The 144,179-nt window shown below is 38.5% G+C and overlaps 2 protein-coding genes across 2 annotated transcripts; both read right to left on the reverse strand.

Annotated features, from left to right (window-relative positions):
- Nucleotides 1-29,572: 29,572 nt before the first annotated feature.
- On the reverse strand, nucleotides 29,573-103,002 carry LOC139723113 (BTB/POZ domain-containing protein KCTD9-like). Its single transcript, XM_071634380.1, has 11 exons — nucleotides 102,916-103,002; nucleotides 100,830-100,951; nucleotides 100,113-100,156; nucleotides 98,389-98,512; nucleotides 97,015-97,073; nucleotides 94,614-94,745; nucleotides 92,919-93,082; nucleotides 91,831-91,980; nucleotides 89,903-90,008; nucleotides 31,027-31,160; nucleotides 29,573-30,062 (listed from the first exon to the last, which is right to left on the reverse strand). Exons 1-11 carry the CDS (start codon nucleotides 102,976-102,978, stop codon nucleotides 29,928-29,930), a joined length of 1,233 nt encoding a protein of 410 aa, XP_071490481.1. The 5' UTR covers nucleotides 102,979-103,002; the 3' UTR covers nucleotides 29,573-29,927.
- Nucleotides 103,003-110,387: 7,385 nt separating this feature from the next.
- On the reverse strand, nucleotides 110,388-138,997 carry LOC139723125 (ATP-dependent RNA helicase DHX58-like). The gene is made up of 14 exons (XM_071634392.1): nucleotides 138,898-138,997; nucleotides 136,477-136,809; nucleotides 135,264-135,488; nucleotides 134,475-134,710; nucleotides 130,517-130,741; nucleotides 129,091-129,168; nucleotides 121,905-122,067; nucleotides 121,096-121,194; nucleotides 119,735-119,901; nucleotides 116,620-116,767; nucleotides 115,681-115,920; nucleotides 114,102-114,269; nucleotides 112,164-112,330; nucleotides 110,388-111,707 (listed from the first exon to the last, which is right to left on the reverse strand). The coding sequence occupies exons 1-14, from the start codon at nucleotides 138,980-138,982 to the stop codon at nucleotides 111,192-111,194; spliced, it is 2,850 nt and encodes a 949-aa protein (XP_071490493.1). The 5' UTR covers nucleotides 138,983-138,997; the 3' UTR covers nucleotides 110,388-111,191.
- Nucleotides 138,998-144,179: the final 5,182 nt, after the last annotated feature.

A 144,179-nucleotide genomic window follows, 5' to 3' on the forward strand; every position in this document is an offset into this window, starting at 1 on the left:
TATTCGATGTGTGCATAGCTCGGCATAATCAAGCACTCAATCTGGTATAGAGAAAGTGTATGTATATCATTGATTACGTTTCATTTGGCACGAGATTCCGTCCCTCTCCCCCCCTCCCAAAAAAAAAAAAAAAAATTATTACCATATCACGAGACAGTGGAGCATCACGGAAGGCATGAATGTCAAGTGGTTATTTCTTTATATTTCTATATACTCGAAGGTCGGATGTCGTCTGTTTGAGTGTACGAATTATAGTAGGCTAGTACATCCAATCCAAGTTAATGGCGTTGCTTTCCATACCGCATTTTAATTGCAAGCTTTTGGCCTGCTTGGCCTTGTTCGCGACTATTCATAGTATGTTTTTTGCGAAATGGTTATCAGATGGAAATTGAACATAAATCAGTGATACTAAGATAATTTTAATCATGCATAAAACAATGTGCATAAGTGTATCGCAATATATACAGAAATATGGAAATTTCTGAAAGTATGTAATATATATATACATATATATGCCTACGTATTTCCTAAATACAGTGACAGAGATTCCATTTAACGAATAACAGTAACACCAAAGGAGAAACAATAATATTTTACCCTCGCGCAGAAAAAACAACCCTCCGAAGATACATGTATACATGTACATGCATAAAGATACAAAGAATTGTTTTTCTCTGGGGGACCGAGCGGGGGCGGGGGGGGGGGGGGGGGGGGGGACAAATGGGGAACCGAATGGGAGAATATAGGGTGTGGATCGAAGTGGGTATATCCCCCTGCAACACTAGGCAGCTTTTGCATTTTGAGAAGTGAAGTTCAACGAAATTACATACACATTTTTGTTCTGACATACTTGGGGAAAAAAGTAAGAAAAATATAGCTAGAAAGCTATGGACAATGTGAATGGCTTAATAGTCATGATAGTGGCGTCTGAAACCTCTTTTTGTGCGTCTTTCAATATGTACTACGTACTGTGGAATGAAGGAAAAGATGTGTGCGAAGTGGTGTCCCTTTCGCACGAGGGACCTTTTGCATTTCTAAAATTTGTGCGAATGGGCAGGGGATTAGATCCATCAATATAATTTGGCCTGACGTTGACTCATATGCGCTGGGCGATATCGCACATGACCTTTGCTGGACTTGTTTGGACAATACTTTCAATGAAGAGGAAAAACAAACACAAATCCATCACATTACTTTTGACCAGGTTCGCAAATTCGAAATTACATCCAAAAATGCTAATAAAATGGAAAAATAAGGATATTAAAGCTTTAAGAATCGAGTGGGGTTGAATGACGGTCGGCCCCCTCCCGATGAAATCGGGAGGGGGGGGGGGAGGTACACATTCCCCCGTCCTCTCCCCCCCCATAAAAAAAGGAAATCGCCCCCATGTATATAATTGCATATATATATATATATATATATATATGTATATATGTATATATATATATATATATATATATATATATATATATATATATGTATATATGTATATATATATATATATATGTATATATATATATATATATGTATATTATATATATATATATATATATATGACATCTATGCATTTCGCGATTTGATGCGTGGGTGTTATATGCAAGTCAGCAGACGACGTTAACATTAGTATAGTGGATTTCAATTTCCAACCATTGAAATAAAGTAATTTCGGATCAGAAAGTGATTATGTCACTCCTCGTCATAAAGTTTATGTATTTAAGACTTGATGATAATTCTATTTTGTGATAATTCTGACATTACACTTAAAATGGGGGGGGGGACGGTTCGACTGCCTGCAGATATGGTGGTAATGCTCATCATTCATCAACAATCTCTGGTGTGAGTTTACCAACGCTAGGGTGTCAGCGTTTATGTACGAGTATGTCTGATCCTCTTCATTTTGATTGATGAATTGACATTTTCTATAGATGTGCTGGGATGTGTGTGTTTTTTGTCTTCCTTCCTTGCAAGGTAGCATCCATCTTCCGGTGTTTGCTGAAACCTGTTGGGATACTTCGAAAGGGGTAAAAACTTTGATCTAGATGTTAGGGGTTAATGTATACCGTTTAGACGCCAGACAGATATTTCTCAAGGAGATATCATCAAGCATGTATGGAATAGATTTTCGGTTGGGGAGGGGGGGGGGGGGGGGACAATCTAATCGAGAAAATGGTGTTGTGTGTTTTTGGTTTCTAAACTAAGTAAACTGAGAGCAATGTGTTTAAGGACTGCCGAGTCATAATATGCTGTTTAAACTCAGGTCGCGTCTCCTCATTGAATTAATCTCGGACCTAGTCATTTATCTGGGATTAAACCCCAATATATGCACCTTGATTCTTTACATTGCATTGATCTTGCCCATCTAAGATGCAATTGCCGAACAATAGAATATTTCAATATACACTACATGGAATGTTTTATTGTAATCCTGTAAGTCGGTACATCTATTGCATTTATTGGATTACTTGTTAAATCTAATTCATGGAGATAATACATCAGCAGAACAAAATGTCACAATTATGTTTATATATTCGTTATAGGAATGTCTGTAGTCCATATATCTAGACACTTTGATTGGCCAGCAAACATGAAAATAATTTTAACAACAAGCTCGTAGAATATCATGCAGACATTTAGCATGTCTCTCTCAGCACAAAGCATATCTCAACTTGCAATGTTAGGTAAAATCAAACATTGTCAATGGAAAATTAAAGGTTTATGCCATAGGAAGTGCTAAGTTATTTTGGGGTTTGCATGGTTTAAGAAAAATAAAGAAAAAAGTCCCACTCTCTATTAATGATGCTCCAAAATTGTTATATAGGATTGTGCAGTCATAGTTGGACCAATACTTGGCAGGACTTTACTTCTATTTATCTTTAAACCCACCATGGTCACCTGACGGAGCACAAGGCGTTATTTATAGTATTTGTCAATTTGTTTGTACATAGTATTGTGATTTGTTTTACGTGGCCGCTGTTAAAGGAAGCATACGATGAGGAGAGACTGCTTATAGTCTCCTCCGATGGACTAGGCTATAAGAGGATTAAGTGTCTTGCCTAGGGACACTACCGCCGCAGCGCGCACGCAGGGGCACTCGAACCACTGACCTCACTGAAACACAGCAGCGATGTAAAATCCCGACGAAGAAATTAAGAAGGTTCGAAATGATTTCCTGTCTCGTTTTTCTTAGCGAAATGTATTAATGTATTGAAATTGCATACATATTCAGGTAAAACAGTGTATTTTGTTTTCCAAATCACGTGCCATACCGCCACGAAGTTACATGCTACACCTCACTGGTGCTAGCGACTATTAAATGCAAGCGGTGTTTCTTTCAACAGAGTCCCACACAATGAGATCCCTCTGGAATTGAAAGAAAAACAGCCTATGAGGATCTCTTCTGCTTTGTTCACCTGAAGAGACCGTTCAAAAAGTACAAACTTACTTGCTGACAAACAAACAAAACTAAGTACATGAGCTGAGCGTTGTAACCGTGATGAAACTCATAATGCACTATAATTGCGTTGTCTGCACAAGCTTTGGAATGCATGGAATAAACTGCATCCCACCTGTCATCCAAACATTACAAGGACTACAAAACTATAAGTTTTTTTTTAATTGTGTTAAAAGCGTAGTCTTATATGGGCCGGAGACTAACGGACCATGAAAAAGGCTCTGCAAGACTAGCTTGATAGCACACATACACTACTTCTTATGAGAGTTTAGAATAACAGTTAGGAGGAGCATAAAACGAAAGAGGAGATCTATGGAAAGACTCCATCCATTTATTTTATTGTAGCTTGTGGTATTGAACATGATCATTTTGCTGGTTACTGTATATTACAAAATAATGATATCTGATGTTATTTCTTTGAAACTACACTGGTCATTGTAACAGAGGCAGAAGACCTCTGAACTATATTGAATGCATTGCAAGAGATATTGGCCACGAAACAGCCCACATAACGATGATGATGATGATGATGATGATGATGATGATGATGATGATGATGATGATGATCCACAGCATTTGTATAGCGCCATTGTATCTGCTGTAGAAACATTCAAAGGCGCAGACTCCTTCAAGAGAATTAGCATTTGAAAGCCTGGTGAAAAATTTGAGTCTTGAGTGAGGTTTTGAAGTGATCCAGTTTGTCAATTTCAAGGAGGAAAGATGGGAGGGAGTTCCATAGGCGAAGAGGGATAGAGGAAACTGCCCGGTCTCCATATCCCTTCAGATATGTAATGGGCATCTGGAGAGTAAGACCAGGGCCCCATTTCATAGAAAATGTCAGGATGGCAACTCTTGCTGGAATGGCAACTTCCAATAGCAACAGCCAATCAGGAAGCTGGATTCTTGTTGTTACTATGACAATTGCCATCCCAGCAAGAGTTGCTATCATATCAACTTTTTATGAAATGGGGCCAAGATGAACGATGGCCAAGGCGAGACTGGCCCCTGACAAACACTGATAATGAACGGAAATATTTAACAGGGCATTCTGTACTCGATTTCGGATGAGTCCGACAAGTAGCAGTAGTATCAGTAGTAGTAGCAGCAGTAGCAGCAGTAGTAGTAGTAGTAGTAGAAGAAGAAGAAGAAGAAGAAGTGATAGTAGCATATAGCTGTGATGACTACACGGGTTTTATTCCATCACTCTCGCAGGACCCATTTAGATCATCACCACTGCTCAGTACTTACTCTCAGAACCAGCAGCTGTGTCGTTCCTCAACTTGCAGAGAAGTGTTCAACTGAGCACATAATTTCTTTTATTTTAACCCACTTCAAGATGTATGATTACGTGTGATAATCTTGCTGCAATGTAATGTATGTTCTATTTCCTGTCTTGTCATTCCGTGCTGTGACCGCGTACGAAAATCTCATTTAAATCTTCGTATTATGAGGAATATTGTTAAAAGGGTTCAAATTAATGTTCCTTTAAAGGATACGCTCACAAAACGTCCGCAAGAACAATCATAAACGACTGTAACTATTTCCTGATATCCATGATCAGAGAAATGTAACTTCTTGATATTAGTAGGTTACCATCTGTAGTAGATAAACAACTATAAATTATATATAGGGTAAATGTATATCTTCTATCTATATCATGCATAGATGTATATATATATATATATATATATATATATATATATATATACATACATACATACATACATATATAGTTATATCATATATATATAAATAATATACATATATATATATATATATATATATATCCCTTGGGATATGTGCTTAGTTATGTTTTTTTCTCAATATCAGAAAGTTACCATCTTATATAGATAAAACTAAACGTATCTAATTGCCTGAAATAACTGTGAAGATCATTCTTTCTTTCTCTTCCTCCCTCTCTCTATCTGTCTGTCTGTCTGTCTGCCTCTCTTTCTCTCTCAGAATATATATATATAAACATATACATATATATATACACACACATATATATATATTCTCCCCAGACAACCTCAGAAGATGTCGATGCAAACTTGATTCCAATTTTTCCAGATGCATACAAGAGGAATTCAAGTGAATTGAAAAGCTCTTAACTAGGTACTCATGGGAGAGCATCTATACATTTCATCACTTTAGTAGATTGATGCAACAGTATACAATGTATACCCGGCTCGGAGATATCATATCATCTGGATCGTTTTAACGCCGTGAACTGGCTTACATAGCGCGATAACGTGATCGACCCTATATACAATGCTGTAGATGTGAGTTAAACAAAACTCAGGGTAGGTTTCAGAACGTTCCTACAAAAACGATATTTCCATCCGCTTTCTTCTTGCGCTTCTCCTCACTAGGTCTGAAGCTACTTTTTCTTCTGATTGTTATTATTTGTCCTTGCTTTTCATCTACATTCTTTTTCTTATTCTCTACCGACTTTTCCTTTATATATGGCATGTATGGCTAAAGTCATCTACTTTCTTCGAACTTTTTTTTTGAGAGAGAGAAAGAAGAAGAGAAGCATGATGTCCTCCGCAAGAGAAACAGATGAAGGATATATCATCATTAGACAAGCACGAAGAACGACTACTTTCGTATCATTGTTCTGTCGTAATAATGATATCACATTTCTGTCGTAATAATGATATCATATTTCTGTCGGTGGTGGACACCGCAGGACAAAACATGATATGCTTTGTAATTCCACGATGAATCTTGGTTTAGTCCATAACGCATCGTTTTACTGTGGATCTCAATATTTTAAAGGTACAGTTTACCTTTGAGAGCAGTGATTTAAACTAGAATTTGAGTTATCACTTGATGCATATGTGTAGGTCAGTTGTATCACAAAACATCTTATTATATAAAAATTTTGCAATATAACCTAGAATATAGGGAGATATCACTGTGTTTCTCATTAAACCATAACTGTAGACGGTTTAGTCTAGAAACAAATTTATTGTAACTATTGTTCACGTTTTGTATATTCAACAATACTTAACATTAATACTGACACTGATTCAAATTTTTACATTGGTTGTTTCTATCCCTAACGCCCATTTAAGAACTATTTTGAAGTACTAGAGCCGGGTTTTTGTTTCATATGCAAATGGTAAATTATGCCTTTAATGTATGTGAAGACGTTCTCAACGCTGGGGGATTAAAAAACCCCCACACAAACATGGAAAGGTAGAAACAAGTGTAATCTCACATTGTCATTGTTACTCTGAGAGTCATGGATGCCCTCATTTCGTTAGCCTCATGGGGGGCATTTTATGATACATTTTGTCTGACAAAGTTGTCGGAAAAATTTGCTCTCAGCCAATCAGATGCAAGGATTTCAGTACTTAGTAACAGTTTGTCAGAAAAATATCCGACCAAAACGCTTCATGAAATACCCCCCCCCCGTTCTAGCACTATTATTGTTCTATATCGTTCCTTATCATATACATCAAATTTGAATTGGTTAATTCAGATATTAAAGGAAAAGGAAAGAAAAAGGAATCAACCTATCAATCTTCATTGGTGATTAGGGAAGAGTTTGTCTTCTTTGACTAAAACGAAAGAAAGGAATCAAACTGAATTACATACAAAACGATCTTAACGTGGAAGAACGTTGTTGTTGTTGTTGCTGTTATGTTTTGTTTTCCTTTGGAAGATTGAAGGCGTGTAGAATGATATTGTTTCGCACGATTTGGCTCTTTCATATTTTAAACAAGTGAAAGACTGTCTGTGTAATATTGCTGAGCATGTTTAATATGCCTTTGCTTGATAGAGTAAAATTAGAATAACAGAAATATTAAAGTTTTATCATAATTGGACATCGATTGATATTACGTTGTTAACTAAATTTTGAAGACATAAGAAATAGTGTTATTGATGAGGCATCTATACAATGTGAATTAGCTTAGAAGGTGATGTCACCAAGTAACAATTCTCGACTATATATATACACACACAGACATATGTATACCAAAAATGTTTGATTATTTGTCATTTCATTGTCAATAATGTTGATGTGAATATTTTTTGTTGATGGGGAAAGGAGTCTCTTGATTCTTTTTTCCTTTGATATCCGAGTTGCCCAGTTTAACATTGATTTAGAAAATTAGAAACGATACGGAAATATATAACGGTGCTAGAATAGGATGCTATATCAAAAAGATGGCATCCATGAAATAACGACAACAAAGTGAGGTGACCTACTTTCTGTTTCTACCTTTCCATGTATTTTTTTTTCTGCAACGTTTAGAATGTGCTCACAAACATTGGGTCATGGATCATTAATCATGAATCATGTATCATGAATCGTGTTTTTTTTTCTCGGCCTATCTGCTGCTTGATGTCAGTTGATGTGCTCATGACAGTTGATAAATGTCTAGCAACTGCTCCGAGTGTGCTGCGGACCCCTGCTTCCTCTCTAGTCTTTCCTTCCTTCCTTCCTTCCTTCCTTCCTTCCTTCCTTCCTTCCTTCTCTCTCCATGTCTCTTCAAAATGTCTCTTGTTGTTTGTCCTGTCATTGTCTTTGTTTTCCCCAAGCGTCCGTGTGTGCGTGTGTGTGTGTGCGTGTGTGCGTCTTAGTGCTTTCGTTACTGTATATTTTCCTTTGTCACGTCAAGGCAATGAGTGGCTCATACTCACAAGCTTGTCTCGAACGTGGGCCTTTTTTTATCCAGGTACGATGATTTCTTGTATGTTTATGTATTTATGTATTACATTTTCTCTCGTATATATTTTGTAATGGAAAAATGAGACATTCGAAATCAAATTTGAATTGAATTGAAATTTAACGGCGCTTTTGAGATTGGTTAACGTAAAACAAGGTATGGACTTGACCATAAATCATCGATCGTAAAGGTAGGCCTAGAGTATGTTACACATTTTCCTGATTGAGTGTGATTCTACAGCATGTTTAATCTACCTTTGCTTAATATTGATAGGGTAGAATTAGATTTACTGAATGATTGAAGTTCCATCAGAATTGGACATCGAATGAAGCTGTTGTGAAATGTGAAAGTCTTATACAATTACGCCAAATATGTATATCTGTTATTTGAGAGAGGATTCTTCCACAGTTTTTCTAATCTTCGATATAGATTGATAGATTCTTTTTCTATTTTTTTAGAAATATTTCATTATGATATCTAAGTTGTCCTGAGGACGAGCGGTTTGTGGTATCACACCGTGTGTATGTAGTCCTTGAAACTCCTGTGGATTTGAGAAATTAGACCCGAGATAGAAGAGAGGGGGAAAGGGAAGGAAGGCAAATAGTGACAGTATAGAAGGGCAGCGGTGAGCTGGAGGTTGAGGTCGCATTGCGGGAGACGGGATTAAAAGAGGCAAGAACGGTTGTAAGGAAGATCATGGTGAGAATCAAGTAAATCGTTCGGAAGTGGGTGTGGAAGAACGTTGAAGCAATGACGAGGGATTAAAAGAGGCAAGAACGGTTGTACGGAACAGTAGAGTAAGAATCAAGTATATGGTTCGGAAGTAGGTGGGGAAGAAGGTTGAAGCAAAGACGAAAGATTAAAAGAGGCAAGAACGGTTGAAAGGAAGAATAGAGTAAGAATCAAGTAAAAGGTTCGGAAGTAGGTGTAGAAGAAGGTTGAAGCAGAGACGAGATGGCGGGGAGGGGGAGGGGGATCAGGGAAGGGGAGGAGGATCAGGGAAGGGGAGGAGAAGGTTGGAAAATCATGGAGCAAAAAAAGTGAAGTATTGAATCCAGAAAAGAATTTTCGAACATAGCGAAACAAGAGAGCGAGGCTTATAAACGACAGCGAACGGGAATTCGAAAATTACGACAAAATAAAAAAAAAAGTGAGTTTAGTCCTAAGAAGGCTTCCTGTCATATCTGTGGAAAAGAGCTATGAGAGAGAGAAAAAAAAACAATAACCCAATAATGATTATAAATATATTCGTCCTGAAAAAGACTCCTGATGAAGAAGGAATGTGTGGACAAAAGAAAGAAACGATTTAAATGGTACAGTCCTGAAATGGGAGAGCATGAATGAGAAATTAGTCCCGGCAAAATAACAGCTCCTGTAAAGTTGTCATGTTAAACCTTGATGTAGAATACTAGAAACTAGATCGAAAAAAAAGATAGTGCTAGAATAGGAGCCTATATCGAAAAGAGGGCAACCATTATTCCCATGAGTAACGAATCACAATGGGAGGTGATCTATATATTTTTTCTACCTTCCAAGCGTTCCCCCCAGCGTTCAAAATTCACATACAATGTTATTGTTTGCTTGATTGTAGATAGTTTTCTTTATTTTTATTTCATAACAAATCTAAACAACAGTATAAAATGATAAAAACGATGAAGTATAATCAGATACTAAACAAATACTGCAGTACAAATAGGTACATGTACATTCAATACAAAAACCTTGTTTTTGTTTGATAGAATAAATTCAAGTTTGGTTAATACAGAGAACGAGACTATCGTATACAAGTCAATGCTTGAAGCGATAATGACCCAGTTCGATATTATTGAGCGTAAAACGATACGCACATTGGACTATATACGCCATGATTCATTGTATAGAAAAACAGAGTTAATGTTTTCCCGGCTGATTGCGACCTGGTTTAGTTTGCCTTTGCTTTGGTGCAAAATAATTGGGTGAACAGAATAAATACAGTTTATCAGAATTTGACATCGAATGAAACTGTTATGAGAGTTTAAAGTGATACTACCTGTTTTCATGCCTTGTTTTATATATTGGTATTGATATACAAACTTAGACAATTTAAGTTAACTAAGGTGGTGCTGTCACCAACTTTCAATTCTCCAAGTGCGAAACCATCATTAAAAAAAAAATCATATTGGTAGATAATGGGGAAACTACAACCCTTTTTCAGCTAAGGTCATTGTTATAGGGTTATCACAGGGCTACTATACTTTGACGCCAAAGCGAGTCATTCCTTTTGATTTCGTGTTAATAAAAAGAGGACATTTAATGAAATATTAAGCACAAGTCAGTGGAAGACTGTTGTTTCAGCAAAACAGGTGAACAAGAACTTCATAAACTCTTTTAAAACTTTAAAGATCCTGTTGTTTCAGCAAAACAGGTGAACAAGAACTTCATAAACTCTTTTAAAACTTTAAAGATCCTGTTTACCTTTGGGAGCAGTGATTTAAAAAAAATGTTCAATATATCACATGTTATGCATAATAAGTCAGTTGTATCACAAAACATCTTACCACATAAAAATGTTGCAACAAAGCCTGAAATATAAGGAGATATCGCTGTTTTCTCAATAAACGATAACTGTGGACGGTTTAATCTGGAAACATTTTATCATAACTATTGCTCATATTTTGTATATTCAACAATATGATTCAAATTTTTACATTGGTTGTTTCTATCCCTAACTCACATTTTAGAACTATTTTGAAGCACTAATGCTGGGTATTTGTATCATCTGCAAATGGTAATTATGCCTTTAACATTCGATTTTGATGATCCTCTACCTTTCTGTTCGGCGGACTCAATGTTGTATTCCAATATAATAGTCAAATTGAACACGGTGTGAAATTACACCACAGGCCTAATCAATGATGTCGACGGGTATTTTCGGAAAATTGGCTGCATCTAGATTTTCCGAACTGTAGCCACGCGCATAGTATAACAGGCCTAATATATTACATGGTTATATAAGTTCTTGGTGCCGTTCAAAGACAAAGACACGTGAACGTGAACTTTGAGGACGTGGTGAAAAGCCACAACACAGCTTGGCTCGGATACAATCCCACCACAGGCTACACGTCAATTGTCTGCAGAGTATTTTATACGAGCCAATGAGGCATTCATGACGGCTTTGGTGGCCCGTTCGGAGACATTGCGTGTTACCGTCTGGTGTCCTATATCACCTCATCAAACGGAAGGAGGGGAAAAATAAATCAGAGAAAAAATTGGGAGTTATGAAAGGGGGAAACCAAACTTGAAATTGGAGCTTTTAATCCTTACCGAAATTCATGCAAATTTCTTTTCCCCTCTGATTTGGTTTTCCTATCATATTTCGATTTTGAGCAGTAACACGTGGGTACTTGACGTTGCGTGTTTGGACTTCTTTCACACAACCGCACTTTCGAGTACACTGACTTGTGCTGGATCGTTCTTGGATATCAAAAAAGAGCTCTTCAGTAATCCAACGAAGAATATGAGGACAGGCGAGCACATGGTTGTTAGCCTTCTCCATTCGCAGTACATGATTATCTTCAAAACAAAAGATGGAATTTTCCTTTACCCTGGTCCAATCATCATGTTTGACCACTCCAACGCACGCTCGTTGGTTTATGGTCAGAATTACGTAAGTTTCCAAGAACACAAGGAAATGTTTTTCATATGATTAAAGTCTGCACAAAGTGCAGACTGCACAAAGTGCAGTGTACTTCATACCCTTCACTCAAAAACATTCTAGTGCCCTTAAATTGCAGCAATTAATATCTGATTAATCACTATCATGTGATGAATGTGTCACATACAATGTAAACACACGTAAGAGTGTTTTTTCTTTGTTTTTTCTTCTTCACGTGATTAAGAGGGATTTCACACTTTTTAATACAAAGAAGACGTTTTATCATTTACATTTGGAAAGTGTTTCTAAACATGTTTGTGTTAACACATAGAACACACAGTCTTCTCGCCTCGAGGATGCTGACTGCCAACGGCATTCAATAATATAGCGATGTTGTCAAACGCTATGCCCTGTCAAGCAATCACGCAACTTTCCACACTACTTTCGATTGTAAAACGGGCAATTAAACGCAAGCTTCATAGTGCTGAATGCACAGTCAAACCAGGCGCCACTCCGCGATGATGTAAAAGACGCAATAACTATGCAGACGGCTAAGTGATGAACCAGAATTGAGCAGGACTGGCATTAGAGAGACCCTTTGGCTTCGGACCGATTACTAGTATCTAAACATGATTTAAAGGGATGGTATAGTATTGGTGGAGATGAGGATTGGGCTTTTAACTTTGTGCGAGATATCAAGAAACCATTTATGAAAAAGTACAGAGCATAACATTAACCCAAGAGCAATTCAAACTCTATTTGAGGAAAACCGGTTTTGGAATCACTAAGACATCCAAAAATAAAGTTTAAAAAACGCCATCGTAATCAAAGGTGGATCCCACCTTTTACTAGGATCCCTCTGTTTTGGATATCTGGGACATTTCAAAACCAATTTTCATAAGAAGTTTCTTATTATCTAACCGAAAAAAAAATGTTAAAAACCTGTAGTTTGGTATCAACGAAATCTATATACGATCCCTTTAAGGGCACGTGGTTTGAGTTTGCATTCAGAATTAGAGAAATTGTTCGATTGGCACGAAACGTATGCCGATCCGGTTTACAAACGAGTTGTCTGTTAGTGCGAAAAGCCCTCTTTCTCTCACGGCACTTTGCTGAGCAAACACAGTATTGGAACCCTCACTATTTTCGCAGGAGATATTTTCATCAGTAATCGCGCCACCATTAACGTCGATCTTGTTTGCTGTTGCCGTTGTTCCGTTAATTTACCGCATTAATCAAAGAACATTTCCAAGGAAAGTAATGTGTAACTGATATCATCAGGAATTTCCTTGCTGGTATACCACGTACGCAGTGTGCAATTACCATCCTTCAACCAGGAAAAAAAAAAATAGAAGCACAAACGAACACGGTTGTACTTGTTGTCCAACAGAATGCTGATTTGATAGCTGTCTCAGTTGGTATGATCACCCAATATTCTTGCACGTCTTGAAACAATGACATCACAAAGTGATTTAAGCAAAGGAGTGATAACGGCTTGCAGGATAGGATTTTCATAATGACAAAGGACGATCAGAAAAACGATACCTTCAAGTCATGTCGCATCAGTCAACCCACGCATCATAACCAAGGTCCTACACTTTGCTACTCATGGCAAACGTATAGACAAAGTGCAGGCATCCCATTGTCATAAGCATCTACGATCATTCAAATCAAATTATTAGATGTTGATACATGTATAGTATATTAACCTTGCAATTACGCAGCAGAAATACGAATGTTATAAACATAATTATATAGTCACGTACACGTAGGTGAAATCACTTCTGGCTTTCAATACTGAATTCGAATCTAGTACGTCCGACCTGCAATCTCCCTCTCAACTTAAACTGGCATATATATAGATTTATATTAGCAATAGGTCATCTCGAACCCGAGATTCGAACCGGTGCTCTACCGACTAGTGAAAGCCCGTCGGTGTTCGTCCCAAACCCTTATTCTCTTTGCTCTGCTATAGTGTGCGTATGTGTCCCTAACCTGACATAGACCCAAAGGACGTAAATCAACTTTATCAACAATATATATATATATATATATATATATATATATATATATATATATATATATATATATATATCATAATATGATGAAAAAGATCATTAACTTACAAGGCGTAGGATCAGCTGTAATATATATGATTACTTTTCTTTGGTGAAACTGGTAAACTGTTCTAAATCTCTGCAGAAAAAGCACCAAACAATCTGAACTCAAGGAATTAATGTAATTCTAAACGATGTTTAAGGTACTATTCAAAAAGAGTAAATAATCAAAATAGAAACAAATAAATCAATTAAAGATAAAATGTTTCAGTAAAATCGGACTTACAGTAACAAACGCATTAGCCGGTAGTTTATCGGTAGTGTCATGCAATCATGAAATTAGTAGCAACCCTCATATTGAGGAAGTAGGGCCTAATAACGTCTTCACGTCACAGGCCTCCCATAGACATGTACATAGATCTTCACTGAATTCCTTTAAAAAAATATTTCAATTAATTTTCATATTTCTCATGAAAATGGCGCATAAAAATACAATACGGAAAGAAAAAAATAAAAATAAAATGAAACTTCACCTGAATGTACAGCAGTTTCTTTCAATGTAAACACAAAGGTCTGTTTACAGTAGTGTTAGGCTATTTTCAAGGTACGAGAAATATGATTGGGCCTACGCACTAAAAGCAAGTTTCTTTAGTCGTTTGTCCCAGGATAAAATCAGATATAGGGAAATATGGAGCCTTTGAATCTATTTAGACCATATGATTGAGGTGAAATTGTAAGAAATTGTAAAGAAAAATAAAAAGCCAAACAAACACTTCAAACAACTTGACAGTTATTCGGCTGTCACGTCTTTATAAGGATAATCACGAACAAATGTGTGTGTGCGCGCGCACACACACACACACACATACACACACACTGCTCACATACAAACAAATACAACGCAAATTATTCCCAATAAACATTACAAAGAATTCAACAGCATCAAAATGCTTGGGAACAAATGCTTTGATATTATCATAAGCATAATAATATGGCTGCATTACTATGCTCAAGAAAAGAGAGACAGAGACAGAGATGGAGAGAGAGAGAGAGAGAGAGGCAGAGGAGACTTGTGAATATACATCGCCAATTTCATTACTATCTTTTTAATGCAAAGAGAATATATCATAGTATTATGATCTCTCCTGGACATAAAATCACGCCTGCATAGTAATCGATGATGAACGATTCATTCTCTGTGGAAGACATTAAAATTACGAAAAGGATGTCATTGCCAATTTTAAGATACTGCTCTAAAACATCAGTGAGCTTGTCATTAATTGTTTTCTGTGTTTGATGACGACACTTTAATCACAATCATTTTACTGTCACATACCATTTGTTGCAACCCAGTTGAACCACTTATGTTGGAAGCATTACATTAAATGCATCGAAGAAAATAATCAATCGATTTAGCATACATGGAGAGAGTTAAAGACGTTGTGGGTGATCAATCCAAAATGAATGTCTCGCTCGAACTTTATGGATTAAGAAACACTGAATTCTGCAAATGTTTGTATATATACATATATGTATATATATTTATATATATGTACATATATATATATATTCTGATCATATGATTTTATTTATACATCATTTGTATGTATACTTTTATACATATAATATGTATCACGTATATATTATAATATATATACGTATATATATATATATATATATATATATATATATATAGTCTAGGTCGAAGCATGTTGCGAATTCACGTATTGGCTCCAATATAATGAAGAATCAAGAAATAAACTAGTAATGCATAATCTTGCCAATAAAGCATGGACTCAAATTTTGGCCTCCACCTTCTTCCCCTTCGAGACTCCTGAAGAAGGTGGAGGCCACCGAAAATTTGAGTACAGTAAACTCATTCTTTACTGGCAAAATAATGCATTACTAGTTTATTTCTTGATTCTTCATATATATATATATATATATATATATATATATATATATATATATGTGTGTGTGTGTGTGTGTGTGTGTGAAGATGAAACGTTCAACGCTTTGCACATATATATATATATATATATATATATATATATATATATACAGTACATATATACCACAAGCAAGCTGACAAGCAATTCATGATTTTTGTTAAGATGATTATGTATGAAAAAAATGTATTGAATTAGTAAACGAGTCACTCACACATTTTGAATCGTTTTAAGCTATCAACGATGCTTTTCAGGTGCAATTTTTTTTTATTTTAATTTTATTACAATTAGGGCCTACCTCCATGTTTACACAGGAGCAGAGATACTGGTCCTGCTGCATCGCACCATGTAGCTCTTGCAGATTCATTCAAAGTGTTTGGGAGTACCTTTAATTGGCACAAGGTTGAGCACAACGCGAAAGAGACTTCACGCAAAAAACAAACAAACAAACAAACAACCAACCAACCAAACAAACAAACAAACAGTCGTGACACTCCTGATATGAGATTGCATTCGATTTTCTTCTGAAAGATCCAACCTGGATCAGGTGCGGAATTTCGTTCCCTTCGCTCTCGAGGTCAAACCGTACCACCAGTAAATGTCACACTGCCAACAGAAGGGATCGAGTCTATGAAACGGCAAGCAATCCACTTCTTTCAGCTTTGATCGCTATCGTCCCCTTTCACAGGCATTGACATTTTCTATTTCCATTGCTCGAGACCCTTTTATCCAGACGTTTTTAAATTGACGTTAGAAAAAAAAAACAGTCAAGGCGGGAAAGACCTCAAATCAGCAAAACACTGGTCACTGGTGTAAAGTATAGGCTCGTCTGTGAAAACACTGTCCCTCTGTAAGGCCCTTCCATCACCCCTCTCCACCCCCCCCCCTCCCCGTCTCCCATTCCCCATTCATAAACCGGAGTTAAAAAAGGCCACCATGGGTAGCGCACCTTGTCTGTTAAGGATGGTATTACGCATGTGCCCCCGTTTGAGTTCAAATATCTCGTCACTTTCTGCTCACGCACGCACCGTGTTTAAAGCGTGCCAATACAATGGCAAAGCCAGCTGACGTAGTTGGGTAGAGCGTCGTGGCAGGTATTCGGAAATAAAACTCACAGACATACAAAACATCAGTTGAATTTTGTTAACATTAACCTTTACAAGCCTTCAAATAAACATGATACAGTGAAATGCTGAATCATGACAATCATTTTCATTGTTGCGTATCATATTATCTTTGAAGATGGTTTTGTTACATGATTGTGTGAATAACGCTCATGTGTGTGTATGTGTGTCTGTGTGCATGTGTGTGTGCATGTGCTCGTCATCCCTCGAAAATTTAGAGGCAGTAAACTGATAACCACGCTTGTATTGTAGGCCTACTTAATCTGATTTTTTAGTTACCGAACGTGAACGTTTGCTTATAACATTAATTGCAAACAGTTTTGATTAATTGCACTTCTTGCTGTAGGGAATTGCCAGCATTCAGTTTGAACTCTATTATGATAGTTATATCTGCGATGTAATATCAGGGCTGGCCACATAGAACAAAACGTGAGAGTGAAATGTTCGCGAGGTAATGGGGAGACGGGGTGGGGTGTGTCCATTCGTTGGTATGTTTATACGGAGCTTCTGCATTTTTCGTCATAACTTGGTTCAATCGTCCAGGTTCACGAGGCTTTAAACATCTTCGAACTTTTTGCATCCTTTTAAACGAATCTCTTCTGTCTTAGATGTAATTTAAAGAGGAAATCCACCCCATTTTTTTAAATGAATTTCCCTACAGAAGTATACAAAAATAACAAATATAGGATAAGAAAGGAGGAAGATTTGGCATTCCGAAATTTAACAATTTTTCGGAAGATTCTTCTTGACCAGTCGTTAATAATATTCAAAGCAGTAAGTTGATGATGTCATGCTCTCACAGTTTTGTATTCATTTCGTATACAGAAATTACAAAAATCTCATATTTTAGCTGTATGAATATTAAACTTGCCATAAAATTACCCAAAAATAAAAAAGAATAAGTGTTAATTCTGATATATTTTTGTATGGGAACATGCTTTAACTTGTATTACGTATTTTACATAAGGACTGGTCAAGAAATGTTTTCCGAAAAAGTATGAAATTTCAAAATGTCACATCTTCCTTGTTTCTTATCCGATTTTTTTTTGTCATTTTTGTATCGTTCTGTAGGGACTATTTTTCTCTTTCTTTTGTTGTTTATTGTTTTATTTTTGGGATGGATTTCTTCTCTAAAGAGCTAAGGAGTCACCCACATACCATGATTAAGAAGACTCCTTCTGTAATTGCGAATACCATTTTTTTAGGCTCTGATCGGTATTCGTAGTTATCAGAACAAGTATATACCGTACCACTGTACGTGTACGTTGTTGAGAGACGGAATGTGAGGACGGTGATATGGCTCAGTTGGTACTACGTCTGCCTCCCAATCCAAATTACCCGGGTTCGATACCCGAGTCTAGCTGAGCAATGTTCACTGTAATCATACCATCCCCTCTGATAAGGGCAGGGTCCTAGGGAGGTGAGAAGATACATTACTCACCTCCCTGAATAAGAGGCGAAACATTCTGTCCCTCGGATAGGCCATCAAATCATGGAGCTAGCTCCATGATCTAATGGAGGTCCCATGTGTGAAAGAGTCACAACCCACGCACGTAAAAGAACCCACCTCGCTTATATTTCTCGTAGAGAGCAGGGCGCTAATCTAGTGAAGTGGCCCGTCTACGACTACCCACGCAAGATCATCTTCGTGAAAGGCTAATTATATAAATCCCCCTGAAGATTAAAACAAAAAGAAGAGTCTCATGCCCAATTGATAAGGCGTTAATGCTTTGGAATGTATTGATAAATACACATACATACACACACACACACATCCCACACACACACATCACACACACACACGCACACACACTGCACACACACACACTAACATATCGAGTTTCTTCTGTGCTAGATATCTTTTTTTTTTCTTATGACACAGCATGATCCATAAACAAGGCCAATCATTTATGGACCTTGATTTGAAATCAAATCCCGCCAAAAAATTCGACAAATAACCAAAACGGTGTGTAGCTTTGACATCGTTATTCCTCTCACTGCTCCTCCCTTTCGGAAAAGTGCAAGAGTTGTAAAGTTGGTCTCCGCCGGGAATCGAACCCTGGTCTTTGGAATGGAACTCGAACCAACGCCTTGATTAATATTATATATATATATATATATATATATATATATATATATATATATATATATATATATATATATATATACATGTATATATATATACAATGTATGTATATATATATATATATAGTGAAAACTTTGAGCAAAGAAAGTGGGTTTTCATCGGGATTCGAATCCGAGACCTCCGGATTACTAGACCGGTGCTCTACCGACTGAGCTAGTGAAGGCCCTAGGTCAGTGTTCGTCCCAAACCTTTAACTCTCTTTGCTCGTGTGGTCAGAAGCTATAGTGTGTGTATGTGTGCCACACACACACACACACACACACATTAACCTGACATAAACCCAAAGGATGTAAATCAACTTTGGAATAAATGCGAGGGATCGCCGAAGCGATGCAGCTTTTTGTAATATATATTGAAACAAGAAAGGGAACAGTTTTCCCTTCCTTGTTTCAATATGTATGTATGTATATATATATATACATATACCATGTTCCAAATCCATTTGCTCGGGCTAAAGTACCTTATCAATACAAAATACAGATTGCAATGTGATAACAACGGCAACAGCAAAATCTGGGTAACTCTGGGTTTTTGTTATTCTGTGGTTGAACACTTAGTAGTGTTCACTTTGATTTCTGGAAGAAAGCATACGTTTCGTATTACATAAAAATGTACGTGAATCCAATTGTGTCCGCTAAACCTCCCTCTCCCCCAAAAGAGACATTATAAAAAAAATAATCTTTGAAAACCCAATGAACTGTTTTCTGGAGTCAATTGTTCGCTCTTTCTTCAAAGCACTTTACTAACACAGAGAATTACTTTTATCGCTGCCATCGTCGTGAATTATCAACAACGAAGGCTTCAAACACACACACACAAAATGCCCCCCCCCCCCACACACATTCATTGCACACAATCAAAACAAGCAAACAAAACAAACGAACCAAACCCAGACGAGAGAACAATTACGTGAACATGAAAAGCGGCAAAGAGGTTATGGATTCTAGGCCGCACCTATGGGGTTATCTCAGGCGCCACGCGTTTCCAATAGAATCTATACCGGGAGCGCATCCGATCGCTGTTGGAATAATACTTCCCCCAAAGTGGAGTAGAGGATGCAGGCAGCATGCAATGTCAATGCAGGTGTCGGGGAAGGGGGGGGGGGGGGGGAGGGGCACAGAGGGAGGAGGGAGCTCTCCACCGATCAAAGCGTGAGAATCACCGAGTCTTGAAAGGCAGGCGTCTTCTCATTGGAGGATTGCATGCTTCTAGCTCCTCCTCCCATACCACCATCTCCTTTCAACCAGTATCCTTATATCTATCAGGTATTATATTCTGTATCCTAGGGTAGCTTGTGTATGCCTAGGAGCTCCTGCAAATCTCAATGGCGCGAGACCAATCTTCCAAATTGAAAAAAAAAACCCAAAATAAAACAAAGAAACAAAGCAATGTTGTACTAGTAATTACAACCGCAATTCTCTTGTCTGGTTTACTGTAAGATTACCACAAGGTACTGTCTGCTTCTCGTATTGAAAAAAAAAAAGAAGAGAAAGGGACGGCTTTTAAAGTTTCACACATTTTACTTGACATGTTTGTGCTCATTCAAATAATTGAATTCTTGCATCGACTTATTGTGTAATTTTTTTTTATTTGCAACTGCAATGATTGAAGTGCCATTTATTGACATAAATACGTTACAATGTTAGTTGCAATGTTTGTGTTTATATACATTTCTATACATATTCTCGCATACAAACACATTACCTAAAATCGCGACTACAGCCGAAAGTTTGGTTTTCAGCTCTCATGACACAAAGACACACATGCAACACACACGCTCACACAAAAACATTGTGACATGACTACACATACATTTCACATAGTTTTTACCAAATAGGCAATTTCAGCCCCTTTAATGGACACAAAGACATAATACATGTCAAATACAATGTATTTGCAATATTGTAGATTACATAGCGCACATTGGAGCTCACTGTTTCGTCAATCAATGAAGGAGAATTTGCACCAAACAAAATGTCCTCTTTTTTTAAAGAACATTTGATCTGGGGCGAAACTGGACAGATATCAACTTATGACCATGGATGTCTGTTTGGCAGAATACAAGGCAACCTTTCAAAATGTCTCTTCAGTTTGATTTGATTTGATTTGAGTTCTGCATTTTTGTTGTGACTACAGTATCATTGGCATGACACTTTTTTTTCCCATTGTGTAAACAAAACGACCTCACAAAGACTTGCTCCTGCGTGGAGACAAAAATTACACGTTTTGCTTCTTAAAAACAATATGACAGCAGGAATTCACTTCCTCTTGCTTGATTGCAGCAACGCACGATCAGAATAGATGAGCACATTTCAATTTAAAATACTAATCATCGCAACTGACTTGTAAGTCATCACAATTTACTCTTAAGTCATCGCAACTGACTCTTAATCCATAGCAACTGACCCTTAAGTCATAGAAACTGACTTTTAAGACATTGCAATTGACTCTTAAGTTGTCGCAATTGACACCTAAGTCATCGCAATTTACTCTTAAGTCATTGCAACTGACTCTTAATTCATAGCAACTGACCCTTAAGTCATAGAAACTGGCTTTTAAGACATTGCAATTGACTCTTAAGTCGTCGCAATTGACACCTAAGTCATAGTAACTGACTCCTACGTCATAGCAACTGACTTGTAGGTCACTGCAATTGACCCTTAAGGCATAGCAACTGACTTGTAAGTCATTGCAATTGACTCTTGAGTCAATATTGTGATATGCAATATAAATGTTGCCTGTAAACATGTGGACTTTAACTGCGAATTTCATAATCTTCAAATCATGAGTCAAATTCTTATGAAATCTCTATCATTTTGTTTGGTTTTACTCTGTAAATCGTATCAAAGCAGACTTGGACAAGGTTTGGAATAATGCTTTAAAATAAGGGTTTCTGATGTGCCTCCGAAATGTCATATGGAACACTCTCTTGACAAGCAAATGGTAATAACTTCTTTGATAGTTCAAAAACTGACATCGCACTGATCAGTTAGTTTCGTGTCGTTGCTTCCAACAGAAAGAAATATTCCTATCAGTAAATTCTCTCCAAATTCATCATGGCAGAGACCAAAGCTCTTGAGCATCAACACATCTTCCTTCATGAAAACACTACATTTTATCATTTTTTATTTCTTGGTCATCTTTTCTTCTCCTTAGTTACGCGACACCAAGACGATATAAGTAAATACTCCTCCAACTCAGCTGAAGAGTTAATAATTGCACTGTCCATACATATTTTAAGCCTTCTCTTTCTATCACATTTTATAATACTGAAGTCTTTTCCCAAATTAATTATCTATCCACAAATTCCTCTCATCTAAAGCAAATATGCGCTGTTTCATTATACGATGCAAGCAATATCAGCATTGTTGCTTTATACCATCTATCCATAATCAATACAATACTTTATGTGTCTGTCACAAATTTTTCATACTGTTTTCACATTTGTTTGACACACTATCTCTAATCACGCTGTTTGAATCGCTGTTCAATATGGTATAAATTGCGCAATTTGGCTGTTGGGGATAAGTTTATTCATTTGCTTTATCTAAGATACGAGAGAAGACATAAAAAGGGCTAAATATTTTTCCCCCTTTTCTTCCAAATAGGCACACAGGCTGCTACGCTGGATACGCCATACTGCTTCACATTCTGGTACATGTATTTCCAAACTGACTGACATCAGAGAGACCAACACATGAGCAATGGATGTCATGATGTCAAATATACACTCGACAGGGACTTGTAGCATCACTCATAATTACAAAATTATCCTTGGCATATCATGATAGATTAATCACAAATACATAATCATTCCATCTATACACCATGCAAAGATTTTGCATCACAAAAATATTAATAGAAATTCGGAAAGACATGATTTGTATAACATTCATGGATCATTTAAAAAACTGTTGAACTCTTCTTCATATAATTTCTTTCTCTATATACACACTTTTTACCCCTCAATAAAAAGAAATAAATGATCAAGGAGCAACCGAATCAAATCATGTGCTCTTTCAACACGGAATTAATGCCCAAGAATCAAAATCTTTGCATTTCTAGCATCATTTGGTACAGTACTTTACTTCGTACATCAACAATCACATCGATCGAGTGTCATCTATTGACAGTAGTCATTCCAACCACAGAGATGAAAAATTATTGACGAAAAGTGCATAGTCACTGCAAAGTATATTCAAGGATTCATGATTTCATTGATTAAAAAAAAAATCTCAAAGACAAGACAATCAACTTAAAAATGGAGAAAATTGATTTCGAAAGTAAAGGTGTTAGCTACTAGCCATCAGATCATTTACTAAAGTTTCTTTAAAAATCGATAACAAATCAAAAAAATAAAAAAAAAAACCCTGGAGAAATGGTAAGAATGTATTGATTGAAAGTGAATAAAACATGGAATATTCTTAGGGCATCTGACAATAACTTTGTCTTTGATATGATTCTAACAATGCATGGGCTGTACTGCCCAACAGCCAAGGGAATACTTGGGAATATCACACTGAGCTCCCCTTGGATTTCCTTTGGTCATGAATGAATCTTCCTTTTTCTAAAATAAATATCATCTCTATGGATGATTGAAACAAAGCACAATCTCACTTTAGATTGCATGTGTGATGCTTCAAATTCAATTACACATAAAACATAAAAACCTGTGTTCATAATGTTGGATTTGATTAATCCATTTCAAACAGCATACAAAAGTACCTATTTTTTTATTCAGTGTTAATTTCACATGACTTGGTTTGAATCCTGTTTTGCTTGGAACAATTTACATACATATGCAAAATATTTGAAACATTTTGTATTTAGATTTTAATGATGTTGTGCTTACATGGTTATATATAATTTCTGTTGGAAATGGAAAAAAAAAAAAAAGGAAATGGCAAAATGATTCTTTGAAAACTACATCCAAAGGCAGTAATAGCATATGGTGAGGCTATTATCGTGACCCCCCCCCCCCCCCCCCCCCCGCTACAAATCAATTCAATCTATAGGATGCTGTTTCAAGAGAATTACTATACCTTGGTCAACAATAATTGTTCTATGAATATTGCCAAACTTTAACCAAACCACAACACTGTTTACTTTGCATCTATTCCTCACCCAGCACTCATTCCCATTGACGAACAAGACTTCATTTATTAAGGGACAATATGCATACATCACATTGACACTGCTTTGTCAAGCGCTACTTTCGACAAGTTAATTCCATCAATTACATAGGAGGCCTGGATGCAGTGAGGTACAATAAATAAACTAAGCCATATACTGGGCACAGTACTTTGCGTGAAATGAATGGACAAAAGAAATAATTTGAATGTAAATGATTGACAGTGACATCACTTGCATTAAAAAAAAAATATATGTGCCTTTAGCTAGGATGTAATCTTCATGATTTAACACAATGCGTTACCATGTCCAATGTGAGACACTAAAACAGATTCATAATTCTCCTTTATTGTCTCGGAGAGTAGAAATACAATTGTACAAAGTTTAAACAACTCTTTTAGAAGAGACAGGATGCTTGGCTGCTACTTTGAAATACTGGTGGCATATCAAAAACATTCCCACAAATTTCACTGAACATACATACATTGTAAATTCCTTGTCACAATAATTAGGTGAAAGCGATGATTTGTTGTCATTAGAAAGGGTTCATCTCTTACAAGGGATGGTATAGTTTTGGTTGAAATGGGGCTTTAGGTCTCCAACTTTTTGGTGAGATAATGAGAAACCTCTTATGAAATGTTACAGAGTATACAATTCTCAAAGGATTTCAAAGTTTATTTGATGAAAATTGGTTTTTGAAATGCCTGAGATATCCAAAAGTAAAATAAAGTGGTCCTAGTAAAAAGGTGGGTCCCACCATTTATCAAGACCTCTACTTTGTTTTTGGATATCTCAACCATATCTCAACCAGAACTACACAATCCCCTTAAATAGAGTCCATATTTTCTGATACAATTTGCAAACATGATAACTTACTTTCCAGATGCAGATTTATCTATTTTTTTTCTTCCTTAAAGAGGAAAGCATGGAGTGGGTTTACTGGTATTTATGACAGTGTTGTCATTGTTACTTGAATGATGTATCGGCCAAAGTCAGGAGTGTCCTGTAAAAGAGTGCACACACGGAAAGAATGGGTCGGTCATATCATATTCACATCACGTGACCCCATGTTGTCCTTCTTCCACACTTTTCTTTCATTATGATTATAATAACAGCAAATGGTGACAACGACAACAACAGCAAAGTAAACAAAGTCACGGTCAAAGCGGACAGAAACTTGATCACACTCTGGGCCAGCACTTTTCGCCCAGTCATGGCCAAGGTTGATGCATGGAGACCACACCACACTGAATCCTGGTTGGAATCAAACCTACCCTCATGTATCCAATGTTTGCTGTTCAATCAGACGTATCTCAAATCAAAAACAATCCCCATCATCCCAAATCCATTTATGAAATTAAAAAGAAAAGAAAGAAAAACCTTTAAAAAAAAAATTAAACATAGGAGCAAAAGTACTTTGTGTACAAGACAGTGTCCACAGGGCAAATTGGGTGACCAGTATTGTCTACCCAAGGCTGCTCAATCTGTGAAGTAAAACAAGCCAGAAATGTAAACAGGACCCCCCCCCCCAAAAAAAAAAAAAAACCCAACAACAAAATATAATCTATTCTGATTTTGAGAAGCATTTTCGCCAATATGCAGCAGCAATGTGTATGAAATATGACATTTTAAACAATACAATGGACTCCCATTATAAGAAAGTTCTTGGGACCGGCAATTTTCTTTCGTTATATCGAAATTTTGTTATATCCGTACAAATAAACAATAAAGAACAAAGAGTGGATATTGTTGCAGCCGGAATTTTGACTTTGTTGTAACCAGAATATCATTATAACGATGTCTGTTATAACGGGAGTGCACTGTATGTGTGTGTGCTACAGTGCTCTTTTTATTAACAAGAAATATTGTCCATGGCATACATGTACATCCCTCCCTCCCTCCTTGAACCTGTGGAAAAGTTGGAAAATACATTTTAGATCAACTAACAAACAAAAGCATCAATAAAGATAAGAAAAAAGAAAAATAGCAAAATACATTTCCTGAAACTATTTTACCTTCCACTGACAGACAAGACATAAGCTTTTGGATGAAGGACAGCTTTATGGAAAAACTCAATTTAATTCACTTGTCATGAACCAATCTGGGACACGTATGAGTGCCTGAATCCTTTCCCCTAATCTGGGACAGAACTCTCATAAAAATGAAGATTTTATTCTGAAACCAGCTGTTTCTGATGGAGATCATAGAGCATATTTTAACTTACTCATCTCCAGTCAAATTTTCTGAAGGAACAGGCAAAATCTTCTTCACTACTTTGTAAGGTTTTAGAAACTCATTACTATAAAAATGTGTTAAAATTCCACATACACCATAATTTAGATTGTTAATCATATATATATTGATTTCTTTTGTGGCCACTGCTCGGAGTAACATTACATGTTTCATTCGTATTAGAATACACATTACAATAAAAGGAGAAAAAAAAAACCCAAACAAACAGAAGGAGTCAGGAACGGATATGAACCAGTCACCTACTTTTTACTGGGCAGCAACATTGCCTCCTAAGCTGAAGTAGGTTTATCATACATATGTATATATATCTTTTTTTTCTTTTAATTTTTTTTTTCTTGGCTGTAACTCAGAGTAACATTACATGTTTCATCTGTATCATAATACACATAAAAAAGAAAAAGAAAAAGAAAGAAAGACAGAAAAAACAAACAAACACGAAGGAGCCAGGCACGGATATGAACCAGTCACCTACTTCTTACTGGGCAGCGGCACTGTGGACTCGGCTGAAGCCAGTTGATCATATATATCTCACAATTTTTTTTTTTTTTTGTGCTATTGCTAGGAGTACTAGTAACATTGCATGTTTCCTCCATATCATAATTCACACACCCCCCCCCCCCCCAACAAATGAAGAACCAGGCACAGATATGAACCCGTCACCTACTTCTTTCTAGACGGCGGTACTGTGGACTCAACTGAAGCCAGTTTATGAAAAAATTGCAGTCAGAAGACTAGGTTAGTCCCAGTCTCAGGTACTCCCATCTGTCCTGCATCTGCTTTGTTCCAGCGTTTAATTCAAAGCAGCAGCATGAAAACACCTATTCATAATTGCACACTCTCCAGGATGACCCCCCCTCCACAAAATCAAAAAACAAACAAAATAACCCAAAACAAAGCAATTCTCTGTATTTCAAATCCTGCTGCGGCTGTCTTCCGAAAAAGACTGCTGCAAAAGCAGGTCAGGTGACTTCCTGTCATGAGAACAGCAGATAACGTCTTTAAAAGATTGGATGAGAAATGTAATCTACCACAGGTTCAGCGACTCCCACCCAAAGCAAAAGAATTATTAAAGGACCCCCGCCTGCCATTAGAGATTTTTATCTGCCTCGCACTCCCGCGTTACGCGATATCCCATTGTCAATACGCAGGACCCCGCGAATGGAGAGTACCACTTGATGCAATTAATGCGATGTCCACCTTACAAGCCATTACTGTCCGTCACCCAAGTCTTGATAAGGCATGCAGAGTGTCAAGTTACTTTTTCTTTCTTGCTTTAGGCATCTTTGCAGAATTAATACGAAGGCACAGGGGGAAAAACATTCCATATCAAAAAAACAAAACAAAACAAAACAACACGAAACTCAAGCTCCCAGGACTCTCTGGAAACAAGCTTACATACACTGGTGATCGTAACTCTAATGTCCGCTGACATCAAACGAGCTCAAACTTTCAAGTGGCGCACAAATACTGAAGTTTCACACACGTTTTAGTCATGATACAGGAGGCACAATTGTCCCTGGTGCCCATTTGTAGATTACATGTGTTGAGCGTGACATAATGATTGATGTCATGCATTCAGTGCGGGCATATATTCAACTACAATACTTTGCTGGAAAGTGACCACTGAGACTACGTTTACATTAAAGCTTAGGCCACGGCCACACATTAGAATGTTGCTAAAAAAAATTGTAAATCTGTATGGAAGAAGGGTTTGAACTAGCAAATAACTGCGGAGAAATAAGCCCTTTTGGAGTGAAATTCTTAACACGAGCAGATAAAGGTCAGTCAGATCAAGCTTGGGAAATTGAGTATGATACAAAACTTCCAGCAGACAGATTTTCATAAGAGTGATGTTACAGATACTCATTCATGCCTCAGGTCTGCATTCAGATGAACATATGATGGTATTCTTTTTGTTCATGAGTAAGGTTAGCATGCCGACGGGATTAAGAAAGCCAAACTGTGCCCACGGCCCGACTTCTCAGTGTAAAACGCACAAAGTTGCGAGGGCCGATCCCCGCAATTGAACCTGTGCCGAGCTGCAGCTCGATTGGTTCAGACCTTTGGCGCCAATGTATTCTAAGATAGTGAACAGTTACAGGTTCATCAGTCATAAATTGCAGTATCATGCTATATACTTGAGCACTATTGAGTGTTTTGTTGTATATATGTGACCCATCACCATGGTTACCTGAATAAGTGGCAGACATCAGAACACCAAAGAGTGAATTGTGGGGTGAAATTTGAATATTGTCAAAAAATCAGCAACTTGATAGCTAATAGCCACATCCTGTATGAATGTCAAACTCCAAGACTAGGGTGAAAATTCAAGGCTTTCCAACTCTTATAAAGCATGCAAATATAGATAAAAGGTTTGAAGTATGCCATATGTGTTAGAGTCATAATCTCCTGCATGCATGACCACACTACATCACTGGACACAATATATGTAATTGTGGGAAACATGCTTGCATCATTATTACATTTATGGGAAGCCCAAGGAAACTGTTGATAGTGATGCTAAAACAACAAACAACTAACCTCTTTTGCTTTCAGAGGAACAAGTAGATATAATGCATTCAGTTGTGCAAGTGACATTATCATTTATACATTACATTACTCATGTCTCCACTTATGTCTTAAAAGTTGCATTATTCACTACCCCATACCATTTCATTTTGGCTTTGTTCTTGTTTTGTTTTTTTTCCACAACAGTATGATACTTCATAAAAATTCAAAATCAGACGGCATAACTTTGGGATGGCTGGCTGTTTGATGGCTGCTTCCAGGCAGGCATGGTATCCCTTTGCAATTATCCCTTTCTATGCCAATGAGCCAAATGTGGACAAATTTCACACACAAATCTATGGACAGGTGATCAATGTGGGGGGTCAAGGGTTAATCCAGATGCTTGCACACTCATCTGACATCACTTGCTATGTAACGTCATTCTGTCGGCGTGCCCTGCAGGGAGCTCAATGGCGTCGGCATTCAATTTTTTTGCCTGCTTTTTGCAGTGAAATAGAAGCAAGCCTGACCTTTTGGTACGAAATCACTGCACGCGGCCGAGCACATTACAAATGCAGCAATGCGCTATAGGTTTGCTTTCAAAGTTTGATTCTTTTCATCTGACTATGTCTTCCCTGGCCAGATGAAACATTAAATCACATCTTTACTTAGGTCTACCATGTCATTTGTTATAGAGTTAGTCTTTAAACCAGGCTTAGAGATGCCGTGATGTTAGCGCTCCAGTGAGGAAGGCTTTACAATGCTCCGGGGGGTACTACCAGGCAGCACAGGGGTGCAACTCCTACCCTCTCTCTCTATCGGTGTCGGGATGAGAAGGTGGTGGCGGTGGTATCATTTGTAATGGTGGTGGTGGTGGTGGTAGTTGAGTGCCAACCAGTTTGTTCCCAGTGGTAGAAGCAGTAACGATGCACAGTCCTGGAAGTACTGGGGAGGGCAGCTGGGCACTCCCCGCACCCCTTCCACTGCACTTGTCTATCTGGGAGGATAGTTACCTGCCACGCTCTGCGACATGTGCAGTGGTGTCAGCATCTCTTCAAAAGTGGCGTTCTTGACGTTGGCTCCTCGTAGGTTGGCATCCTGCAGATCGCATCCGGTGAGATTGCAGTTCTGAAAAAAAAAAAAAAAAACCCAGGGCAGACAATAAAGGACCTCTGCCTGCCTCTCGACTGACAATTTAGCTTGTTACATCATAAAACATATATCATCATGCATCAGCAAACTGTTCTCTGGAACATTCTCTCCTGGAACCCCAGTGAAAACAAAGCCTGCCCAGACCATTTCAGCACTTAGCAAAGAGCATCGTTGTTGTTTGTTTGCTCATTTCCATCAGAGAAGATGGCTGGATAGCCCATATTCAGCTACTTTAAGCTGGTCTTCCATGGAGTCCAGTTGGATGTGACGTGGGACCACTTCACCGGGTTAAACACCCTGCTCTTTGCGATGATTGAATGAAGCGGGATCTTTTACGTGCATGAGTTGTTACTCTCTCATACACGGGACCTCCATTTTATGTCCTATCCGAGGGACAGAGTGTTTTGCCTCTTGATAGAGGGGACGGTATGATTACACACAACATTGCTCAGTCCAGACTCGGGTTACGTACAATACATGCGCAAATTATTTGGCGCTGAATGATTGAAGATTCAGTGAAGAAAGGCACATTTTCAAATTTGAAGAATATGACATTTATAAATTTGAGTAATTTTTGTCTAGAATATTAAAAAAAAAATTATATGAATCTCGCAGGAGAATGGGCGAGTGCTTCTGCATTATTTACCCGTTGAGGACAGTTTGATTTTGCTACAACACGCATTTCCCATAGACGCTTGCCTGAGTATACTCTGGACTCAACAGGTTAACATGAAAAAGCAGACACATCAGAATGCTGTAAGATGCCTTCATGGTATACAAACAAATATGAGTCATAGAATGGGCAAGACACAGTCATACAGTAACTGTATCTAAAAGTCAACACTGGTGTGTTTGTGTTGGGGGGTGGGGAGAGGGGTGTGGTTTGAACTGTCAATCTGGGAGGTCCATGAAAAGGACGGTGCAGGACACGGTCGCTCACCTCTAGATCAGTGCCCGCCATCACAGCCCACCTCAAGTTAGAATTCTGCAGGTTGGCGTTCTTCAGGGTCGCGACCCTGAGGTTGACCCCAGCCATCTGACTGTTTTCCAGGTTGACTCCCTTCATGTTAACACCTAGGCAAGGATGAAGATACAAAAAAAGTACAAAATCTGCCATGAATATTTGTCGTAATTCACATTGTGTGTGTGTGTGTGTGTGTGTGTGTGTGTGTGTGTGTGTGTGAAATGAAATTATTACAATTTAGCTACAGCATGTGTTTGACTTTGTTACTCATGTGAGCACTACATGTCTTTACTGGCACAAGTTTTCACCTTACATTTATATTTGGGTAAAGTACCTTGAACTTTAGCTTTGACCTTTGGGACTGAACTTAAATTTACCCCCTCTGCACATCTTCTTCCCACCTTTGAATTCCTTTTACACCAGAGTTCAGTGACCTTTGGCCTTTAAAGGATTTTGCCCAAAATCTGACCAATCTGAAGAGAATACATGGAATGTAGCGGGTTCCTTTTATTCTTCTTCTTCAATTGGTTAATGAGATCTGGAGCACAGGTACCACAAACTTGTAACAATTGGAGGAAGAACCAAAAAGCAAAATGCCTCTGGCTCCCTTTGTAGGCAGAATTTTTGATAAGAAACATACACCCTGGATCAAAAAGACCCTGGATGAAAAAAAAAATGTGTCATGTGAATCAAGCAACAGACAGACTTATGGGGTGTTGCAAGAAAGTTGCAATTAATTGCAACTTGCAACTGATTGTCACTGGCCAATCAAAATCATTGTTGTATGCATGTCTTCTTAATAGGGCAGACCCTGAGCCAATCAGAATGGTTGTTTCAAAATTAGCAATTATTTGCAATTGATTGCAACTTTCTTGCAACACCCCATTAGAGAATGTTCGCTGTCTGAAAAGTCCTCATGTTATCATGCAAAGTGGGGGCACTGCCTGTTAAAAAATGACAGGTCAAACATTACAAGCAGATTTACAGACTGTCCTGCAGGAATAACAGCTCTATGCTTGCAAGCATAATGCTGAAAGTATTCCTTGTACCTCAGCACTAGGGTGCACACAAAATCAGACTAATGCAGATGTATGTTGTTTGGTAGTCAAGACATTTTGACACATACTGGCAGAGTGTTTACCACTGTTCAACAAAGATATATGTATTATATTTGTAATTAATGGGTGAAAAGTTCAAGTAAACATTGATGTTTCTTTTCAGTAAAAGAAATGTCAATTGCCTAGTGGTTGGGGTACACCCTACAAGCTAAGTTCAGGTAATGTGATTAAATTGGCATAAAAAAGAAGCAAATGGAATCTGTTCTTTTTTATGGACAGACACTAAGTGACACAAGTTGAATTAAGTGGTTAAACCAAGGAGGTTCGAGAAATGGAGTCACAACAGTCTTATTCGCTTTGATCCCATGCTCGAAGCCGCCACTCAAAAGTATTTGAAGTATGTGTCAAACTGGATCTGCCGCTCAGATGCGAAGACAATTGACTCGTGTCTCATTGCATAATCACTAGCCACTTTCCAAGGAAGATATGTCTTTGTGATGGTAACTACTTTTCGCTATCTCTACTTACAACCGATGGGCGGTAGACAATGGTAAAGGCACGGGGGTGCGCGAACAGAAATTGCTCAAATATTGCTCAAATAGATATCAAAATTACTCGACTGTACGTGTCTGTGTGCTAATCTGACATATTAATTTATGAAGAACTATACTTGAAGATGAAACCATATTAGTTTCATTTGGCGGAAATTAGGAGAAAAGTGATAAAACCGGCTTTCCATGAGGGTAAAATTCCAAACACTTTCACAAAATACAGCTCAGATTTACACTTTTGCACATATTTTCGAATGGAATTGACTTTTGTTTTATATGCTTTATCATTAGGTGAAATTTCATTGCATTGGATATATAAACGAGCAGCATACACCCGATATTATGTTAGCGTTAAAAATGAATCTTCAGATTGCTCAGAAAGATGGCAACTTCAAGCATCGAACATCAAAGGCACAAATGCACCTGTGGAGTTCTTTTGTCCATCCATAGAAAACTGACAGCTGATGGAATAATTACAGTCAGTTGTAACTCCATCTCTTGAACCTTCTTGGTTAAACTGAATCACCATTACATTTTTTTTTTTTTTTTTTAGTTTCACTCTCTCTTATTTGTTTGTCTTTTGAAGGGACTTGAGGATCTTTATTTCTATTAAGGGCAATGTTAGTTATGCTGAAAGTTCGATATTCTGAAACACAAATTCTGTATACCCAAAGGCTATTAATTTGAATATGAAAAAGGATTAACTTTGTTAATCTAAACATTTGCGGCATTATTCTGAAATCCTGCTATTCTGAATATTTGTTGATCCAAAAGTGTAAGATTGGTTGATCCAAAAATGCAGAGATGGTGCCACTAACGGACCTTTGGAATTATGAGCCTTATCTTGTTTACAGATTAACAAATCTTTTGGAACAATGAATGTCTTTTTATTTTCAGATTAACGAAACTTTGGAATAACGCAGGCCTACCTCATTCATTTTCAGATTAATAAACTTTAAGAATAATGAACCTTATTCATCTTAAGATTAAAAAAACTTCAGAATGAAACTTATTTCATTTTCAAAATAACAAACCTTTGAAATAAGGAACCATCAGAATTACAAACTGTAACCTTTTATTTAAGGGGAGGGGGAGCTGGTAGAGTAATGGAATGGTAATGAAGTTCCTACTAGCTTGTCAAGTTACAATTATGAGCATGGGTATGCATAAAGTTACTGAAAATGCTTAACCCAAATCAGTGCTGCCATGACATTCTGGATCTCTAATCTTTGATATCTTAAAGCTGCTTTTGACAACTCTGAGAGTCAGTCTGTAAATATTTAAATGGAACATCTCTGTACCAACAGAATATTCAGTGACATCTAGGAATGACAGTGTGCCCATGACAATATCTTGCTATGAGGATTTAGAGTTCCTCTGCTATAAGTGCAGTCAAACCTGTCTTACAGACCTCCTGTCTATAGTGGCCACCTGCCGTATATGACCGATAAGAACAATTTCCTCCAAGAGAAAAAAGCATAATAAAGAACTTGTCAATAGCGGCCATCTGTCTATAATGGCTACTTTTTTGTCTCCCTTGGGTGGCCGCTATAGACAGGTTTGACTGTATTTCATTAGTTCTGGTGACTTGTAAATATGACCCTGCATCCCCCCAAAACACCAAAATCTCACTGGACATGCATTTTAAGTTATGAACAGATTCCTAAAAACAGACTCTAAGTTTTAAAAATGACATATAACTCAATACAAATGGACTCTCACAACCCAGGTAAATAATGAACGAAAGTAATAAATGTGTTTTAAATATTGCGAAAAGAGGCTTTGAAATTTATTGGGTCTATTCTAGTCTTAATCTCATGAGGTGGTGCTCTCCTATGCAATAAATGGAACAAAAACTGGATATAAACCTCCGTAGCAAACACAAATAAAGGGATTATCAGATTAAGTTGAAATTTTGCACTCTAGTAGCACATTCCATTTGTGACTGATACTAACTTTCAAAGCGGTTAGCATCATCTTTGCAAAAGTTATCTCAGTTGAAAGTGGAGTGCATAAAGTGTTTTTCAAAAACTGAAAAGGAACCACTACAAAGTCGAATCTAATCACATACACCAAGAAATAAAACTGTTCTAGAAACACTGCAAAAAAGAAATTTCCATTCATTTTGTGATGCCATGTACAAGAAGATTTTTTTTTTATTCTGAAAATATAAAAAACAAAAAATCACTAGGTTGACCCGCACTACATACTTCAAGCCCTCATGTAAAATCGGGCTGTGTGACATTTTGTTGGTTTTGTGATGCACAGTCACATACATACATGCTTATACATTATTATACAAAAAATGCACAGGTGAGAGTGCATTTAAGTGGAGATGCAGCGCACTCGAGGGCCCTTAACATGATGCAACACGCACAAGGCACAGCCCAGTGCATGTTGTACTACAATGTGAATACCCGAGAGTGTCCCACATCTGCATATTAAATGGGTCAAGGGTCTATCAACTACAATATCAGCTAGTAAAACTTTTCATTTCAATGCAGTCGGGCCACTCTCTGATTGGCCGTGCAGACGACAGTGTGAATCAAAAGGATTGTTTGGCTTCATGTGCTGCATGCACGGCTAGCTAGCTGCTTGTTGGCATACATCTACACAGAGCATTTGCTGTCATACGATAGTTAACACGCTGTGCAGTTACGCTTTTTTAGCTGTACACTTTTTGCACGGGCATGTTAGTATGAAAATAAAGAGGACACACGTGACCCACTTAAATACTTCTGATTGGCTACATTCTTGAACACAGATGAAATGTCAAAGGAATTCTAAAGGCAATGGGCCTGAGAGATTTGATGTCACATTGGTGCCATTCTCATTGGAAAAAACTTCGAAATTCGGGTTGCGATCAGAGTCCCATCTTTTTGATTCATCATTCTCACTGTGCAAAGTTTTTAAATGTGGGTCGCGATTATTTGCAAAGAGCTGATCTGTGCAGGTACATTCAAACTGTGGTGCGCCACAGCTGGTAAAAATAGCAAGGAGCGACATGGTGTATTTTGGGATATTAAATTTTGTGCAGTCAACATTCTCACTGTGCAACTTAGTATCTATTTGCACAAAAAAAAAGGAAAACCACAAAAGAGTGTGACTTGGATCGCAACACCAATCATGCAGAATAACACATTGCTTCTGTTCATTTTGACAATTTGGTCGCAATTCTGTTCACGCCCCCAAAATGATGCATTATTTCAAATGCAATGAGAATGGCTCTTGTATAAATCTCCTCTCTGCAATGTCACACTGACATCTATACCACCTGCGGGCAAACACTGAAGGAATTTACATTTAATGTGAAGATTTACCATTTATGATTAAAAAAACAAACTGTGAAATGAAATTGTTGCCACTTTCCTGCTCTTCATTTTAATGAAATTGTCAAATTTGAGGTACGATGATGAAGCATGCTGACACGGAGACTTATTTGCTCTTCTACTGAAGTCATTATCCCGATTTCTGCCTTAAATGTTATATATCACATTTGCTATTTAAATGCAATATTCTGGCTGATACCTGTAATCAATTCTTTTTAATAACTTTTCACTACAAGTTGAACTGAAGGCTGCAAGCGGCCTACTTCTCAAAAATTAAACACTTTGAAATAAAGTGAGAGTTAGTACAACTTTTGCCTACCAGCTACTACTACTACTACTACTACTACTACTACTACTACAACAACAACAACAACAACAACAACAACAACAACAACAACAACAACAACAACAACAACAACAACAGCAACAACAACAACAACAACAACAACAACAACAACAACAACAACAACAACAGTTTTAAGGTGATATCAGTACTCCAATGCAATTCCAGGTATACTGTACCATATGTCCCCCAAACAAAATTACAACGGGACTCTCTGCAATGATAACTTTAAAAATAGTGAATCAATCTAAATGCAATTTTAGGGTATGAAACTATAACTTATTACCCATGTCTTGCAGAAAACCCCATCCGATTTGCTTCTGTGGTCAAAGAGAAATAAGGATTTTTGTAGAGCATGTCAGGAATCCCTTCCCTTCAAATTCTGTCCATTGTGTTCACACATACACATAGATATGCAGTTCCAAGAGCATCCAAGTGCTAAACTTGGAAGAATCACATCCACGACATGCTTCACAACCATTAACATTTCTCCGTGACCACTTAACCAAACTAAATGGGGTTTTCTGCAAAATATAGGTATTAAGATGTTATATTTTTAGACCCTGAAATAGCATGCAGACAGTTTAATCATATTAGAAGTTATCAATGCAAAAATCCAATTGTATTTTTTTTTGGACATACTGTATTGAGAAACAGCATTTTGGATTTCAAGCAGTACTACTGTGCTCCTGTACTTCTACACATTCCTAATCACAATCATCCAGCGCAGATCAATTGTAGCATTGATCGTTTTTCACTAAATCATTGTGGCAATGATCAACAGTATGAAGCTTTTTCTTTTTATTGATATATCACAAGTCAAACTCAACAAATTAGACCTTTTCATTTCTCTTAACTGGAATGTCTTTTATTCCTTCCTTTTTTTCCTTGCCAAATCTAATATCAGATGCCACACTCTGAATTTCTCTTTGTTTTGACTTTCATATCATCTTATTTTTTTCTTCTCTGTTCCTCTCTTTCTAATTCTGCATTGAAAATTCAGATGACACGCAAGTCAGTCACCTTCTATAAATAGTGAATGTTTCACAAGTTCCAAGAAGTGACTTTGGTGGAAAGAGTAAATTCATTTATCTGTTTTTTTTCCCCTTACACATACACTCTCTCTCTCTCTTTTTACAGACAGTGAAAAGTTCAGTGCTCTACAAAGGTGATTTTGATAAATTGAAGTGGGGGCGGAAAGAGAACCTTTATACAGAGAGTTATCATTCAAAGTATGTCATCCAATGCACTGATCATGTGCTGCATTGTGACAGGAAGGACATATTGTATTCAAAACTCCAGAGAAATCAAGATGAAAGTTTAGATGGTTTTAGAATGAAATGTTGTTCTCACTTTCAACACACGAAGCCTTTGACATCTTTTTTTTTTTTTTTTTTTTTTTTTGGGGGGGGGGGGGGTGATAATCACTCTATCTAAAGTATAAATAGCACCTGAGACCCTAACATATTGCCTAGAGCAACAAATATGAGCAATGTCACATTAAACCAAAGAGGATTTAATTTCAGACATACAAAAAACCTAAGTCGATGATGGATGGATATATGACCTTTTAGGAAATATCACACCTATCCCTTTAGACGAGCAAAAATTTTTTGATATAGGTAGTGCTGTACAGTACATGTCAATCTCCCCCCCCCCCCCCCCCCACTCATTGGTCATTCACGCTTAAAGATTAAAAACATGTTGTCTATCATATACAAGGGTGTTGGCAGTTTTCAAAAGATATAACCTAGTTTGTGTCAGGTGACAAATCATTTCTTTTTTTCCAATTCAAAGTTGGGACCACCTAAGATCAAGATGGTTTCCCCAAAATATCACTGAGGGACACACCAACTAACTTTGCAGTAAGGTTTTTAGGGGAGTAACCATGATTTCTTCGGACTAACATGGTTCCAAAGTTTTGCAATGCATCCAGTTGTTTCAAATCTTAGGTAGACCACAAATACAGTCCGACCTCTCTTATTCGGCCTCCCATTATCTGGCTCTCTCTATCAACCGGACGCAATCTCACCATGATTTTTTTCCCCCATGTAATAATTACGGGAAAAGGGGGATTTCAAACTCAAACAAAATTCCTACACAATCTCGCATGAATTACATATCATTCCCAACATAATCAACATACATTCATATCACATTTTCACCTAAATAACATGCATTGGGACATCCACTATCCCTAAATCACTGCAAGAACATGGACAGAACTTCTCAGTAGAAAAAAAAAAGAAAAGCTTTTTCTATACATGTAGCTATTACCACTGGGTAGGCAGCTGCATGTTAATTAAACATAGAGTCTCCCATATCCGGCTGAATTCCTTATCCCGATGAGCACCGGTCCTGACATGTCCGGACAAGAGAGGTAAGACTGTTGGAACTTGAAAGCAAAATGACTGATATGAGAAAATTGTTTTTTTTGTTTTTTTTTTCTGGAGCTGAAAAACCAGACACTGGTGACCAATTACATACCCTCAGTGTCTTTTTATTGTTATTTAAACCAATCTAAAATTTGTTTTTTCAATATGTAATTTGATTGATGGATGATTTTGTTATGACCAATGCTGGTCATACACTATCATATGATCCATACTGTATCAGTGCATGCATAGTGAATATGCATGCACTAGCACCACAAGCACTTTATAAAAAATCAAAATTTAAAGCAGCATTTATGGTTCTACAGCCCTCTTGTACATTACTGTACATAAAAAATGGCATGCCATTCCTTCAAGCTACACTTAATACTGCGGTCATCTGCACTTTCTATAGCTGTTATTACTAATATCTATGTTCCCTCGTAATGAAAGATCAACTAAGTCTAAATATATATATTTGCTTTCAGTTCTTGTTTGTAATTTCTGTACCTTATTACATTTGTCTCCTACTGTTGTTAATGAACTTTATGTTGTAAAATTATCATTTATCAAAAGTGCACTGAAAGAATGTCCTTCCTGAAGTCAGGAAGCAAACCAACCAACCACAGTGCAATATCACCGTCAACTACAAAGTGTATATAATAATCTCGTGATCACCAGATGAAAGTTAAAGCGTATGGCACTAACTGAGCAGACATTGACAAACACAAATTCAATAGCTTTATAGCTTAACCCGTTGAGGACGAGTCCCGAGTATACTCAGGCAGGTGTCTATGGGAAATGCGTGTTACAGCAAAATCAAACCGTCCTCAACGGGTTAAGAGATTCAGTAGCTCTGATTACTCTGGTAACCATTGTGATGTCCTAAAAGATTTGGGAAGGGCTACACGCAAGCTACGGATCTCTGTATCATATCACACATGAGTTACATGTTTAGATGTACTATATACGAAACTTGACAGTGTTATTACATTGTTTGTCAAACAATCCTTGTACCCTTAATAATCAACCCTAAATCACATGACAATCCTTAATGGTAGTGATTAACATTTTGCCTCTAGCATATTGTCATAATTCTCTATAGGGATACAACAGGACAATCCCTATTTTCTTAACCTGTTGAGGACGGACAGATTTTGCTACAACTTGCATTTCCCATAGAAACCTTGCCTGAGTATGCTCGGGACTCGTCCTCAACAGGTTAACTAATATGTTGATAATAATGGGTGATGTTTGTTATTCCAAAGGTTCTTTATTCTACAGGTTTGTTATTCTGAAACACACATGTTCTCTGCATCTACATGTTGGTTTTAATCAGAAAGGTAAAAGGATTTGTTAATCTGAACGTTTTGTTAATCTGAACACTTGTCACATTATTTCATAGGTTTGTTATTCAAATGGTTCATTGATCCCAAAATGATATAAGATTTGTTATTCCAAAAGTTTGTTAATCCAAAAAATGAAATGAGGTTTGTTATTCTAAAATGAACAGAACATGCATACTAATACACTTTCAGAATTACAAACCTTATTTTGTTTTGGGATCAACAACCCTTATTTTGTTTTGGGATCAACAAACCTATAGAATACAAATTTTATTCAATTTTCAGATTAACGAACCTTCAGAATTACTATGGCTAAATATGATTAAATGCTGTCACTACCAAACATCCCCATGCTAGACACACAATTCCCAAAAAATTACTATTCAGACACCACTATCCACGGTAAAATTGAGCAGGGTAAAAATCAGGTCACTCGCATACTTTTTGCCACCAGCATTGAAAATCAATTTTTGACACAGTATAACAAACAAGCAGCATATATATAAAACCACACAGGTCAGGTTTCTCTACTTGGAAATGTTGTTGAAAAAGCCTGAAAGACAGATTCTGATTGTGCTTAAACTCTGAAAGGACATGTCAAGTGCACTGGAGGGGTATCTGATTCCATGGTTACAGTTCATTATTTGGAATGAGCGCCATTCTGAAGGTTTCTTAATCCAAATGTGAAATAAGGTTTGCTCTTCAATTCAATTCAATTCTTCAATTTTTCTTATACTTATATTTACAAAATAATTCTTAAGCCAAATGTGAAATAAGGTCTGGTACTGAATTCCATTCAGTTCTTTCATTTTTCTTAATCTTTATGAAATAATTCTTAATCCAAATGTGAAATAAGGTCTGCTATTCAATTTAATTCAATTCAATTCTTTTATTTTTCTAATCTTTACAAAATAATTCTTAAAGGGTGTGTACAGTTCTGGTTGAGGTGAGGATTTAGCTTTTAAGGTTTTGCGAGATATTCCGAAACCACTCTATGAGATGTCAAAGAGCATGCAATTCTAAGGGGTATCAAAAGTTTATTTGAAGAAAATCGGTTTTGAAATGGCTGAGATATCCAAAAACAAGGTGAAACAAAGAGATCCTAATAAAAGGAGTGGCCTGTCGCCTTTTATTACTATCACCTTTTTGGATATCTCGGCCATTCGAAAACCGATTTTCATCAAATAAATGTTGAATCCATCTTAAAATTACATTCTCTTTCATATTTTATAAGAGGTTTCTCATTATCTCACTTAGGAATGTTAAAAACATGAATCCCCACCTCAACCAGTACTGTACAGTCCCTTTAATTCGAATGTGAAGTACGGTCTGCTTTTCAATTCAATTCTTTTATTTTTATTCCTTTTTTTCAATGAAATATAACACAGAATGAATCATAGTTCTCAATGGCCATATACACCAAGCCCTTTGACATCAGTCGTTTTTGAATGACAATCACTTAATCTCGACATAAGATTGTGTGTGTGTGTGTGTGTGCGTGTGTGTGCATCTGATTAATTCATAAAAGCAACAATGAACAGATGATTTCATTACATAAGAAAAACAAGAGACCTGCAGGTCTAGCGCTCACCTGAGTATCGCAGGTCCACCTTTCACGCAGTCACTAATCTAAATTACACACACCTCAACCAAAATTTGACCAGGCATTCTCAAGTAGAAGACACATCCATCATGAGGTTTTCAAGGAGAAGATGAAAATGTACAATTTAGGCCCCAATTTGGACCTCCCCACCCCTCCCCCTGCCTGCAAGGGGGGCACCCCTGGATCTGCTATGAACAAACTTGAAACTACAGTCATTAATGTACTAACTCATAGCATCAACTTAGCTCTACCATTTCAGGTTCCAGAGAAGAAGATTTTTAAAGATACCATAATTTTGGGGGGTTTGGGCCCCCTGGGGGCCCCCTGGGTGGGGCATGGTGCCCATTTTAACAAATTGAGATCCTAACCTCCTAGGGATGCTACCTGCCAAGATTGGTGAAAATCCATCACGATGGTTTTCAAGAAGAAGATGAAAATGTACAATTTAGGCCCCATTTGGACCTCCCCACTCCCCCCACCCCCAAGGAGGGGCACCCCTGGATCTGCCATGAACAAATTTGGAACTACAGTAATTAATGTACTAACTCATAGTATTACCTTAGCTCTATCACTTCTGGTTCTAGAGAAGAAGATTTTTAAAGATTCCTTAATTTTGGGGGGTTTGGGCCCCCCTGGGGCCCCCTGAGTGGGGCATGGTACCCATTTTTACAACTTGAGATCCTAACTCCCTAGGGATGCTACCTGCCAGGTTTGGTGAAAATTGGTCTTGGGGTTTTCAAGAAGAAGATGAAAATGTAAAAAGTTCACGACGCACGATGGACACCGGATGAAGAATGATCGCAATAGCTCACTTGAGCCTTTGGCTCAGGTGAGCAAAAAACAAACAAACAGATATTGGGACATTCTACAAAGATAAATTGTTGGTTCATAGACAAATGGCATAGCAGAAGACAGACTGTTGGCCTCCTTTTACTATGTAAAGAGAGTAAAATAAATAAACTTCATTACAAAACTAGAAAAAAGAAGAGCTAAAAGAGTCAAGAAATACAACCCATTTTCCTGAAGAAAGCCTGTCAGTTTCTATCTTTCATTTAAGGGCAAAGCAAAAAAAAAATGCATATATGACATGAGATTTTTGACAGTCTAATCATACAAATCTTGATGCAAATTCATATTTGCAAATTCACTGCATATTTTTCAAGTTGTAATGGATTTGTCAGGTTTGTGATTGGACATATCTACACCATATCTACACCCATATCTTCCAGCAAACCAATTTTATCATTCCAAATCCCAGCCTATCTGCCCCTGTGCACTCTCAAGCACTCGCACGCACATTCACCACCATCACACATCAGAGTTTATTTCCCCCTGCTATCTTTGCAGCAGAATTTGTATTGTTTACCAATTTACCTACCTACCTTTTCCTCGGGCCGGCCATCTTTTCAAGCAATGCTTACAATGGCGGCCCTCTGCATTATCATTTCTTAAATATAATATTGTTATTGTAATCCCAGCTGCATAGACATGCATACTGTAATATCATTAATTTCCTTTTATATCGTTGTTTATGCAAGTCAAATGACTCTGTTTCAAATATACTTTGTATGTTTCCCATGTTCACGATTATTCAATTTATGTATATATTGATTTGCAGAAAATAAAGTATCTATCAAACAAACATATCTACACCACCTGCACACACACCCTGGTCCTTGTTAATCTGAGCTCTGATGGAATTCCGATAGCTGCTTAAAATTTCCATAGAATCTCACACGTTAATGCAGGTAGCAGGTTTAAATCTGATGTTCTCTTTTAAATATATGTATAATAATTTCTCATTTTCAGAAAAAGGAAAAGTCTTAAAACTCAAGTATTTAAAACATTACATTTCACAATTCCAATGTTGTTGTTTTTTTTTGTCTCACCATTTACCACATTCTCAAGCAGCATAGAGTAAAAAGAAAAATCTTTAAAGAGAGTACATCTTTAAAAAGAGTCAGTCTCTTAATATCAAAGGGATATGTACATAAGCATGACGATACATCATTAGAAAGTCTTCATCAATCTCACGACTATTTGAGTTCATGAATAGACTGGTTTACACTAACTTTCAGGGTCTAGAGCAAGGGTACTTCAGGACAGATATCCTGCCTCAGGCCTTGCCCAACACAACAATTAATGAATGTAAACTGAATATAACCCATTTTCCTGAAGAAAGCTATCAGTTTCTATCTTTCATTTCAGGGTAAAGCAAAAAAAAAAATGCATATATGAGATGAGATTTTTGACAGTCTAATCATACAAATCTTGGTGCAAATTCATATTTGTAAATTCACTGCATATTTTTCAAGTTGTAATGAATTTGTCAGGTCTGTGATTAGACATATCTACACCAACTGCACACACACCCTGGTCCTTGTTGATCTGAGCTCTGATGGAATTCCGATAGCTGCTTAAAATTTCCACAGAATCTCATATGTTCATACAAGTAACAGGTTTAAATCTGACGTTCCCTTTTAAATATATAATTTCTCATTTTCAGAAAAGGGAAAAGTCTTCGACCCCAGCATTTGAGGACGTTCCTCAGTTATGTTTGTGCGCATCCTAGCTGCGCAGGTTGGTCAGTGATGTAACAAAGAGCGTAGAAGCGCACGCACCAGTGACGAGCTGAGCTAGCTGAGCATGCTATGCTGAGCAGCTGCTAGTAGATCGAGCTAGAGTGTAGTACGTAGTACCCGACAGCTCCCCACTGCGGCCGTGCTGGGCGGCCCTGCTTGGCTCATGTGCTGACTGTACGCGTTACAATCTGTGCGTACAATGCAAAGTTCAGCGGTCCGAGCCGCATAGGCCTATACATGGTCATGGTAGCACAACACTGATCGATGGAATCGGGAAGCTTGGAAGTGGAACTGAGCTGTTCCCATTTTCAATCCATAGATCTGTTTTGTGACATGCAGTTCATTATTTGTTCATCAACATGATCAAGTCGAGTGCTAAGGTACCTAGGGCCTATAGACATTGTAGGCCCCTAGTCGGGGATGACAAGTCTACATGACTAGGTGTTAAAAACAACAACAACAACAATAACAACAACAACAACACCAAACATATGACACACATTTCATCGTTAGGTTTAACAACTACAAGGCAAGTGCCAAATTGTGTCTCGCCCATTCGCGTACAAGAAATTAATATTTTTCTAACTACCAGAAGTTCATTGACCCACCTATGACCTTTGACCTTGTGGTGACCTTCAACTCCCCAAGGGACATTTGCCATCCAAGTTTGGTCCCAAACGGACAAAGGGATCAAAAGCTATGAGCCATAATCGAAAAGCGCCATAAAAACGTAAAGGGCCCTAAAAGTTTTTTGACCCCTTTCTGTGACCTTTGACCTTGTGATGACCTTTAATTCCCCAAGGGACACCTACCGTCCAAGTTTGGTCACAAACGGACTTAGGGATCAAAAGTTATGAGCCACAATCGAAACGCGCCATAAAAACTTAACATTGGGCCCTAATAGTTTGTTGACCCCTGTCTGTGACCTTTGACCTTGTGATGACCTTCACCTCCCCAAGGGACATCTACCACCCAAGTTTGGTCACAAACGGACAAAGGGATCCCTGCATTGGTTCCTGACCAGAGTTGGGGGTCTTACGATGATTTCTGTTGCATGGGGGCGCTGCTAGCACAAAAGTGAGCACACGAACCCCCCATTTTTACAATTGTTCTACATTAAGTAACCCTTCTTCTACAATTTGATCAAGTTTCATGAAAATGACATGGGTTTTGAATGTACAGCATGACATTCATGAACCCCACCTAATCAGGGCACCCATGATAAACCAGATTTGGGTTCCTCTCTATCTCTATCATATGGGAGCGCTGATAGCACAAAAACGAGCATATGAACCCCTACTTTTTATTAGTTTTTTTTTGAATTAGTAAGCCTTCTTCTACAATTTGGTCAAGTTTCGTGAAAATAACATGAGTTTTGAATGTACAGCATGAGATTCATGAATCCACCCTGTCAGGGCATCCCTGCATAGGTTCCTGACCAGATTTTGGGGTCTTACGATGATATATGTCATATGGGGTCACTGCTAGCACAAAAACAAGCACATGAACCCCCACTTTTTTTGTTTTTCTGGAATTAGTAAGCCTTCTCCAATTTGGTCAAGTTTCGTGAAAATGACATGGGTTTTGAATGTACAGCATAAGTTTTATGAACCTTGTCCTTTAGCTCACCCCTAACAGAAAACGTGCCTGACAAGGATTTGAGAGATTTGGGTTTTTTCTGCAGCGTAAGGGTGCTGCTTGCTCAAGAGTGAGAGTGTAAATCCTTACTTTAAATCTTTTTCCTTGTTTTGGGTACCTTTCTCTGCAATTCTTGCAAATTTGGAGAAAATAACGTGGATTTTGAAAGCATTATGGGGATTTAAATTTGTCATTGCAGATTTCGTTGCCAATCATGGTCTTGATCCTGTAACGCTATCATTTTGGTACTCGACGGCAGATTGTCAAAAAAAACTTACCAAACTCTGCGAACTAGTAAGTTAGAATTCAACATTTTTGAAGTGGTTAAGTCCATCGCGCTAGATTTCTGACGAGTGGTCCCCTTGCGATAATGGATTGGCTCTCTACAGTATTCATAAGTAGACGTGGACGTGCGTAAACAAGCTTAGCCAGTATGGTCTGTTCGGTAAGCCGTGACATGGTATTCTAGTACTGAAATGTTCGTATCATCAAGGCAAGGGATTCATTTTGGAAGGTAATATTTTCGCATGTTGTTAATTTCGCGAATAGCTCCCGACTCGCGAAATTCGCGAAAATAAAACCCCCGCGAAATATATAGCGTATACAGTATTCTTCAAAGTCCCTTAGAAGAAAAACAAGCACATGAACCTGTGGTTTTATAAACATATTTGGGCTTTGGATGGGTCAAAGTTATAGTATGGAAAGTTTGAAGAAAATGACATGGACTTCACTTTAACTGAGGAACGTCCTTAAAACACTACATTTTGTTGGCTGAGAATGAGAAAGGCGTTAAATCGAACACTGTGGGTTTAGTGGCAATTTAATGCCCTTATCATTCTCACCCAATGATCAACCACGAATTCAAATAGTTTAGTTTTTCTCACCATTTACCATATTTCAAGCAGCATAGAGTAAAAAGATTTTTTTTTTGATAAAAAGAGTCAATCTTTGAATATCAAAGGGAAATGTACATATAATCAGTAAGCATGACGAGACATCATTTGATATTCTTCATCAATTTTGGTATAGGTATCATAATAAAGTTGCAACAACAATCAACAACAAAAAAATCCATGTAGAATTGATAGATAGATAATCCTGAGAATTTTAAAAACTACAAACTTGTAAAGCACAAATTGCTGAAAAGTTCCTTCTTTGCCATAACATCTCAGTCTTACTGCCTTTAAAGGCATTTTAGCAGGATTGTACAAGCAGTTTTGAGATGATTACTATGAAATTTGCTTGTCAAAGTGGATGACAATTTTCAAATTGCAGATATCAATCACTCTAAAATCTAAAATGATATTGTGCTTGCGGCAGTTTATAAAGTCAGTGTTATTCCATCCCACCAGAGATAAATGTCTTCTTCAAAAGTAATTACTTTGGAGCATTCTCATATCAGAAAAGTTATGATTCAACTGAATTTCCTGTAATGTAGAAATTCATCAATTTATGCATGAAATACAAACATAGCCATTTCTTTTTTCCCCACATAGGAATTGTAATTATTGTTTGATGTAAAGCAAAGGAAAATGACAATGTAGCACACATGACAACAAAAACAAAAACTCCCTGCGGCACAAAGCAAAACAAAGCAAAGCAAAACAAAACAAAACAAAACAAAACAAAACAAAACATAACAATAACGAAACAAACAAAAACCAAAAACTTTGTATGCATACCTTTTCAACTGCTCTAGACTAGGAATTATGTTTTAATAAGCTGCAATATGATATGGCACGCAATAACCTGGGGATCCATCACACGCCAGATTGCTGCGTAGCGAGCGTTATCTCGTGTTCTTGATTTGTACAGTCACACACTGCTATCATGGCGGTCAAATTCTAGGGATTGGCAATTATAGTGATCCCAATGCAAATTCATTCTCACCATGCTTAATGTTATCACAATATTAATACTTTTATTTAAATATTTTTCAAAAATATCATTCTTTGGCTGTATTATCATTTTGGATAGTAGTTTAAAAAGAGATCATATCAATCTATAAAATCTGCCCCTGTGACTGATAATTCAAGAAAAAATCATTCTAATCCACAAACTTAGCCCCTATGACTTATAATGCATAGTGCAGTGGTATTGGTACAACTTCTGCTGGGCACTGCTGATGAGCTGCACATACATGCCTAATGGCCAATAAGCATTATACTGTTTGGTACCATTATCAGAGAGAGAGAAAAAAAATCATTACATTACTGGATTTCATGGAATTTGATGAATCAGCTTTTATTTATTGCTGTGCTAAAATCACTAACAAAAGAGAAAAGAATCTTTTTGCAGAAAGCACTAAGCATTTCCTTAGCCCATTTTTTTTTTTGCTAACCCAGGGCACATAGATATATATATATATATATATATATATACATACACACACACACACACACACACACATATATATATATATATATATATATATATATATATATATATATATATATATATATATATATATTCATAAATGGAGTGGATATTTAGTTGGTACCCTAGGGTACCAAATTTTGCATCATATGTAAATAATTCATGAAGACATGTCACAAAACTTAATGCAGAGGCAATTTCAAAGATACCACTCTTCTGAGTATACAAGTAAAAGCTAGATTTGAACTCCCTCCCTGATAATGAATGAATCGGTATAGGACGTTACATGTTTTGTCTCATAATAATCAAACTAGAAAAAAAAAAGAACAAAATGTCTCTTGAATTGCTCTTTAAACTTTGAGAGTAGGTGGATGAGCCTAAGCTACCACAAATAGAACATGTGGTCTGAGGTTAGAGAAGACACTTCATATAAAGAATTCCATGAGTTGTGTATGTATTTTTTTTTTGGGGGGGGGGGGGGGTGGGGGAGGGGGAGGGTTACCCCATTTCGAAGGAGAACTAGTTCAAGATTGTGAATGTTCCAAATGTCAGCCCTGCATCTCTCCAATCCAAACGTCTGTGCAAACATGCTGCCAGAGATGCCAACATGGAGCTATATGTATGGTCTTGCTTGTTAGCACAACCTGCGTGGAGCACGAACATGACCGGAATGTTTAAACCATCTATTTATATCCCGGCAAACTTCTCGTCATCATCATCATCTGTCTACACATGTGGAATGTAAAAATTAAGTAAAGAAGAAGAAGAAAAAAAAGAAGACCTCACCATGCGCTTTTCCCTCTTCTACTACCTATGACACAGCAATCAATATTTGCATTCTAGCATTGCCAATTGAATGACATTGCATGGTTTAAAGGAGAAATAACCTCATACAGAGTACTAATCTAGGAGAGAAAATTTGTGATTAAAATAACAAATCACAAATATTTCATCTAGATTTTTATAAAGCAATAAGAATGTCATAATTCATAAGTAGGTGATACCTCACTGAAAGTGTCATCCCATGCTGTGATTGACTTAATTTTTGATTTTTATAAAAGAGTTTCATCAAAACTGGATGTAAAGAATGTTCTGGAATATTGAATTAACCCCGTTGAAGACTAGTCCCAAGAATACTGCAGCAGGTGCCTATGGGAAATGTGTGTTATAGCAAAATCAGCTCGTCCTTAAGGGGCTAACATGCTTTCACCAAATATTGGTCACGTCCACACACCTGCTGACAGAGACAATGATGTCATCAACTCATACACACTTGTACCTCTCCCATTGATCTTTACACAAAATAGTGTCAAAATCATGTTTGGAGAGTACTGCTGTAATTCAACCAACTGCAATTTCTATCCCTTAACAGTAATTTTTTGATAAATTATTGCAAGAAAGCTTATTTTCACTAATCTTTATATTCAACAGAAAATTTTGAGAAGACTTGTGTTCAGTTCAGTGGGAGACCTTTAAGGTGATGACATTGTTACATCTACTAATTTGAGTGGGTAGCTGTAACCAGTATCATCAATTCATGAACAAGTGAAAAATTACTTTAAGTCTCACTCCTTTTTTTAAATGAAATCTCTATAACTCTGTTCATTAGGTGATCCGAGTATCCTCTCGGATCACCTATTGTATCTGTACGGATTCTTTCTTCTTCTTCTTCTTCTTCTTCTTTATTTCTTTCTCCTCAAATCTTGTGCAGCGGTTAACTCAAAAAGTCCCCCACCTATCACTTTCAAACTTATACCATGTATGTATCATGTCCTAAGGACGACAGATCTAGTGTATCAATGTGATCAGTTGACCGTGACGTCATTATGACGTCATTATCTGAAATCACGTTTACATCAATATCTCATTAATGGAACGGAATTTTTGAATGAAATTAAGATATCATATAGTTCAAGTCAAGGTCTATTGATATATTTCATAAAATTTGGTCACGTTCATACTAAACGAGCGCGTACGCGCGCGTTGAAATTTAAACATGCTCTAATCAACCTCAAAATTGTTTTGCACACGTTTCAGGTCATTTACAGCATTTCAAAAAAAATCGACGGACGCGTACGCGCGCGCGCATATACGCACGCACAGCTCATATGCAATAGAAATTTCCCGTTTTATCGCACGGATCGAATGTTTGAAATGTCAAGGAATATTTCTACCAAGTTTCAAGTCGATCCGACTCAATATGACGTCATACGGGCCAATCAAAGTTTAAATTCCGCGCGCGCGTCAATGGCGATATACAGTGCAACTATGCCAAAAAACCGTCAATTTTAAATCCGATTTTACTCGTCAGGATGGACGGTGACCCCCCATTTTCTTTACATATTTTGAAAGCTGATGAGTTGTACATGTCATTTCATGGGGTGGTAATGCTGACAAAATGATCAAAAGATATCAAATTTCTTAATGAAGTAAAAAAAGTGAATTTTCAAAATGACGTCATCAAATTTCAAGTTATTCGAGAAATCTCACTAGTCCTTTGTCAATTTTCACCCAGATTTCAGTATATTGTAGCTTATTTAATGTTCTTACAAACACAAAATTACAAAGTTTTGATTGGATAACGGTATCACCTCGTAAAAATGGATTGAAAGTAATCTTGTCAAATTTGACCAGTTTACGTGTTATCTCTACGGGAGTGCAGTTTTTCTGGAAATGAAAATTGACATGACTATCTTTATCGAGCACTAGCTCACTTACCCTTCGGTAAATTTCTCCCAGATTTTAATATGTTGTAGCTTAGACTTTACGCTACCGTAAGTGTGCCCTTCATTTTTTCATACGCTGTCGGGATCACGTCAAAGATTTTGGTTGAAATTCAAGCTTATCTTCGATGAATTGAGATATTTCTTTCTTTCTGCAACTTTCTTTGCAATAACTCAAGAAAAACGGCCTCTATCACTTCCATATTTTGCACATGTTAAGTTCATGTCACGTAAATTATTTCATAAAATAACAACTACTTGATCAGACACCATCTTGGGTATGTAAATTAGGGTCAAAGGTCATAAGTGTTTCATCCTGTATCTTAGTGAATACCTGTACTATCTTTCCCATATTTTGCACACGCAAAGACCATGTTACAAGGATCATTTCACAAAATAACTACTTTTTACTCAGATGCCATCTTGTCTGTGCAAATTGAGGTCAAAGGTCATATGTACTTCTTTTGTATCTTCGTTATGACGTGTTATCTCTTTGGGAGAGAATTTTTTTAAATGTGAAAATTGACATGATTGTCTTTATCGAGCACTAGCTCACTTACCCTTCGGTGAATTTCTCCCAGATTTTAATATGTTGTAGCTGAGACTTTACGCTACCATAACTGTGCCCTTCGTTTTTTCATACGTTGTCGGCATCACGATAAAAAAAAACTTGGTCGAAATTAAAGCTTATCTTCTATGTATTGAGATATTTCTTTCTTTCTGCAACTTCCTTTGCAATAACTCAAGAAAAACACGCCCTATCACCCCACATGTTTAGTTCATGTCACGTACATTATTTAATGAGATAACAACTACTAGATCGGACATCTTGGATATGTAAATTAGGGTCAAAGGTCATAAATGTTTCATCTTGTATCTTGGTGAATACCTGTCCTTATATCTTTCCCATATTTTTCACACGTATAGACGATGTCGCGAGAATCATTTCACAAAATAACCACTATTTCATCAGATGCAATCTTGGGAGTGCAAAGGTGGGTCAAAAGTCATATGTACTTGTTGCTGTTTCTTTGTTATAGTGTATGCAGAATTTGGTACCAAACATGGCAGATATGACTCCCTTTGCTAAATGAGAATGCAAACACCACACGGCCAATGTCTCTAAACACAGATGGAACTTGTATGGTCATGCCTATTGCAATCAGGACTCGAATCATTGATTAAACAAAAATCGGATCACCTTAATTTGTCAGTGATGACAAATTACAATCTCTAGTTGAATTTGAATCTATTTGCTAACATCAACTTGAAGAGTGCATCTTTAAAGATCTTGCTTTTAAGTGGCCATCATATTTGTGAAAACATCATGTCACATGTGGAGAGTTGCCTTTATACATTATAGGAAACCACAGCTTTGTCTCTTCCTGTTCACGTGTGTGTGTGTGTGTGTGTTTGTAAATTTGCTTGATGAAGGAATCATCTCCTTCTCTCAAGTAGGAGATTAGAGGAATGAAAAAAGGAACTATGAAAACTGATCTAATAATACTGACTGAGCACAAGAATGAATCTTTCACTTTCACACTGAGATGTCGTGTATGTCCAATCTCTGCAGCAGGAGCAGTGCAAACTATCTTTGTTAAATGTGTGTTTTATGGTTTTCATTCATTTTGGGTTTTTTTTAAAGATTTTGTATGAAATCTTGCATATCATTTTGTTGTTGTTTTTGTTGTTGTTGTTGTTGTTGTTGTTGTTGTTCAGGACTATATAGTACAAGATCAGGAAAAACAAAGAAGGAACAAAATTTCTGATGCTGATCTTCTCATACTCCCATGGTTCTGCAGTGCATTCTCCACCCTCACAGGCAATCATTACATTTTTGTTCTTTTTCGTATATTGCTCCACATACAACATTTACTAGTAACTGACCACACTGGAAAAAAGACACAAAATTCCGGTTGACTCTGAACACTATGTTTAGTTTTGGATATAAAAAAAAGCATCCTCTAGTGATTGGCTAAAAGAGCTCCACAGAATGTTGGCATGTTTGACATTCCATGGAATATTATTTGGAGAGTGACATTATATATTTTACGCTTACTTTTTTCCAAATAATGAACTATTTGTGAAATAATGTCACAGCCACACTTGTGATGATTACTCAACTCCAACCAAAATATGAATATTCAGAGGCCGTATGAGAGCTTGAATGTCTGCCATTGGCATTTCTCATGGTGTCACGGCTACAATGTTTTTCAATTTTTGATCACTGGCTCTGTGGCTGGTGGCCTAATACCGATAGGGGACCAGTTTTTTACAGAATGTCTTTATTCCCGTTCTTTTGTTTAGTTTTTTTATTCGAAATATAAAACAAAGAAACTCTTCAAGAACTATGAGTCTCAGTGTGGCACTTCTAATAGCATTATTCAGTTCTGGGCATCACCCACTCAGTGAACAGTACTCTATAGGAGTCAACTCTGCCCATAGCTTATTACAAATCAAAAACTCTCAAGGCAAAGTACAATTGCATGTGATCAATGCTATATGGGAAAATGTTGTTTGTGACAGGTTTTTTTTTTAAATTTATGATCAAACTGCTTTATGAGCCACATTTCCTGAAGAATATTGCTTGCATATTAGGCAACCACATCACTGATTCCTGACCAAACCCTAAAGACATATCATCATTAAAAAAACAGAAACAAACAGTGGAGATCTGCCATATTGCTTTTAGGTGATTCCCCCAAAGGTATTCTGTGTCACCTTTAACCCATTGAGGATGGGCTGATTTTGCTACAATACACATTTCCCACAGACACCTGCCTGAGTATACTCGAGATTCATCCTCAACGGGTTAAGGAAGCATGCTTTATGGATTCACTACATCAGGCCATTCACACAAAAGGCCATCGCTTTACAAGTCTTTTGCACGACAGTGGACTGAGTGTTTATACTGACAGAAAGCCGTGTGCCAATTTGGAGACTCCCAGGACAGAGGTACACGTATGCACACATGAGTACTTTCAGAATTCAGGTTTCCCCCACTCGGAGCTTGCAGGGGTGCAGGTGTTTCAACAAACAAGAGGAAACATCATTATTTGAGTAACACAGCCATGCTAGACCCTTCTCATCCTGCACTGTGCTATATAACAAGGAAAAGTAGAAATTACGCGGTGCGTAATATATGTCCCCGCCGGAAGTAGCATTTTGTAGCAAAATGTACAATATAGGTCAAAGGTCAAAGAAGTCAAAGGTCAAAATTCTGTGTAGAAGTTTTGAAGCCCTCACCTACTGCCATCACATAAAGCAAACGGAATCGAAATTGGATTAGAAATGGCGAAGGGGTATCATTTTGTAGCAAAATGTACAATATAGGTAAAAAAATCAAGGTCAAAGGTCAAAGAAGTCAAGGTCAAAATTCTGTGTAGAAGTTTTGAAGCCCTCACCTAGTGCCATCACATAAAGCAAACGGATTCGAAATCGGGTTAGAAATGGCGAAGGAGTAGCATTTTGTAGCAAAATGTACAATATAGGTCAAAGGTCAAGGTCAAAGGTCACAACTGAAATTCTGTGTAGAATTTTCAAAGCTCCCATGTAGTGCTATCATATAAAGCAAACAGAATAAAAATTGGCTCATAAATGACAGAGAAGTAGCAAATTTTGATCACTTTCGGATGCACACACATACACACGGACACACACACATACACATGGACACACACAAGGACACACACACGTACAGAGCCTGTTTCATAGTCCCCTGCTCGAACTCGTTCGGCGGGGGCAAAAACCTGCACAGATTGGGATTCAGCAGCAAAGGGGAACAACATACAGTACTCAAAATGTTTATGGCTATTTGGGTTCATGAATAGACTGGTTTACACTTTCAGGGTCTAGAGCAATTAAGGGGTACTTCTGGACAGAAATCCTGCCTTAGGCCTTGCTCCTCAATACAGCAATAAAGCACTGAATGAATGTAAATAAAGTACTGAATGAATGTATTACTGAATTCCATGTACTGAAATACATCCAAGTACTATGTATGTACAGGGTGTGCATAGAAGTTTGTTACTTGCTCCTCACCGGAAAGTAGTGAATAAAGTACTGAATGAATGTATTACAGAATTCCATGTACTGAAATACATCCAAGTACTACGTATGTATGTACAGGGTGTGCATAAAAGTTTGTTACTAGCTCCTCACCAGAAAACATAAATTAATCCATAAATTACCAACATTTTCCCCAAGTGGCCCATCCCTTACCATACACGGTAGTATTAGTAGTTTGGAGGTGGAGATCGTGCTCCATGGTTTTTTCAGGTACAGACGTATCATCAAAATACAGTTCATACTGTGTATCCGCACAGCATCATCAACACACTGTTACTGAAATCACATGTACATAGTGCCACCGTTTGAGGTGTTTCTTAAATAGTTTTCTTATGCTTACTTTGGCAATTGGTACAGATGTCAGGAGACTGTGAAAAGTTAGTAAAAAGATTACCTTACCCCCCCCCCCCCCCCAATCCCTACTGCGTCATGGTCCTTCAGTTGGACTGAGGCACATTGCTAACCCTGAATGGGCTTGCTAATCTTCATTCAACTAGGTCAAGTTGGGATCGTTTGGGTACTGAATGCTGATGAGAAGGCTTAACAAGTTATTAAAGCCAAGTGTCTGCCTGACACATACAAAGATTAAACATCATTTTGTGCCCCCCCCCCCCCACACAAGCACTCACGTCGAAGAAAATGTTTTCTTTCTAGAGCAAATATTGCATGCCTACTGAGTAAATTGCAATCCGCTGCCACATTACCTAGTAGATAAAATCACAGAGGAGCGCGAGCACCGTCTGAATGTTCAATCCTGTGTAAGTCTCAGCTGACTAAGCTGCTGATAATCATCTGCCCATGAAACTGGAACGTAAAATTTAAAAAAACCTGTGAATGAAAAACCCTCGGCTGTAAGCTCCCCCCCCCCCCCCCCCGGCTTTATATGACACAGCAATCAGTATTTGCATTTAGCACTACTTGATGGAATGACTTCCTATTGGTTAAAGGAAAAGTAAACCTCACAGAGAGAGTTGTTTTTAGAAAGAATGTGGCAAGATTACGGCAAACAAATTGTCAGCATGGGAGAACATACTGGATGGAGTTTTCAGAAAACAGTGAGAGTGCCAATAATTCATACGAGATGGAATCTTGCGAGGGGGGGGGGGGGGGGGGATGGGTCCCCTAGAAGGCATTGTAAGGTTGTGATGGGCACATTCACACACAAGAAATCCAGATTTTTGTGTTGCTTTGAAAATATCAATTTTACTCCCTTTTTCAATCTCCCAACTGTGCATGCCCAATCAATGATCCCAGCTTGACCCTGGGCACCCTAGTGTTCAGACATATACAGCGAGTGGCATTATGAGATTAAAAAGCTTGAGGGTTTTTTTCGCTTGCCATTCACACATCCTGAGAAATGCAAATTATCTTGAGGGTTTAAAAACAATCAAGATGGACCGATTTTCGTATTGTACTGTGGATCATCGGGTTGCTGAATTTTCTTTTTCTAGCATACTGGAAACAACAATTGACTTACTTCCTTCAGAATGTGGAGGGAATAACATTTACCCTTAGCATATGTCAGTAACAAGTCAATGGGACATATTCTTTGAATAAAAAATGACATTTTGTGGAATTCTCCTTTAACTTCTTATATTGTCATCCAAAATGACGCTTAAGGTTATCTCACTGTTGGGGACTTTGCCATGACTGGCACAACTAATTAGTCACCACAACTCGTGTGACTCTAAAGAAAAACAAAAGGAAAAAGAAAAATGGCTTGCCCTCTCACCAAGAAGGCAACTCCATGGTGACTTTCAGAGGCATCTCCAAATAAGGTGACAAATATTTGTCCGGAAGTCAGAGAGATGTCGCCGCGACATTTCCGAGATGTCTTCCTGGTTGCGGTCGCCAATGGGTCTCCACGAAGTTGCAGAGACATTTCGGAGACCTTGCGAATAAAATCTAAAGTCTATGCAATTTGGCAGTCACTAAGGAGATGTCTCCATGACCAATCTCATCTCTGTGACCAGCTAGAAACTGGAAAAAGTCTTTAAAAAATCAAACATGTTTGATTTTCTCCCGAGTCCCCAGAGACTGGGCTACATTCCAGGAGACATCTCTGCGACCAGGGAGACTAGATTACCACTAGGTCGCCAAACAGTCTCTAGCCCAACAAGATACTCCTTTAATGAGCTGAAATCAAAGGATTAACTCTTCTAGTTAGATTTTTAGTGGTTTGAGGACACATCTGGGTCACTTCCAGATTTCTTGATGTCCGCTTGTCCTCAGATTTTATAACAATAATGATAATAATAAAAATAATAAAAAATTTCTAATGCACGCTTTATGACAATGTCACTCAAGGCGCTACAATAATAAAAAAAAATATGTGTGTACATTATAATTATGCAACAACATAATTCAAAGGAATAAGTAACATAAATTGAGACATCTAACAAAAACACATGTACATGTATGCAAATGACAACTAAAGATGTTCTATACTCCTTGATAAACAGATGATGCTTCAAGGGGACTGAAAAGTTTTGAGGTCATGAATGTTCCTAATGCTACTAGGTAGACTGTTGAACATGGTTGGTGCAACATAGCTACACGCAGTCTCCATAATGGGTGGTACGGCTGTGAGGTATCACCAGCACAGTAGATGACGACAATCGTAATCGATTGCTGTTCTGTCTCATTACAAGAAGGTCCTTGATATACGCGTATGTAGGTGCTGCATCATGGAGAGCTTTATGGACCAGCATCAGAATCTTGTACTCAATTCTTCTCGACATTTTGGCATGACATTGAGAATGCCAGGCATCTTTTCGTACCAGTATGTTGCATAAAAATGCTAGCATGTTGCTATAACATGATGCAACCCCTCTTGGATCACCCTCGGTAACTGCTTGATAAGGATGGGTTGTGGAAGGAATTTTTTCCTTGTCACAGTAGGCACGATCAGACCCGCAAAAGTTTGAGAAGTTTAAGATTGCAAAGTCTTTGCGATCTTTTGTCGTCTAGTCACTCTGGCAGCCAAACTTCTCGATCTATGGATCGAGAAGTTTGGGTCATTAGTGCGAGTGTGCAAGAAAGAAGAAAGAGCGCTGAATGCTCATGATTGTGACGTAAAATGTAAGAATGTAGACCTGTATAACACAAAAGCCGTGTGCTTCTGACGCACCACCCGAAAACAGATGGTGGACTGGTCACATGACAAAGATCACGCAGTTTCCGTTTCTAGCAGTCACACTGGCAAAAGATCGAGAAGTTTGGTGGAGTGTGGGGAAAATATCCCCGGTTGGAGTGGGAAGTTCCTCAAGAAGTTTTGTGGAAAGTTTCACATGAAGGTTGTGGTCACACTGGCAAAACTTTGAGATCTTAAAGATCGCGATCTCAAACTTCTCGATCTCTTGCCAGTGTGACTGTGGCTAGTGAAGCTGGTGTGCATCTTAGTGGAGGCAGCACCCTTGCCACATGGCCCACCAATATGGAATCGATGTGAGTATACACAGTCAAATTGGCATGCTATGGGCTAAAAAAAAGGTGATATGCTGCTACTGTCAACAAATCAAGGGTGTCAGGATGATGACATGAGTACATACATTAATTACATTATGAAAAGAAACCTGGGCAAAATATGAAAGCCCTATACCAAATATTAATCTCTGTGCAAGCATACACACAGATGGGCTTTTTGAGGGTTGCCAGGTATACTTACCTCCCCTCAAGTGTCAAACATTTATAGCATCTTCTGAAGAGGACAGCACTGATGCCAGGTTTGAACTTGAGTACACTACATATATGCAAATTGATTTCCGGGAAAAAAAAAAGAGGAAAGTCTCTGAGGAGAACAAACACAAATGGCACTGCACAGGCTGAGATTTATATGTAAATGATTGACCAGCTGTGCAATGTTAGCTAGAGATTTACCCTCTCCCCTTTCTTCCTTCCCCTCCTCCTTTCATTCCCCTCCCCTCCCCTCTCCTCCTACCTCTGAGGAGCTATGTTTAAGAGAGGTTTACTGAAGATGGAGGGGTTTATGACACTGGACATTTCGTCAAGAACCCTTCCCACGTGCAATGCCATCAGCACTTGACCTTTGGTGCGGGAGGAGTAACTGCTACTCGAACTCCTCGGTCATCTCACAGCAAAGGCGGCTAACTACCAGAGAGCAGTCAGAAATGTAAATCATTGAGGACAGGCAAAACTCAGCCGGACGGTCAGACGTTAAGCTAAACTTCAGTAATGGATGATGACTGAGGTCATTCAAATTTCCATCATGAGGGCTTGTCCAGGGAATTGAGCAGATCAACCAATACTCTGAAAACCCCAAAACTTGAAACACTGAACAAGGATGATGACACAGGAGGCTCACACATTCCATTTAAATAACAATATAGTTTCATTACAATACCACTTTCTTTACAAGTGCATCTGTGTAGAATTTATGCATGCTTTCTTTTTCTTTTTCTTTTTTTTTTCTGCTTCCTTGCGCACCCAACCCAATATTTAAAGCGGCCATGTCATCTTCCTTGCTCATAGTGATTTGTTACAAACTTTGAAAACATTCTTTTATTCCTCATCCCAATTGCTATAAATTCTGAAACTCTGAACATTCCTTGTGCACGTATGACCGATTTAAGCAAAAGTCTAAAAATCATCTTAAAAAGTCTCTTTAATATGGCTTTCATCCCTGGATAGCATTTTAATTCAAGTATGGCATTGCATAAATTCTTTCAAACAACTTGATACTCTAGCAAAACAGGACAGCATGTTCTGGTATTTCCTTGGTATCTTTTTTTCCCTCTCTTTCAATGAGGGGCTGTTGCAGCTCAGTGGATACAACCATTGCCTCTAAACTGCGAGATCTCATGTTCCAGTCCACTTGCAAGATCACAATTAAAGATTTTTATTCTAATGTCATTGAGTGCAGTAGACACGTTTGCCAGACAGCTCGCTATAATAGGGGTACATAGTTTTTCAATGATGCACAGTGCACGTTTGCAAAATCAGCTCTCAAAAGGATTGAACATTATATCCCCTTGTTCCCCATAAACTTCTCACTTTAAGGCAACATCTTACACATACAACTCTGCAAGAGGTCCTGAATTTATTTCCCGGACAAGCCCCCATTTTGTTGATTCCCATCTTAATCTCCCAAAATCTTCTCACCTGTACACCTACATATTGTACAATAGAAGCGTACAAGACTTTTAACAACACATAATAACATTTTGGGAAAACTCACTTTAAAACAGTTGACTATGCAGTGGCAGTCAAGCATAGAGTAGGCAAATTCAAAAGTCTATAGTAATGTGCTTCATGCAAGACAGTAAGCTTTGATGTTGAAAGCATTTACCACACCTAGAAATTCAAATGTTGTTTTTTTTGTTTGTTTGTATGGATTTACATATTTTCTATGCATTTACATATTTTCTATGCATTCCTGTTCATCTTGCACACTCTTATTTACACCTTTCTGGAATGTGCATCAATCTAACAGACTCTGGACATTCATCTAAGGCTTAATTCCCCAAATCTATGTGTATATCCTTTAATCCAACCTCGTGTCACGTTGTGGCATGTCATGAGCACACCAAGCACCGCAAAGCTCATATGATTCTCAGGCAATTGCGCTTTAATTCATACCTTGCTGCGGGCAACCAATCAAGAAAATGTACCAAATGTGTCCTAAAGATAGAAAAAGTGATCATGAAATGATACTCAAACCTCCACTGTCATTTCCTTTTGAGCGTCATTGATACGTTTGTGACAGATTTGATTTTAAAATGAGCAAGCAACGTATCTGGCGAACCAAGATCATGACATCCAGTGTGAGCATGCCCTGGGGTGCTGGGCTTCTAGTCCTACATCGATACTTTTAAGCATGTAAAGTCATAGAAAGAACAACCCATGAGAACTTACTTCACTCCTTTCAAAAGTGTTTCATTATCTACCAATGTGCATGTCTGTACATCTACAAGATATTGACAGACTTTACATTGGATAAGAGGTGGAGGTGGTTGAGATATGTGGAGTGGGATAACCCTATACGTGTAGTCCGTTGTTAAAGTATTAAGAGAAATGATAAAGTGTGATGATGTGTCCGAGTGCTGCAGTGACGATAAGGGCGACAGAATAGAGAGTGCCCTCAGTTGCATGGAATCTAATGGACTGAGATGAAAGTGTAATACATAAAATGCACCGTTTTATAGTTGGCAATATTTACAACACCATACCTAGTCCTGTTGAGATGATAAGGGGATATTCATTAGCAATGAGTACACCCAGGAAAAAATTATAAAATTATGCATATATTGTATCTCGCTGAAGATAAACACCACCTTTGCAACAAAGATGGTGCTAACCTGCACCCAGTCTGCTTGCTGTATTTTGAGCAACAGTTGGCAAAAAAAAAGAAAGCTGAATTGCATCATGTCGATGAGGTTGGTTCGATGGTACAGAAAGATGACTTAAATGGACGTCATTCATCGTGTTCCCCCCCCCATAAATTTCTCAAATCTCAGTTACACACATACACATGCACACATTATGCACAAAATAATAGCTAAACGAGAATATAAAAACGTACTAAACAAATAAAAAATGCAAGCTCTCCGGCTAGTTTCATCCGAACACTTTTATCTCGCAAGTTTCCACCAAAAATGTAATTAAGTCTGTCATCAGCAAACTCATAAAAATACAGATCATTATTACATATATATATATATACATATATATATATATTCATATTTGCAAAGGAACACTTTTGCAAATACGAAATAACAAATTTGACACACAAATACATCAAAAGAGGTTGTGTTTTGAATATTGATGTTTAGTTTGTGATGTTTGTGGACAAGTTTCAAAATTGTTTCAATGAAATTACACACACACACACACACATACACACATGACGACTGTGGCTAACTAAATCTAGGTACAGAAAAAATATTATGAGCTGGTATCAGTAGTCAACACCTTAAATCTTTCTTTTCCAGCCCTAAATCAGATCACCTAGATAGTAATGTCAGCCCCATAGCGCTGGCAGCTTAAAGGACAAGTTCACCTTCATAAACATAAGGATTGAGAAAATGCAACAATATTAGTAGAACACATCAGTGAAAGTTTGAGGAAAATTGGACAATCGATGAAAAAGTTATGAATTTTTTAAATTTTTGTGTTGGAACCGCTGGATGAGGAGACTACTACAGCTTGTGAGTCATATGCGTACAACAGTATAAAGAAAATATAAAAGAAAATTCAACATATTTTCACTTTTTTCGCATAATAACAGAGCAATTGACTTGCCTCTTTCTAAAGGCAGGGGGAATAATATTACCCATAACATTTATCGGTAACGAGTCAGGGGAATGTGTACTTTTTTCAAAAGATGGAATTTTGTGAAATTCTCTTTATATTTTCCTTATATTGTTGTACGCATGTGACATCTAAGTTATTCATACACTGCAGTAGTCTTCTCATCCAGCGGGTACTGCACAAAAACTTCAAAAATTCATAACTTTTGAACGGATTGTCTGATTTTCCTCAAACTTTCAATGATGTGTTCTACTAATATTGCTACATTCTCTCAATCCTTATGTTTATGAAGGTGAACTTGTCCTTTAATGATTCTCTGAAGAGCCATAACGACAGAAATACTAAGTAGTGGTAACGCTTGACTGTGTGATTACCCGATTTATGCACACAGCTGGACCCAGGAGCACTCTTGACGCAATTTGACTTTAATATGCCCGTCTGTGTCTATTCTTACAGAAAATCATTGCTTGCCAAGACCACAGGTGAAGTGGCTGAAGTGTGGCTGAGAGGGGCACAACTGTCATGGTGACCTTTGGGTGTGCTGGAACTTTGAACTTGAAACGAAGGAGTTTAATGGTACCTCCATGCGTAAACTGAATGCGCAGCCCGCGCTTCATACAACTTCTGGAGCGCTCTACCTTGGACAAGATACACACCACGCCCATTTCTATATACAGGACAAGATTGTATGCACCTCATTCCATGAGCTACACTTGAAGAGAGCACATTTTTACAGTTAATTTGATTTTGCAAGTAGGCCTACATGTACATTATGGAGCCTTTGAGGGATGCCATGACAGGGTACCAGAGACATGAACGGAAAGAGCGAAATTCCTCAGGATAAATGAGGTTCCAAGAGCAAATGCAGGTTTCAAGAATGTCACCCAGGTAGAGGTTTTCTAGAGATTGATGTTAAACAAAACTTCCACATTCCTCTAGAAATGGCCAGATGTGCTGGTGGACATAACCGATTGCTCGACTTACTATTAAATGTCACATGGAAAGGAGGAAATAATTAAATTCCTCAGGATAAATGAGGTTTCAAGAGCAGACGCAGGTTTCAAGAATGTCACCCAGGTAGAGGTTTTCTAGAGATTGAAGTTAAACAAAACTTCCACATTCCTCTAGAAATGGCCAGATGTGGTGGTGAACATAATTGATTGCACAACAGTGGAAAGCTAGCATTACTTACTATAAAATGTCACATGGAGGAGGAAGAAATAAACCCAAGAAAGTGAAAGATCTTGTGTCTGGACACACTAAGGGTTAATCCCACCATAAGATCATTATGTATTGATCTTAATCCAGATTCAGTCTACTTTTAATGTTTCAGCATGTCTACAACTTGGAACAAATTCCAGACAGTCCATCCAATCAAGATTTGTCAAAATTTTCTTGGATCTGTATTTTTCCTTGGCAATGGGAAAGAGTATAGAGCAATCACTTTTAATGAGGATTACCAATCAACAGCAATAAAAAAAAATACACACCATCATCACCATTTACATTTTGAGATGCAAAAATAACAACAAAGGTTTGATGCTTGAAAATTACTCTTGAAGGACATTCATTAGTTTGGAGCGTTTCACTTGCTCGCATTATTCCCAACTTGATGAGGGAGTAATACCTCAATCTTCTGAATGACACACGAAAGATCCTAAAGTTCCAAATATATCCATTAAACTGTGCAGCCTATGTGTATGACTATGCCTTAATATAGAAACCTCTATTATTTTTTAGAAATCTGGTGTTGTTGTTATTTTCAGAAATGCTCCAGAGGAAAGGAGAACCCTGATTAATGTCATTTTTTTTTTAGCTCATTTTGCTGAATCACGAAACTTTGCAGTCTCTTCAGCCTTTGCAAAGTCTATGACCCTGTCCATCGTGGTATAAACATGGTAACCAGATCACACATGCTCTCAATGCTTGTAGTGGTACATTTATCTCTGCTCTTGCGTTCATGGCCTACATCACAACTAGAACCCACCGCACTGATACTCAAAATATAGGCCAGTGTATGCAAAACTTTCCCAACCCCCACCCCCAACCTCCTTCAAGCTTTCAAATGTTTGGATGTGAAAAACTAGTGCATGTGCATGACTTGCATAAAAAACATCTATTATTGCGTATCTCTCACTGTCTACCTCTCTCCCTCTCTCTCTCTCTCTCTCTACCTGTTCTTTCTCTCTCTATCATTTTTCTCTCTTTCTCTTTTTCTTTTTGTCTATTATATATCTTCCTCTCAATCTGCCTATCTCTTTCTTTTTCATCTGCTTCTTCTCTCTCTGGCTGATAAGGGGTATCAAATCAGGCCGTGAGGAAGAGAGAGGAGACACTTTTTTATCATCCAGGAGCAGCAAATGATGCCCAAACACTTCTGTTGGAGCGAACGTACAAACAGAGAGTGAGGAGATATGTCGATATCCCCAGGTCTGTTCTCACTGCGCGCACCCGACCGAGGTCCCCCCGAACAATAACAAGGCCTAAATTGTAGGCACCTACCTACAACCTGGTGCATGCCCTTTGATTAATTCCACGCTTGTTTTCTCTTTCTTTTTTTTTTTTTTTTGCTATTGACTCGCTCCTGGAATATTTTCAAACACAGCAATGACTATAATTATCATCATTGTAACATCACATAACTGTCAGAACTGAAGTGTAACTGCACAAGACATGTCTTGATCATGTGAGTTTGTGCACTACTTACAAATGGTAAGTCTCATTGACCTAACTACTGAAACAAGAGACCCGCGGGTCTAGCGCTCACCTGAGTATCGCAAGTTCACCTTTCACGCAGTCACTAATCTAAATTATTCACAGCTCTACCAAAATTTGACCAGGCATTCTGAAGTAGAAGATGAAAATGTACAATAACGGCCCAAATTTTTAAAGATTCCTTAATTTGGAGAATTGGGGGCCCCCTGGGGCCCTCTGGGTGGGGCATGGTGCCCATTTTGATAAATTGAGATCCTGACCCCCTAAGGATGCTACCTGCCAAGTTTGACGAAAATCTATCATGAGGTTTTCAGGAAGAAGATGACAATGTACGATTCAGGCCCCCATTTGGACCTTCCTAACCAAACCCCCCCCCCCCCCACCCCTGCCCCCAAGAGGGGCACCCCTGGATCTCCTATGAACAAACTCGAAATTACAGTCATTAATGTACTCACTCATAGTATTATCTTAGCTGTATAACTTCTGATTCTAGAGAAAATTTTTAACGATTCCTTCATTTGGGGGTTTGGGCCCCCCTGGGGGCCCCCTGGGTGGGACATGGTGCCCATTTTAACAAATTGAGATACTAACCCCTTAGGGATGCTACCTGCCAAGTTTGGTGAATGGGTCATGGGGTTCTAAAAAAGAAGATAAAAATGTACAATTTAGGCCCCATTAGGACCCCTCCTCACCTCCCTCCCCTGGGTCCCAAGGGGGGGGGGGGGGCACCCCTGATTCTGCCATGAACAAACTTGAAACTGCAGTCATCAATGTACTAACTCATAGTATTAACTTAGCTCCATCACTTCTGGTTCTAGAGAAGAAGATTTTTAAAGATTCCTTAATTTTGGGGGATTTGGGCCCCCTGGGGGTCCCCTGGGGGCCCCCTGGGTGGGGCATGGTGCCCATTTTAACAAATTGAGTTCCTAACCCCCTAGGGATGCTACCTGCCAAGTTTGGTGAAAATGGGTCATGGGGTTCTCAAGAAGAAGATGAAAATGTACAATTTAGGCCCCATTAGAACCCCTCCCCACCCCCCTCCCCTGGGTCCCAAGGGGGGCATCCCTGATTCTGCCATGAACAAACTTGAAACTACAGTCATCAATGAACTAACTCATAGTATTAACTTAGCTCTATCACTTCTGGTTCTAGAGAAGAAGATTTTTAAAGATTCCTTAATTTTGGGGGGTTTGGGCCCCCCTGGGGGCCCCCTGGGTGGGTCATGGTGCCCATTTTAACAAATTGAGTTCCTAACCCCCTAGGGATGCTACCTGCCAAGTTTGATGAAAATCGGTCTTGGGGTTTTCAAGAAGAAGATGAAAATGTAAAAAGTTTACGCACGACGCACGACGGACGACGCACGACGCACGACGCACGACGCACGACGCACGACGCACGACGGACGCCGGACGAAGGGCGATCGCAATAGCTCACTTGAGCCTTTGGCTCAGGTGAGCTAAAAAAAAATAATGAAAGACAGGGAAGATTTTTAGGGGCTGAGCAAATGTGTGTGATAAGGAGAGATGAATAAAATCATCAAAAATCTGTGAAACATAATTTGATCAAGACATCCCTGAATAAATGCCACAAAGCCCTATTAGAATCAGCATAAATCAATAAGAATCTGGACTTCAGAGGACCTTTTAAAGCAGCTGATTATGGTGGGTTTTTTTTCTCTTTTTTTTCACAGACAAAGTACAGGACAACTGCCACAGAAATGATTGTACCAGAGCATATGAAAGCTAACCAAGACACTAGAAAGTTATAATCATTTATATCTCAACCCTTCTTGCCCACAACAGCTAGAGTTTTCAACATCATTTACCGCAGAGCAAAACTTAACCACCGTGCACAAAGGTATACACACTAACTTATTAAACCACTTTACAAAATCATGTCCAGATTTCAAAATATCATCTTTTACATGAGTAATGTTTGCAATTATAACTACTCCTAAAAAAAGGGGAAAAAAAAAAACAGCTAAGGAATTCAAGATTTCTTGTAACCAGCTGCGTGCCAGTTAATTTTTGCTTGAAAAAGCTGGTGTAATTTGGCTTACCTAGAACAGATTAGGCATTCACTAGCTGTGGTTTACAATGTTTTTGTTATTCTGAAGGTTCATTATTCTGAAGGATTAATGAAATAAAGTTTGTAATTCCAAAGGTTCATTAGTAACGCGCTGTCTTTACAATTTTGGATTGACGAACTCTGCTTTATTTTCCAATCAAAGATTCTTGGAAAAAAAATTATTTCATTGATGGATTAGTGAACCTTTGGATGATGAACTTTATTTCATTTTCAGATTAACAAACCCTCAGAATAACAAATCTATTTTCAGAAAAAACAAACCCTCGGAATAACAGACCTTTGGAATAATGAATATCACCAGATTAGAATGACATCTTATATCAATAGGCAAAAAAAAAAAAATTGTTGTATTGGCGTAACCCGCCCTACCCTAACAAAAAACCCGACCCTGAACTTTTCAAAAAAAAAAAAAAAAAGGAAATACATCATTTTTATCGAGAGAGGGCGCGATACGGGTTTGCGAATTATCAAAAACAACAACAACAACAACAGCTGGTGTCGGAAAATGGCCGCGCAGTACAGCGTGTCGGCGACCGGCAAGTCCGGTTCGAAGATTTTATTTAATATTATTCGGAGAATCGGTTTGTCTGTGGCGCTGGGTGATTTAGCCCAGGAATTTGTTCGTTCGTATTCTGACCGGTATGTCGTGACGGCTTTTAAACCGGTGATATAACAAACTTTGGATGCAACAGACCCTCTCTATCGAATGGGGTTTTGTTAAATATGAGTTTTACACGTAAAATACAGGTACAGCGTAGCACAAAAAAAAAAAGAAAAAAAATATCCGCCCGCCCGACCCTATTTGAAAATCTCATGTTACGCCAATACAACATTTTTTTTTTTTTTTTGGGCCTTATGTCAGAGTCAAAATACATCATTCAAGTACTGAAGAAGATGTGCTTAACCGAGTTGGACTTTTTGCCTCTCATTATATTTCTGCACCAGGGACTTTGGATCTAGTGTGTGCAATATAATGCTATGGGGATTTTCTGTGCCAATCATCATATAAAACACACAAAGGGTTACAGCAAAAATCCACTTCATGCTCAAATAGACTGTGAGACATCAACTCTTCATGTGCCTTGGTGTAAACCCCCTATGTGCCACATTATTCTAAGACAACAAAGTAGCCATGCTTTGAGAAAACATGCGCTTCTTCAAATCTACGTAACTTTTAAATTAATAGATCTTCATATCTCTGGACATGTAATGAGCAAGGTTGTAGAGAAAATGCTGAGCTTTGCTTTGATGCAAACTGTATGACAAGTCTGTGATTGTTTTTCTTTTAGTTATGGCAAGTAGCTAGAGGCATGACTTTTGCATACAAAACAGAGATAGAAGCTTAGAAATCCAGTAGGGAACACAGCTTGATAGTCGATCACCACATAAAATGCAAGCAACATGTGATAGGAGTGGAATTGAGAGAAACACTTTCATTGTACTGTGGCATTTGGCGATTTATTGATTGGTTTGGGCGGGTCTGTGTGTTTGAGCAGAATATGCAAACTTGGTGTGCCGTCGACTGAGTTGGGTGTGTGAATGTGGCACATTAAGAGTTAAGGTGAACAAGACAGAATAGTGATTGTTTCACTTAAAGACCAGTTCTTGAGCAAATTCAGCACAACTTTCAAGCGGACATCTTCAGTTTTCACTGCTCCCGATCCCACAATCCCACGCTTCGATCACAAACTGAATACATACGGAGCTCCAATTTCAGAATCCAATCCTCAGATTATTTGGAAGAAAAGCATGCCTGTGTGCAAACAAGGGTGAGCCAGTCACGCTCAATCCCAGAGAAGTTTTTGAAGACACACTTCAGAGAGGGGCACCGGGCATGACAAAATGCATGGGACTCTCACTTGAGTAATTCTCTCCCCATCTTCCTCAATGTGAAATGTGCGGAATCTTACAAAGGTTGCGGTGGGGGATTGGGAAGAGCTAACACGGAATAGTCAACAGCAGGGGACATTTCTGCAGTTGTAATCCTGTAATTAAAATCTACTTTTGACAAATATTGCTGTCAAGTAAAGAGTAGATGACACTTGGTAAATCAAACTGTCAGATATCTCTAATCCCACTTGCATAATTTTTCAAATTACTTTCAAACAACAACAAAATCTGCAAGCATATCATGCATGGCTACATTAAAAAAAAAGTTTTCAATTTATCGTGGTCAGAAATACTACAGCACGCATCTTGGCAAACCCGATTTAGTACGAATGTCACCATACTTCACCGTGGCATCAGCACGATTTTTATTCTATTCTGGCCAGATTTATTACCAAGTTGATTATCCTCAAAAATCTCCATTTATTTAAATGCAAAGCATGGCGCATCATCATCATCGGATCTCACGGATGCAATGATGTCCCCATCACGACTGATGAATATCATTAATACATCAAGGGCAGTTCTGTAGTGCCGGCTCTCTCCTTGTTACAACCTCTGGAGCGATTCTTTGGATCCGTTTAAAGGCATAATTTTAATACCATTTGCAGATGAAACAAAAACCCACCTTTAGTGTTACAAAATGGTTTTAAAATGTAAGTTAGGGATAGAAACAACCAATGTAAAATTTAAATCTGTATAACTAATGTTAATTATTGTTGAACATACAAAATGTGAACAACAGTTATAATAAAAATGTTTCTAGACTAAACCATCTACAGTTGTGGTTTATCGAGAAAAACAGTGATATCTCCTTGTATTTCAGGCTTTATTGCAAAATTGTTACATGGTAGGATGTTTTCTGATACAACTGACCTATACACAAATATGCATCAAATGCGATACCTAGAACATTTTTCAAATCACTGCTCCCAATTGTACACAGTACCTTTAACATAATACATAGTAGTCTTCCTTCAAGTGACATGCCACGCGTGGTTCATATAAATTGATCTAAATCAACCCCTGTGGGCTTCCAGGCTAATTTGATGCTAACACCAGCCACAAAATAAATCCCTCTGGATAGGCAATTTACATCTTCTGTCAAAAATTCTCTCTTACAATATTGCAAGCACTATATTGAAAAAGGAAAACTTGCCATTCCGGTACTATCCCAAGAGGGTTACTTTTGATTTGATCTACTCTACAGTGAAATAAGTCATGAATGCCATCCCCCTTGAAACTGGTCTTGATATTAGGAATCCCTCACCATGAATATTTGTCATAGTATTTTCTATTGACCGATTCTGTGACGCGCTATGTGTATTTTTGGCATGGGCAGCGCCATTATGCGGTATCTTAGCCGACCCCCCCTCTCCTCTCCCCCACCCCCTTCCGCGCACGGAATGAAAAACGGATGCATGGTTGTTTTAGCCAATAGGCGTCTCGTACTGAATGCGCGAATGCTTGCTAAATGCGCGAACCTTTGTTACAAGTGCGCGATAAACATGTAGCCTGTGGGGTGGGAGAGAGCAGGGGGGGATCGGCTAAGACGCCTCAAAATAAGCTCATGGCTGCGCCCAGTGCCACAAATTGTCTGCTGCCCTCAACAAACCCGTATCGGTCAATAGGCACAATTTCTTTCACGAAAAAAAAGTATATTAATTTCAAAATATTAACCAAATTACTTCTGCATATCCCTCTTTGATGTGAAAATTGTACCTATCCACTTTTCACCAGCTTTGCTTTGTGTTTTACACGTATTGCATAGAAGCACTTAGTGCCGTGTACATGCGTATGTTGTGATGATATCACAGGATAAATCAGTGGCAACAGCCTCTACAAAACCGATCAAGGTTATATTTGCAATGTTCCACAATCACTTGCCCTATCGTAAGCCCTTTGTGTCTGCAACATTTACGTTGTGATTATGGCATGATCTGCTATGTATAATTTGTACACCCTATGTTTGCTTTCTTTTACATGAATTTCTTTTCTTACGCACACGTGCAAATGATGTACATACATTGTACTGACTTGAAATGGTCCTATTCCATTTCAAGTTGAAACTAGAAATGTCGCTACAGCGACTGGTTATACCCCCGCCAAACAACATTTCATAAGCTTTGGTCGAAACAACATTTCATAAGCTTTGGTCAAAAAACTGAGGAAGTAGTTAAATCCGCAAGATCTTTCCTTGATCTTCTGCCATTAATATGCTGTTACCATGGCAACGTACTTTCGGGTACTGTCGAAAAATGCGTCTTGCACATCTACAACCAAAGGCACACATCTGTACCAAGTTTCATGGAAATTGGGCAAAAACTGAGGAAGTAGTTTGCAACACAAAATTTTCCATCATTTTGGCTCATAATATGTGAGCTGTTACCATGGCAACATACTTTTTGTCACTGTCAAGAAATGTGTCATGCTGACCTATATCCTAAGACAAACATTCAATATGAATTCCATGAGAATTGGAAGAACACTGATGAAGCAGTTTTGCCATGAAGCATTTTGCCCTATATTTTACCAATAACATGCCGTTACCATGGCAACGCACTTTTTGCCACTGCGGAAATATGTGTCTTGCACATTAACATATTCAGATGAACATCTGTACCTAATTTCATAAAAATTGATCATAAACTGTGGGAGGAGTTCGCGACGCAAGATTTGTACCCATTTTTGCCCATAATATGCCGTTACCATGGCAACGTACTTTTGCGTACTGTCAAAAATTACGTCTTGCACATCTACAACCCAAGGCACACATCTGTGCCAAGTTTTATGGGAATCGGTTGAAAACAGAGGAAGTAGTTCGCGACGCAAGATTTGTACCCATTTTTGCCCATAATATGCCGTTACCATGGCAACGTACTTTTGGGTACTGTCAAAAAATACGTCTTGCACATCTACAACCCAAGGCACACATCTGTGCCAAGTTTTATGGGAATCGGTTGAAAACTGAGGAAGTAGTTCGCGACGCAAGATTTGCAACGGACCGACCGCCCGACCGTCCGCTGATTCCTATATACCCCCTTCAAACTTCGTTTGGCGGGGGTATAATAAACCATCAGCAATAGGACAATTCAAGACCACTCCTGCTTTGCATAACAGTTGCTTGGATAATTGTGAACCATCAAATAATGCACAAATTGACTTAAAAAGGTCTAATTACACTCAACTGAAATAAACTATCAAGCAGAGTGCAATTCTCAAGACCAGCCCTGCTTTGCTCTAACAGTTGCTTGGATTATTGAGAACCAAAAATTCACAACCAAGCAATAAGTCAATGATTTGTCATTTAAGCTCTTTGTGATGTGGCAGTCTGTTCTATGATGGAAAAAAAAAATATTCTATGATGGGCTTGGTGTCACAGATTTCCTACAGAAAATGAGAGGGTGGCTCTCTGAAAAACTGAAAAAGACAGGCTGAAAAAACAAGAACAAAGAAGGTGAAAGGAATTACATAAGAGCTGAAGGAATTATTTTTCCCACCTTAAATATGACACCTTTATGACAGAATACATTGAAGCCCATAAATGAATGTGAACTAATGCTCAGTAATGTCACCTAACGAGGTCCCTTGATGTCAATTTGGGTTAATGGTGCGTGAGTCACAACACACAGCGTAGTGGGCAGTTTTAGATGTTGCCTTCTTCCATTGTAATGGACGTCCCCACAATTAAGAGCCTCTTCTTATCCCCAGGGGGACACTGACATCTAGAATGGCCCCGCCCCATCATGCCAACTCTTGACATCTTCTTCCATGACTTGGATTTCATTAGTAAGCGCACGCTGTGCTGATTGTCACACATATCCCCCACGAGACTCTGTCCGGCTCAGAATGAAGAATGAGACACAGTGAATATATTTCCTAATACCCCGAGGCAGCCAATGATTGCGTGAAACTCGCGCAATTCACCCAATTCTAACTGTCTCACCCTGATATTAACGAATTCTCACGCTGAATCCCTAAAATAGAAAGTTCAAAAAAGTCTCCCAAATCCTTGACATTCTTCTGAACATTTGATGTGTCCCTAGTCCAAAGGTTTTCCAGCAGGCACACCTGCTGTGTTTGTGTTAGCAAGTTAGAGATCCTGTACCGTATGTCCCCCCCCCCCCCAAAAAAAAAAAAAAAAAAAAAAAAAATTACTTAACGAGATCCTCCGCTACGATATCTTTAGAAATAGTAAATCAATCTAAATACAAATTCAGGGTATGAAAATATAACTCATTGCCCACATATTACTGAAAACCCCATTCCATTTGCTTCAGTGGTCAAAGAGAAATTAGGAATTTTGTAGAGCATGTCAGGAATCTCTTCCCTCCAAGTTCTGTCTATTGTATTCACACACAAGAGCATCGAAGTGCTAAAATTGGAAGAATCAGATTCATGACATGCTTTACACAACAATCTACATTTCTCTGTGACTGCTTCACCAAATTGAATGGGGTTTACTGCGAAATAGAGCTAAAATGTTATATTTTAAGACACTGAAGTAGCATTTACACAGGTCAATCATATTGGGTGTTATCAATTCGAAAATCTGATTGTAATTTTTTTTTTTTTTTTTTTTTTTTTGGGGGGGGGGGGGGACATACATGTACTGTAGTGTGGGGATTCATGGAGCGGGAAGGCTTGCCTGATTTGGATATACATCCGGAGAATCCCTGTCATGAACTGTGTACAGATTTATCACTGATCTCCATGTAAATACACACACACAGCTGCAGAATCTTGTCAGGAGGATGCCATGTAATAGTGACGTGCGTACGCTTCGAAGCATGAATTCGCTGACCAGTGCTATTCGTGGTTTTCGTAAGTATCCCGGTGGGCAGCGAATGCACTGGACCATCTATGAATCTCCATGCTTTTTGGTTACTTCAAAATCATGACTAATATACCACACTGCACCATTTGAAATGTAAAATTGTCGAAGGGGGTGGAATATCCCCTTCCATACCCCCCCCCCCACCCCATTGCTCCACTTCCAGGCTGTTTTTCACTCCAGACTCTCACTCAAAGTTGGCAGCCTTGATATTCTATAGTATACACTGTAGCTTTAATCCATTCAGGAGCGCAGCTTGAGTATACATGACTGGGCAATGGAATAGATATTTCACCCACTCGCCAAAAGGGGCACTTTAGCAAAGGACCCAAACAAGTGCCCTATTTCTTTTAGTGGTCCATATTCAAAAGACACAATTTCTACATGATACTGTCACTGAGTCACATAGTCACATAGCGTATTCAATGACGAAAATATCCATTCTTACAAACAAGGCTTTTTAGAATAACACACACACATTCTGTCACTACATGATGACCAAGAGTACATTCCAGCGCTCTAAAGCGAACCACAGCAACCTGAACTAAAGCATACAATACTGAACTGTGCCAGATTTGGAGAGTTCGAGCGCTCTGTTGAAAGCGTACCTCATGAGTTATTTTTAGAGGGGGTCACACATTTTGTAGCAAAAGGGTAATTTACCTGGCACGCTTAAAGTACTTACAGATGTCCCGAACAAAGAGAATGAACTCTTCGCATTATGACATACGTGTATGTGCATGTTACGCGCATTCTTACATGCAAACTTTTGACACGCTTTTGGTACCCTTTTGGAGCACATCAGGAAGTGGTCCACTTGGCTCGATTCAGTACAGTACGGTACACTTTAGGAGCATTCCAGCGCTCCTCTGGTGCGGGTTCGGGAGGATACATTTCGCTATAAAAGGAGAGCGCTCGAACACACCCCTAAAGGTACATCAGATAATATGCATGTACCGAGAAGGAACCTCTGAATGTTGACCTCCGACAGCAGTGCAGGGAAAATCCCTTTGCTGCCCGTCCTCTCACCAGAGTATCATGCGACACCTGCATCTTTTGTGAAGCATCGGTGCCATTTAAAGCATCAGCTAATCTGATGGCGACAACATAGAGATCTTCTCAGCTAGCGCACAAATTCACAAATTCAGGTCAGATCATCCTAGGTCTCTTCAATGAACCAAGCATTCCTCACTCCTATATATGGCAGAGGCTGGGTTGTTGTTTTTTTTTTTGTGAGAGAAAAAAAAATGGCTTCCAGTAAATGTGCAGATGCAGTTAATCAATCCCTGCATCAACTGCTGTGCATACAGCACTGTTATGATTGTATGGAAGGCTAGAATAATATACAGGATGTCAGGGATGTCTTAGCAGCTGTCATCATAGTCAACATTGGATTGGAAGATGATCTTCACCGTAAAGTTCCACCACCCTCCCCCCCCCCAAAAAAAAAAAAAAAATAAAAAAAAAAATGGAGGCTTCCCCATCATTAAGCAGACTTGGGTGACATCTTCATTGAATGTGCACATTTACATGAGGTAGAGGTGATCATGTCAAGGTCTTTGGATACATGAATGTACGTACAGTATGTACAGACACATGTTGCATATCTGCAAGTCTGTTGATTGTGACTGGCAATTTAGCATTCCCTCTTGTTCTTGTGTTTCCCTCCCTGGTTTTCTTTTTTTGGGGGGGGGGGGGTAGGGGGTAAGGGTTGGGCAGGAGAAAAAGAAATTTCAGGGTAGAGGGGTTGTCAAACAGAATTGAATAGTGTGTTCATGAAGTCCTTGCTATTTTTACTTGGCACTGATACGACGATGCGAATGAAACATGGATACATATGTGACCCGCTACAACAAAAGGATCCGAAAGTCGGGGGAGGTCGAGTTTCTAAAAATGACATGACATTATTCCCTCACTCTTCCACTTAAATTTCATGTATGATATGACTCATAAAAGTACTTGGTTGCAGAGATATCAACGATTTAATGAGATTATGCTGAGTGGTCTAAGAATCAGCATTTCGAAAAAACTGCCTTCAAAGTTTTCCTTCCGATGCAATTGTGATCAAGGGGAGGTAAGACAGTTTTCACCTCTTGACAGTACAAGATATGCTCCTAGCAACCTCTGCGATATTGATTCAAGCTTAGCACCAGCTGTCTCCGCACGACCATTCAGTAACTAAGATGCCACGCACTGACCAGTAAGATCGCTTCCTCGTTGCTAGGGGTGGAGTCTTTGTGCGGCGCTAAATCCAAATCTTCGGACACATTTCAGTTCTGTTGAAAGTTTGGAAACCATGGCCCCCAAAACACTGATTTTTTGCCTTTCCTTTATTCATTTAGCTTAAAATTTTGGCAGATGATAGACAAAACATTAGACTACAAAATTATGCCCAAAACAGAAATTTGATGGTTTTGACCGATTTTGATGATCTGAATTCAAACTCCATTTCCTCGGCTCAGCCTTCAGCGACTTTTGGATCCTTTTGTTGTGGCGGGTCAAGTTATGACTTCTTCAAAAATGACACGGGACTCTAGGGAGTGCACACACAGTATATCATGCAATATTTTAGAAACCTTAAACAAAATGTATAGATAGAAAGTAAATGAAATCAGTCGCATCTATCAATTGAAGAACTTCATACCGAAGGACTTTTCAGAAAAGAAGACAGGCATGAAACAAGAACTATCACAGCATTTACTAAATTTATGAGATAACGCTGCTGTCTCGTGAACATACCCAAGAGGGCTCTTTGCTGAATCAAGAATGAAAATACTTCCTAATTCTGCATGTAATGACTTCAGGAAACACCATATGTGACGAGAAAGCAGAAAATCTATGTCAGATTGTCGCAAAGTCAGATATTTGGAGTGAATTATTTCCAGTGACAGAGCTAAAAGTAAAGAGTTAGAATGACAAAAATAGACCCATTGGCAGACCAGATAATGTGAAACCCAATTCCACTGATGTCATTAGCCTACATTTTTCTCTGTGCCTGTAGGGCTTTCAGTGCAATTTCCCTCCATATCTGGCAGATTAAGATGTTAGTTAGCAATCGGAATCAAGAGACTTTTCCGAAGTGACAGCAACACTTCTTAGATTCACCAGACAACACTTCTCCAAACTCATCAGAATAAAATTCCATGTTGATTTATCTTTTCAATTTATTCTGCTGCTTTTTCTCAGTCAAAGTCCCTATAAAAATCCCCAAGAAAGTGAATAAATATTAAAGGATACTAAAGCAACGTTTCCTGACAGTCATGATCTGTATTTACACAAATATAAATCCCTCCTTGTACGCATCAAATCAAATTGAAATGAGCATTTGCATAGAGAAAAAAAATACAGGAAAGAAAATGTCTGTATACCCTGGCATTTGTGTCTTGAAAAACAAGAATTACAAGAATGATTTGACACTTTTTTTTTTTTTTTTGGGGGGGGGGGGGGGGTGATGTTCATTATACTGAAGAGGTGTTGATCTGAAAATAAAGTACGGTTCATCATTCTGGAGGTTTGTAAAACCAAAAATGAAATAGGGCCTATGGTTTGTTTATGTGAAAATGAAAAGAGGTGCATACAAGCGAACCGTGAGAATCTACCAGTCTTATTTGTTTTTGGATTTACAAACTTCTCTCTTTCTTTTTTTCATTTTTGGGTTAAGGGACCTTCAGGATAACAAATCTCTCTTCATTTTGAATAATGAACCTTCAAAATAATGACCCTTATCTAATTTTTGGATTTTATAACAAACCTTTGGAATTGTGAAAGTTATTTCACTTTCAAATTAACCAACCTTCGGAATAAAGAACCTTTGGAATAACGAACTGGAACAGGGTACTTTTGTTGTTGTTGTTGATGTTGTTGTTGTTGATGTTGTTGTTGTTGTTGTTGTTGTTTTGTTTTTTTCCTCCAGGATTCGAAAATCTGGGGCGCGGTTTATACACCATAAAAAGTGATATGTGCAACTGACTGGTTTTCAATATCTCTTCATGTTTGGGCAATCTTCTCTTTTTTTTTAGGTCAAATCACATGAAATGAAGATAAATGGATTGCAAAGAGGGGGGAAACATTTCTTTCATTTTCAGAAAAGGGTAGGGGTGGGGCAAGGGGAGAGGGCTATATCATTGTGACTTTCATGACTGCCAGCATTCACTCTTCATGTGCCAACACACTTTCCATAGCTTAACTTGTCAAGTGCTTTATCATTGGCATTTCATTCAGTGACCCATTCAAATTTGACCAAGCCATAAAGTTAGCAAACTCACTCAGGTGTATTAATACACCAGAGGAGACACTACAGGGCTTATGTATAAAGCGGATTTAGGTAATCTCTACTCATCAAAAATTAGTTACCGTAAAAGTGGAAATTTTTGCAGTATTGAAATTTTCGCACATTTCGCGCAACCAGAAACTAGCGCGAAAATAAAAGCACGCGAATATTTTTGCTTGCCATACGGTCCTGTGCGTGATGTCTTGATTCCGCGGATTAAAAAAAAACGCGAAACTCTTCTTACCCAGCCAAGCGCAAAAAATTAGTCACGCGAAAATATCCACTTTTACAGTACCAGGCATCTGTGCCAATCTGCACAGAAAGCAGTGACAGTGAAGATTATAATCAACTGGCACCATACACAGTTTGCGCAGTTGAGTATTTATATATGCTTCATAGAAACTGCGCAATATAAATTCACAATTATATATCATATATACACCCATCGCCACTGAGAAATGGTAATTCTTCATAGCCATTACATACTGAAGGCATGGTTCTTGAGACAAAAAAACAACAACAAAATGATTTACATTTTGCTTTAAATGAACAAACAATAAAAAAAGTGATAATAATGCAGCTGTAGCAGCAATGATTTGTACTTCTCCTTATGCTTTTTTGCAGAAGTATGAACAACAACAACAGAGATGACAATAATAACAACTATATCAACTAGAAATATCACTTAAGGTGATTAATACCCCCGCCCCGTGACGACAGTCTTACCCAAGGAATGATCTTTCCTTGATCTTCTGCCATTTAAATGCCGTTACCATGGCAATGCAGCTTCCGACATGTCCGAAAAATATGTCTTGCACATCTTCCCACCAAGACTATTGTGTGTGCCACATTTCATAAGCTTTTGTCAAAAACTGAGGAAGTAGTTCAATCCACAAGATCTTTCCTTGATCTTCCGCCATTAATATGCCGTTACCATGGCAACGCAACTTCCGACACGTCCAAAAAATATGTCTTGCACATCTTCCCACCAAGACCAATGTGTGTGCCACATTTCATGAGCTTCAGTCGAATACAGAGGAAGTAGTTCAATCCGCAAGATCTTTCCTTGATCTTCTGCCATTTATATGCCGTTACCATGGCAACGCAGCTTCCGACACGTCCGAAAAATATGTCTTCCACATCTTCCCACCAAGATCAAGGTGTGTGCCACATTTCATAAGCTTTGGTCAAAAAACTGAGGAAGTAGTTAAATCCGCAAGATCTTTCCTTGATCTTCTGCCATTAATATGCCGTTACCATGGCAACGTACTTTCGGGTACTGTCAAAAAATGCGTCTTGCACATCTACAACCAAAGGCACACATCTGTACCAAGTTTCATGGAAATTGGGCAAAAACTGAGGAAGTAGTTTGCAACACAAAATTTTCCATCATTTTGGCTCATAATATGTGAGCTGTTACCATGGCAACATACTTTTTGTCACTGTCAAGAAATGTGTCATGCTGACCAATATCCTAAGACAAACATTCAATATGAATTCAATGAGCATTGGAAGAACACTGATGAAGCAGTTTTGCCATGAAGCATTTTGCCCTATATTTTACCAATAACATGCCGTTACCATGGCAACGCACTTTTTGCCACTGTGGAAATATGTGTCTTGCACATTAACATATTCAGATGAACACCTGTACCTAATTTCATAAAAATTGATCAAAAACTGTGGGAGGAGTTCGCGACGCAAGATTTGTACCCATTTTTGCCCATAATATGCCGTTACCATGGCAACGTACTTTTGGGTACTGTCAAAAAATACGTCTTGCACATCTACAACCCAAGGCACACATCTGTGCCAAGTTTTATGGGAATCGGTTGAAAACTGAGGAAGTAGTTCGCGACGCAAGATTTGCAACGGACCGACCGCCCGACCACCCGACCACCCGACCGACCGCCCGACCGCCCGACCGACCGCCCGACCGACCGTCCGCTGATTCCTATATACCCCCTTCAAACTTCGTTTGGCGGGGGTATAATGATAAGAGCTGATGTCACTGATACTCGACATGAATCAGGGGCGGATCCAAGAATTCCGTAAAGAGGGGGCGTGTTTACAAAATTAAAGGGGGGCGCACGCACCCCTCCCCCATTTTTCTTTTTATTTCTTTTGTTTCAACAAAAAATAAAGGGGGGGGGGGCATGTGCCGGTTGCGGTCCTCCCTGGATCCACCCCTGTGAATGCACACATTAAAGTACAGTTAAAGATAGAAATTGATGAGAATCAAATTTCAGTGATTTATAGTGTCATGTCCAAGATTTGTTGCTATCAGTGATTATTGTCAAAACTTGTCCGCGTGGAAAGATAGCATTCCTCTTGATCCCTTCCTGTGCTTTCATGAAAGACTCCAAGCAAAAGCAAAAACCGACAAAAACCCTCCAAAAAACAAACAAACAAACATACAAAACAAAATAAGAAAACTACAAGGATATGGTGTACATGTTTACTTTTTGATGTACTATCAGGAGACAGTCTTATCTTTCTGCTGGTAAGAAAATGGCAGGCGAATGCAAACAGCCTGTATGTGCCATTGAACCAGGACAGAAAGCAGGATGTGTATCAATGTAGAGCAAATCTTATGATCCATTATATTTTATTGCTGTCATTCCCTCATAATACTGGCATCTAGTAAAAGGGCAAGGAATATAAAATGACACTGCTATGCTCTCCCTGTGCAACATACTCTTTATATTTCACTCTACTGGGAATAGAACACCCTACAAAATACAGGAAGAGCCGACAGAAAGTAGACATATATATGAATCTGAAAAAAAAAAAGAGAAGAAAAACCTGGTAGTCTTGTGTTTTTTGTCAACATATCAGTGTTTTATGTCAACATATCAATCATCGCACACTCTGGAAACTTTATTTCCTGATATTGTAATGTCATGCTCAGATTGTATCATCTGGATTTATGATAGACTGTGCATAGTGCCAATATGGTGTATTTCAGGTGACATTTTTGAGATGTGCGTACAATGTATGGTGAACAAAAATACTGGCAACTTGAATCTTTATTTCACTTGACATAGCTGAATAATACTAGGAGTATCTAATAGTTATCTTGTGCACATGACTACTGTATCACTTGTGTAGCTATTCACATTTTCTTTACGGAATGGCACTAAGATTTGATGGTACGGTATTAAAAAATATCAAAGATGTGACACACTGTCTTTTGTTCATTTTACTTGACAAAATGTTGATCTTGAGTGATGAGCTTGACCAGATTAACAGGAGAATAATGGTATACACACACATACAAACATGTGCAAAAAAAAACAAACGCACAAACTGCTTCAAGATGTCAGATGAAATCATACAGGGAATTTGAAACAGTTTGGAAAGGTCGGGGCACTTTAATGTTCTTTTCACTTCATAAAATCTATTTGATAAATATAGTACCGTATCTCCTTGATGTTCCACATGATCATAACGGTATGCTACATCAATTCCAGTCAACATATTTTTATCATCTCTACCAAATTATTCCTCATACTGACGGAGACCTCAACATGAAATCACTATTATTGGAAAGATGCATTAACTCATTCCCTCTTAGATTCTTATGCTACTTACAGGTGTCCTTAACAAAGAGAATCGACTCTTTTATTATGTCATACTGTAGTGTGTGTTAAGTACATTCTTCTCATGGCAACTTCAGGCGTGGTACGGTACGCTTTTCAAGCACATCCAGAAGTGGTCCACTTTTTGCCTCAGAATTGTATGATACAGCACACTGTAGGAGCTGAGCGCTCCTCTGGCGCGGGGTATGGTACGGTACGGCACGTCCTCTAAGACCCCGTTTACAGTGCGGGGCTGGGCCGAGCCGCCGCCGAGGCCAGCCTCAATTGCAGGGCCGAGCCCCGCAATTTTGTCCGTTTACACTGCCGGGCTTGGCCGCGCTTTTAATTCAAACCTTTCAATATTTTGTCGTGGTGGCACTCTGCTTGCAAACAAACGCAATTTGGTATAGTCTGGTTTTCAGACCCTTTGCCAACTGGATTCCATGGCGATGAAGTCGCCGTTCGGGCAAAGGCCTTTGCCAAAGGAAAAATCCTTTGCAGGACAAAACCGCCTTAAACTATACTAGTTTTCGACGTTGAGGGGGTTAATATCCTGAATAACGAAATAGTACGGGCAGAGGGTTTGGAAGCCAGACAATAATTGGCCGCGCATTTGGCCCAGTTTGCGTTTACACTGAGAAAAGGCCGGGCTCAGCCGCCGCCGAGCCGTGGCCGAGACCACCTCCAGAACATGGCCAAATGCGCGGCCAATTTTGGCCCCGCATTTGGCCTTTTGCGTGTTTACACTGAAATGAAGGCAGGCTTGGCCGCGGCCAAGCCTCGCACCGTAAACAGGGTCTAAGAGAGCGCTTGAATGCACCCATAGATGCTGTGTGGAAACCCAACAGATTTACAGAACCAGAGGGTTAATATCTTGATTAAACAGTAAACAGCGAATCCCAATCCCACGTATCACATGATAGGATACATCCTTTCAAGTTGTTATTCTGGCTTTGTACATGAAACGCACACCACAGGAAATACATCTGCTGGTAGAGTGGGGCATTTATTGTCGCCAGCGAGTCGGACAAAAATGTGACATTAAGACGTTCCTGTACAGGCTGTAACATGAGCCCCATCGTCCTAGAATCAATCTATTTGTGGTTGTTAATGATACAGCTGTTGGTAGGATCTCGTAAAATGTACATGCACATGTGCACAGGAAAAAAAGCTTACCCCTTCTTTGAGTGTGACCAAGAAAAAAAAATGGGGGGGGGGTTAAACTCCATGGCGACCAATTTGATGAGATAATCAGACCAACCTAACTGCATTTTCTTTGCTCATTTTTCCACAAATGAATTATATTAATTTCTTGTCAGTTTTCTTTTTGTCTACATTTGTTACATACTCAAAAAGCTGCATCACTTCGATGATCCCTCACATTTATCCCCAAGTTGAATTGCCCTTCGGGTTTATGCCAGGTTAAAGTGTGTGTGCGTGTGTGTCACACACAAACACACTGCTATAGCTTCTGACCATCCGAGCATTGAGAATTTAGGGTTTCTGGGACGAACACTGAACTAGGGCTTTTTATAGCTCAGTCATTAGAGCACCGAGCTAGCATCCGGAGGTCTGGGGTTCGAATCCCGATGGAATCCCATTTTCTTTGCTCATTTTTCCACTAATAACCTAAAATTTGGTACACATTCCATGATTGAGTCCAAGTAATCAATTAATGTTCCTAATGACTATTTTTTGAAATGTTTCAGCTAGGTTTTCATGCACAATCTTACACACTGCTACACTGTACCTCATGTGGCAAAAATACAGAAGACCATATTTGAGACCATAAAAATAGGTCTACAAAGTCTTTTGATACAATACTTAAAATTGACATAATAACTTCTTGCTGTTACACACACCCACATCTACACATTTTTTTTTTCTTTTCAATGAGGATTTTATGGAAATCAGACTGCACTCTGTGTAGGACTGAAATTTACCAGATACAAACTGTACAAATGCAAGAAGCTACAGTATGTTGCACCAATGTACTTTAAGCTTTGATTGGGGGTGGGGGTAGGAGGGTTATTCTCAAGTTACATCCAAATTGACATGTCTACATACTGGTACTTTTTGAGTTTTCAAGTGGTCTGTTGGCAAACTGACAACACACAAGGATCCGCCTCAGGAAGGAAGTTTTGCTGTCAGAACAAAGTAGAGAAACATACTCCAATTAATGTCTCTCTTTCTCAGCACTTTTTCCCATATCTCTATTCTTTCCCTCATTTTTCAACCTCACATCCATCATAAGCAGTGAGATTTAGAAACCACCACTGGACTCGAGGATTTAAACGGAGGAGGGGTTCAGTTATTCCCAAGTTTATGTCAAAATTGACATGTGCAATTACATTTGCACTGAAGGAATCAAGTGGTCTGGTCGGCAAACTGACAGCCACAAGGATTTGTCTCACAAAATAAGGTTTGCATTTAAGATTGGCATGAGTGAAAAATTTAACTTAAGCACCGATGTGGGCACCCTCCTCCCACGTAGTCACCATTTTTTTTTTCAGTGACAAGAAACCCTTCATAATAGACTAATTCAAATTGACTGTGCATGTACAGTGTACGACCTGCAAATATTTCAGAGTAGTTATCACATTTCCCGGAATCACAAATTCTAACTGCGTTCCAAGAAAGAAATCCATACAAGATTGTCCGGAAGGAAGAACTTACATTAACAACAAAAAAAAAAAAAAAAAAGAGAGGAAAAGATAAGATATCCGGCTCACATGGTGATAACATCAGAGTTCCAGCCTTTCCTCTAGTTATATTCAACTCCCAAGTTATGAAAAGAAAAATCAAAATAAAGACACATAATAACACATTACTAGACAGCACTTATTGATTAAATTGTGTGTTCGTAGGGGAATAACATCTGGCAAACTATCAAAATACTTTTTGCAAGCAGTGACTGGTCAACAAGTCTATGGCTCATCAGCAAGTTGCCTGTGAACCATACTGGATAGGATTACTTTAGGCAAGTTTAAAAGAGTATATAATTATGTGACTTCTGATCTTTCACAGATCTATACCAATATGCCATAAAGAGTGAGATGTTCTGGTACATTTTATATCTGAATTAACCCGTTGAGGATGAGTCCCAAGTATCTTGGGCAAGTGTCTATGGGATATGCATGTTGTAGCAAACTCAGCCCGTCCTGAACGTGGCTTGATCAATTAAAATCTTCTCCATCATACTGCAAAACATGATATATCTGCGGCATGAAATTTTCACGAATTGGAGCCGATGGCTTCCTTTGCGGCATGAAATTTTCGCAAATTGCCACTGGCATTTAAAGCAAATAGTGTAGATAAGAACTTTTGCGTGCATTTTTATTTTGCGAATCTTGGCTCTCGCACAATAAAAATGCATGCGAACATTCCTCATTTTACAGTATCTGAAATGTTTGTGCAGCCTGATTTATATCTCAATAAATTGAGGTCGGACAGTGAGTTGCCATTCGTGTTTAACAGTCACTCCACTTGTAGCACAAAGTCCCGATAAGCATACAAATCTCATCATACGATTGGTGCCATCAGAAAAGGAGTGCATCACATCGGCCTGGAAATGTGGCAAGACCGTAGTCGCGTTGTACTATCATCGTATCATCGTTGCCTTCAGGGTGGGTGGATTGCAGGAAAGTGGCAGTGTAATCGCCTCGTAGGCCGGAAGCGGAGTTGAAGGGCGATACTTCTCCAGTTAGTGAAATTTTCATAGTTCACCACAATTGCCATTGGTGCCTTTCTAGCAAGATGGAAGTCTAACAATTATTTCATTGTTCTAATCCTCATTAGTGAAACCCTGTTCACAGCATCACGTGATGAAACATAACATTGCTATGACGTCAATAATATTGAAAACAAAATGCAGATGGAGACAAATGCAACATACCATGACATCATGCCTAGTAGTATACAAACTCTAGTGCAGTATACCATTTATTGGCATCATTTATGCCAACTTTTTGAGTCATAGGGAACATTTCAGACATGAAAGTAGTAACTTAAAGGCACACATACATAGATCCCCAAAGAAATACTGTAAAACAAGGAATGTTTGCGTGCATTTTTGCAAATTTTTGCAAGCACCAAGATTCGCAAAACTCAAATGCACATAAAAGTTCTTGTCCACACTAAATGCATTGAATGTCAGCGGCGATTCGCGAAAATTTCATGCCACAAAAAAGGCCGTCGGCTCCAATTCGCGACAATTTCACGCCGCAAATATATCATGTTTTACAGTAAACAACAACTGAAAAATTCACATGAAACATAGAATTTGACATGATCTTGACAAACATCTTCATCTCAGATCACAATATTTGTTTTTAACCCTTTGAGGACAGGCTGACTTTGCTTAAACACACGTTTTCCACAGGTACCTGTCCAAGTGTACTCGGGACTAGTCTTCAACAGGTTTAATAAATGATTTTGTTTTCCTCTTCCTCTGATCTGGAAACATGATAAACATGATGTATTCATACAATGCAAATAAAGCTAATCAGCCTTGTCAGAACCACCATCTGAAATTGTAATTGACATTCAATAAAAAAAGGCAGATGGTTGGTAATTTGGAGAGAGTTACAGGCATCTATAAACAGAAGGACTGATTTGAGAGCTCCAGCAATAACCACCTTTCTCGCAAGCTGGGCTCAGTGGCATATTAAAAAGTTGAGATCAAATTTGAGTCAGAGAAGTAAACATAAGTCTCTCAACACTCAATTCTGGTTGGCTGATACCTGACGTACACTTTACGTTGCTTTTCTGACTTATGCTCAATTGCAACTTTTAAATGCAACAGGGCCCCGGGGCTTGTGGTAGCACTGCCTACTGTTTAATATCCTTCTTGCATTCTGGGTTTGCAGAAATCTACTCCAATCACAACACATTTAAGATTGCATGTATTATAATTTTGCAATCAATCATATTCAAATATATTTTGCATCACTCAAAACAGCAAGTTTGGTGTTCATATTGTGTGTGTAAGACAGCATTTTCACATATCATCAATGTCACTGCATTGAACAGCAAGCGGATTCCTATCTACATTTGCATGATAATACCCTAATTGATTGATTGGTAGCTCTTGTGGCAATGCATGCGGGTGTATAAATCTGGCATGACCACTGTATAGGAAGGGCCAAATACACTTTCAGATGACCGATAGGCAGCCAATTTCTTTCTCTCAACAGCTGAGGCATACAATACCTGCATCTCTGTCTCCTATTTCAAAAATAAAATTAGGGGGCTTTATTTATTTGAGTGTTTACAAGCTGAGACTAACATAGTTATCCAATACTGGCCATGACCAATATGCAAAGTTAGTGTAGCTAATCTTTTGTTGTTGTTTTTTTCTTTCTGTCTTTCTTTTGTATTCCTGGGGTTATACGAACTATCAGAACAGGTATCATTAATCCTCTATCCACAGAAAACAAATAGGAAAATAGGGGTATATGTCGTACTAGGAAGATGATTAATTGCATGATGAGAACTTTATGGGACTTAACTGTGTATTAACAAGAATGAAACAGGCAAAAACAGCATGAGGGTGTATATTGATGAATTGATATATTTGTTTCAAAGTCCAGGCAGTGCACAGGTGATCCACCAGTACAATATATCTAACCCTCATAAAGTCACTTGATACAACTTTTGTATATCCTCAAAAGGTCCACCACATGATAAATGAGTTACCTCCTCTCCAAATGTCAAAGTCTTTGCTTTGAATCTTTCGGGTGTTTATGACGCACTAACTTGATCATTGCATCAGGGCCAGATTTGCTGCAACTGGCTTTTAGAGCTGTGCGGATTGACAGGTCACAAGACCTTCTGCTGGGGTTATGCGCATGGTAGTATTATGACGAAACCAAATACGCACGAAATGTTGTTTACTGAAAGGGCACTCCCACAGTGGAGTATAAAGGAAAGTTGATGCGAGGCTGGCCCATGCATCCATGAGGAGTGCTGTTGCTCAGCTAGCCTGAATTACATGTGTAAAAGGATTGCAAAGCCGCCTTGGGCCGGTCCGAGGCAAGATCCAAAAAGCACTCCTAGGGCTGAATTTCACATGTAACTGTTGTCTCAGATATTATTTACTACAAGTTAGTTCTTCTCTCCCTATCTATCTCTCTCTCTCTAATCAATTCACGCTTGATCATACTCATGGAAAAATCGAACTAGTCTGTAAGCCTGACATGACCCTGATTCGCATAGTCACTTAAGACATGCTGGCAGTGCTGCAAAATCAAAACCAAAGAGTGATAGCCAAACATAGATTGTTACTTCACAAATGCAGCAAGCAGAGTGACCTTCTACAAAAGCTGCAGCAAAGCTGTCACTTTATCATGAAATCTGCGACACACAATACGAAATGTAATCATGCATCTCCATCAGAGATGTGTAGATATTAAGGAGCTATAGATTTGAGACATGGACGTTTGAGATGATGATCGCATTGGCCATGATCTCCTCTCTCCCCGAGTTGTGTTGCAAACAGCTTTAGATCACACAGAGACGTAACTTTTCCCAAGGAAAATGGCCCCCCATAGGAACAGGGTATCTAGCAGCTCTCTGCGTCGTTACTTGAGCGGATGTAAAAATAGCCTAGAATGTGTAGTTGAAAACTTAGTTGAAAACTTAGACAACGCAAGCTAAAAATAGATTGATTTTGATGAGCAATTTTGCGCATGCGCAGAACATCCTTTTTTCCTGTGAACGTCCGCATTGCAAAAATCTAAAGCTCTCTAGTATTGACACTGGTGTGCAACAATATCCATCACCTGCGAAGGATGTGGCATGATAATTATCCACATCTGATGTCACGGCATAATCTTCGTTCCCCAGATGGAGCCTATCTGCGCAGAGAACTGCAACTCATATGTCAGTTTGCCAGCTTATCTCAAAATGCATTCATTTCCTTGGAGACCTATAGGTAGGTATGCATTTTTCAAGTCACCTATCACTGCATTATGCCTGATAAAACCTGAAATCCAATGTGCATTCATTCATTAATGCTGTGTTTGGCAAGGCCTATGAGAAGTCTTGTGGTTATCATGACAATGCATTTTTAAAAAAAATCCTTTGTTATAAAGGTATGAATTAAAATGTGAAAACCAGTGTGTTCATCAAACCGATAGCGGAAAATATGGCTGCAATATTTCTTGAAATAGAAAAGATGTTATACGTGTGACTGGATGGCAGTTACAAGTAACCCTACAGAGAAACCTGTAAGAGCAGTGTTTGCCTGTAAAGGCAAGTGCTGGGCAAACTAACTACAGACCCATGTGCCAACAAGCAATTTACTGTCAGTTTATCCAACAAGACAGCTTCATAGTAATGTAGCTCTCTGTCAATGTTTAAGGTCTCAAAGTAAAAATATAGTGACCAGCATGCTATCTTGCAATCATTGTAAGCAAAGTCAAAGAAGATGGTGACTCCCAGGCCGTACCAATATTTACCAAATTTGTCTTTACGTAGCATCTAGACACAATTGACCCTTTATGCATCCAGGCACGTTCTGGTTAACTTACATAATAGGTGCATGCAAAATAGACATCCCATACTGAGAGCTCTCCAACACATGAAGTGTGCAAGGTACACCTATTTCGTCCTTGTTCAGTCCCTGGATAAAATGTACCATGATGGTAAACAATGTAGATTTGATTTCAAACCATCTTTGTGGGTGATGTGACATTTGCTCCGGCATGCTCTTGTCTTATTTTCTTCAAGGACTTCAAGGACAAGGGCTAGAGTTAGTGTTGTGAGAGAGATTTAAATTCATTTTGATATGAGGAAGAGGATTACGGTTAGGGTTATGTTTGTGGGTAGATTTTATGTTTGGCTTAGTGAGCAGATATTTCATGGGAGCAATTGTCGCAGAAGCAAATGTCACGGAGGCCCTTAGTGAATTATCAGGGCCCGTGAGATCATTCTTATTAGAGATTCCAACCCTCTCCCCTATCAACTATGAAATCCTGAAAATAAAAGACCATCTGAGTTTTAACCCATGCTGCAATCACAGATTTGGCAGAAGTGATTACATAATCCAATGCAATACTGATATTTCTACAGGTGGTCCTACACTGTGGTTCACAGGAAATGCATGCTATGGTGGCTTGCAAATTATGTTTTCACTTCCATGAAAATCTATGTACGGGTGCGCAACACAGCAAAATATCGTGATGCATTTTCAATTTTTCGCAGGTATGCAAGCCTACCTTCCATGTTGGCCTTTGTACCGGCAGGGTCCTCAAAATTGCAGCCGCGGAGTGAAGCGCCCTCTAGGTTTGCGAGGACCATCTTGACCCCTCTTAGGTTTGCTCCCTGTAGATAACAAAAGAAGGACATTCCACCTCAGAGGGGGCTGCATACATGTTTACGCCAACAGCTGAAATTGATCTTGCAGAGTACACATGACAGTCGAACCTGTCCTCAATGGCCAACTGTCCACAGCGGCCTCTTGAATGCATGGCCACTGCAAAACATTTTTGGAGATGAATCTGTGTTTATACAGGCCTTGCATATGGCAGAAATCTTTTATCTCCCATTGGCAACATTTCCCTCCATACACCTGACACATACCGGCACTGAAGGCTGAGCAAATTCTGTTGATGAATTGGTCAGTTCAAATGTACAATTGCACTTTCTGCCAGCGATTCCATATCTTGCAAAGTAGCCTTGATTACAGCCAGGTGAGTTCATAACCATGAGACAGAGAAGCTATCATGGAAACACTGTTTCTTGAACTCATGTAGTATTTTGATACATAAATTAGTACAGCCAAATATAGGTTTTTGTATTTACACAAGTACAGGTCACACAAATGTAATGAACTATTAAATATCTATTACAAATATCATGTGAACATGAAGTGGACACCTCCTATTTCCTTAGGGTGGTCATATAATGCATATATGAATGTACCTGTATATTTGCAATAAAAATGCATACATTGTGTTGAATTGTGCTGATTTATGATGTCCTAATTATCACTTACAAGTATGTGGCCAAGAGAATATCTAAATCTGTACCATATATTGATATTTTTCAAATTACTTGGATCCACCCCCTCCCCCTAAAAATAGTTTAAAAACCAAGATTCTGCCGATGACATCATCTGTCAATGACTGCTAGATTACTAATTTGATTATAGATGTAGTATGCAAACATGCAAGTTATGCTCAATTTAGAATTTGAGGAAGGTGCATTCCAATAACTTTTGACAAACCTGGGCCATGTTGCATAAAAGACGCAATCATATATAAGTCAGAAACTCAAACATAAGTCAGGTATCAGCCAATCAGAATTGAGTATTCAACATTTAATGCAACAGGGCCCTGCAGCATGCTGCACAAAGTCCATGAGAATTTAAGAAACATATAGGGACCATGCTGACATTTTTTGACGGAGATTCCTGCAGATGAGTGCTTTTGTAGACGCCAGGACAAATCTTGTTTGCAGGCGTGTCTCTTTCTTCTTTGATTTGGGATAGAGAAAATGTGATTAAATATGCTGGCACCACTTGCTGCATATTTGACATGCACTTGGCCTTGTCTGTGACAACTTTCTGTGACCAAATGCTTCAAAGGGTCATAACCATGTAATATTCAACCCTAAACATAACCATGCAATATTTGACCCTAAATATAGCCATGCAATGTTTATCCCTAAACATACACAGGCAGAAAATGTAAACACTACACTGATCCCTTCATGGAGAGCCATGTACAGTACAATGTATACACCGTTTTAATGTGGAGTCAACCATGCAACATTTCACCATTAATGCACTGGACATGAAATATGTGCCCTGTTGGGCGTTACACATATATACATCTATCTAGCCTTTGTCAAAGACCCTCTCACTGTATGCAAGAGTAGCAAGTAGAGGGTGATTATGCGAGACTTCAGTCAAGTCACCCGGTGAGAGAGCCTTTGAAAAACTGTCTGAATTTCTTAACTCATGACTTTAACTTTAAAACTGAATTTTGCTTCCAGCATTTGGTCGCAAAATTCACAAAAAAAATCAGTGATCAAAAAAAAAGTGAAAAGTATTGCAAACGTGGAGAAATAAAACAAACTGAAACTGAAACTGAATTGTCAGTTTGAAGGGCAGCACGAAGGCTTTTGAACAAGACTAACATACATCCAACTTGGCCCCTGCTAGGTTGGCCCTCTCCAGGCAGCAGTAAGACAGGTTAGCTCCAGACAGGTTGGCTAAGGACAGGTTGCTCATGGTGAAGTTGATGTATTTCAGGTCCAGCTTGGACAGGTCTGCGCCCTCAAAGTTCATTCCCTGGGCAAAGGGGGAAGAAAAAACATACAATGTAAGATCACTTATAGAAAATTTCAGAGATGAAACAGTGTTTGTTTTAAAATAAGAGTTTTCTGTTTCTATGCAAAGATTTCAATGATCATGGATGTTTATTCAAAACTTCACAGTCAACAAAGAGAAAAATTTGCATGCGTGACAATGACATCAGAAAAGATTCCTATAACACTGTTCAAGGGCAGCGAATAGGCACACTGGATGAGGCATCTGTTTCAGAAGTGCAAAAGGCTGCAAGCGCTATGTCCCAGAAACCAATTTTCATGATTTGTTGCTGTGTCTTTCGCAATCTTCATTGTTCATTTTTTGCCTGTTTGATACTGTGGAGTAAAAGATTACCTTTCATTTACATCTTTCTGTGTTTGTACATATTTTTGTATTTATAGCAAATTCTCAAAAACTTTCTAATTGCTAGAATTATGACTGATTTGTAAATTGGCAGCACAGTTTCATAGAAGTTTGAAGCTCCTATTGCTCTCTCAGTTTGCTTTATTTGTTTGTTTGTTTGCTTTTTTGCTTTTTATTTTGTGCATGATATACATGAACTTGAGCACTTCTATCTTGTTTGCTTTTTTTTCAATATTAGATATAAAGTGAAAATGATGACAAAATGATAAATTCTGCAGCAAAAACATTCCCAGATCTTGATGGGTTAAACCAAATGTTGGTGGCCTGAAAAATCCCTTTAACATTGCAAAGGGAAGATTATTCTGTTCGGTAGACTGCTTTTATGACTTACAAATAAATGTATGAAAAAAACAACAATACATATTGACTACCCACTCTCGGGGGAAATACAACAAACAACCAACTGCAACAAAACATAGCTTGCTGGCGAAAGGGTGTAGGGAATACCCTTTAATTCTCTAACATTCTCTCAACAATGAAGACAATCACCCACATACCTGACAGCGGAGGTCATACTTGGACGGAGCCCCTTGCAGCATGCGTACAAACTCCCACCTTTTCATTGGGGTGTGGTCGCCCGGCGGCTCTCTCGCCTGTATCATTTCTTCCAGCGGCTTTACGAGGGATTGTATGCCGAAGAACTTCACCTCCTCAAGCACGCCTGCCCACGTTTGGTTGAACACAGGATTGGATTTTGTCAAAGGAGTGTTAGAGAAAATGACAGGATATCTTTGTCACATGGGCTTATACCCTAAAACATCCACAGCCGACTCGACTCTGTCTTATAAAAATTGTGATTGAAATCAATTTGAAAAGTTATCAAACTTGATTTGAACTTGTGATCAATTGCAAATATCAGTCTTAATCAAACAATCAAACTTGAATTGCTATTAACCTGTATGAACTGTATCCATTTCATAACAATGACACAAAAAAGTACACCTTACTCTGGTATCTTTGTATTACAAATTTGAATTTCCAGTGAAGTTCCAATAATTTTTGTGGTAAAGAATCACAAACTCCCTTTATGATTTCAAAATTTTCATGTCAAGAATGACTAATTGCAAATTCGATGGCAGCCTAAATTCTGTGACTGACTCTTTGTTTCCTACAATCGATTCCAAAACAGTCACATCATTTGATAGACTTGCAATCAATTCAGTCCCCCAAAAAAGTTTTGATTGACATCAACAGCAACTTTCTCATGAGATGGATTTGAAATCAATTGCAAAGGCAAAATTGACTGGGGAAGTTATGATTGATTTGAAGCAATCCAAACTCTTTATAACACAGGACAATGACTGTAATGCCTTCTCCTTCTCATTCTATCTCTCCATCTCTATCTTTGTCTTTCTCTCTTTCTCTATCTTCCTTCTCTCTCTTATGATGACAATGTCCCTTAGCCTAAAGGCTCCTAACCCTTTTCGTTTCCTATTTTCTATTATATCTGGTGCCACTTCAGGGTTTCATCTGCCAACAAGCAAATAAAAAACAAAACAAAACAAAAAGCCTTCAGCACAACTTCTGCTGCCACTTCCAGGTTTAATCAGCTTACAAGCACTTCTGGCTTTCTTCAGCTGACAAGCCAAAAAAAAAAAGAAGAAAAGAAAAAAGCTTACCCACATTATATTTTTTTCCGGTGACACTTCTGGGGTGTAAAAAGTGGGGGCCTAAGGTAGTTACACCCTATGTCAATTCCTATTTCTTGTGAAAAAAAGGGTGCCTGAGCCTCAGCCCCCACCCCCAGCAAAAAGGATGAGAGAATTCATTGCATGGTCTATTGGTATTTGTATTTTGCATCATCATTGTGATAAACAATAATTTGATTCAAGTTTCCTTGTGTGAATTAAATTGTTAACAAAATAAAACAGGGAATTAAAGACAGATATTGAGACTAAAAACAACAATACATTCATACATGAATGAATGAATCAAACAAGAATCTATCAACCACAAGACTTTGCTTTTTCACAGATTAGAATTTAAAGAATCATATAGATGTGAGTTTACATTCTCCTTCCCTTTTGCCAGTGATTAGTCAAATCAATTTAAATCAATTTAAATCACCAATCGACTACAGATTGCTCCTCGGAGTTATGTTATATCATAGAATGGTACTCCATGCATATTAATAATCCATTTAGCTCTCATAGAGATTTCAGTTTGTACGAGTTCATGGTCCCCATGGTTACCTGCTGGGTTCAGCCCATCGTCCATGATGAGCTGGCCATGCCTGAGGTAGTTGAGGATGGGTTCAAAGTAGACGGGACTCCTGTCTATCAGGTACGCTCCCGAGTGGTCGACTGCACTACTCCAGGGCAAATCTGGAGGAGAAGTGGTAATATTCTGTGTCAGTCTGCATTCCTGTGATGCATGGAAACTTTCTCATGAGTCAAGAGCACTACACTATCTTATTTTTTTTTCCTTTACCCTATACTACAATTGACTACTTAGTATACGGCAGAGCATTATGTACATGACCTGGAACCACTACTAGCACAATGCATGAAAATAACTAGAATGAGGACTTAAATGCATCTGGAGGGAATTTTTCCAGTGGCCACATTTGCAGCATAATATAAATCATACTTTTATCCGTCTATCTCTCTAATGTAGGTATGAATCATATGTATGCATATAAATATATATATTTGGTGATAATCCTCAACAGCGATGACAGTAAGATACGCAACGCATAAAATAAAACAATGCTCTTCCACAAATATGCATTGTAGGATGCATGTGGCAGAGGCCAGGTGTTGGTGTCCCCCCCCAAAAAAAAGAAAGAAAGAAAAGAAAACAAAATTATGACAATTATCTATTTGTTTGTTTATTAGTAAGGAGGGTTACAGCTAGACATGGTAAACACTGCACTACTAGCGAGTTTATGACCCCATGCCTTGAGATAACCTCTTCCGCACTGACATCATAAATTGTGACCCGCGACAACGGTTTCAGGCAAAAGTCGCAAGAGCAAATTCCCTCATAAGCACGGTTCAAAGATTTTGACCATTATTTTTGTCGATTTTGGATTTTCGCAGAAATCTTATCTTTGATATGTTTTCTACATCTTCACTAAATTTCATATCATAAGACTAAGTTTTTCCTATCGAAAATGGAATTTTAAACACCGTATGTTGGATCGCACTAGTCAGTTTCGAGCTTCTTTCGAACGCCGCGCCAATATGCCCAGTGTTGCTACGGCGTAGGGTCTCGCATGCGATTGGCTGGTGCATCGCACACATTTACATAGTTTGGCTTTCAGAGACACGTCTTGAGCGTTTCGGAAATGTTTTGTCCACGCGTGCATACATTATGCTTCATTGTTCTTGCTACAATAGATACGCTCGCTCTGTAGTGTAGGCTCTTTGTTTGGCTTTCTATCCGAGCTTCTCTATCGCAATGCTCGACAACAGAAGTGAAGCAAAAAGTGAACGGCAGCACTAACTTTCAACGTAAAAACAGATTCATGGGGAACATGATTTGATCACATCAGAGTCGCAAATCACTACACAATCGTGCAACATGCGATCGGAAACTCATCCGTCAATTGCTGCAATATTGTATAATTGTGTGACAAGAAAACTTACAATATTCTCGAAACTGTCTACTCGTAGTAAATATTATGATAGCAAGTTGACTCAAAGGACAGTAGATGAGAGGAAAGGAGTGGTCATAAATGACCAATATTTAAATACTACACGTCAAGTGTATTGCACCAAACTAACTAATTGTGTTTGTTTGTTTTTTATAATAAACACCACGGCACAATGCAACACATGCATGGCTTGAAAAACAACACAAAACAAAACAACAGGAAGCGTGATCCTTGCTAGCTCTATCAGTTTTTCTGCCTGCAAAACATCCCAAGCGATTTAAAGACAAATTAATCACACTTAAAACGCGATTTATAAAGGTGTGGATACGGATTCGCCACCCGCTTTTGTTTACACATAGACACAGGCATGGCATGTTGATGCCATTGGGTAATGTGTGCACCACACACACGTACTCCATTAGTCTTCAGTGCATGCAATTATCGTATCTGCCAACGAAACGAACCCGAGCGAAACAAATTGTGTATGTCGGCTCCAAACGCTGGGTTCCGAGGAAGGTGCCCGGGAAATTTGACTCTCTTAGTGAGCCAATCATAAGGCGCTGTGGTTGCTAGAGGCGGAGTTAATCTCGATTGGCACCATCATACAGATGGGTGATTCTCACCTCGCATCGCCACTTGGACATTGTCTTTGAGAAAGAGGTGAATCTTCAAAGCCCGTTTTCTCGAAATTTTGTCAGGCTTACCACTTAAAAAGTGCATTATATTTTGCTTTATATGCCCACTTACGGTGCCAGAGAATACAAGTGTTTTATATCAATGCAAAGCTTTGGAAATGGGCAAAGTGATTCAATGAAAAAGTGAAATTTCAAAATTCCCGACTTTGGCCTGAAATCGTTGTCAGTGGTCACAATTCATTATAATGCAGTGAGGGTTGAAAATACAGAATGTGTGAAAACAATCTCATGAATTTTCTCTGAACAAGTCCATGAAGGCAAGACAAGTTGTTCACATGAAGGAAAGCAGTTTGTCCTTACCATCTTCAGCAAACATCCTGGCTAACATGCTGTCACCATCTCTGCCTCGTAAAGTACTCCTGGGAGAAGTAAACAAATATTTCAAACAAACAAAAAAACAAACAAGTGAACATTGTAACTGTTGTCTATCCTCGATTTCTCCAACCTCGTGGGGTACTGCATTTCCAGACCTCACAACCTTTGCGACTGAAAAGGGATGATTTGGCTCAAAAAGTACAGTTGTAGGCAAAAAAGGGCAGCTCCCATAGGAGTGTGTCATAAAATAATTAAGTTAAAAAAAATCTTAATGAAACAAGAGCTGGAAATGGACAAAATTCAGATCCTTTCCTCCAAATTCAGAATGGCTTGGAGGTATGTATTTCACATCCATTCTAGACTTCAAAATGGCTTCCAGGTCTGTAGACCACATATCATCAGCTGAGAAGAAGAAAGGTGCTATTGCATTCAAAGATTTGAGCACAAATAAAGACGAAACAATAAATTTTCATGAAATAAAAAGTTTACTTAGTAATCAAAAGTGGGTAGATTTATAGGCATTGTGCAAAATAACAGGTAAAATAGTGCCCTTGTGTTTTTTATTTTTATGATTTTACTGAAAATGAAAATGATTGAAAATTTACACCATAATGTAGAGGAGATCAAGCTCTACAATGTGATCCAATAACTCAATATCCCCCAAATTGTGATAACGTCCTTCTGGTTCTCAGTCAGTGATATTGTTGTGTCCTCTGCAAGTGTCTCTCTCTCCAGGTCTTGAGCCAGACACTGTGAGATTGGTGCCCGTTTATACAAATTGAGATCCTATCCCCCTAGGGATGCTACCTAGGTAACCTACCAAGTATGGTGAAAATCTGTCATGGGGTTTTCAGGTAGAAGATGAAAGAAAATTGTATAATTCAAGTCCCAATTTGGACCCCCTCCCCCGCCCTTTGGGGGGGGGGGCACCCCTGGATCCGTCACAAAAAACACAAAACAAAACTTGAAACTACAGTCATCAATGTACTTACTCATAGTATTTACTTAGCTGTATCACTTCTGGTTCCATACAAGAGGACTTTTAAAGATTCCTTAAATGGGGGGGGGGGGGGGGAGGGGGGAAGGGGGGGGATTGGACCTCCTGGGGAGCCCAGCATGGCACCCATTTAAGCAAATTGAGATCCTATTCCCCTTGGGATGCTACCTGCCAAGTTCAGCAAAAATCCATCATGGGGTTTTCAAGAAGAAGATAAAAATGTAAAAAGTTTACACACGACAGACAAAGGACGGAGCACGACGCATGATGGACGACGGATGACGCATACTGCGCACGACGAGTAATCGCATAAAAGAACAAAACAAAGAACAATGTAGTTAATATCTTAATTTTTTTCTCACCTATTGGTCATAAAGTGCCTCCCACCGACATTGAGCGTGATCCAGTCATTCTGTAGAACTCCATTGGTCTTCTCGTGACTGCACATCATCACCGTGCTCTGGCCAGACCGGCTGAATTTGGGGTCTGGATTGGATTCACGCACATACATTTTGATGGCAAGTCAAGTACAAATGTAAACCTCTCAAGTGGAGACCAGTTAAGAATGTACAAGGGCGGATGTCTATGGGATATGTGTGTTATATAGAATAATTGCCCTGCCCTTAACGTCTTAAGAGATGTCCATGTTATGCGTCAAACATTATCATGCCTGTATGATGCACAGTATATCATTATGTATTGATTTGATATAAAGTACTGTGCATCATACAGGCAGACAGGCAAGATAGATGGCAGCATTCAGTCTGTGTGCTACAACTGTACTCGTATCACCATCATCTTGCTGTTCTATCGACAGACAAATCTGTGACTGTGATTCAACTTCAAAAGGGTCATGCAAAAACAATTGTAACATAAAACAATTCAATCATTGTTACTATTCAGCTGCTGAGAAAGCAGCAAGCTCTAGACATACGTATTTTCTGCATCACATCTTATGTCCAATATGCTCACACACAGCTGCCTTTGATCACACTTGCTCAAGTTCAAAATTTTGTCTATCGGGTTAAAGAATACGAAGTAAAAAAAATCAAGACTCTGTGTGACATACGGTATATGTTATGGTTTTAAGCAATTTTGTGACAATTATGTCATAGATTCACACGGTTAATTCATGAATTGTGAAAACAATATTATTGTTCTACTGTGTTATATTTTCACTTAGCCCATTTGTTCTTTTTGTTTTACTACGTGGTCATTCAAAAGCAAACAATTTTTCTCTGGGGTGTCCTCCTTTATAATTCTTTCTATGGCCACTAGAATAGCAATGCACTAATGTGGTATGGACGACTTAATAATAATGATTCCACAAGCCCTCTTCCTATGATAAAGATGCATTCATTTCAATGTCCATCAAGTAAGTTTCCTTGGGACCAAAGCAAAGTTTACAAAGTGGATGTCTTCTTTGACCATTGATCTGGCAGATGCAGACTTGTTCAAGAGATTGACATAGCTTTGGAGATTATAACTCAATTATGACATGTTTTCGTGTCTCCTCAAAGTTTTTTTTCTTTTCTTTTGCATGGTTTGTGCTAGCCTTTCGGCAAGACCTCGTGGCTGAAAAAGAGACTAACTGCGAGAGAACGGGTGAATGCGAGACCTTTTGAAACCTGACATGAATTTCTTAACTTGAGCTTTGTTTCTCGCCAATTCTCCTACCAAAAAGGGTAGCAGCCAATCAGCGACCGCATAGCTCACCACGCCGTCGCATCTGATGGATACACATAAGTATGCATGTTGGCGGCTCTCTCATCCGTAGCTGCCTGCAATGCCAGCGAAGCGTTGACACGTCCTCATTAGAGTACCAACTGCGATCTGACTCATGAATATAGGAATAATTCATATTCGCCTTTGTCGGGAGGTGGGAGGGAAAAAAACCCAAGTTTCAAAAGGCCTCGTGGCTGCGCCACTAAGTCTCGCATTCACCCGTTTTCTCGCAGTTATAAATAGTCTCTTTTTCAGCCACGAGGCCTTGCCAAAAGGCTAGGTTTGTGCATACATGCACAGCAAAACAACAGCTGGCAATAGTTTGGCATGATAAATACAGTCCTGATGTAATGTCTCTTACCTATAAATGGTTCCCCTTCTGATATATACAGGACTTCATCATCCCTGTGTCAACATTACAGAAAAATGAGAGAGGGAGAAAAAAAAAGGTTACACAAATATGCATTAGCGATGCCCTGAATATCACATCTTGTCGCCTTCAGTATTATGATTTTAATTGTGAACATCACAAGAGCACTGCTATGATATTTGTATCACAAAGTAACATTATCATTTCATAAGTAAACTGTACTCCCTTTGAACTTTTCATTAATCAACTTACAAGAAATGCCCTAGTAAATCAGGCTTCACATTTATACAAAGTTTTAATTGGAAACAAAATCCCTTCTCAATGCATGATTCTGTACACTTGTGGCCTATCACCCTTCTTCTGTCGTTGAAATAAAGACATAACCTGGCCAGATATACACAAAAGTGTACAAACATAAATTCATTGTCATATGGTGCTTATCATTTGGCTTTGAAATGTTTTCAAGAGAGAAGGAAAGAGCAACAGAGACACATTAAGAAACAGAATAAGAAAGCAAACCAAAATAAATGAATCATCTCATTAAAAATGCCTCCGGTTAAATATGTACTGATTTCTGTGGATGTATACCAGTAACATGTGTAGTTGTTCTGTATAAAGGCTTCTGTTGGCTAATGCAATTGCTAGTCTTTGATGTTATTCCCTATACCTTAACATTTTGTCTTTATCTGGATTTAATCTGGTCTATACCTTATTAATGATGAGTCCTCTATTCTACCGCCATGAGCTGTGAATACATGAGATGCTGAGATTCCGAGGCAGTTGCTTGCCACAAGTAGTAATCTCTCCATGGAGTCTGGGCAGGCAATGACCTAGTAAAAAGAGACATATTGAAATGAGGTCCAACTTATCAGTTGCCACTTTCACTGGAAATTGAATCTAGTGCGGGGGGGGGGGGGGGGGGGGGGGGCAACATTGACATCAAAGCTTCTCAATGACTGATTTGGTCAGAATTTATGTGAGCGATTGGAAATAAGCTATTGTTAAACCTGTTCCTCCCGCCATTCTCTGAAAGCCCAAAATGCCCTCAAATGAGATTCTTTTTGCCTGAAAGGTTAGTAATCTAAATGTGCAAATGCAGTCAAGCAGTAAATGTATCCCCTTCCCATGGTCAACTGCATGTGCCAGCATACGATAACAATGTCCATCGGGCGCAAGGTCAGTTCGGGAAACCCACTCACAAGGGGGGCCCCTCCTTATAAGTAACCCGTCCCCCTTATAAGTAACCCCCGGGGCACCCCTTATAAGGAGTCTCCACGCTTTTTTGCAATGCAAAAATTGCGCCCCTAATTTCTGAAAAAGTGTTCAACCCCAACCCCCATCTTGTCGCCTTCAGTATTATGATTTTAATTGTGAACATCACAAGAGCACTGCTATGATATTTGTATCACAAAGTAACATTATCATTTCATATGCAAACTGTACTCCCTTTGAACTTTTCATTAATCAACTTACAAGAAATGCCCTAGTAAATCAGGCTTCACATTTATACAAAGTTTTAATTGGAAACAAAATCCCTTCTCAATGCATGATTCTGTACACTTCATTCACACCCGAATGAACGAAAGTCTCCGTACTAAGTCGCCACGTCTGCACTCAAGCATTGCCCCGTCGCCGCGCCTGGCGACACTCACGCCAGTAATCGCTCGCATTTCAGCATTCGCATGGGTCGTTTGACATCGCATTTAAATCCATGATTTTAGATATGATGCCTCGAACCAATTTTGCTCAAATTTCGTGAGTAACTAGGAAACTTGTGAAGCTTTATGGACATAATCAAGCGAATTGCCGCAGTCCTTTCATTTTCGGGTTGCATTGCAAAAAAGCGTGGAGACTCCTTATAAGGGGTGCCCCGGGGGTTACTTATAAGGGGTGCCCCGGGGGTTACTTATAAGGGGGACGGGGTTACTTATAAGGGGGACGGGTTACTTATAAGGAGGGCCCCCCTTGTGAGTGGGTTTCCCGAACTGAGGTATAAATAGAGTGTGCACTGATGGACTCAGAGATTCTTTTGTTTTGCTCAAAATGAGGCACCTGCATGGGGTCAGCGAACACAGAAATCTGCAGAGCTCCGCCTTGACCACTTTGTACATCTTCACACAAGTTTCATAATGAAACAAGTGTATACTAAATCAGAAACAGTATATAATACTGTGATATATGCGGTCCTCCTACAGAAAAGGAACATATAGATATTAGAAGAAACCCTTTCTATCAACGGCAACAAAGCCATTTTTCTAGGCAGTACAACACAAATGAATATGAATTTAAGCCACAAATGCAGGCACTCTTGTCTACATTTTGGGAACCTGGTATACCAAGTTCCCGTACCGGTATATCAGCTGCTGCTACAGGAACCTGGTATTGAGCAACTTGTGGGTTTGTTATACCTGACCTGTCCGCAGCCGCGGCTGTCTGTACCTGTCTTGGCTGAATAAACGTTTTTGTATCATCGAAAAGAGAGCCTAACTCAAAACATGGAAAGTTGATTAATTATAACATGCCAAGTACAGTAATTTAGATAAGTATAGTTCGATCTGCTCATCCACAAAACGTATCGCTGCGCAGGCCTGCATGCTGCAGGGACAGCGACAGGTTAACCTGCACCATAACGTCCAATGTACCTACTAACATAGTTTTAAGCATCTGGGACCACTACAACAGTACTACCTGCGAAGTCATTGTAAACTTTGACATGGTACATTAGAAACTCCGAGAAAACATCAAAATCAACATCATCAAATGGTCAGTTACATACAACTGACAAAATGCTCACCTTTCCATCTGAGCTTCTTCCATTCCGGAATAAAGTGATGCGAGGAGTGTGACTAGATGTCATCGTCAGCTACGGCGTAGTTAGCCGGTGTACTTCTTTCTATGTACATGTATTCGTATATATTTATTTGTACTCTCACCAGCCGTGTTCGCAAAGAGCATGCACGACCCAGCTAGCTACACAACGTACACAAGTACGAAACTTGCTCTGCCCCAAAGAGATTTTGCTCTGCCCATTTTGCCCTCACGATCATCTTGAGCAGCAGCGGTCACAACCCCCCTCCGGAAATGAGGCGATGTTGCCTCATTTACAGTACAGGCCAGATAGTGCATTAATCACTTGTTTGTCTGTTTGTCTATTTGTTTGTTTGGTTGTATGTTTATTTGTTTGCAAAAAAATTAAAAAAAAAAAGAAATATGAGCATATTATCTGGATGAAATTTCCAGGAAAAGTTGATAATGACGTAAAGGAACAGGATGATTGGTGATGATCCGATGATGCGGACCCGGGATGCGGATCACCGTCTTGATCCAGGATTTTTTTTTAATTTTTTTTTTTATTATTATTATTTCAATGATTATTCATCATAAGAAATTTAGGCCATTTATGCACTTGGCGGAGGTCTGCGGTCATATATCCATTCATTTATGTCGATATCATAAAAGCATACAAAACAGGGCCCGCAAAACAGCCCCCCCCCCCACACTTTTTTTCCCACAATACAGAGGAATGCATAGGTACGTGTAACCACTTTGGGCCCCCACTTTTTTCACCCCGAAAGTGGCACCAGAAAAAAATATATAGATTATGGTTTGGTTTTGTTTTGTTAGGGTTTTGTGTTTGCTTATCAGCTGAAGAAACCCGGAAACGGAATCAGAAAGTTGCGCTGAGGATCTTTTTTTTTCTTTTCTTTTGCTTGTTAGCTGATGAGGTGACCTGGAAGTGACAGAAGCGAGGGCCTTTATGTGTGTGTGTGTGTGTGTGTGTGTGTGTGTGTGTGTGTGTGTTTTGTTTTTGTTTTTGTTTTTGTTTTTGTTTTTTGTGGGGTTTTCTTTTGCTTGTCATAGCTGATGAAACCCTTCACTGAAGTGGCACCAAAAAATATAAAGTGCCCCCTCCCATTGTTAAATACGTGCCACCGGCCATGCAAAATAACGGAAATTATAAAAAGTGAGGATGACGAAAGGACCTTTATAATCACCTGTTTACTAACATAACAATTGTATTCATGTACGTCTTTATAACGAGGAAAAAAGAAAAACAAACAAACAAACAGAACATCCATAGTTTTTCTTTTTTCGTCGTTATAAAATCGTATAAAATTGTTATGTTAGTAAACAGGTGTAAGGATTTATGCTTCATTTAAAGTATATTCCTTGGTTTTCTTTGAATAGAATGATGGTCTCTTCCTTTTTTGTTCTTGCTGTTTCTTGCTTTGCCATGCCAATGAACCTGATGGCAAATTATGTAAATTTTATATTGTAATGATTATTTTGCACCGTTACATATGCTTAAAATCATCATATTTGAATTTTAATATCACTCATCTATCATGAGTGTAGGCCTAATTATATTTTCTGTAAACCGGGCCCCATGGACCGACGGGAGACAGAAAAGTGGCAATCATTGTCACTACTTAATGGTAAATGATGGGCTACCAGCCGAAGGCCTATTCTTTTAATTTTCCTTTTTCTTTCTGTAAAATATATCACATATTATATATCACTTGTATTCGAATGTGATGGCTTTTTAAATACCTTCCTTGAGTCTGAGTTGAGTTGAGTTTTGAATGTCGGATGAAAGACCTACCACGTCCACGTGTATAAACTAGCATTTCATCGAACATACATTCTATATCGTGTCAGGGTGCGGTTGCAAGATATACTTTGATTGTTATTTGCGCTTGTTGGGCATGACTGCAATAGTTTTTCATTGGCCTTAACGTAATTCTAATCCTGGTAGCCAGGTCGTTTAACGTTAAAGTTTGAGATTACCATTGGGCCGGATAGAAGCACCAAAATAAATATGGAGAGAGGATCCGTAATGACCTACTCATTGATGAATGATATTAGAGTAGGAGCCCTCTGGAATCTTTTGAGTTTTATGGTAAAAAAGCTGAATGTCATTTTCCAGGAATTCTTCGTATGCATGCAGTGGCGTATCTATATCAGGGAAAACGGCGCCCGGGGCAAGCATGAAAATTGCGCCCCTAATTTCTGAAAAAGTGTTCAACCCCAACCCCATCCCGGTAGGGACTTTAAATAAGTCCACATGATATGCTTTTTAAAGTACCTAAAAGGGGTCTTTTGAGGGTGATTTAAATGAAATAAATTTTGATAAATTTTGGCGAGCGAGCGCAGCGAGCGAGCCGAAAATTTTTGTATTTCAGCTTACAAAAACATGGAATTCTTGTCATTTTTTGCTTATTAAATCTTACAATTCTAATCTAGATATAGTGACGGCCTTATAGATAACGATTCATACCAACAAACTGAGGACTTGAAAAATACTCTGAATTAGTATGCGCGAGTAAACCGAAATTTGTATATTTCTGCGTCATAATCACGTTTTGTTCTTATCTTTTTTTTTTGATAAATTTTGGCGAGCGAGCGCAGCGAGAAAGCCCAAAATTTTTGTATTTCAGCTTACAAAACACGGAATTCGGAATTCTTGTGTGAACACAATAAACTTTGTTATTATTTTGTCCGCGTCATCATCATGTTTTGTTTTTATCTTGTTTGATTTGGTTTTTCTGCCCCCCCCCCCCTTCTCCCTTCCCCCCGTCCGGGCGAAGGTTTTTTTTCCCTTCTTCTTTTTCTTTTTTCGTTTTTTTTTTCGTTTTTTTTTGTGCCCCAAGTAGTGGCGCCCGAGGCACGTGCCCCCCTTGCCCACCCCCACCCTCTAGATACGACACTTCATGCATGTAACTTTCGCAAATTTCATGATGAGCCAAAAATCGCGAAAGCCAAATGCGCGCGATTCTCACACGATGAACTGAATGCCAATGACAATTCGCGGAAGTTTCATGCACCGAAAAATGTTCCTAATATGATGTGTTTATACTTTATTGGCTATTGTACACTCAGCAAAAAAAAAAAAGAAGAAAAAAAAAAGAAAGAAAGCAAACACTTTTTCAGTTCATGTTTTTCATAGAAGATTTTGATAAAAATCATTGTGTCATATACCATATCAAAGGTTATTCGATTGGCTATCAACATGGTATAGGTTTATACAAACGTAAACTTCATGCATGAGTGAACACATTCGTTTTTGTCCTCCAAGGCACAAAAGAAAAAATGACAGAAATTGACATTTTGACATTCATTTCAAAACGCCTTTCAAGAGAGCAGTGATAACAAAAGACCAATTCAATGCAGTAAGAGTCATGAATGAAATAGCAGAAATAAGTTTTCGTTTCATTATTTCCCTTTATATTCTCAAACAGAAACATAGCGGGGAAACTGAAGAGGGAACAAAAAAAATATTGTCAGCTTAAAGGGTGTGTACAGTTCTGGTCGAGGTGAAGATTTAGCTTTTAACGTTTTGTGAGATATTCAGAAACCACTCTATGAGATGTCAAAGAGCATGCAGTTCTAAGGGGTATCAAAAGTTTGTTCGATGAAAATCGGTTTTGAAATGGCTGAGATATCCAAAAACAAGGTGAAACAAAGAGATACTAATAAAGTTGGGGCATGTCGCCTTTTATTATTAGCACTTTTTTGGATATCTCAGCCATTTGAAAACCAATTTTCATCAAATAAACGTTGAATCCTTTTTAAAATTACATGCTCTTTCATATTTCATAAGAGGCTTTTCATTATCTCACTTAGGAATGTTCAAAACATGAATCCCTACCTCAACCAGTACTGTACAGTCCCTTAAACTTTAAAATGATGTAGGGACTAAGCCGCAGAGGGGAGAAAATGGACGATTTCTTTATTTCGTTTTTAATTAATTTTATTTTAATTTAAGGAATTTAAGAAATTATAGGACCAATTCATGAACCAAATATCATGTCGAATTTTCTTTATTTGAAATGACATTTCAAATTTCAATCATCATTGTTACCAATGCTTTTTTCTCTTATGTCTTTTGAATATGGATTTGACAGAAGATTCTTCTTTTTTACATCATCACACCACTAGACTTTTTCCATATGTTTTATTTGTGGTTATATACTCTTCCCTTTTCTATATTGATAAGGCCCTACTTTTTATGTATACAGTATGTAACAAAAGTGTAATTAAGTATATTTCTTTTGTTTGTTTATGTTATCGATCTGTAATTGTGTGAATCATGTTACTACAAATGTATTTGTCGTTTTATTTTGTGTATTATACCGGGCGCTATTGTAAAGCAGTTGGTAAACTGAATGTGCCTACCATGTATTTTTTTTTTAAAGAAAACATAAATGAATAGATAAATAAATAAATTTTCCTACTTTATTATTTTTTTTGCCTTTCTTTATCCTTGGAGGATTACAGAGACATTATAGAGATCATAGGTTGATATTTGCAAATTAATTTGCATTTCATATCGTGTTGAATTTGTCTTTTGTTCTCATTGTTATATGTGAAAGAGCACATACCCATGAATAACAACTTGCCCATTTTTGCCTTAGAAGAGAAAAACGAATGTGTTCACTCATACGTGAATTTGCCATTTTATTGACCTACTGGGTTGATAGCCAATTAAATTACCTTTATATAAAAAAATTTATAAAATATAAATACTAGCCAAATAATCTATGAGAAAGATGAAAAAAGCGTTTACTTTCTTTTCTGCTGAGTGTATTTACCACGCATGTTACCAGTCTTCAAGGCAAAACCTATACAACTATGACTCTAATGTTAAATCACACTTGATCAGCAGGTGTATCGTCTGCAATATATATATATATATATATATATATATATATATATATATATATATATATATTGTAGCCGTCTCTCCTTGTGTCGCTAGTGTATATGTTGTTATACGCTGTGTGCCATCCGGCCCCGGCAACTAGCTGGAGAAGGGTCAGGATGGTCCGAGCTAGGCTGGGGTCCGTTTGGTTGAAATATACAACCATGCGTGGAGAACGGCGTTGAAATGTACCATATTGCTGGGTTACTTACTACCAGTCTATTCCCATTACTTGCTTACTACCAGAATACTACCAGTCAGAATTCATCCAACGAAGATACCAGTACCTCGCAGATACCAATACCAGTGCAGCTCATCCAATCGCAGATACCAATACCAGTTCACTCGCATATCATTTCATCAGTTCCGTAATTGCACTGCACTACTCACCAATACTTGTGTTATACTGCAGCAGACTTCAAAGGAAACGGTCCAGGCAGTAGTGTCCACTTCAATCAACGCTTTATTAACACTCAACAACACTAATCTTCCTCACTTTGGCCCGTACCCGGGCCCACCCAGCTATTTGAATACATTTTCGACCTCTTATTATTCTCCGACCGCTATATTTCCGAAACAGTTACGCATTTTACTTACTGACCTTTTCCTCAAATACTAACACTTATTAACCTTCCTCATCATACGAAAATGATTAGATAACTAAGCAATAATTGTATGAAAGATTATTACTGAACATAATCGCATCTCCAACAATTATTACCCCTCTAAAATTCCTAACAAAACAATCCATAAACGTCAGTTTCCTTGAAACTGATCGATTCATGATCGATTGTTCAAACAATCGATCGATTATGTAATCTATCACGGAACTTCCAATATTGGGCTAATTTTCACCCGTTTTCTTACTAATACACTAATCTACCAATTCTCCATTGGTTACAATATATATATATATATATTCTATATATATATATATATGAATATATATACATATATATATATATATATATATATATATATATATATATATATATATATATATATATTGGATATATTGATATCTTTATTTGAATGAATAAGACATGGCTGCTGGAGTGTTTGGTGGTATTTAGGGACAATGTACAGATCGGATTATGAAGATGGTGAGTACTTTATCTCTTTTTTTTTCATCAAAGTGAATAAGGAATCATATACATAGATAAACAAGTAAACAAGTAAACAAATGAATAATATACATTTATAGAAATACAAATTAAATAAATGAAGAAACGAATAAAACCATTGAATAATTAATTGATAAATCAATTGAAAAAAAAAATAAAACAATAGATCTATTAATGTAATTGATTATATCCCACAAGTAGATGTTCGGCCACCACTTTTTAAGAAATGCTATGTTCTGGTGGCCCGATCGGGGCATTAAACAATTACAATTAGTCTTTTCATTGTGTTTATGTGTTTCTCTCAACCAGAATAAGGGAGATTATAACTAACGGCTCATCAGTGTTTGATTTTGATTTCAGCTACCTGCTGCGATCACGACTAGAGCTGCCAGATCGCCGCTAGTCTTGATGGCCACACCAAATGTATTTAGCGGCCAAATTCTGCCGCACTGTTATTTTTAACGACTGAATTTATCTATCCAATTATATAATTGTTTACCTTTGATGTTAATTATCATTAAGCATAACTATTTCATCCATACGTGGTGTCATCGTCACAGTATTATGCATTATTTAGAACTAATACACCTGTAGTTACATATATTTCAATGTTTTGTTGAATAATATTTCATTTCCAATATTTTCTTTTCTTGCGTCTTAGTCACAGCAGGGACGTGGGCAGAGAACCTCCCTGGTCATTGAAACACTTTCATACCTGCCAATTTTCACGTGATTATCATTGTGTATTTCATTAGCTAACAGTTTTTTTTAATGATTTTATTATGGCATGTTTTTCTTTTATGTTTTGGGGCCACCAAAACCAAAGAAACAAAAAACAACATATATAGAGTCAAACCTCACATATATAAATAACTAAATAACTATATATATATATATATATATATATATATATATATTTTTTTTTTTTTTTTTTTTTTAGTTTTTTTTTAGTTTTTGCAAAAACTTATCATTGTCTTAGTATACACTACACTGACGAAGACCTGAGGCAGGCTGAAAATTTTGTAATAAAAAAAAAAAAAAAACTTTTCGTTGGATCCATGGCGTATTTGAGACTCTTTCTTCTTATAATTACAACACTCGAAGTCCAACACGTGGAAAGTTCCAAGATATATATATATATATATATATATATATATATACATATATATTATATGTATAATATAGATATATATACACACATATGTATATGTATAGATATAATATAACAAGAAGATGAAATGCCTAAAAAAAAAGAAAAGCACTCAAATTTCATCATGAAAGAGTGATATTACCTTGCTCACACAGATTTTTGTCAACAAATGTCAAGAAAAGTAAACAGTACATGAATGAAATTGAAAGTGAAATATTCGATATCAAAATACTTTCGGGTTTAATACCCCATCTTCGTAGTGATAGCAAAGGGCAGTGGTCACTAGACATTGGTTTTGCTATCATTTGCATCGGGATTTTCTCTCTTCTTGCTCAATTAAGTCTACCATTGACTCAATGAATCTTTTTCACCATGTCTTTTTTAAAATATCTCTTAGTATAGGGAAAATAAACAAGGCAGCAAAAAGTTCCTGTGAAAACAAACAAATTTAAGAAAAATCATAACAGTGCATTTACGTAAATGATATTTTTCTTGTTCACCTCCATTTTCATTCGACATGAAAACAATATATAAGTCAGAATATATAATCCAAATACTACAAGTCACCTCATCAAAGAAAATTAAATCATCAATATCTGATTAGGGAAATTCAATTATGATACAGTGCCTATATAGCACATACCACTACCGAAGTGTCTCTATGCGCTTTAATTATTCAAGGGAGAGGGTTGAAAATGGAAAAAGGAAATGTACTGTATGTACCATAGATGTTGCAGTTTGCAGAACCAAAACTCATTTATAATACTTTTTTCAAAAGAATGTCTTGAGAAGCGCTTTGAACTTTAATGCTCTGAAAGGTTCCTTTACATAACAAGGAACAGTGTTCAACGGTGTGGGAGCAGCATGAGCAAAAGATTGCTCACCATAAAGCTAAATTGCGATGACACGAAATAGGAGAAAATTTTTCAGAGCCCATCTAACATTACGAGAGAGAGCATACCTTACTATCATAGGTAAAGTATAATACAGTACAAGGTGCAGTACAGTACTCTCCACTTAAACAGGTACTCCCCAATCGGGTATGAAATGCTCTATAAGATACTACCCAATTAAAGCGGAGACTACTGTACAAGTTATTCGGGATCTTTCTCCTCTGTATCTTCCTCAGTGGACTTGTCATCCTCTCTCTGAGATGCAAACCTTTTCAGGAGTTCCTCGTGGGTCATGGCCTTGACGGGAAATGGATAGTCCTTCCACTTCTTGAAGTGAGCTCTCTCCCCAGCTGAGTTCTCCGTGACGAAATTCTTGATGGACACGAGGGGCAACTCGAGACCCATGTAGATCATCGTGTAGCCCCACAAGTTTCCGCAACTCTTGCAGTTTATCGTTTGCGTGACATAGATGTCGTCGTACAGGCTTGATTTGGGAATGTCGTGTGCCTGGGCGTTGTCGAAGAAATTCCGCGGCGTGGCAATGTGGTGCTGGCCATTGATGCACTTGATGTCGTCAGTGTAGCAGGCAAACTGGCGGCATTTGCATAGGAACTTCATGTCACTGCTCCTGCGGGACGACGTCTGGCGCCTCTGAGATGATGCACTCGCCTCTTGGAGTTGTTGCATGTTGAAGTCCTTCTTTTGAAGCTCACGAATCTGAAGAAACAAATCAAAATTCATATGTCACACTTTATACACTTCCCTCAGATATTACACACTTCTTGGTCTGAAATGTATTTATCTCGGGTACAATAATGTAAGTGCAGGAGTTTTCTGTGATGATTATGGATATTTTTGGCATGGCAGATAAAAAAGGCAGCCAATAGAAAGTGGGTACACACTTTACAACTTTGGTTCATTTTAACTCTAAAAATTTTAGTTTTTAGGTGTCTAAGGGAAATGTGTCTTATATACATGAAGCAAAATCTGTTCATCCTCAACAGGTTAAGCATTACACCCTGCTGAAAGGGAAAAGGGCATACTGTAAGAATATAATCATACAAAAGCTCAAAGCTATTCCTTCTCATAATCAAGGTGAAACTTGTCAGACACAAATAAGTGGGATCACTTGATGCAGCCCAATAGAGTGCATATAATCATATTCACACTTACATGCCTATCATATTCTTTTCGGTCATTCTTGATCATATTGCACACAGTCTCCGTGGCCTTGACCATCATCCGCTCCCTGATCTTGTTCATTCGCTCTCTCTCTTCGAGGTTGGGCAGCAGATTGTTGAAGATGAGGAGAAATTTCCCTCCCTTGGCCCTGCTTCTGCCTGTAATGGAAGAATTAAGCATTTCAGGTGGCTATTACAAAAACTACAAAGCCATGCCACATATCCATCTTAGGTAGTCTCATAATGAGGATAATCTATGTGACCCAACCTCAGTCAATAACCTATGTACATTTTGTAAAGTCACCAAGGTATTAAAATTTTCAAGGTCAGGTCCAATTTTAAAGAGATTCCAGGTTCAAAATGATGTGTAACTCATAAAAATTGCATTTTCCTTACTAACTGTAATAGCTGACAGGCTATCCAACCCCAACCTGTAGGCTAATTGTTACTCTTGAGAAATACGGCTTTGAAGTTTCAAGTGTCAATGCACTGAAAAACACAGACTCAAGAAATTTACAGACAAGGGGATTTACTATTCATACACCTATGTAAGGGACCATAGGAGAAGGAGTGGGGGTATTATCACATACATGTATTCCTAAAACATGATATCAAAGTCCTCTCTATTTTTAATCATTTTAAAGTATCAAGACCACTTCTGACAGTTTTTAAAATTTTTTTTTTACTATTTTATATAAGGTGGGGGGGGGGGGGGGGGTCATCAACCTCATTACATGGGTGTGAAATGAGAAAACAGGTTAACAAAAATTGCAAAACTGCCATTGAGTTCACTCACTTCTATGCTTCAAAAACTTTGGATTAAGGTCCAAGAAGGATTACATGTAAGTCCTTCACGAAATATAAAATCTTGGAAGTAAACATTCAAACATAGTATGTGACCATGCACCACAAAACAAACAAAAAGTCGCACCCCTTGATTTTACGTGAGGACTCAAAACAGGTGAGATGGGTAAACTATGTCAATCTTGAGTTTTTCATATTTTCTGAAAGAACTATCTTTCTTCTACATTATTCTTTAGTTTTGGATCATAACACGAATGGGAAAGTGTTTTTTCAGCAGTTTTTCTACAACCCCTTTTTGGGGGAGAGTACAGAATGATCAGGTATGTACTAGAGGCCCCTTTTCATTTCTTGAAATCCTTTGATTAAGCGCTTGAATAGACCCTCTACTTCAGAGCCTCTTTTCTCAGTTCACACTTTTCCAGAGTGTGTGCTTTCTTTCCGGTATTTAGGTAGGTTAGGGGAGTCCATTTGAATTGAGTTATACGTCATTTTAAAGCTTTGGATTTAAAGCTAAGAGTCTGCTCTTTCAGAATCTGCCCTTAACTAAAAATCCATGTCTGGCGACTTTTTGTTAGTTTTGTGATGCAGGGTCACATATTGAAACAACAATGTTATAAAAGGGGGGGGGGGGTAAAAAAAAAACTTAGTAATTTTCAAACAAAAGGGGCAAAGGCTTTTGCCAAGGGATTTTGGAGACGTCATTGACTCAAACAGATATAAACATGTTCTCATATATTCCATGATGCTGGCTATCTGATGGAAGCAGAAAAGTTATGATCACACATCACACTTGTACAGTATGTCCCCCCAAAATTACAATCTGACTTCCAATTGTAAATTTGGGGGGGGGGGGGGGGGACAAACTGTACACACACACACACAAGCATATCATTTAAAAGCAAAAGTCACCATTCATATCATATTCACAACAACGTCAAGCTGGAGTTTGAATAACTTTTATGATGTCCAATTGTCATGGCTGAATTTTGCGTACTTTTTACTCCACTGTTGATAATACAATAATTCTGAACAGGGCAAGATCTACTTTGTCATAAAAGCATTCACCAGAAGTGAAAGAAGACAAGAATGAAAAAAGGAGGGAGAAAAAATAAACCTGGATGATCACCTCTTGCCTGCACCCTCCCAATGTCATCCCGAACATAGTTGTATCTGATGACCAGGTTGCACATCTGGATGTCAAGGCCTTCCTCCGCCACGGACGTGGCGATGACCAGGTTGTGCCGCTCATCCCGAAACATCTTCAGGAGTTCATCTTGCTCAGACTGTGTCATCCCTGTTGCAACGATAAACATGATTACATAAAATACAATGTCCTGCTAAGAGTCATCAAGCTCATGGTAAAAATATGGCTTTAAAAAAACAACAAAAAACAGAGCTGTTCTCTTTAGTGTGCACTGCTATCTCAGAGGGTGGTGCCATGCCATTATCAATACCCCAGTATTGCCAGGTTTCCATTTACGATGCATCTGGGTCAGGAGAGAAATCTTGGGTCTGACATCTTGTCCTCGAATGTACACACCATGATTTTGAACTAAATAAACTTGAATGCATTATCTCCTTGTTCAGAGCCCAGACCTCAACCACTGCACCACAGCACTCCCACAAGGAGGAACATAAATCCTTCACAAACCATCACTAGTCCTACAAAATCTATCTCCTTGGCTACCGTATATCCCATATACAAATAAATGTTTAATTTTCGTGAATTTCGCAAGTCCGGTGATATTCGCAAATTTTGCCATGCGCGAAAATATTTAGTCTGATCCTGACAAGAACCTAACGTGCACGCAAACATTTCTCTGTTCATCACTGTCCATTCCATGATCATGAATTCAAACACTTATGAAATTTTCGGGAAGTCCCCATTCGCAAAAAATCAGGCTTGCTAAATATATGCTGTATACAGAATTATCAGCTATATAGGACGTTTTAGCGGCACATTAAAAACGTGTATTGTTGTCCGCTCAATTTTTACCGTTCAATATCAGAGCATATTGAACGAAATGCATAGGCCAACTTATTAATTCCCCATAGGCTACCGTTGTTACTGGGCGTTCAAGATCACACCGTATTCTGTCTCATCTGTCGCACGAGGGCTTGCCAAGTGCGCAAATGCTTGTTAGTAGTGCACATCATTTTGTTACAATTCACAAGCGCGCAAACATCTTGCTCGTTGCTTGCTTCACAACTTCAAAGACAAGTAGAAGCCTGGTATTTTTGTGCAGTTTAGGCTTGATGCTCTGTTTGATTGTACAAATAGATGATAATAATTATATTAGATGACATTAATTCATGGAATACCAGGGAATATTGCACTCATTAGGGTCAATATTGCACTCATCCTCGATTCGTGCAATTTTGGCCCTAACTCGTACAATATTCCCTGGTATCCCATTCATAGCCACCCAATGTAATATAAATATCATAGCCCCCTATACACAAAAATCATAACAACGAATGTTTATCTGGTTGATAAATTTCATTACCATTTCCCTAGCAGGTATCTGGAAGCATATGTGAGACAAATGACATACAGAACCTAGGATAACTTGATCGATATTAGCACTGGAAAACATAATGACCAAAATCAGCAAATCAATATTCAGTGACTTCATCATAGGCTTTCATGATGATAGATATTGCATGCCAAAGCAGCTGCAAACTGAGGGACGATGTACACCCACCTCCTTCCCGCCCAGCTCCAATCAGAACTCCCGGTCTGATGTTGCATCTCTGCAGTGAATCTGTCTCCTCAATCCACGACTTGAGGGCCCACGTGGAGGCTCGAGTGTTGGTGAAGAGGATCGCCTGTGTGGAGTTGTTCTCACCTTGGTACTCTGTCTCCAGGATTTCTTCCAGCTTCCTCAGGACTGGATTCTGGTTTTGGGGGTCGTCGCAGATTTCCTGCATGTCTCCCTGCTTCGCTGTTTGTTCATTTGATTTCAATAAAAGATGGAAAATCATTATTATGGGCATAAATTAAAGAATTATGCTTTTCTACAACATAATCCCCTTGAATTCATGTAGATTTTATATATATATATAGTCTCAGGGACTATAATATTTCCTTTCTTGATTTTTCACTGTGCCATATCCTTGGAGAATTGCAGTGCAGAAACACAAACTCAGAACTACATTGCGGTACCTTTGGGCCATGTACTCATACAAGTACATTAGATCATTATGTGGTGTGAACTTAAATGTTAATGCAACATGTCTACTCAGAATTGCACTGTATATGTATTCACATTTGCACAAGTACTCATATAGTTGAAAGCAATGATTGAGAAATTTGAGCATCGGAATTGCAGGCAAGACCTAGCCTGGACTACAATTAGAAAGAACATAATGTTAATATATGGTATTCAGATACTCCTCATCACTTGTTATACATAAATTAATACTAAACCAGTAGAATTCTAACATAACTTTAGAAATATTTCTCTCAGCAAGATTATACAAAAAATGATTAAAGCCCCCATGCTGCAGGAAATACGTATATCAAGTTTGGATCATTGCATGAATGAAGATGAGAACAAAAAAAACTGTCATATGTGCAAATGCCCTTCAGGAAAAGCTAAAATCATGATTGTAATCGCATGCTACTCAAGTTGACCAGTTACCTTCAAACAAAGCGATGAGTTTCTGCTGTGTGCTGGAGTTTTCTGCATGTTTACTTCTTTCTTTCAATTCACTGATGTAACCTTTCACGCAATGCACCGCGTCCAATGTCCGGGCATCTCTGTTGATGTACAGGCTTTGATTGTAAATCTGGGAAGGAATAAAAAGATCAAAACTCTGAGGAAAACACATTAAAGGGGCATTCCGGACGATTTTCATAATTTCATATCATGTACAGTCAAACCTGTCTATAGCGGCCACACAAGGGATACGGAAAAAGTGGCCGTTATAGACAGGTGGCCGCTATAGACAGGTGATCCAACTTTGTGTGCATTGCCTACATGTACATGTATGTGTGTACGTATGCACACGTGTGTATCATGCATAGAACAATGCCGGTGTCTATGAAATTGTCGCACAGTAGTATACATGTAGCATGTGCACAGTCATGAAGAAAGCTTAACACTAGTGCATTATTGTGACTGAATAAGTGATGAATGCAGCGGTAGCGAGCACTGAACGCTGCCCAGGAATGACTGGCACGGCTAAAAAGCAGAAAAACACGCTGAATTATCGGCTCGGCTACGGCTCCATCGGGTTTTTGGCCGCTATAGACAGGTTAAAATCTACCGCGGGAAACAAAATTTGTGGCCGCTGGCCGCGTTAGACAGGTGGCCGCTATACACAGGGTCTTTAACATGGCTTTTCTCTCGGGGGGATTTTTCAGTGGCCGCTGTAGACAGGTGGCCGCTATAGAGAGGTGGCCGCTAAGGCAGGTTTGACTGTAGTACATAAATCAACAGCTCCATGTATAGATTCGTGGAATTTGATGTGGTCCTTGAGCAGAGAAACCAATAAACTGAAAATCTTAAACAAATTACACTGAATAGTGTTGATGACATCAGAGACTCACATATTTCAGAAATGTAGAAGTGTAATTCCCTTACAATACCACTTGCTCAACAAGTTCACCTGTGAAGAATCTATGCATGCCTTCTTCTTTTGTTCTGCTTCCGTGAGCCCCAACTCATGCATTCTTATGGTGAGGCTGCCATGTCATCATCCTTGTTCATTGCAATCTGTTAGAAATTTTGAAACCATTCTCATTCCTCATCCCAATCACTATAAATTCTGAAACTCTGTACTCAGTTTAGCTGATTTATAGTTGTTCAGATGTAAAAGTCTGAAAATCACCCGGAGGTCCCCTTTAATGCTGCCGTAAATCATATATCCATATTCATCCATCTGTCTGTCTGTCTGTTTGTTTGTCTGTCTGTCTGTCTGTCAGTCTATCATTTTTTCTTCGATCAACCAATCCATCTATCAATATGGATGTTATGGTGCCTGATCAATCATCTAATCATATATGACCCTGCACCACAAAACAAACAGAAAGTCGCCGGACATGAAATTTTAGTTAAGAGCATATTCTAAAAGAGCAGACTCTAAGCTTTAAAATGATGTATAACTCAAATCAAATGGATTCTCCTAACCTACTGAAATATTGGAAGGAAAGCACACACTCAGGAAAAGTGCGAACTGAGAAAAGAGGCTCTGAAGTACAGTGTCTATTCAAGCGCTTAATCTTCACCAAGCCCTGCTGGCTGTGTGATGAATGGGACAAAAAACAGGATGTAAACTGCTGGAGTGACAACAATGAAGGGATTATCAGATTAAATTGAAATTAAGCATGCCTTATTAACACATTATGTCCATAATCAATGCCAACTTTCAAAGCAGTAGCATCATCCTTTCAAAAGTTATTAGAGTTGGAAGTGAAGAGTGTGCACAAGGTTTTTAAGAAATGAAAAGTGGACTCTAAAGACACACCTAATCACACTAATCCACCAAAAATGTTCGTGATAAACTGCTAAAAAACACACTTTCCTCCCCACTTCATGATCCCAATTTTTTGTATAATGTAGAAAAAGACTTGCTCTTTCAGAAAATATGGAAAAGCCAGGATCGGCTGTGTTGACCCATTTCACCTATTTTCAGTCCTCACACAAAATCAATGTGTGTGACTTTTTGTTCGTTTTGTGATGCACGGTCACATATGGATGTTATGGTAACTGATCAGGGCTAATAAACATGAGCCCCGGGAATACCAATATTTTTTTTTCTTTGCTCAAAAGATGATCAGATTTAAGCTAAAAATTCATCTTCCACCATTTGGACTTTCCTTGCAACATATCCAAAGGCTCTACCCAGAAATTTGTCTGGCTGACACAATATGCCATGACAAGGAGCTGTTTTGGAGAATCTTTTGACATCAAAAAGTGTAAAATAATAAAAGTGTAACTGACTGTTATTCCTGCAGCACTGTCTCCATTCATTTGGGGGTATAGAATGTTACTAGTATGTGATGATTGAATTGTGCCCTAGAAGTAGTATCAAATCACATGAAGCTAAAAAGCTGTATAAGATTTACTCTTGATACTGTGATTGATGGACACGGCTATGGATGGATACTGTAAAAGTGGAAATTTTCGCAGTGTTGAAATTTTCACGCATTTCGCGCAACCAGAAACTAAAAACACACGAATCTCTTCTAACCGGGCCGAGCGCAAAAAATTAGTCGCGTGAAAATATCCACTTTTACAGCACTTTTATGCAATCGATGTAATCGATTATAAAACAACATTTAGCAACCACGACTGGGTATGCTCTGAGATTGCAATACTTCCAGTGTACCTTTCTGGGTAATATCTCACATTTATGTCATTACCCAACTGAAATTGTGTTATCACAACATTATTTCAAACATTCGTAATGCATACATCTCAATTTTAGAGCAAAAATCAACTGTTCTTGCTGCAGTCATGTGGAAACTCTTGGCACAGTCAGACTGGCAAAAGATCGTCAAGTTTAGATTGCGAAGTTTCAGTTTTCCATCAGTCACACTGGCAAAAGATCAAGATCAAAAAAATCAAGATCTTAAACTTCTCAATCTTGTGCCAGTGTGACCGCAGCTTATATAATGACATTTTACCTTTAAGATCTAAAGCAATTAATGCTAAGTGATACACTATCTAATTACAAAATAAATGATTTTTGTATGTCGCGATGTGCAAGCCAAAGTCATGATTTGTGCGAAGGATCCCATGATCGTTGTACCTTGAGGAACTCGGCGCAGTCTAGAAGACTTCTTGGTTCATGTTTTTCTTCCAGGTGCACATTGATGTAATCTATCAGCTTCGAGATTTTGCCCTCATATTGTTGACTGCCTTGGTGTGAAGACAGCTCCTTCATGTTGACCCTTTTCTTCACTAATTCCTTTCCACCTTTACACGCAAGGAAGACGAAAGTTTGCCCATGCAGGGATCATGAAGAATATACAATCATATCTATTAATACATTTTCTCTTGCTGCAACCTATGCAAGAAAGAATGCCCCCCCCCCCCCCCCCACCAACTTTGCTTTAAAAATTACTTTCTTGGTTTTGCCGGTAACTTCAGTTGACATGCAAGGATTTCAGTAGGTTTGGCTTTCAGGCCATCACTGCCAAAAGGACTCATGTGATCTGTGAATGAAAATGACGACGAATCCTTGTGCACATGAGTCAAGCTGAGGATTTATATTGTGGCCCCACATGTCTATGGCGACTTTGTGTCAATATCAACATATTTTCACTTTTCCAGCATAACAAAATTAAAGAGCACTTGACCTCTCTCTTTCAGAAGGCAGGACAGTAGCATCCCCCTTAACATATGTCAGTAACAAATATAAAAACAGGCTCGACACTGACAGTCTTAATTCTCTGGCAGCCCATTCAGGCCACTAAAATTTCTGAAATTGAAATGTCGACAGCCAAAGAAGGAAATATCGTGGCCCAAAATCAAAGGAGATAATATGAAATTCAATCTTTAATTATAGCTGCCTGATTAAGCCAGCAAAAGACAACCCTTTTGGAATTTGGTGGCTCGACATCAATTCTTAGTGGCCCCGGGCCACCCCTAATATCAAGCCCTGACATATAATGCATAAGTATGGAAGGGACAATCTAATTTGGTCACAGGAATTACCTTTGGAAATGTCAAATCTAAACCTGATAAACTGTGGCTACCTTTTTAATTGCTGAACTGCTCTGGCCTGTATTTTTTTGCAAATCTGAAATTCTGTCATACCAGTCATATCTTCAAAGGTCCCCATACCCAATGCATTCAAGCAAAGAGCACTGCTGCATGAGGCAACATACAATACAATACAATACAATACAATACATTTCAATACAAGTAAAATACAATATAATACAATACATTTCAATATAAATAAAATACAATATAATACAATACAATACATTCATTAGGCGCTTAATATCAAAGGCTTTTGTTGTTATTATTGTTTTTCTTTGTGACAGGAGAATCATAGCTCACAATTTCTTGTTTGACAGAAAACATCATTGTATATAATTTAGGAATACTAAATTACTAAACACTTTGCAGTGTGTACTTTGGGACCCTGAAATACATTCTGACCTTCTGACTGAAAGATTGCATTCTCAATGCAGTCCATAATTCCGGCTATAAGGCACTGGAATGGATCTGAGTGACTTCGCCCTCGAATACTGAACGTCTCTGTGAGAAAGAGAAAAGACAAGGGGGGGGGGGGCATTATTCTTCTGATATAAATTTACTTTATAAGCTGTTATTTTCGCAAGGGTTTAATTTTCATGAATTTTGCAAATCACAGCTGGAACGCAATCTACCAACACACAAAAATGTTGCATTGCACTAAGGAAATACTTCACTTTACAGTAGCCTCAGTGTCAATTCGCAAAACCAACATCTTTTTCGAAAATCTCATTTGCGAAAATATCTGTACAAGAACATAACAGCTTATATACAATAGTGCGAGGCAATCTGTGGTCTGCTAGAATCACTTCACACTGATAAAATAAATATCTAATCGTTTGAAAGTTTCAAACTTTTCTCAGAATTAAATATCTAATACTGTTCAGTCTATATAACAAATATTGAATACTTTATCAATTTTAGTCATATAGTGCCAATCCTTGATCAAAAATGATCCTACCAGATGTCTCACCTTTGACATTTGGCTCCATCTCAAGTGACAGGTTGTCTACATTAGAATCCACTTGAGTCAATTAAAGACTGCCCCTAATATGACTCTTACGTCTATATATTCATCTAATAATCACTTTCTCTTTTGAAGTTTTCATTATTGTTGGCATCCATGTGCAATGAAACAAGGATTTGCTGATTTTGCTCGCATGCACTTGTCAGTTCTGTCTGTGACTAGCTAGCTATCATGACGCCATACGAACCCTCGTGTGGCTTGTTGTGGCGGGCATTCAGTTGTTCTTGACAGTTGCGAACCACAGATATTTCCTCCGCGTCCAGGTTTGCACACAATGTCAGGACGTGTTCCTCGGCCACCTTCTGCCTCTTTGCCTTTCCCACACCTAGGGAGGCTGTCAACCCAACTACCTGAAAAGAAAAAAAAAAATGGAAAAAGCATAGAAATGCATAGAAGAAAATGAATCTAGATCTAGTACTAGATATATCGCTACGGCGACTGATATGCCTCTGCCATAATGCATGGTTCTCCTGATAGGTCTATAGTACAATGTCTTGACAATGTGTGATGACAGTTTCACACAATTGGCAAAATATTAAAATGACAGGTTTGACACAAATGTGCTGAATGTTCACTTTCCTAGAACTAGGTGCAATTGGATGAATGATTAAAATGTCAGAGTGCAGGTATTTGGGGAACTGATGATTTTTACTTGACTTTTGACCCTTTTATAAGTTTATGCATTGAGTAATTTTCAAGGTATTGAGAAAAAGTATAATTTCAGTATCAAATGGGAAAATAGCATTATCTAAACCTGGCCTTTGACCTTTGACCTCACAGTTCCAAAGAGAATCACTGTTAGGTTGAACATGCATAAATATGTACGTTTCATGATGATACCTTGAGTTACTTTTGAGATATGGAGGAAAAAGAGCAATTCAGCACTTTCACTTGACCTTTTGACCTTTGACCTTTTGGCAAGGAACTTCCCACAGAATATATTGGGTAATACATGTATACATCAAGTTAAAAAAAAAAACTAGAAATGTCGCTATGGCGACTGGTATGCCTCCGCCATAATGCATGGTTCTCCGAATAGGCCTATAGCACAATGCCTTGACAATGTGTGATGACAGTTTCACATAAATGGCAAAATTTTAAAATGACAGGTGTGTCACACATGCATTGAATGTTCGCTTTCCTTTAACTAGGTTTATTTGGATGAATGGCTATACTGTCTAATAAGAGTGCAGGTATTTGGGGAATTGTACCCAACTTTCGACCCTTTTATACGTTTAAAGAAGATGTGAAATTTAACACTTTCACTTGACCTTTGACCTTTTGACAAGAAACTTCCCAGAGAATCTGTATCGGGTAATAAATGCATACACTAAGTTTCAAGAAAAAATCCTGCTGGCATTGCATAGATAAGAGGGAAATAATGGCATTTTGATGAGTGGACCTCGACCTTTGACCCCTGACCTTTGACCCATGACCCCTAATTTGATCACTGCCAGTCAGTACATGCATATATATACTAAGTTCCATGAAGATACCTTGAAATATTTGTGAGATATGGAGAAAAAAGTGAAATTTTAACATTTTCACTTGACCTTTGACCCTTAACCTTTGACCTCATGACCCAAAACTCTCTCTGGGGAATCTTTATTTGGTAGTTCATGTATACACCAAGTTTCAAGAAAATACCTCCAGGCATTGCAGAGATATAGGGGAAATAGTATAATTCTGAGCATTTGACCTTGACCATTTGACCTTTGACCTTGAGCATGTGCACCCAAAAGTTGATAGGCACAACTTCGCTCACTCATACATATATATGCCAAGTTTCATTAGGATACCTCCAACAGTTTTTTAGATACGCTGTCCACAAAATTGATTACGGACGGATGGATGGACGGAAGGACGGACGGACAACCCGAAAACATAATGCCTCCGGCGACACTTCGTGGCGGAGGCATAAAAAAACCTTCAAGCATTGCATAAATGTAAGGAAAGTAGTGATATTTTGAGGAGTTGACCTTGACCTTTGACCCCCTGACCTTTGAACCATGACCCCCAACTTCCCTAGATAATCACTGCCCATTGGAACAAGCATATATACTAAGTTCCATGAAGATACCGTGAACCATTTGCGAGATATGGAGAAAAACATGAATTTTCAACCTTTTTTTTCACAAAATAACCTGTGACCTTTGACCTTTGACCCCGTGACCCTAAAATCCAAACAAAGTATTATCCCCCCAGGATATACCCTCATACCAAGTTTGATGTAAAACCACCACACGGTTCTTGAGATAACGACAAAAACAAAACGGGACGGACGTACGTACGGACAGACGTACGTATGGACGGACGTACGGACGGACGGACGACCCGAAAACATAATGCCTCCGCCCACTTCGTTGGCAGAGGCATAATAAGACTTTACCACTGCATACACAGAGGAAACTTTTGAATGTGGTGGGTGGTTTCACGGTGAACCATGTAACCTTTATAAGACTTTATAAAATGGGTTCAAGAATGTAGCCAATTGGAAGCGCTGAAATGAGTCACGTGTGCGTGCATGATTTCTTACTATTGCACGGCCGTGGCCGTGCAAAAAAGCGTAAAGTCACTGACGTCACAATGTTTTAATACACTAGCAGTGCACGCTCAATCAGTAAAGTTGTTACAAGTGCATCGCGCGCTACTATACGCGTTGTCAATCCTGTAAACAACTTCTAGTTCGGGCTGCCAGCCGGCCTTTCTTGTGCATAACATGTGGCTTACGTATACGCTTATACATACAGTATTTATGTGTGGGATTTCAGAGTGCGACGTGCGTAAATGTTTGGGAAATTCGCGAAATTAAAATGCACGCGAAAATTCCTCGTTTTACAGTACCACAGCCATTTCAAAACCAATTCTCATCAAATAAACGTTGAATTCCTCATAGAATTTCATGCTCTTTCATATTTCACAAGAGGTTTCTCATTATCTCACACAAAACAAGCAAAAGTAGAAATTACGCGGTGCGTAATATATGTCCCCGCCGGAAGTAGCATTTAGTAGCAAAATGTACAATATAGGTAAAATGATCAAGGTCAAAGGTCAAAGAAGTCAAAGGTCAAAATTCTGTGTAGAAGTTTTGAAGCCCTCACCTAGTGCCATCACATAAAGCAAACGGAATCGAAATCGGGTTAGAAATGGCGAAGGAGTAGCATTTTGTAGCCAATGTACAATATAGGTAAAAAATCAAGGTCAAAGGTCAAAGAAGACAAAGGTCAAAATTCTGTGTAGAAGTTTTGAAGCCCTCACCTAGTGCCATCACATAAAGCAAAACGGACGGACGGACGGACGGACGGACGGACACACAGACACACACACGTACGGAGCCCATTTCATAGTCCCCTGCTCGAACTCGTTCGGCGGGGACAAAAAATGTTAGAAACCTGAAATTAGGTCTCAACCAAAAACTATACGATCCCTTTAACTTGTGCCTATACTTTTAGAAAGTGCTTTATGAGTGAATGAATGTGTGTGTTTATCCTTCCTACAGCCAGCAATCAAGAACTGTACATAATCAAAGATTTAATTACCAGCCGTAAGGTGCATGTTTGTACTGGACACCTCATACTGTAAAAGTGGTTTCTTTCGCGGTGGTTTTATTTTTGCGCTTTTCGCGCTTTGAGGTTGAACCGCAAATTTAACATCACGCGAAAATTTTTTGAACTCGTCGCTAATTTGTACAACGCTATCATTACCGACCACCAATTTAAACACACGCGAAAAAGTCCACACTGATGGAAACCGCGAAAGTTTCTGTACGCGAAAGAAACCACTTTTACAGTAATTAATATCTCCCATCACCCTAAATTTTTGTAAGTTGCAATCACCTCATATGTTACTACAACTGTATCAAACTATATATGTGACCCTGCACCTCAAAACAAACAAAAAGTCGCCAGACATGAATTTTTAGTTAAGACCATATTCTGAAAGAGCAGACTTTAAGCTTTGAAATGATGTATAACTCAAATCAAATGGACTCTCCTAACCTATCTAAATATTGGAAAGAAAGCACAAACTCGGGAAAAGTGTGAACTGAGAAAAGAGGCTCTGAAGTACAGTGTCTATTCAAGCATTTACCAAACCGTGCTGGCTGTGCGATGAATGGGACAAAAAACAGGAAGTAAACCACCAGAGTAACAACAATGAAGGGATTATCAGATTAAACTGAAATTAAGCATGCCTCATTAACACATTCTGTCCATAAATAATGCCAGTTTTCAAAGCAGTAGTACTATCCTTTCAAAAGTTATTAGAGTTGAAAGTGAAGAGTGTGGACAAGGTTTTTCAGAAATGAAAAAGGGATTCTTTAGACACACCTAATTACACTATTCTACCAAAAATGTTCGAGATAAACTGCTAAAAAAACACACTTTCCCGCCTGTTTTATGATACCAAATTTTAGCATAATGTAAAAGAAGACCCGCTCTTTCAGAAAATATGAAAAAGTCAAGTTCGGCTAGGTTGACCCATTTCACTTATTTTCAGTCCTCACGCAAACTCAGTGTGTGCGACTTTATGTTCGTTTTGAGGTGCAAGGTCACATATGACCCGCTGCGACAAAAGGATCCAAAAGTTGGGGAAAGACAATTTTCTGAAAATGACATGACATTATTCCCTTACTCTCCCACTTTAATGTCATATATAACATGACTCTTTAAAAGTACTCAGTTGTGGAGATATTGATGATTTTATTACCACATGTCGAGTGGTTTAAGAAATTAGCATTTCGAGAAAACCGCCTTCAAAGTTTTCCTTCCGATGCTGTCATGATCAAGGGGAAGCAAGACAGTTTTCACTATTTGACAATAGGATGTACGCTCCTAGCAACCTCCGTGATATTCATTCAAGCTTAGCGCCACGCAATAATCAGTGAGATCCCTTCCTCATTGCTAGGGCAGAGTCTAGCTGCGGCGCTCAATCCAAATCTTCGGACACATTTTTGTTCCGTTGAAAGTCAAAAAATCATGGCCCAGAAAAACGCTTTTTTTCTTACCTTTCCTGTGATCATATAGCTTTGAAATTTCGGCAGATGATAGCGGATACATTAGACTACAAATTATGTCAAAAACAGAAATCTGAACGTTTTGATGGATTTTGATGATCTGACTTCAAACTTGATTTTCTCGGCTCACCCGTCAGTGACTTTAGGATACTTTTGTTGTAGCAGGTCACATATCTACTGAGCTATAAAATCTGCAGTGATGCAGGGTGGTGCAGGGTAACGCAAGAGAACTTGCAAAATGCGGTGGACCAGAAAAGACAAAAATTGTGGAATAGAATGTCACAGAGAAGATCATGAGCACACTTCTGTGAAGAATCAACCAATAAGAATTTGAGACTTCCGGCACTGCTCTGTTTCTACTGAAAATCGAACCTAGCATCACCTCGTATCAAAAACATAAAAACGTGGACAATGGATCACCTTGCATCACCCACTACCCCATTACGTTTCCACCGAGGAAAAAAAATTAGGCGTTAACCCGTATCACCATGCATCACCTCGTATAATTAATCTCGCATCAACTTGAATTGTCATTGTTCTGTAGAAATGTGCCCGTTCTTAACAATTATGCAAAGAAACACACTAAAAAAGATAGCAAAACTTATAAAACACTAAGATGAATTCTTAAATGACAAGTTCACCTTCATAAACATAAGGATTGAGAGAATGCAACAATATTAGTAGAACACATCAGTGAAAGTTTGAGGAAAATTGGACAATCGATGCAAAAGTTATGAATTTTTAAAATTTTTGTGTTGGAACCGCTGGATGAGGAGACTACTACAGCTTGTGAGTCATATGCGTACAACAGTATAAAGAAAATGTAAAGAAAATTCAACATATTTTCACTTTTTTCGCATAATAAAAAGAGCACTTGACTTGCCTCTTTCTAAAGGCACAGGGAATAATATTACCCATAACATATGTCGGTAACGAGTCAGGGGAATGTGTACTTTTTTCAAAAGATGAAATTTTGTGAAATTCTCTTTATATTTTCCTTGTATTGTTGTACGCATGTGACATCTAAGTTATTCATACACTGCAGTAGTCTTCTCATCCAGCGGTTACTGCACAAAAACTTCAAAAATTCATAACTTTTGAACGGATTGTCCGATTTTCCTCAAACTTTCAATGATGTGTTCTTCTAATATTGCTACATCCTCTCAATCCTTATGTTTATGAAGGTGAACTTGTCCTTTAACTTCCAACAAATCTCACTCCGAAACTAGTCTGATATGATTCCGTTTGAAATTATGATCACTTCCCTTTCGTTTTGACAGTCGTGTCATACTTTGAAAGAGGAGGTATACATCATGGCACAGAAAAACTAGACATATCGCTACGGCGACTGATACGCCTCCGCCATAATGCATGGTTCTCCTGATAGGTCTATAGTACAATGTCTTGACAATGTGTGATGACAGTTTCACACAATTGGCAAAGTATTAAAATGACAGGTTTGACACAAATGTGCTGAATGTTCACTTTCCTAGAACTAGGTGCAATTGGATGAATGATTAAAATGTCAGAGTGCAGGTATTTGGGGAACTGATGATTTTTACTTGACTTTTGACCCTTTTATAAGTTTATGCATTGAGTAATTTTCAAGGTATTGAGAAAAAGTATAATTTCAGTATCAAATGGGAAAATAGCATTATCTAAACCTGGCCTTTGACCTTTGACCTCACAGTTCCAAAGAGAATCACTGTTAGGTTGAACATGCATAAATATGTAAGTTTCATGATGATACCTTAAGTTACTTTTGAGATATGGAGGAAAAAGTGCAATTCAGCACTTTCACTTGACCTTTGACCTTTTGGCAAGAAACTTCCCACAGAATATATATTGGGTAATACATGTATACATCAAGTCAAAAAAAAAAAAAAAACTTCAGGCATGGCATAAATATAAGGAAAATAGTGATATTTTGAGGAGTTGACCTTGACCTTTGACCCCCTGACCTTTGAACCATGACCCCCAACTTCCCTAGATAATCACTGCCCATTGGAACAAGCATATATACTAAGTTCCATGAAAATACCGTGAACCATTTGCGAGATATGGAGAAAAACATGAATTTTCAACCTTTTTTTTCACAAAATAACCTGTGACCTTTGACCTTTGACCCCATGACCCTAAAATCCAAACAAAGTATTATCCCCCCAGGATATACCCTCATACCAAGTTTGATGTAAAACCACCACACGGTTCTTGAGATATCGACAAAAACAAAACGGGACGTACGTAAGGACGGACGGACGACCCGAAAACATAATGCCTCCGGCCACTTCGTTGGCGGAGGCATAAAAATACTACAAAAGAATAAGACATGTGGACTTATCCACAAAACAAATCTCACTTGGGGAAGCAGCTCCTCAGGTTTCTCCCTTTTGATCTTTCTGTATTCTGCCATGACTGCATTGTATGCATTCCCTTTCTATTTACAGAAGTGAGAGAAAAATGCAGATAGAAAGACACAGAACAGTGAGAATGATAGTTGCAGTGAGAATAATAGTCTGTCAAGCTCAGTGTGAATTTAAGCCGAATCAGAAGCAGCACGCCACATCTACATAAGATATTGACGCATTTTGAAGTTGATTGGCGTAAACACAAGTAATATCAAACAAACAGAATTGCAGAAGTTCAAAGTCATGGAATCTATACACATTATCAAACGACAGTCACATTAGTTACAAGTACATACCTGTATGTGCAAATTACATGCGTTGATGATGTCATCACTTCACAACTCTTTAACTGGTTGGTAAATATCATATTGTTTTAAAATCAATTTCATTTTCTTTTGCCAATGATTACAACAGTTTAGCCAGGAAAAAGCCCTCATATGTAAAGGTATATCATTACTTTAATAGTTTATTGCTAATTACCAAATCAATTATAAACCTGATATAAAAGACATAATGTATTTTTTCTTTATTCTTATTCAAAAAAGAAAATCAAATAGATGTTTGTGCACTAGTCAATAAAATATTAATTCACTATTCATTTATCTCTTCATTTATTCAGTTAGTCGCAGAAAGTGGGCATTGTTTTAATCTTTATTGTGCTTTGCATGCTTATTGTCAATAAATAGAGATTACATAATCACCTACCAACAACTGTGCCACTTTTTTTTTGTACCACTGTACCACTGATTGCCTTCCTATTGTGTGGCACATTCCTACATTTACGCAGGCTTGCTAACTGTACAGCCTGGTCGAGTTTGAACAAATCTTCTTTTGGCAAGTTAAGCCAATTGTGCTGGGCACACTAAGGGTTCAACGCCTGGAATCAGTATACATCGAATGTTGACCTCTATTCATACGAAACTATCAATGTTTAACATCAAACAATCATTCCCACAAATCTGACAATATTCATCATTAGTCACTACTTCTGAAAAAAGGAAAAAAAAAACCTACTAATAACTGACACCAACTCCACTAATTGCTCACTAGCTGCCAATAATCAATACGGATAACCATGTCTATTTTTCAAATGCAATGTGAATTCTTAGGAGAAAACCATTCACCAGGGTGGTGGAGTTAGCTGTCCTATAGCTAGACCAATTCAGTTTTGGAATGTTTTTAATGGTAATTTCAAACTGGGGGATTCAAGTATGCCTATAACAAAAGATAATTTATGCACTGACATAGCAACGCACCTGACTCATTGCATAACCCATTGAAAGTGCTTTTGTTCTTCTTTAATTGGAAGCCCCCCAGTTACAATGTATGGTTGCCATATTTAAAGTTACAGTCCCCTGAAGTCGGATTCATCTATACCTGAGTGTTGTGGCACTCATCCAGTATGAGGAGTCCAATCTTGTTCAGGGACAGGCCCTCATTGATGCCGTTCACCAGGATCTGGGCCGTGAGGATCACCACGCTGGACTGCTCAAGGAGTTCCTCCAGGGGCACCTGGGCCGACATGTTCCCGCTGATCCCAACCACCTCCTCTGCTGTGATGAACTCCTGGAAGGCACTCTTCTGTTGCTCAACGAGCGGGACCTGTTCAGATGAAGAGTATACATCAGACCCATTCATACAGCCACCAATAGTTGCGACTATTTGGGTCACGATTTGAAAGGAGATGCACATCAAACCACTTCTCTTAAATGTGCTTGGACATAATAATCGCGACTATTCGTTAGATTCAAATTGCAATCTGTGCACAACTAGAAGTGCAATGTTTCTGAAAGATTCACACTTTCTGAACAGCTGTAATTATTTGCAGTGCGCAGTATGTATCAAACGCTGTGCAAAATTTTATCATTATATTTTTAATATCCAATAATGCAAGGTGCACAGGACAAAGGTTAAAGTCAGGTCAAACTCCGAGACTCGGCCATCACGAGCAGTTGTGTGATTTGAGTGGAAATCATTCTTCGTGGACTGGTTCAGATTGTGACTTTCTTTTTGCGATTTGAATTGCGATTTGACTCGAGCTTTTTCAGTGTGTGTGAATGAGCCTATCATCAGTGCACTTTTTTCATTATTCCTGTTACTGATCTGGGGAACACCGGGTTTTTCCCGACCAATGCAGCAATACTGCCTGATGCAAACAGCCCTCTTGAGAAGTAGATTACCCATCCCCCCCCCCCCCCCTCCAGTTAATGAGTATTCTGGATCAAGAGATATCCACATACGAGCATATGCAAAGTATTATGTCTTCATATTTGTTATGTTAGCAGTTTGCCAGATACTCTATCAAATACTCAACATGCATGTTTACCTATAACGAATGATTATCACTGATTTTTTTTTTTCCTTTTGTAAATTAATGTCAAATTAAGGCAGCTGCTTGCATTTTCTACTACTTTTGGACACTGCACATGCTCTGCATCAGGTTGTTGTTGTTGTTGTTGTTTTTGTATGTGTATATGTCTTGTGGAGGAAAAACAGAGTTTGAAATGTAAATGAAACATGAAACTGCATGTAATCCAGCAAATCTCTGTAGAACTGCAGACAAGATCTGTGATTTTACAAACTTATGCAGAGTACTCAATTAAAGTGTAGAATTGTGGTAATGTGAATGATTTTCACAAATCTTTACAAGACAATTTCATGAATGGTTGATTGAGTTTGCCATCCAGGAGCACAAGTAACAGAATGACAAATTTATCTCTCATTAAGGAGAAATGTTGGTTATATCCTGGGGAAGATATAATTGTGAGTTGTATTCATGTTTAATGGAAGCATAGTGCGCTCTTCATTTCTACACTTATATCAGTTGATTACTGAATTTGTGTGATAATATGAAATGCATGAATATTCATCATCCTCATAAATATGCATGACTCCCAGGGTAGTCATTCAAGTGTGAACATAAATGTTCATACATCACAAAAAGTAAGTTCTTTTGTTGTTTGTTCATAAGTTTGTATAATCATTGTTTTGTAAACAATGATTCATCTGTATATAATAGTTGATTTATATTACAGAGTTTATATGAAACAGTGGAGTTTTAGAGTACAATGCAAAGAAGTTTAATTGTACAAGATGAACTGTTCACTCTGTGGAGTAATATGGAACACTGGGAGAGCTTCAGTAGTAGCCAAGTACTGAGAGGTGGAACCTCCCAGGAGCTCAGGAGAGCTGAGTAAGTTTTGTAAATATTTCTTTTATTACTTCCACTACATGTGTGACTTGTATAAGAAATTAAGCACAGACACATCCTGTGTGTAGTAGCCACATACCCAGAGAAAGGTACCTAGGCATGTAGCAATTTGTTTTTGTTGTTTACAGTAGGTTCAGCTCCGTTGTGTGTGTAAGCGTAAAATGTGCCTAGTGTATACACACGCACACACAGGAATGTTGGTTCACTGCACAGCAGTCAGAGTGCATTGGCATGAATGTATCAATTTGAAATGTATCATTTTTAGAGCTAGGCATTCTTGCAGCATGTGTGTATGAAGTTTGCAATACACTATACACTATAGATCTATTCATAATCACAGATAGTATGTGAAGTTATGAATGAAAAGTGCAATGACAGGGTGGGAAAGAATTTGTGGCAATGTTTATGTTGACAAAAAGGAGGGAAAGACCTACTGCAATGTTTATAGTATCATAATGCATTGTTGCTACTGAGTATGTTAGGATGTATACACATTATGCATAATAGTTATACAACTTGCACATTGCTAGATACGATTGTCAATATCTATATGTGATATGTGAATAATTTCTCAATATATTCTGTATAGATTTAGATGAGAAATTAATGTAAAAAATGTAAACACGAGAAATATGTGTTTTGTAATATTGTATAGATTTTACATATAGGCTTATATGTAAATTGTTATCTTTTTGTAGATGAAGGACTTGGTTACTCAGCTGGTTGGAAAACCAGAGCGATGAGGAGACAGTTGGGTGAGTCAGGATGGCTCGATGGTTCATATGTATAGAAATTACAATGTACTTTCTTGACAGAATACAGTTTATGCTTTTGTGTTTCACAAAATGAATATGACAGAATGTTAAAGCATGTTATTGTGAAATTTTGTACAGTGTTGATGCATTGAATATCTCACAGAGAAGAAAGAATAAGTTCCATATTGTTTTATTGAAATTGTACACTGTATGAACAAAGAAATCAATACTCTTAGCATATTGTCATGCTGTTTCTTTGCCCTGTTTCTGATTTCTTTAAATCTCACAGGGGTCTATTGTAAGGACAAGGTCTCTTCTCTTGTTTAGAGGTCATCTCTTTTACGAGTGAACAAGGTCTCTTTTAGATGATCATCTCCTTTAGTGGACGTGGTCTCTTCTAGTGATCGTTGTCTTATATTCGTCTTTTAGTGGACGAGAACTTTGGATGTCAGGCTTTTAAAGGACGCAGTCTTTAAATGAACGTCGTCTTCAGGTCGTCTCTTGTGTAAAGGAACATCTCTTTTAGAGGATCATCTCCTTTAGTGGACGTGGTCTCTTTTAGAGGTCAACGTGTTTACCATAGTGTTCAAGCGGTCCATTACAGTCTTCGAAACAGACTTTACCACAACGTTTACCAGTTCATATATTTGACAGTCGTCAACACAGTCTTAGGTCTTTGTGTTACAAGTTTTGATCCAGAGTTTGTTATCAAATTGTAAATAAATTCAGCTATTTCAGTTATATCCTACATTAGAGTGAAAGTGTAGTGGTTTTACCGTCCCACGTGAAAGCCGGACTACGACAGAAGTACGTGCTCTGCTCCTGATCCTCACATTTACAGGAATACTTCTCAACTGACACTCTACAATTGTAGCTATTACGCAGCGACCACATCTTTTCGCTTGTTCACAAGGATATAGAGAAATGAGATTCTGAATGGATGGGGGAGCGTGATTCCAAACAAATGATGACATAAATGGTATCCCGGGGTACTAAATAAAAATCTGCCATTTTGTTGAATTATTTATTTTTCTAAAAAGTTGTACCCTGGGTTGCTAAAAAGCGGAAATTGTTTTGGTGCTGGAGCTAGCGCGCGCTAGCCACTGCACTGCATGCACTGCACTGAAGCACACGCTATTGCTAGCACAGCGTACCATGCATGCAGAGTATAACATACAGTGGCATGGGAATGACTATGTACACGCACACACAGTGCATGCATTTCTCTGCAGCTGTCCTCGAGTGGAAGTGATCATGAGGTGGCGCTACACAATGCACTACCCAGGGGTACTACAGGTACGATACCCCGGGGAAAGTAACGTGTGATGCATCAAATGTAAAATTCAAACCAAATGGATACTGCTGATACCTTGTTCACCACAAAGACGACCCTCCGAGGTCTCGGACTGGCTCCATGGTTATTCTCCAGGACGGATTTCGCTATTCCTACTGCCACTCTTGTCTTTCCTGATCCCGTTGGTGCGACGATGATGGTATTCTTGCCCTTGAGGGCGGGCTCCGCCAGCTCTTGTTGGTAGTCGAACAAAGAGAATTCTTTGACAGGCTGCCTAGATGCAACCTTCACACCACTGCTACAAGGAGGGACTGCAATTTGTAGATTGGACAAAAAAAAAAAAGGCATGCAAAATGTTCAGTGGAAACTTGTGTGAGCAGAAAAGATACCAGTAATCACAACTAGTTGGTTGAATCCAGCAGTTTTTTATTGTGCCATCTCAACAAAGCTAGCACACTAATTATGAAAACTATTATATAAACTTGTCTAGAGTCTGTGGTTCTGCTTTAGCTGTGAATGTTAGATGTAAAAAGTTTGTTCGAACAAATCACATGCATTTATCACTTAAGCAGTGCCTACTGAAGCAGCGTGGATCCCAATTATTGGGTGAGCAACAATGGTCACAACTGCCCTATCATGGCATTGATATGGACAGTATCAATCCATTACAATGACCTCTAGCTACTCTCTGCAATACCTCCACATATCACATTTCTTTAATGAGATTGTGGAAACCCTGTACAGGAGTAAAGTTTTCACTGCACACGGTGCACGGATCGTGAAGAATGATCCTATCACTTCCCATGAATCTGTGCGGTTTAGTTAACTTGATCAAATTTATGACAATCAAACAGAACACTGCACCTTCCACTGCTCGGGAGGAACCACCTTGGGCTCCTTTGGGACTCAAGTCGAGGAGCGCATCAATGCTGCTGGCCACACCTGCCGACTCGTCGTTGCCAGAGCCATTGGCACCATGACTGTCGCCTTGCCTGCTGCCATCAATGCCGTTGTCACTGCTGCCGGAGCCTCTGTCATTGTCGTCATCGTCGCCGTCATCATCGTCGCTGCTGGGATCTATATCAATGCCTGTTCAAGGAAATTAATGTTTTGAAAGACATAAAAGTCAAAAAATAAAATGTAAATAAAGGGTAATACTGATCAGGCACATAACAATCTTATCTATACCTTCATTTTACAGCCAAATCCATACACGAGGATGTTGTCAACATTGTCTTCACAATAGGTAATCACACACTTTATGGGAGATCATTTGCTGATGTATCAACTATTTGTTCCAAAATAGACTATGCAGTACGGGTGGGTCTCTTTGGCTTCCTTCCATGGGAAGTACCGGTATTTGAGGAACACCTGAAACAAGAATAAAACCAAACAGCCTCCAATTTTAACTACTGTAAAAGTGGTTTCTTTCGCGTACAGAAACTTTCGCGGTTTCCATTGGTGCCGACTTTTTCGTGTGTGTTTAAATTTGCGGTCGGTAATTATAGCGTTGTAACAAGCAATGAGTTCAAAATATTTTCGCGTGATGTTAAATTCGCGGTTCAACCACATAGCGTGAAAAGCGCGAAAATAAAACCACCGCAAAAGAAACCACTTTTACAGTACATTAATTGATACTATATACAGGCTGCTTGTACACAATTACACCTACACTTGTGCCAGCGGGCCTCAGAGAATTTTAACATAAATTTTCCACTGCACGATACAACTTCCAGGTACACGGAGCAGTCAACAATTTCATCATGTGATACATCACAAGAGAATGATGACACCATTTACATCAGCCTGCTACTGTGGCAGGGTTACTGTAAAATGCGAAAATATTTCTGGTATATCAATTTTGGTGGAATTCACACTAGCTTCTTCTGGTTAGCGCAAATTATACACCAAATTGACTATCATGCAGTGAAAAGTCAAATCATGGGATTACGCACGCAAGCAATTGCGCAGCGTGAAACAAAGAACTCGCAAATTTGTTTTTGAGCTGCTCAGCACACACACACACACATACACAAAAATTGTATTGCGTGAAAAATAACGATATTTTGCGGTATACCTTTCAACAGATCGGCAGCAGCTTTTCGGAGTTCCCTGGCCAGGTGCACCTGTTTCACCTCCTTCAGCCCCCTGATCAGCTGGTTGACCGTGGATGGTGGCTGTGCCTCCAGACGCGAGAAGAGTTCGAAAGCTCCGTACATGGCTCCGTGCTGATTGGTGGTGGCGCGTATCACTTCCTTGTCGGTGTCGTTCAAGCACGGCAGGTGAACCATCAGCTCTCGTGGATTAACCTTGTAGTAGTCCTCTTCTGTTGCCAGCAAGAGCTTATAAATCTCCCAGTCCTCATCAAAACTTGCCTTGTTATTGATGACATCATACAGGTACTTGTTTCCTGCCACCAATTCAAATCAAATAACATTTAAAGAGAGAATTCACCACTTGTGACCAGCTGAAAAATTACGAAGTAGACTGGACATATTTTTGTCTATTTCTGTCTGTATAGTATGCCTGTTCGCCTATTGATACAATGTAAATGTGTAAAGTGATGTTTCACTATTCAGACAGAAAAATATACAGTACCTGGGCCCCTCTTCATAAAAAGTTGATATGATCACAACTCTTGGTGGAATGACAATTGTCATGGTAATGACAAGAATTCAGCTTCCTAATTGGCTGTTGCTATGGGCAGTTGCCATTCTAGCAAGAGCTGCTATACTATCTATCATCTTTTGATATGAAATGGGGCTCTGATCCTGTTCCATTAATCCTTATTGTGCTCTGTTCACTGAAAAGCATAGATAAGATTGCCCCCCCCCCCCCCCCCCCCCCCCCCCCCCCGCTATCAAATACTTATACATCCTAGTTCCTATTGTATCACAAACGCTTTTGAGCGGGGCTTTGGCAATTTAATGCCTGAATGCATGGGCTCGTCTAACTCACATGGGCAGGGGGTGGGGATCATGGAAATAATGTACCAGTACCGGTATTAAATGCCGACAAGAATTGTGAATTGTGAATTGGCAGACGTAAAGATTTGTGCAAAATAGTCCAGCATGTTGCCTAGGTTTTAGCTTTTTAATATTGCTACAAAACCCTTTAATATGGGTATGAACCAATGTAGTTATATCCCCATAGGAAATGAGTTCTCTGTGTGCCCTGTGTTATGCATACTAGTAGTCAGTAATTCAGTGCTGAGCCAAATTATCTTCATTTTGTTTTAAATCTATATTTTCATTCTCAGGCCATGCACTTTTCATTCTGGGCTATTAGAAGGGGCTCGTCTAACTCACATGGGCAGGGGGTGGGGATCATAGAAATCATATACCGGTACCGGTATTAAATGCCATTAAGAATTGCTGGGCAGAATATGTGAATTAGCAGACGTAAAGATTTGTGTAAAATAGTCCAGCATGTTGCCTAGGTTTTAGCTTTTTAATATTCCTACAAAAACCTTTAATATGGGTATGAACCAATGTAGTTATATCCCCAAAGGAAATGAGTTCTCCGTACGTGTGCCCTGTGTTATGAATACTAGTAGTCAGTAATTCAGTGCTGAGCCACACATTATCTTCATTTTGTTTTAAATCTATATTTTCATTCTCAGGCAATGCACTTTTCATTCTGGGCTATTGGATTTGCTAAAATCTACCAGTTAAATTTTACTCCAATGAAGTTACAGTTCATTCTTCTACTACAAATGGAATATGAAATCCCATCCATGACAAACTATCATACAGCATAAACCGTAAGGCCGACAAGGCATACTCAAAAAAGAAAGACAAAAAAATGTCATTTCAACGATAGACCTAGTTGCTTTGCAGTAAAGGTGCGTTGCGTAGTAGGCCTACTAGTTGCAATCGCGATGCACATATAGTACATGCTCCGACATGGCCGACGCTTATCACCCACTAGGCCTGACAACGTCTGTTTTTGTGGCCCAAGTAACACGTAACAGACTTTATTTACATGGTGAAATGTACCCTTTGATTTCACCCCGAGACTTGAGGTAGAAAACAATTGTATTTCACATTTTGCGATATGTATTCAGATCAGAAGTATGGTGGGATTACAGGGTGCAAGCCTCAACATTTCGAGCCCCAATGGGAACAAGTACTAGTATTGGTAAGCTCGGGAAGGCTTGAAGACTCGATCTCTACCATCACCATCACCATCTGGTAACAGAACAAAGGCAATCCAAAAAGGTGATCATGCCCAGAAGCAAACACAGCTATGACAATCTACTGTATATAGCAGGGATGCCAATACTGGAAACTAGTTGAGAGTGAGACTCCCATACATGTAGGCCAATTTAGGAGTCAAAATGAGTGAGATCAATAGAAATGCATGCAAATGAAATAAAGTTTTAGAGTGAGAAAGGACCAAAATGTGTGAGAGTTGGCAGCCCTGATATAGGCTTATCATAGTTCACAGGGCATATTATGATTATGAGGCACTTATAGCTACAGCTGTATGAACCCACCTGATTTCCTAAGGGCTTCCACAAAGATTTTGTAGACACCTCTTTGGTCAGTCATGCCATGTATAACGTCGAGAAGTTTTTCCATTCCTTTGCGTCTGCTATGGCTGGCATCGTGAACCTCTAAAAACTCTAAATGATACAAAGCAAAGTTGGTGGTTGTTTTTTGTTATCATTTTAAAATCCAGTCCTAAAATATGTGCAATGGAAAGGGACGTGTGGTATGGCCAACTTTATGCCTTTTTCTCTTTCTCTTTCGTGTTTCATATTGGGAAGATATGGTACCAGGTAAAGGGATATGAAGACATACATTACTCAGTCTAAATTCATGTACAGCAGGACCTTGATTAAGATACATAAAAACAAATAAAGACATAAAAACATACAAAAATGTCAGCCAGTCGACAACCGAATAACAGAGAATCTGGATAATTGATGGCCTAATAATTGAGGTCTTACTGTACACATACTGTATACGCCATATATTTGGCGAGTCTAAATTTTCGTGAATCGGGACTTCCCAACTATCGGCATTAGAGTCAATATTTTTGTGTGTCTTTAATTTCACGAATAGCAGCTGACTCGCGAAATTCACGAAAATAAAAACCTCACGAAATATTTGGCGTATACAGTAGGTACCTACATCTTCCAGATGTAGTGAGAGAAGAGGCAAACCCAAAGTGATGTCTCATCTACATGTCACAATTTGTGATTATAAAAGTGTTTTTTTTTTTCAATGCAAGTTCATCGACCTTTTAACATACTGTATACGCTATATATTTCGCGGGGGTTTTATTTTCGCGAATTTCGCGAGTCGGGAGCTATTCGCGAAATTAACAACACGCGAAAATATTACCTTCCAAAATGAATCCCTTGCCTTGATGATACGAACATTTCAGTACTAGTATACCATGTCACGGCTTACCGAACAGACCATAGTGGCTAAGCTTGTTTACGTACATATAGCACGTCCACGTCTACTTACGAATACTGTAGAGAGCCAGTCCATTATCGCAAGGGGACCACTCTTCAGAAATCTAGCGCGATGGAATTAACCACTTCAAAAATGTTGAATTCTAACTTACTAGTTCGCAGAGTTTGGTAAGTTTTTTTCATGCAGTGTATAACTAGTATCATTCTTATTTGCTAGTAAGTTGAAAATTCACACTTTCTTTGCCACTTCATATTTTCTCTGGTCCCCCAATCGCGAATTTAACCACTCGCGAAAATGTGTGACAGCGGCAATTCGCGAAAATTTATGTACGCGAAAATTATAGCGTATACAGTACAACATTGTCCTACACAATAAATATTCCAACTGCATTTTTAGGTGATGTACACTGTACCTGTGGTGTGAGTTTTGTGGTCATATCTCAAAGCCATGTCAATTAGTGAAAGCACATCATATAACTGTTTTGGTCAATTTTCTATTTAACCTTCCTAATTGTGAATGGCATACTTATAAATTTCACTTATTATACTTTGTATATCAATATATGCACTTATCTTCTGTAAAGAAAAAAAAGTATGTTTGTTGGAGATGGAAAATGAATGAATGAATGAATGAATGAAAATTATGTGTACAGTGCTTATCAGGAAAAGTTCATTGACCATTTGACCTCCAAACTTGTCCGAATTCACCAATATTCAAACCTGACCTGCATCTTTAGGTGATGTACCTGTGGTGTGAATTGGATGGTCACAGCTCATACAATAATAATAATAATAATAATTGATATGATTTATATAGCGCCAAATCCACTCTGCAGAGTGCTCTAGGCGCGGAAGGAAGAGAAAGTGACGAAGTAAAAGACATACAAATATCAAGTACATGTAATGAGTAATCAAATTGAGGCTTTAAACAAGTGAGTTTTTAGACTGCTTTTAAAGGAGTCTGATGAAGAACAATTTTTAACGGCTGAAGGTAAGTTATTCCATAAGGTGGGAGCAGCATGGGCAAAGGCACGTGTGCCCCATATTGTAGTGAATCTTGGAATTATCAGAGAACCGGAGTTGGATGAGCGTAAAGATCTAGCAGGGATGTAATTATGGAGTAAGTCAATGTTATACTGAGGAGCAGCGCCCTGAATGCAATGAAAAGTCAAAAGTAAAATCTTAAAAATAATGCGATCTTTGACTGGTAACCAATGAAGTGATCTCAAAATAGGGGTGATGTGAGTGTGCTTCTTGGATAGTGTGATGATGCGTGCTGCCGCATTTTGAAGCCTCTGAAGCATGGAGAGCTGAGTTTGTGGTAAGTTAAATAAGACAGAGTTTCCAAAATCGAGCCTAGAGGATATCAAGGCATGGACTAATTTTTCGGTAGAAGAGCGGTTCAAATATTTTCTAATGAAGCCGATATTACGAAGTTGGTATCTTACAGATCTACAGATGCTAGAAACTTGATGAGACATAGTCATATTACAATCTAGCATTACACCCAGGTTGCGACAGGTTTGGGACACACTAATTGACATGCCGGAAAAAGAGATGAAATTAATGTCAAGTTTACCTAATTGTGTCTTCGAACCAAACATTAAAAACTCAGATTTATCCGTATTCAATTTCAAAGAATGTGAGTTCAGCCATGAATAAACATCGTTCATTGCATTCTCAAGCTGACTCAAAGCATGTAAGGCATCGGCCTGGTTAGGTTTGAAAGACAAATACAATTGAATGTCGTCAGCGTATATGTGATAATTAATTTTGTGCTGGCGCAATATGTGTCCCAGGCTAATAAGATAGATGGAAAACAAGGTGGGCCCGCCCACAGAGCCCTGTGGAACACCGCATTTGAGAGGCATAGCATTTGATTTACAGCTGTTGACATACACTGCCTGTGAATGGCATGAAAGGTAAGATTTAAACCATTCATATGCCTGACCTTTTACACCAAGAGATTGGAGGGTGTTTAACAAAATTGCATGATTAACAGTATCGAAGGCGGAGGACAAATCAAGTAAAATCAAAGCAGTGACATTTCCACGATCCATTTCCTGTAGGATGAAGTTCGACACATTGAGGAGAAGGGTTTCTACACTATGGTAAGGACGATATGCGGATTGAAAAGGATCAAATAAAGTATTAACCAAGAGATAATCTGTAAGTCTGGAGAAAACAATCCTTTCCAAAATTTTAAACAAAAACGGAAGGTTACACACGGGGCGGTAATTTTGGAGTGAATCTGGGTCTAAGGATGGTTTTTTCAAAAGAGGTGTTATGTATGCAGATTTCAAACATGAGGGGACGTAACACTGATCAATACTTATCAATACTTAGGTTCACAATCATTGAAATAATAGGAGCGAAAATGGATGAACAATCTTTTATCAATACAGTGGGGACTGGATCTAAAGAACATGACTTGGGAGGTAATCTGCGAAGAAGAGCATGGACCTCGTCGGGATCAGTGGGCTTCAGGGTTTCAAGGGAAGCTGTCGTGAGGGGCTCCTGCGCCGATTCGTCTGGACAGAGACTGTTACTGATAGTCTCTACCTTTTTCCGAAAGTAATCGATGAAAGTCTCGGCCACTGCAGAACTGTCCGTGTGGGACGGTAATGGTGAAGATTGCTTTCGATTGAGAAGGCGGTTGGCAACGGAGAAGAGCCGTTTGGAATCTTCGCCACAGTCTTCGATGAGGCCCACGTAATAAGATCGTTTGGCCTTCTTCAGCAGGGAGTTTACCACATTCCTCTGAGCACACAATAATTTCCTGTCAATTTCACTTTTACCGTTGGAAAGCCATTTGCGCTCGAGTCTCCTACGTTTCCGCTTCGCCGCTGCAATGTCAGAGTTGTACCAAGGACAGTCAGTGCGTTTCCTGATCTTTCGAGTCTTTACAGGAGCATGTATATTGAGGAGTCTGCTGAGCGCTGAGTTGTAATTTTCCACAACGCAGTCCACACTGTCAGTTGGGGAAGACATCAGTTTGCAGCTGACAATATCCTCGGCGAATGCTGTCCTGTTGATTTTCTTGATATTGCGGCAGGTGAATTCAGACATAACATGAGAAGGCTTTACAAACTTGAGCAAGCAGGAAACTGCAGAATGGTCTGAGATACCGGAAAAGACCTTGGGGCTGGAGTAGAGAACATTGTCAGAGTTTCGCACCATGATGACATCCAGAATATGACCCTTATCATGGGTAGGAGATGAGACGAGCTGGGAAATGCCATGGCCACTGATGAGATCATTGAACCTCAGCGTAATTGGGGATGAAGTATTGTCAAAGTGGATGTTCAGATCCCCCGTGATCACCAAAGGTGATGGTCTGTACATAGTCTCATCAAGAAACTGTGAGAACTCGTCGAGAAATGTTGAGAAAGAGTGATTTCCAGGAGGTCTATACACAACGACGATGTCCACACAGGACAAGACTTGTATAGCTGTGGAAAGTTATTGAGAGTACTGGTACACCACAACACTGTATGAGGACAGTGCTTATCAGGGAAAGTTCATTCATCATATAATATGACCTTTGAACATGTCAGACTTCATTCCTATTTGATCTGATCTGATTTTGACTGGCATCTTTAGGTTATGAACCTATGACAGTGCAAGTTTAGTGGTCGTAGATCTAAGCTGCTGAAAGTTTAAATTGTTAATGAGGACAGAAAAATGATGCTTCTCGCTTTCACTATGAGGAGAAGATAAATTTATAAATGCAAATACACAGCAAGAACATAGAGGCCCTTCAGATTTAAATAATAGGACCCATCATTATGGAAGGCTAACAAAGATGCCACACATTGTTCAATTGATTTTCATGTCTTCAATCAATAGTCTATTAAAGGATTCCATTGATAGGAATATGATACCTGTACAACAAGGAAATTACAAAAATTCAAACAAACAAACAAACAAACAAAGCTTGCCACTATAATCATAAACAGTTTAAAGAAAGTTGGCCTACAAAAAGCTTAAATGTGCAGTATGGTAAGTTAAGTGCAGGTCAATCCTAAAACTCCATGTTGAGATGTTTCTAAAGAAAACAAACAAACAAAATGCCGTGTTCAGATTTAAATAGCTAAGCTTAAATTCAGAAAATTTGGCAGGAGGGAGCCAAAATGTGTGAAACTTACTTTAATATTTGTGTGTGTGTTGCTGTTTGTAACTCTGTAATTAATATGGTATTCATTTGGTACATATTACAGGACTTGGCTTCATATAAGGCTCTGCCTTCCTGTCAAGTTCTTATGCTTCATAATTTTTTTGTGTTGATGTTTATATTTTGTATCCATTGCAATCATGTCAGTTACTTTATACACACTTGACGACATGAATTT

This window comes from Diadema antillarum, unplaced genomic scaffold, assembly GCF_040938485.1.
Source record: "Diadema antillarum isolate AM-2024a unplaced genomic scaffold, OU_Dant_1.0 scf00000181, whole genome shotgun sequence".
Classification (NCBI taxonomy): Eukaryota; Metazoa; Echinodermata; class Echinoidea; order Diadematoida; family Diadematidae; genus Diadema; species Diadema antillarum.

Coding starts and splice junctions, on each gene's coding strand:
- LOC139723113 (XM_071634380.1), bottom strand. CDS start 102,978: ATGACATCTAGTCACACTCCTCGCATCACTTTATTCCGGAATGGAAGA. Junction 94,746..97,014: donor CAGGATGTTTGCTGAAGATG/GTAAGGACAAAC, acceptor CTTCTCCTCCAG/ATTTGCCCTGGAGTAGTGCA. Junction 30,063..31,026: donor TGGCGGGCACTGATCTAGAG/GTGAGCGACCGT, acceptor TTTTTTTTTCAG/AACTGCAATCTCACCGGATG.
- LOC139723125 (XM_071634392.1), bottom strand. CDS start 138,982: ATGGAAAAACTTCTCGACGTTATACATGGCATGACTGACCAAAGAGGT. Junction 130,742..134,474: donor TCGTCTTTGTGGTGAACAAG/GTATCAGCAGTA, acceptor TCATCTGAACAG/GTCCCGCTCGTTGAGCAACA. Junction 119,902..121,095: donor TGCAATCTTTCAGTCAGAAG/GTCAGAATGTAT, acceptor TTGCGTGTAAAG/GTGGAAAGGAATTAGTGAAG.